A 122,353-nucleotide genomic window follows, 5' to 3' on the forward strand; every position below is an offset into this window, starting at 1 on the left:
GAAGTTCATTTTGAACATTTATTCTTTTTGAACAAGTGAATAATCCAAACATAAACTGTTAATTTAAAAAATAACACAATAATAACAACGACATAATACATACTATCCTAACATTATTAAACAATAATATATATATATATAAAAAGCTTGCTATATCTGTCACTACTTCCTCTTCCTCCTCCTCCTCCTCCTCCTCTTCTCCTCTGGTTCTCCTCTCTGCCAGCCACAGAACCAGAGGTTTACCCTCATTAAGAACACAAAAAAATCTGGGCTGTTGAGCTGTCTGTGGCCATAGTCTTACTGGGCAGGCTGACCACAGCACTGGCAAGTCCTCAGCTTGTGAGGCTTTCTTTTTTTTGTGCCTATGGCTGCTCACTGTCCTCCTGGACATGCCTCCTCTTCATCCTCCACAGCATTGTTTGTGGGATATTCCCCTCATTGGGCCTGAGCTCCTCCAGCCATTGATGCGGTGTTCTCCCACCAGGCCCCTAGGAAAAGAAAAACTGCCCTCTGTCTGCCCTCTGCCTGGTTTCCAGCCACCTGGTGGCTGCCCGCCGCCTTGGACAGGACGTCCCTGTCCTTCTCCTCCCCCTTCTTCCTCCTGTAGACTGTGTACCTGGTCACCTCTCCAGAGGCACTGGAAGTGGAGGCAGATGTGTAGGTGGAGATGGAGGCAGAGGTGCACATAGAGGTGGTGGTGGTAGTGGATTTGGTAGAGGGCAGCCCTCGTACAAGAGAACATTGAACTGTCTTCATGCTTTTCATTGACCTGACATATCAAATGTTTGCAGAAGTATGCTGAGTACTGTACACACCTGGTGTCTTGTCAGCCTGGTGCTTTGTCTTTGATTTCGCCTTCTTGTGCTCCATCCTGCACAGAGAAAATGAGACACGAGCAAAGTCAGTTTTCAGTCTCAAACGGCATGGTGACACTGGGGGCTGGATTGTGGGTCGAGGCCCTCTCTGTGGGAAGGCAAGACTTTGAAGACTTTACCTGCCTGCAAATGAGGTGAACAACAAGACAATTTGGACCTCGCCTTCAAAGCACCCTGGAAAAGGCCACTTAGGGCCGACAGCCTCATCAGGAGGGTTCGAACAGTAATAGCGTAATGTCTTATCATCCCGCTCAGCACTCTGATTCAGCTGTAGCTGATGTACATATAACTTACAGGGCTGAACCAGGTTGGAGGGCATTACATTGAATACTGTTGTGTGCAGGTGTTGCAGTAAAGTGCAGGTAAATGTGCTGGTGCAAAAAGCAACACAGGAGGTAGCTTATAAAAGAAATTCTTCAAAAACAGAGTGGACAGAGTGTCAGTAGCAGAAAAAGTACGAGTGCAGCAAACAACAGTCCTGTGTCTGTACAGAACTGTGCCATAGTGATGTGTCATAGGCACAAGACTGCTTTGAAGAGAGAAATGCATTAGAACTTTGAACAGTGTCTTCTTTATTTACAATATGTTAACACAACTAACAGCTATATACAATATCAACAATTTTGGTGTACGTACACACACACACACACACACACACACACATATGTGTCTGCATATTGGATTTATATGTCTCCTTTTTCAGGCTGTCTGGCAGGCTTAGAGGCAGGCTGGGTGGTAGGCTGCCAGGCAGGCCTTGGGACTGGCTTAGGGGCAGGCCTAAGGGCAGGCTGGGTGACAGGCTGGGTGGCAGGCTGGGTGGTAGGCTGCCTGGCAGGTCTTGGGACTGGCTTAGGGGCAGGCTGGGTGGTTTGAGTCTGCAGAGTAAGAAATGACTGTCAGAGACAGGTGATCTCCAAATGTAACAACAGCAATCATGATATCACAGTAACTACAATATCAAGCTAATGTGTGAAGCGTGTCTATGTGCACAACATGCGGTAACTGACCTTTAGAGGGTCCTTCTCTCTCTTCTCTGCCAGCCAGTCCTCCACCGAGCTGCCCTCAGCTCCGGAGTGCTCTCCTCTGTAGCGGCTGTGGCCAAACTGTTTAGTTTTGGGCTGGCCACAGCGCTTGCACAGAAAGTGCTGGAATGTTTTTTTTGGGGCTTTAAGGAGAGCACCCTAATCCCGGGCCTGTCGCTGCTGCTCCTCCCTCACCTTCCTCTGCCAGGCTGTGGAGCGGGGCACATTGTGGCCAGCAGCAGAGGTGGAGGCTGAGCCGGAGGCAGAGGTGGAGGATGAGCCGACGACAGGCTCTGGTGGGGCCGGGTCCGACTGGGATGACGAGGCAGCGGCGGCAGGCTGAGGCTGCTCTAAGCAGAGGACTTTGTTGAGAACGTCAGCAAACCTCAAGTCCGCCAGCTCCACCTGGAAAACTTCATCGTCATCGTCGTCCTCTCCTTCCTCACACTCTGCTTCCTTCTCTTCGGTCCCATCTGGAGCGTCGGGATCCCGGCAGAAATCCTGCTGCAGCACAGCACCTGTCTGGGAGCACAGGTACTCCACCCTGATGAGCTCCCCTGAACAAAGCATACAAAAAGATGTGATAACTTCATTCGCCTGTGCCTGCCTGCATGCATGCATGCATGCACAAATTAGCTCTTCCCTGACAGTTTACCTGTGTACTCCCCAGGCTGGGTGTAATTTTTAATCAGCGTCACACCCAGGATCTCTTGTGTGAGCTGGTTGAAGCGGTGCTGCAGCCGGGCGCTGTAGCACCACAGCGCTGTCTTCTGGGCGTCCTCCACTGCTGCCCTAGCCCGATTTTCATTCCACCTCACCAGGCCCTCCAGCAGGTACACCTGGAAGTGGAGGGGGCTCACAGATGTGCCTGTGACAGGAAAGAGAGGGATGGAAACACACACACACACACACACACACAGAGTCTTCAGACATGTTCATTTGTGCTCTTATAATCACTTCATTTGTAAAGAAACAGAAAAAAAACACAACAGTAACATAGCTCACTCGGAATGAAGCGGCACTGGTGGAGGTGGAACGACTCCAGCGACGTGTAGCCTCTGGCACAGCGGAAGATGGGGAGCCTGACCCCACCTCGGGTCACCTCCCCCGTCTTCGTGTAGAGCTCCACTCCTGGCGGGTCCTGGATGCAGCGGAGGTGACGACGCTGGGTGCTCCAGATCTCCTCCATCCTGTCACGGTTGATGAGCGGGACACCCCTGGTGTCCACTGCCTCCCAGAGGGAATCCAGCAGCTCCTGGATGAGCCTCTCCGTCTCCTGCTGGCCTCTGGTGCGACGGCGGCAGTGACGGGCGAGCTCCCTGGCAGACAGTGTAATCCTGGCCTCCCTCCCCTCGTCGGACTGCTTGGCCTCTGTCAGGCTGTCCACGTCGCAGCGGTCCCATTCAAAAATGGCGCGCCATGAAGAGGCCGTACAGCTGGTGGCTGGTGGTGGTGACACCCTGCATGAGGTGCCATATGTCCAGGCGCACCACCAGCTGCTCCCACTCGACAAACATGGCTGCGACCTGACAAGAGAATGGAACACATCTTTACATTCTGTCGCGGCAGTCAAAGCCAAAATGACAGTGTGTTTTCAACTGACACAGGCGGCGAGGGGCCGCATGTTACCTTGCTCTGTCCGGTGACAGCACAGCAGTCCCGGTCCACGTACAACACCTGAGGAGGGGTCTTCCTGGCCTCTCTGTATCGCCGCATCAGCCCAGCCGCCATGGGCAAAAGTCCGTCCCCCTCAGAGGCTGTGAGGACGGATATGAGCACCTGCCCGTGCTCGTTGCCCACATTGGTGACCCAAGCGGCCGAGCCGGCAGCGTCTCCCGCAAGCTTCTTGGACATCTGTGTGGGAAAAGAAAGACACGTGTCACAAAAAACAACACCCGCGTGACATCACAACACAGGGCACGCTTTACACTTGTTATTACATACACATAACACAGATGGACAGACGCTTGCCTTCTTGCTGGAGTCCATCTTCAAGATGTCCCCGAAGATGGACGTAATCCTGGCTTTTGTCTCTGTGAGGCGAGGGAGGGCCTCCTTCACGTAGACGGACAGCAGCCAGGGAACGGTGGGTACCGGGTGCATTGGCGGGAGAGACACCTGCCGCTGGGGTGCCACACACGGTCCGCAGAGCTTGTGGAGCACAGAGAGGTAGCTCATCGACCGAACCATCCACTCTCTGGTGTGCTGCTCCACCAGAGTAGCACGGAGGCGAGAAGCACTGTTGCCCAGAGTGCGCTCCTTTAACAGCCCCACCACCGTCTTATCGCAGGACAGCCTGACACACAGACATGGGTCACTGTCAAATGGCAGCTACTGTTACTGACAACTCAGCACAACTATGCCCCCCATTACTGTGAAACGACAAGTCTCTCACAGCCCTGCTTACTTGTATGTGAGAACGGCTGGAAACTGCTCCTGGTGCACCAGGTCCAGCTGTTCCATGATGTCCTGCGCCCAGGCTGCGTACTTCTGGTGACATGAATGGCATTCCAGGTACTGTGCCCATAAAGTACCAGCCGTCCCTGTCTAAGACCCTCCGTGTGGTCTTATACAGGCCAGCGCCGGTCAGCTTGTGGCGGCAGGTGGGGCACACCAGCCTGCACGCCCACATCCTGTAGGGGGCCCACAGGAAGAACCGGCGATGGAAAAAGGCGTGGGCTGAGGTAGGGGGCTGGGTGTAGAGGGGGCATTCGCCGGGGGGGAACCACCACAGGCGGAGGTCAGCAGTGAGGACAGGCTGCCCGCTCGTGCCTCTCACAAACAGAGCCTGGCCCAGCCAGTCCTGTTGCTCCTCGGGCAGCGTCATCCTCCACCCCTTGGGCAGCAGCTGTGAAGATTGTAAAGGAAAAGACTCAAACCAAGCAGTTCATACAAACCACCTCATGCATGTCTGCAAGCACTTCAACCATTCACTTCTACCTGAGCGCCGGAGGCTGAGACCATGTCGCTGGCGGAGGGGGTGGCGTGTTCAGGCAGAGAGGGTCTGGGCAGGGTGACGGCTGGTGGGGCGTCCCTGCCGACTGCAAAACACAGACTCACAGTTGTCACTCTTGCATGTTGCATGTGGATGCACAGAGATGTTTATGTTCGTGTGCACTCACGCTGTGAGTCAACCTCCATGGCGCCGGCGAGGAGCATGTCGTCAGAGAGCTCTGAGGGGTCCGTTGATGCAGCGCCTGCAAGCAGAAAAGCAAAGAACACTGGGTGTTGAAATTTTAACAAACAAACAAACGCACACACAACTCATGAGAGCATGTAGATGGAGGTGGTGGCGGTGGGGTGGCTTACTCGATGGAGGCTTTGGTGCTGTCTGCCGAGGAGGAGAAGCAGCAGCAGCAGCAGCAGGGGCGACCTCGTTGTCCCGGCCCAGCACGTAGGTCTGCAGCGTGTACATCTTGGACCCCTGCTTCACATTCTGCTTCCTCACCCACTGCAGGTAGCTACAGACACGGAGACAAGGACACAAAGTAAAGTGTTAGCCCGCACATCAACTCCCATCGCCACCTGCCCCGTCACTTGCCATTCTTACGTTTCACTCTCACTGCTGCGGGTCTCATACAGGGACCTGTACGTCTTGGACGCGTGTGCCCCGAACCCCACCAGCGTCTCATCCAGGCCCCTCACTGACCAAGAGCCCTCGCGCATCCGATGCTGCCGGATGGCCGCCGTCATCTCAGGAAAAAGCTTTGCGTAGGAGGCTAGGGCGTCCTTGTTGGCTGTGATGGGCGACTGCGCAGTGTCCCCACCTTCCCTCTCCTTCTCGTGGGACGCCAGCACGCTGCAGGCGTAGCCCACGTCATGGCTGAGCAGCCACTTAAAAGTTTGACCCCGGTACTGACCAAACTGGAGCTCGCTCTCCCTGAGCACCAGCTGCCAGCGCGCGGGGTCTCCTCCGGCTCGCAGGATCCGAGCCTTCGCCTCCTCTCTGACCCTCTCAGGCCTCTTCACCGTCCACGCCGCGGCCGACTCTTGCCTGTGGTAGGCTTGAGCCAGCCTCGACGCTTCCGGTGAGGGCTAGAGGGTGAGCTCGCAAGACGAGGGCTGCAGGGGGAAATTTGCTCTGTAATCCATTCTGCCAAGTATTACTGCATAATGTGGTCTTTGTCTGATTGAGACTTAAGGTTATGGATATAACCCCGGTTCTCTGATTAGCATGAGTGAGTGTCTCACTATGGGGAACGCCTCCTGCGTGACCTCATCAGAAGCACAATAACACTACGCCAGCCTCCGATTGGCTGGCATGAGTGACGCCTATGTCAGGAGGAGGGGAACCCTCCCCCTATATATTAGGCTGACATAGCGGCAGTCGTCATTCAAAACAAGCTCACCTCTTCCTCGCTTCACAGCAAGGAGGGTGGTCTGGTGAGACACTCACTCATGCTAATCAGAGAACCGGGGTTATATCCATAACCTTAAGTTCTCTTTCATAGCATTCGTTTCGTGTCTCACTATGGGGAAAATACTGACTCCCGGATTGCCAGACGAGCCTGTAAAGAAGACAACTGTCCCTAGTAAAACCTCACTGGGTAGGAGCCATGCTCTGAGAAGAACCCGTGCTCAGGACCATTTGTCCTAGAGTTGACGCTGTGACATCCAACCTATAGAATCTAGCAAAAGTGTGGGTCGAGGCCCAGCATGCGGCTGCACACACCTCCTGAATGGAAACTCCCTTAAAAAGAGCCCAAGAGGTCGCTAGACCCCTGGTGGAATGTGCACGTAAGCCCGCAGGGGGTTGGAGACCTTTGCTACTGTAAGCAAGGGCAATAGCCCCTACTATCCAGTGAGAAAGACGCTGTTTGGACACTGGCATTCCCACATGTGGCTTTGCCCAGGACACAAACAACTGGCTGCCCTGTCTAAAACTCTGGGTCCTGTCAATGTAAATTCGTAGTGCACGAACCGGACACAGGTTATGCAAGTGCCGATGCTCCTCAGAGGAGAAAGGCGGAGGATAGAAAGCAACCAAATTTATGGGGGAGCATGAGCCCAACACCTTTGGGATAAAGGCTGGGTTAGGCTGCATACTGACACTAGTATTCCCAGGGGAAAACTGCATACATGCCCGATGCACAGAGAGGGCATGAATTTCGCCTATACGCTTAGCCGAGGCTAAGGCAAGCAACAACACTTGTCTTCAAAGACAGCATTTTTAACTCCGCTTGCTCTAAGGCAGGCATGTCCAAACTATTCCATAAAGGGCCGTGTGGCTGCAGGTTTTCGTTCCAACCAAGGAGGAGCACACCAGGCCAGCCAATCAACATCAAGGGATCACTGAGTTATCAGCTGAAGACTGAGCTCAGCTAATTAAGCTGGTGTGCTCCTCCTTGGTTGGAACGAAAACCTGCAGCCACACGGCCCTTTATGGAATAGTTTGGACATGCCTGCTCTAAGGGTTCAAAAGGGGAACAGGAGAGAGCGGCTAGAACTGTGGGAAGATCCCACGATGGAACCAGTGGCCTAGACGTAGCCAATTTACGGCGTGCCCCCTTCATGAATCGACACACCAAGGGGTGCTGACCCACCGTCTTTCCATCAAGACCAACATGGCAGGCTGAAATGGCCGCCAAGTACACCTTGACAGTAGAAAAAGCCTTGCCCTTCTCAATGAGGTCCTGTAAAAATGACAGAATCACTGCTACAGAACACTGAAAAGGGATAGCTTGTGATTCCAAGCACCAGCTCTCAAACACGCGCCACTTATGCTCATACAGTGTCCTAGTTGATGAGGCTCTGGCACACTGAATAGTGTCAATAACATTGGAGGGAAGTTCCACCGCATTCAGGTTGAACCACTCACGGGCCAAGCCCATAGCGCTAGCCTCTCTGGGTGGGGATGGAAAATCTCCCCCTGCGCCTGAGACAACAGGTCCCGGCGAAGGGGCAGCGGCCACGGAGGGACAGACAGGAGCTGAAAAATCTCCGCCAGCCAGTGCTTCCCTGGCCAACGCGGGGCTACCAGGATCATGGACAGACCCCTCTCCCTCACTCTGGCCAGAGTTGGGGAAATGAGAGCCACTGGGGGAAAAGCATACAGGAGGGTTCTCGGCCACTCCTGAGACAGGGCGAGAGAAGAACAGGGGGCACTGTGTGTTCTCCGCTGACGCATAAACGTCCACGGTTGCCTGCCCGAACCGTGACCAGATCTGCTTCACCACTTCGGGGTGAAGTTTCCAGTCTGCATAGAGTGGGTCGCGCCTGGATAACAGATCCGCCCCATAATTCAGAACTCCTGGTACATGAGTCGCTCTGAGTGACTGTAGGTGCACACTGCTCCAAACTATCAGTCTGTGTGCCAACGTGTGTAACTGGGGGGACCTCAGCCCCCCCTGTCTGTTGATATAAGCCACTACGGTGGAATTGTCCGTCCTCACCAGAACATGGTGACCACTCAGCCACGGGAGGAAATGCCTTAGGGCTAGATGAACAGCTAGCAGCTCCAGACAATTTATGTGGGTAGAACGCATGTGAGGGTTCCACCTCCCGTTCACTGTTCTGCCCTCGTGGGTGGCACCCCAGCCAATCAGAGAAGCATCTGTGGTGATCACCTTCCTGGCTAGGACGGGTCCTATAGTCACCCCCTGAGTCAGAAAACCCGGACTTCTCCACTGACGCAGGGCTAGCGAGCAGTCTGGGGAAACCCTCACTAGACGGCGGCCATCGCGATGAGGGTCCAGACCTTGAGAGGCTACCCAGCACTGAAAGCCTCTCATATACAGGCACCCCAGTGGTATGGCCACCACAGAGGAGGCCATCATGCCCAGCAGCCTCTGGCATTGTTTGAGTGTAACCATGTTGCCCCTTCGAAACATTGACAGGGTTGTCTGCATATTCTCCACTCTTTCCGGAGATATAACTACCTTGGCCTGGAGAGAGTCCAGGGTGAGCCCTATGAAGGTGATGTGTTGCACGGGCGTCATCATGCTCTTTTCTGCATTTATCTGAAAGCCCAGACCCACCAGGTGCTGCGTGAGAGCACCTGTGTGACACGCCACCTCCTGGCGAGTGGGAGCTGCCACTAGCCAATCGTCTATGTATGTGGCCACTCGAATCCCCCTTTCTCTGAGTGGGGCTACTGCCGCCTCGGTGCATTTTACAAACACCCTTGGGCTCAGTGACAGACCGAATGGCAGAACCATAAACTCGTAGGCTATCCCCTGGAAAGCAAAACGCAGATATTTTCTGTGTGGGGGATATATGGGAATGTGGAAATAAGCATCCCTCAGGTCGATTGACGTGAACCAGTCGCCTGCGCGCACGAAACGCAGCAGAGAAGCATGTGTCAACATCCTGAATTTGTATTTCCTTAGATAACGATTCAGGGCACGGAGGTCCAAAATGGCTCTCATCCCCCTCCCCCCTTTCTTTGGGACTAGGAAATACCTCGAGTAGAAGCCGCTCTGAGCTTCGCCTGGAGGGACAACTCTGATGGCTCTTTTCTCTCTCAGATTTGAAATTTCTTCCCAGAGAATATTGGCAGACTCGCCCTGAGCATGAGAGTAACACACCTCTTTGAACTGTGGTGGAGCGATATTGAACTGAAGCCTGTAGCCCTTCTCTATCGTTCTCAACACCCATGCTGACTGAGTGCAGGCAGCCCAGCTCTCCCTGTGTAAAGAGAGTGGGCTGACCGGCCACTCTGTCAAAATTGGTGTGCTGGCGCCCTCTTGTGGCTCCTGTGCGCAACACACACCGTCCGTGCGCTCCGACGCCTTCAACCGGCGGCATGGAGGCGCGTGGACTGTCTGCGTTGTCACGGCCGTGGGGCTGTTGGACCCCACTGGCTGTGTTATGGCGCAGTTCGACTTGTTTATCAACATATCTTTTTTGAAATATTTTTTCATATTTGACAGCGCCCTCGGCAGTCTGCCTGGATGCACGTGTTGGGACACTTTTATTACAGAATGCATGTGAGTGCTTGTGTGACAACACTGAAAACATCGTTTTCGATTCACATGCGCGGGCACTAGAACACAAACATCCGCCCGATTTCTGCACTCTGTCTGGAACATGTCCCGTCGACCTTGCCCTGGAACGGAGCTGGGAGGAGGTGGAGCGGCCCGCGAACGGGGGGAACTGGGCTCGCTCTCCTCCGGAGGAGACGCTATCAGGCCGGCCGCTTCTTCTTCCTGCCAGTCACGGTGGCTGGAGGAGGTGGCGGTGGTTGAGGTTGAGGTCTGGCCTGGGGAGATTGCTTCCTAGACCATGGGTTCTTGGGACCTCTAGGGGCCTGGGGGGCTGCCTGCGCTTTCGGTACTTTAGGGATCCTGAAAGCGGGGGCCGGGTGGGAGACGGCCTGCGCGTACGTCTGGCGTGGAGCCGCAGGGACAGCGGGTTGAGCCTTTTTCTCCTCACATCTCTTCTGCATGGAGGTGACGGCTGCACCGAAGAGACCCTGAGGGACGACCGGAGTGTCGAGGAGCTCCTCCTTCTCCTTGGTCGTCAAATTTGTGAGCCCGAGCCAGCGTGCCCTCTCCTGGAGAACCATGAGACCCATGGCTCTCCCCGTAGCTTGTATGGCCACTTTGTGGAGACGAAGGATGTGGTCCGTTATAACGCAGATTTCTTCCCACAAGGTGGAATCAGGTTTGGCCGTCATGTCCTCTTCCAGCTCAGCTTGATAAGCCATTAGCATGGAGGAGGCATTTAGGGCTCTCACTGACAGAGCCGCCGCCTTGTAGCCCTTATCGGTGAGGCTAGACTGGAAGCGGTCCATCTTGGAAGGAAGAGAGGGGGCCGAAGAAGACATGGAGGCCTTTGGGTGGAGGTGGGTCGCAACCAGCGGCTCTATGGGTGGCATCTGGCGGACACCATGGGCTTCCATTCCCTCACAATCCAACAGAGAGCTACCCGCAATCGGGTGTTTCTCGCTGTATGGTCTCTCCTTCCAGGTCACGGCTATCTCGTCCAGAAGCTCCGGGAAAATTGGCAACATTTGCTTTCCCGTCTTCTTTGCTTTGGGCAGTTTTTTGCCGTCAAACCGTGATTTCACCACCTCCGCTTGGGCGACGGGCCACGGGATGCTGAGCCTGTTAGCCGCGCGCTTACACATGTCCTGCATGTCAAGGTCGGTGGGAGACGACGGTGGGAGCTGGACGCTTCCCTCTGCGACGGGGGGCTTTGCAGCCCCGCGGTCGCTAGCAAGGAGGATGGAGTCCTCTTCTTCGTCGTCGGACAACAGGAGCTCCGAGTCGGCCGACTCATCTCCGTCACCCTCCGCATCTCCACCCAGGATTGCCCGAGCGGTGGCGAGGCTTTCGCAAACCTCGTCCATCTCCGGAGACGGGAAAGCGGGGTCCTGCAGCTGGGGATCTACATCCGCCCAGCTAGGTCCAGGTGTAGCGGTCAAGCCCTCGGACATGTCCGTGTCTACCTGCGGCGCAGCTGTCTCGCACATCAGCGGGTCTCCCCCGGACAGACTAGCCTGGCGGGCTAGTCGGCGGCGAAGCAGCTTACGTGGAAAGGCAGCGCAGTGGATACACTCGTCGGTGGAGCTTAAGGCAGCCTGAGCGTGGGGTAAGCCCAGACATGCAGCACACACAGGGTGAGTGTCCCAGTTCGATATTTTGTTGCCACAGGGACATAGCTTTGGGCTTTTCTCTACTTCACTGGGGTTGATAGCGGTAGCCATGGTTAGCTAACTTGCTATTAACACTAGCAGCGTTTTAAGGTCGCTTTATAGCTTGTGCAGCTACTTGGCGAGACGAGAGGAAAATATTGCTATTTTCCCGGCTAGCGTAGGGGCAGAAGTATTGCTACTCCTCTAGAGGTATCGCTACCTATTGTGTGGTACCGTTAATACACCTGTGACACGGTATTGCTACCAGTTGGTATTATTAACACTACCCACGTTGTCCAAAGTATTGCTACTTTGATTCGGAAAATATTGCTATTTCCCAGGCAAAAGTATTGCTACTTTATACCAAGAGCTAGCTGTGAAAGAGTATTGCTACTGTTCCTTAACTAGCATGCAACTGTACAGCTGGGAACGAAGCGCCCGGTGACCGAGTTGTGCACTCCGGTCTGTGGACAGTTTAGCTTAGCACCCAAAACAGCACAGTTGTCGACAGGCTTCTGTGAGAAGCGAGAAGAGGTTTTTGAATGACGACTGCCGCTATGTCAGCCTAATATATAGGGGGAGGGTTCCCCTCCTCCTGACATAGGCGTCACTCATGCCAGCCAATTGGAGGCTGGCGTAGTGTTATTGTGCTTCTGATGAGGTCACGCAGGAGGCGTTCCCCATAGTGAGACACGAAACGAATGCTATGAAAGAGAACCAACAGAGATGTTCCGTACAACTTCATAGCACAAACATAAATTCAAATGGCTCAGTGTTAATGTCACAGTCACATCAACACATTTCAAACTCTTGTTTGCTCCTTCCTTATCTGGCACTGTTTGTTCTAAAATTGTACTGGGTTTTGGCCATTCCTACCATTCTGCTTTCATACTATGTATGTTGTTTTCAGTCATTGCGGCACATCGCTGTTATTACAAGTTAGTGCATAATTACTTCAGTGTGAATGTGATAAAAGTTAAAGCAGGGCGACTGTACACCCACAATGCAAGTACTGAAACAAACAAACACATGCACACAGACACAAACACACATTCATTCACACACAAACACACACACACAGAGAAACACACAGAGAAACACATACACTCACACAAACACACACACTCACACACAGAAACACAAACACACACAAACACAGAAACACACACTCACACACACACATTCAATCACTCACACACACAAACACATAGTAACACACACAGAGAAACACTCACACACACAAACACACACACTCACTCACACACACAAAACAAACAAAAACAAAGCAATAAAAAAACAGGCCTGTAAGTTCACCTGCGGCGGACCGACCGAGCCAGCAGAAACACCACAAAACAATTAGAAGATATGCTGACAATAACTTATTCCTCCCTTCATTTATTATTGCCGTCAATTAACAGCATGCTAACATTATTCCACCGGGTGAGGTTTCAAAAGTCGGAGCTGGCCTCCGAGAAAAAAAGTAACAATGACGAGACGAAATAAATAAAAGTGAACATTAGAAACCGTTGTAAAAGTTTCATAAACGTGACTGAGTAAAACATGCGACTGTTCTAATTTGCCCAAGTGTGTCGTTAAGTAGGGGACATTAGTTAAAATGTACATTAGCATAAAGTGTAATACTCACGTCTATTTTCTGTGTCTCTTCCGATAAACGGCGTCAGGCCGAATGGCTAGCATGGCTGTCGCCGGGGGCGTAGGCCGGGGCAGGTGGCAAACGCACCGGCCGAGCAACCAATCGGAGAGCGAGTGTGGAAAGTAGGACAGGCAAATGAAACGTTGCCATGAAATTTCGAGGCTTGTGATTTGACCTCGGCCAAAGTAAGACAGACCAATAAGAGACGGGAAAATGCTTATGTGGGCGTGGCAAAATGGACAAAAGTACTACAGGGGATCAACGGACGTCGTTTATGCTGGAGCTCAAGGCCAACACGCAAAACCGCGAAGCGTGGCCCACTTTTTTTGCGAATCCAGACGTGCTAATGGTCATATAGGGGCCATTAGGATGCAAATCTCCTATGGAGGTGGATATAGATGCCCAGAACATGATCTGGTATTTCAGGTAGGAAAGATATGGGTGGAGTAAGACAAAACGACACGCTACATATTGTGTTGTCTGAATGTTAACGGAAGAGTTTTCTGATCTGACCCCGAGGCTCTCTCAGATGGCATCTGATCTGATACTGCTTGTTAATTAAGTTTTCTTAGTTCTTCCTGTACCATCATCAGCAGGACCTGGCTGATAAACCTCAACACAAAAACATGGGAAATAGGGTCCATGCCGAAAAATACCACAGCTAGCCTGTAAAAGTTTGACATTGCGGCGCCCACGAACATGTGATCACATTTATGTGAAATAGTTTGTCTCGCCTCTAGTTAGATGGTGCCGCCGAGAGGATGATTGATCTCCACGGTCCGTCGGGCGTGACCGTAGGTCAGGCATGTCCAAACTATTCCATAAAGGGCCGTGTGGCTGCAGGTTTTCGTTCCAACCAAGGAGGAGCTCACCAGGCTGGAATCAATTAATCAGCTGATCTCAGTGTTTAGCTGATAACAAAGGGATCCCTTGATGTTGATTGGTTGGCCTGGTGCGCTCCTCCTTGGTTGGAACGAAAACCTGCAGCCACACGGCCCTTTATGGAATAGTTTGGACATGCCTGCCGTAGGTGGTGTAAAGCGGTCTATCACTTGAATTAATACACCGCTCATTGTCCCAGAAAGGCAGGAGGAGCACAGTGACACTTGGGGCTGGATTGTGGGTCGAGGCCCTCTCTGTGGGAAGGCAAGACTTTGAAGACTTTACCTGCCTGCAAATGAGGTGAACAACAAGACAATTTGGACCTTGCCTTCAAAGCACCCTGGAAAAGGCCACTTAGGGCCGACAGCCTCATCAGGAGGGTTCGATAACAGTAATAGCGTAATGTCTTATCATCCCGCTCAGCACTCTGATTCAGCTGTAGCTGATGTACATATAACTTATAGGGCTTGACCAGGTTGGAGAGCATTACAGTGAACACTGTTGTGTGCAGGTGTTGCAGTAAAGTGCAGGTAAATGTGCTATTGCAAAAAGCAACACAGGAGGTTGCCTATAAAAGAAATTCTTCAAAAACAGAGTGGACAGAGTGTCAGTAGCAGAAAAAGTACCAGTGTAGCAAACAACAGTCCTGTGTCTGTTATATTACTTATACTATTAACACAACGTCAACACAAAAAACACACACCAAAAAAAAAAAAAAAAAAAAAAAAGGATGTATCGTTTTTATATGTCCCCTGCACCGCGGCCGGTGTGGCCGCCTTACTAAAGGAGCCGCTTTTGGGCCGGTCCCACCAGATCCTCCAACCCAAGACCAAGTAGGTGAGCGTCCACGAGTCGTAGTATGCAGGCTTCATTATCACAGTGACTGTGTTGACATTTTATGCCGCGCCAGAGAGCTCCAACAAATTTAAGTCAGAGACCAGACATTTCACTTTTCCCTGACCACACTGCCAAGGTAGCCCGGGCTCGGGCTGCATTCAACCAGGTCAGGCGGCAACTTCGTGGCATTGACGGCGCTCGGTACGGTCTGATTCATCCAGCGTGACTTCGCATCACATGCAACAGTGTTGAGAAGGGTGAAGCCAGCGACTATGACGACTACGATTTCTGGGTAAGCTCCAATAGCTCTATAGTCCTGTGTTGTATTATTGCTTAAAACACGTGGCCTTAACTCTCTATGGTTTTCTGGTTTGTTGCACTAACTTAGTGTTACTATTGTTTGTTGTGTATTTTTCTATTTTATGTCATTATTATATCCATTTGTTCTGTGGAAATTTGTTTTGTGCTACTACGGTGAGTTTTTATTTAGCTATTTATTTATCTATGTATTTTTTGAATGTTCACCTTAAGATGACACATTGTACATTGAACATTGTATTGTGAGTCTCTTTTTTGTTTGTTTGTTTGTTTTCAATACAACTCATACGCATACTGTTAAGCAGAGTTGAAGTCGGCTGATGTTTTTTTCTTTCTTATATTAACTTGTTCCGCATAGTCTCTGCGTTGTTCAAACACTGGTTTGGACAACTTTTGGTTACTGTGGGAAACACTGCTGTCCCCTTTGTTCTGTAGTGATATGGGGACTTTGGGTGTTTTGGGGTATTTTGGGGGAGGGCGTCCCACCTCGGCAACAGGTGTTGTTGTTTTTTATTATTATTTAAATGGTTAATGGCAATCTAGATCCCAGCATTGTTGGGTCAGGTACACCTCTCAGATTTATTAGTTGGAATATCAGAGGTACGGATCATCCTGTTAAGCGATCTAAGGTTTACACACTTGAAATGTTTAAACTCTGATATAGTATTTTTACAGGAGACTCATCTTCGCATTAAAGATCACCGTAGGTTACAATGCCCTTGGGTAAGTCTTTCACTCAAACTTTTACTCAAAAGCTAGAGGGGTCGATATTCTCATTAATGAGAAAGTTCAGTTCTCATCCACCGATGTTATCGCTGATAGGAACGGCAGATACCTCATAGTGGCTGGTACCCTGATGCATAAAAAGGTATTGTAAATGTATATGCTCCGAATTTCGATGATTTGAATTCACTAACAGATTACTGAGTAGTATCCCCTTTGTGAATACTCACCTGCTGATCCTCGGAGGGGATCTAAATTGTGTTTTTGACCAAAACCTTGGATCAGTCTAATCCTCATAATCTGACTCAATATGCTATGTTGAAAACATTCTCAGATTTTATGAAACAGATAAGTCTCATTGATCTGTGGATATCTCGTAACCGTTCTATTAAAAAAACTCTCTTTCTTCTCTCAGGTGCACCTTTCATTTTCGAGGACTTCTTTTTTATTGATAGTACTCTTAATTCATGTGTAAATTCTTCTGACTATTTAGGTATTGACCATTCACCATTGTTATTAAATATTCAGCTTTCTACTTATAATAGTAGCCCACCACTTTGGAGTGTAAATTCTCTTCTTTGTGCAGATAAAGAATTTTGCAAACTCATTTCAGATTCTATTGATTGATTGATTCTATAGCTTTATTGTCTTCTTCTGTTCCTCTTAGCAGGTAGCGGTTAGCACCTAACATTAGCTAAATGGTAGCATCGGAACTGTATTGTCTTCTTCTGTTCTTCTTAGCGGTTAGCATTAGCATTAGCAACAGTTAAATGGTAGCATCGGTACTGGCCACTACCTGGAGCATCTCTGGGTCAGTTAAACGTGGCGGTGCTGTTTGGATTGTGTAGGAGCAGTGTGAACTGGCACTAGGGGGGGTGACTCTGGGACGCCGGAGTTCACTGCCTAACCTCCTGGAGGTGTAGTGGGACTAAGTAGGCGAAACACTGTAGAAGGGAGGTTTCCACCTGATGACCCCCAGAGACGTGTTAGGAATCACTGCTCTTTGGCAGGTATAGAGGCAGGTTAGAGCTCCAAGGTTCTTCACTGAGAATGAATCCTCTTTTTGAGCACAAGTATCTTGTGTTTAAATTAACTTTGTGCAGATAAAGAATTTTGCAAACTCATTTCAGATTCTATTGATGAGTTCTTGTCTTTCATCAAAATGACTCCTCTCCATGTTCATTGCTATGGGAGACACTTAAATGCTACCTTCAAGGTCAAATTATTTCTTACACTGCCCTATCTAATAAAAAGATTAATGCTAGGCTTAACAAACGTTCATCTGCGATTAGTGACCTTGATCAAAGTAGTTCAAATGTACTGAACCCATCTCCTGAACTACTTCAGCAGCGGCTTAATTTGCAAGCATAATTCGATCTCATTTCAACTAAGGAGGCAGAGCGGTTGTTACGACACACTTGTGGCTCATATTAATGCTACTTTCAAATTATTTTACTCTTCATGATATGAATTTCACACAGACAATATTAAAATGAACAGATTTCTTTAGAACCTTTCAAATCCTGTCTTTGATATTGATACTTCCAGGCTGTTGGACTCCCCACTCTCCCTTGAAGAAGTATCAAATGCTATTTAAGCTATGCAGTCCAACAAAGCCCCGGGCCCTGATGGGTTTTTCAAAACATTTATTGGTAAATTGGCGCCACTACTTCTATCTGTATTCAATGAATCCTTAGAAAGTGGTTCATTACCTCCAACTTTGACACAAGCCACTCTAGCACTCCTTCTCAAGAAGGACAAAGATCCAACCTCCTGTAGTTCCTACAGACCGGTTTCTGTGCTTAATGCTGATGTAAAGGTGTTGGCTAAGGTAATTAATAATAATAATAGATTTTATTCATAACGCACTTTATATTTAAATGCAAATCTCAAAGTGCACAGAACAGGCAACAATAACAATAAAAGCAACAATAACAGTAAAAACAAGAAACACAGCTAAACAATAAAAAAACAATAAAAAACCAGTCAGCAGATAAAATCAGATAAGATCAGTCTGGATAAGCTTTCTGAAAAAGGAAGGGTTTGAGTCCTTTTTTAAAAGCATCCACCGACTGTGGAGCCCTGAGGTGGTTGGGGAGGGCGTTCCACTGATGGGGAGCAGCAGCCTCGAAGGCCCTGTCGCCCATGGTCTTGAGCCGAGTCCTGGGCATGCACAGACGGTGCAGTTGGCCTGACCGGGTTCTGGCTGAGGTATGTGGGTTGAGAAGTTCGGTTAGATATGGGTGCACCGTGCAGACTGTGATGGGTCTGAAGGAGGATTTTGAATTCGATGCAGAGGTGAACAGGGAGCCAGTGCAGAGTGCTAAGGATGGGGGTGATGTGCTCATGTTTACGCACTCTCATCAGAACCTGAGCAGCGCTGTTTTGGACATATTGGAGCCTTTGTAGGCTTTTGCCCAGGACCTACGTTACAGTAGTCCAGCCTGGAGACAAAGGCATGGATGAACCTCTCTGCAGCAGGACGAGAGAGAGATGGCCGGAGTTTGGTGATATTACGGAGGTGAAAAAAGGAAGTCTTGCAGATATGGTTGATATGATTGTCAAAGCTAAGATGGGGGTCAAACCTGACTCCCAAATTAGTCACAGAGGGAGAGAGGGAAAAGTTGTGGCTGAGAAAAGAGAGGGAGGAAATGTGGGAAGAATGGAGCTGGTGAGGGGTGCCCAGAGGCGGTTCTGGCTGGACTAGTGCCCTGGGCGAACCATCCCTTGGCCCGTGGTGGCATGTTATCAACATGTTAGGCAACTACCTCTGACGTGGATGATGTCATTACCGAACGCCGCGCACTGCGAGCAGCCAGCCACAACACGGCTAACTCTGCGGCGGTCGGCTACGAATACGCAATAATGAACCATAGCTGTGCCAAACTACAGCTAAACTAGCCGACCGTCGGCTCAGAGGGGAATCGCACCATCATATCATAACAAAATATTGGAATATGAACGAGTTTCGCCGCAGATTATGCGTTGAGTACTCGCATTATACGGATATACGCGCCGCTCCTCCGGGGCTAATTTCTTCAAAACGACTCCAAATGCCACCAAAGTTGTCTGGTGAGTAAATGGTCGTATTTAATGCTAGAAATAAGGTCCAGGTTGTAAAAAACGAAAGTTATCCTTTAAGCAGAAGGGAGGGGAAGGGGTCAAGGGAGCAAGTGGATGGTGTGGATTTACTAATTACTTAATTGCTTCTGGTTTAGAGAATGTCCTTCCTGATATTAAATCTGAGGAGCAAAATGGTTTTATAAAGGGTCGTCCATTGTTTTTTGTAATACCCATACACTCAATATAATTTATTCAGAACATTCAGCTGAACTTGTGATTTCTTTAGGAATTCGGATTTGGTGATAAATTTATTTCTTGGATTCGCCTTCTTTATCCATCCACTAAAGCCAGTGTCCAAACTAATGTTGTTTATTCTGAATATTTTGCTCTTGGTGGAGGAAGTCGCCAAGGTTATCCTTTGTCACCTTAACTGATCCTACATTCTCTACCCCTGCTGTTTTAGGTATTCTGGAGTACCTGAGCACCTTTTCAGGTTATAAATTAAATTTGGGGAAAAGTGTTTGTAACATGTAAAGTAACATATTCATTGTAAAACGTCTCCACTGTTCTGGTTATATTTACATGCATTTTGATTCAGCCTGTAGGTCCTGAGTCACTTCCATTCCATCCTTTTGTCGGACTGTGGATAAATGAACCGCTGACTGAACTCATCAATGAAGTCTAGGCTTCGTCTGTCCTTATCTGTGATTTCCATTATCAGCCAATTACAAGTGAAGAAAAACTGCAGCTTGTCTTAATGGTTTGTTGTGATGACAATAAGTTTAAATCACATGCTATTCTAATGGCCTGGACAATCACTTTACATATCAATACATCACATATAACATATCACATATATCACATATAATAATTATCAGGCAGTTCTGTCAGTTCCAAAGAAAGATCTCATACTGACCAAGAAATAATTCCATGTCCTCACTCACTTTCTCCCAGATTCTCCTTTATTTTTGCTTTCCTGTCCATTCACTCATTACCCAGGGGACACTTAAATTATATTTTTTAAAGAATTTACTTCATACACTTTGTGCTGGTTTCATTGCCTTCAAGTATACTGAAGTGAACTCATGTAGTCCTTGAGTACCACTTGCGTGATACTTGAGTATACTTGAAGTGAAAATAGTTGCTAAATTGGCACAACTTTTTACAAAACCACAAAGCGAACTGAAGTCAGTGAAAAAGATGATTCATGAGCATTCAAAACACACAAGTACAATTTGAATATATCACTAATGTGTTGGGAATATACTTAAAATGAAGTAAAATTAAAGAACACTTTAATTTAGCATGCTAATAGAGTTTTACAAAGAACATGAAAATAAGTATACTTTTCATGAGTACACTTCATTAAAACACTATTAAAATATTTGCTATTTAGTACACTTTTTAAAAGTACACTTACAATAAAGTGCACTTTTTTATCAGTACTTTGAAATACCACTTCAATGCACACTAATGTAGCATCTAATTAGGGACACGGGGGATATCTCTTACGGTTTTTGAGCTATGACCATTGAAGGCCGACGTAAGACGCGAACAACTGCGAAGATTTTCCCATAAGAAATGAATGGGGAAATTTCCTCAAATTTCAGCCTTTTTCAATTGTCCGCTGCTCGGCCATACTTTGTCCTAGAGACTTCATTCAAACTTTAAAACGTAGATAATTTTGTCGGCTCAAAATGAACACCGGCACATTTTTTGATATCTCTTACGGTTTTTGAGCTATGACCATCCGAAGACCATCAAGTTTCTCACAAAAATGCTCAGAATTTCTCCCCCTAGAGTGGGTAATTTCAAAAGTTAGAGTGAGACAGCCAGTGAGAAATCGCCTGAAATGTGTTTCTAAAATTGCCGTAAAATCCAAACGGTGAATAGGAGACACATAATTTTGGGATCTTTTGTAGACAAACTTGTCCTCTTTCATGCGATGTCCTCGAAAAAGCTGAGAGACTTACTGAATTTAAATAGTGAGGCTTTTTGTGCAGCCAGCTCCCTCCTGCTCTCCCATTAAGTCCCATGTTAAAATTCAGAGCTGTTTTGTGAGCAAAGCAGAAATGCCTCTTGTCTTTAGCTCGCCATAAAACAAAAAGTTGTTGTCTCAGGAATAAAACGAGGAGATGGTTGGACTCAGGAAGTTCTCGGGAGTCCGATGATCTATAGTACACTCTGATATGAGGTACGGTTCTCTCACCAGAGGATTTAGTTCGGGAGGTTCGCCGAACCCAAATCTCACTGCATACAATACAAACTCCTGTTCTCTGAGTCGCAGAGTCTTTTTAAGTCGACCATTTTGTCATTTTTCTAAAGAATATCTGGACACAAAACACACGTACATCTGGCCCAGACTTGTCCGCATCTCACAGTGTAATCGGTTTTTTGATAGCAGCTACGGTTTTGACACAATCGCAAGTTGTTCGGAAGAAACCGACAGCGAAAAAGCCGCTTTTCAAGGGAAGAGTTTAACAGGTGCAACTGTCATTTACACACACACCGGTCAATAACCCACGCACACACATCTGCAGGACAACAAGCCTGAGAATGATTATCTTAACGAGCTCAGTCAAAACAAGGGCATTGTTTGAAAACAATCTCTGTCCAACAAACAGTTAAACTCAGCTTCAGAAAGCACTTTGCCAAAGAGTTTCAGACAGTAGTCACACAAATGCACACACAAAAAGGGCTAACCAACAGCTAAAAAGTGATTAAAAACAAGCACGTCAAAACTGAACAGGAACAGGTAAAAAGTGGGAGAGGTGCAGAGGTAATTATCAGCAGGTGGGGCAGAAGTTACACACGCACACAAACACACACACACACACACACACACACACACATTCAGACACATATATACCAGACACATGTCCATGTAGGAGCTGGTTGGGCTGCTTGTGTAGTTCAAGCAGACACACACACACAAACAGACGAAGACACACACATACGCAGTCACACACAATGACAGATACATAAACACACACGCACAGACAAATGCATAATGAAAACCCCATCCCCCCGCCCCCTTGTTAACGCCGTTAGCTCTGTTAGCACCGTTAGCTCTGTTAGCACAGTTAGCTCTGTTAGCGTTAGCGCTGTTAGCTCTATTAGCGCAGTTAGCTGTTAGCTCCGTTAGTGTTAGCTCTGTTAGCTCCGTTAGCATTAGCTCCATTCATGTTTATTGATTCAGTTCATTAATTCATGTTAACAGAGACATGAAGCAGAGGAGAGAAGCAGACACAGACAGATGAGGTGATCAACAGAGACAGACAAGGAGAAAGCCACAGAAACACAGCTGAGAGCAATTCATTAATCAGGGACTGACTACCTCTGATATCTGCTGTTTTCTCAAATTGCAGCCTTTTTCAATTGTCCGCTGCTTCGCCATAGTTTCTCCTAGAGACTTCATTCAAACTTTAAAACGTAGATAATTTTGTCGGCTCGAACACACCCCGTGTCCCTTTCAAAATTTCCCAGGGGGAATTTTCTAGTTAGAAATACACTTTTTCAAAGTGTATGACAAACATGCTTTAAGCACAAAAAGTAAAAGTGTGCTTGTAACAACTTTTCTATACTAATTACATTTCTAATACACTAACGTTTTTCACTTTGTGACCTGGGTATTCATTCAATACATAACTATGTATAAATCGAATACATTTGATAAGTGAATTAATGATAAGTGAATTAATGATAACTGATTATCTTTATCTGTTTCCACTTTTGTTTCAGCACATATTGATTGAAGTACAATGTTAAATTACAAACACAATTTCCCAGCTGAAGAGGCCTTTTTCAAGTTGACACTGGGACATGTCACAACATGAAAATGATCAAATTAGCTATGGCTAAATGACATTTATCTGCTATGGTGTCAGGGTGGTGCTATAAACCTACTTCACAGCAGACATTTTGACTTACCACAGCAGCAAAAGCAGCAGTGTTACCAGTAGCATTGAGTCATGCCAACGATAATGGAGCAGAGCTATTGTTAATCTTGTTAATAACACCTGTGCTTGGGGTTGTGAAATGAATGAAGGTTGAGGAAAGAAGAATATATATATATATTCTGACAAATCTGGGCTCATTTTTTTTACATTTCTCTAATCTTTGTTGTTTTTTTGTGAAAAGTACACAAAACTGTACTTAACTACAATACTTAATTAAATGTACTCAGTTACTTTCCACCACTGCTTTCGGTGGGCAAAAATATTTTCATGCCCCCCTGTCCCGTGGACAGGAAGTACACAGAAGTCTTACAGGAATAAAACTATTTGTTCGGGGTTAAATTAAGGTAAATAATATATTGCCCCCCGTGTCTACTCATCCTCGTGTCTTACTGGTGTTCCGCACATTTGCTGATATCCTGAAGAACTAGGGGATAAAGAAAAAAACAGACTGGCCAAACTATTCAAAAGTAATGTTGCATCGATTGTATTTAACCCAAACATGCTTGCGAATGATAAGACACTGAAAAATGGTAAACATTTGAAAGTGGGGTCATTTTTATATATCATTTAAATCCATTGATAAGTAGATCTTCACTTCCAAGTATGACGTTTCTGTTTTCTGTTATTGTTGTCTGCGTTTTGTTCTTGTTTTGCCACCAAAAAAGACCCAGGACTCTTTAAGGACTGTGATGCTCATCTATTTACATTGAAATTCATCCTCAATTCATTCGCACAACGAAAAAGAAATGCAGTGTATTCCTGCTGTGGGCAATCATTTGTAATGTCAGATCACAGCCGCTGGGTGGCAACACGGAGCTGCAGCTTGATCGTCCTTGTCTCACACAGAAGTTTACCGCTTCAAAGTTTGCTGAATCTTAGTCTTCACGACATTTCGACGTTAAATAGCCAGCTAATGATTACCATCTAATCGGTTCATATTCGTCACTGTTTCTCAAAAAACAACGCAAGCGGCAGCAAGTGCGTTACTGGCATGTAAACCAATCGACATTGCGCATTTCTGACTGTAGAGCTTAGCTGTAAAGTAAGTAACGATGATAACGCTGCAGCTCCTTGTGTAAGTTCACGCCGTAAAGTAAATTACGCACGCGCTCACTCGAAGTCACCCAAAACATCTCGTCCAATCACAGCACCGCTATTCCGCACGGGCCGGTTTGCGCCTCGGAGGCTCTGTGGCCAGCTGAGAGGTGGTCTTTGTATGACAGAGCTGAAGCGGAGCTCCTGACTCCGCAGACAACAGGCGCTGCTGCAGCTGCTGGGAGCGCAGAGCTTCAGTTCACAGAGAGGTGAGAGGCTGCGACAGAGACTGCACAGGAAACCAAAGACGCGCCGCAGAACGAGCCTCTGTTCCAGATACCTTTCTGTGCATTTTTGAGAGTCCGATGTCTCTGCCTCCATCTCGAGGCTCATCCTGAGGTCCCGACTGGCGAGAACGAACTACTCAAGAACTTTGCCGGAGAAGCATCTTGGCTCTGCAATGGGCAGCAGATTGGTGTGGCTGTCCCTTGCGCTGTCAGTGGCGTTTTCCGCCGGCCAAGACGCAGGGGCCGGGGCCACAGAGGAGGACATCCCGGAGGGCGCATCCACCCTGGCGTTCGTGTTTGATGTGACCGGCTCCATGTACGACGACCTGGTGCAGGTCATCGAGGGCGCCTCCAAGATTTTGGAAACATCCCTGAGCAGACCGAAGAGACCTTTGTATAACTTTGCCTTGGTCCCCTTCCACGATCCAGGTAATGCAATGAAAATATGTTGAATATTATTCTGTGGTGGCCACTTTTTTGACGCATGACGTTTTTTGTTTTTTTGTTTTTTGGCTATTTTTGGTCAAACTTCCTCTGCACATTTTTGCCATTATTTGGAGTTCACTCTAGCGTGACGACAAAAGCACCCAGAAAAGTGAGAAATGTGATAGTTTGCTCACAATCCGCCCCTTGAATGCCTAATGTTCCTCACACCTCCAGAGGAGGGACTCTGTCTCCGCACACAGATGTTCAGCCTGGCGGTCACTATCATTAGCATTCCGCCAGGGTTAGTGTGTGGCTTCAGGTTTGCAATGCAGCATGATGATTATCATCACCCCTGTGCTCTCTCATTCTGAGCAGATAGTGACCAGACAATATATCATCGGGCTATTTAACAATGATCCTGGCTTGTGGATCAAAGGTGCGGGCACACAGTCATGTAAAAATCAGTGTTAAATAATGAGGACTGACATTAAGTCTAGACTGAGTCCTTCTGGGCAGAGGTAGCAAAACAACTGGAGTGCATAAGTCTAATCTGTCTACTGACTTATGCTGGGTATATCACTTTCCCAGTGAAACACATGTTTCTTTCTCTTTACTGAAGCCTACATTTGAAGTTTGAACGTTTTTGGTGATGGAGAGACTTTGTGTAAGGATTTTAAAGTCCCTCTAATTACTGTTTTCTGAGAGGGAGGAGCGGTCATTTACCTGCTTGCAAAAACACCATCAAAGGCTGCTGTCATGCCGTGTCATGGGGGTTTGTGTGACTGATCTGAAGACGTGCTAGATAGTCCACCTGCGAATTGCTCCATCAACCGAGGACACGTGCTGGAGAGAGCTTGCTGCAGAACTCTTTCCACAAAATGTAGATCGACCTTATGAAGGTCAACGGAGACAGGCAGAAATAAGAGACCACTGGGGGAAAATCAGGGTGTGTTTGCTCTACACAATAGTGGTATTTACGCACTTTAGGGTACAACTAAGTCAAGCATTTCTTACCACAGTTTTGTAGTATTTATACAGTAGCCTGCCAAAATGTGATTTAGGGCTTTTTATGTGTGCTCCCCTCTCATTACTTCATGATACATAGATTTAAAAAGTACCTCCTTTAGCTTGAATACACTTAGAAACTGCAGAAACAAACTGATCCAGGAGATCTGAGAGAGAAGGAACAAGATGAATCGACAGATGTGATCTGTGTGGTGAAGAGACAGATTCCAATTCCAGATGTTCGTCCTCCTCTGCGAAACTTCAGCATGTCACAAATTCTTATGAAGCTCAATTCCTCAATCACAGACTCGAGCTGCAGCTCTGTGCCTAGAATAATAATTATAACCAAGGAAGAAGTATGCTCAGTATACACAAGTGTAACAAATGATGAATTCATTACTCTGTGCCTCAGGGGGGAAAGTAAATCTTAGGTCATTAGCAGATGATAAAAGAGCTGCGATGCATTGTATCTTGGACAAAGCAACAGCAGTGAAAGAATCCTGTGATTACAGCCTGCATCTCGCTTCGAGCCTTGATTCATAGCAAATGTTAGCCTCACTCAGAAGTAATTCTAATATTCTCCTCTCCCAGTGAACTGAAGCTGCGACAGCTTAATTCAGAGATCCGGCGTTGACTTCTCTTTACGGACTCTTTGTGTTTGTCCCACCTAGTGATGCTCGCTTGCTTCTTAAAATGTTTATGAGGATGTCAGAACGTGTTCTCCGAAACCCCCAGGGGGAATAGAGGAATGATGAGCGCAGCGTAGCCAGCAGGGGTAGCAGAGCATTTCCCCAAATGTTGTTCTGCCCCTGTCTCCCCTGTGTCACTTTCTGTCCTCCTCCGCCAGTATCCCAGAACCTCTGAGAGGATCGGTTTTGTTTTCATAAGAGCTTTTATTTAGGGGTTGTTTCATTCTGACACGGATCCATTTTCTCCGCTCTCCATCCGACCCGGTGCGATAAGGCAATCCCTCCTGTTTGATTTGGCTGCTTTTAAATCAGAGGCCAGAGCTTCCCCTTTATTTACACTGCAATCTGACACGGTAAACACTGTAGTGTGTGTTTGTCTATCTGTGTTTCTCTCTATCTGTGTGTGTGTGTGAAGCGAGAGAGTGTCAAGAGGATGCCTGGATATTGGGGTCAGGCTTGTGTGGGAAGATCAGTCAGGAAGCCCCCCCCCCCCTCCCCTTTCCTCCATCCTGCAGGGAGAGACAGAAAGAAAGCAGGAGGATACTTCACGAGTCATTTTACTGAGGCGCAGGGCTTGTGTATTTAACACTGCAGTCTGAAAACACTCCAGTGACACAGTGGTAGGGTTGACATTTGGCTACACTGTTGTGTTATCGTTTCATATCCTGGTTACTTTTGAAAATAGCACCCACTTCATGAGAGAATCCACTCTAAAATACCACTCTGGACTGTTGAAATAACAAATGAACATCGCTCTTCTGTAGCTGCTGTCCAGAGAACAATGACTGATCTGTCATTAAGGAATCCAGTTTCAGGCTGAGAAGTCAAAGGTGCATTGCAGTCAGACTCTCTGGACTAGTGGAACATTTATTTGAGAGTTTACAACCAAATAAACTTTATTTCACAACACTCCTACCGCTCCCAAGCCTAGAAATGTGGCATTTACCTCGGAATGAATGTCAAATTGTGCAGGTTTCCAATTAATCGCGTATGAAGAAACTCTAGGATGTGTGAAGAATGTGCTTTAAGGAGAATACGTCCACAAACCTGTTTCCAGCGCCCTCTGAGATCCTGCGTTCTTCATGGCTCTGCTGACGTCCATACACACACATGCTCGCCCTTGTAAATACTACCTTGCTGGGAGAGGGTGTGTTTGTGTGACTCTTGTGCGTGCTCGTGTGAGTGTTTAATTAGCTGACGTTGAGATGGGTCAGAGCTCAGTGCCTTGGGTCAGTGGGGCACCTAGCACCCTCCCCGCGGTCGTACACGGTCAGTGCAGCCGGAAAGCATCAAGACGGCGACGTGTTTTTGTTGTGTCGGCTGTGCACTCCTGTATGCTGCGTGTAAAATGCAGCAGTGACTGTGAGGGTCTGACACAGTGCTTTAATTTGAGGGTGTTTGCATCTACATCAAAACTGTCACAATTTGTTCCCTTTTCATAGTGTAAAATTTAATATTCGGTTGCAAAGGCTTTGTAGTCAGGGAAGTTTTGGACCCCTGCCAGGCTGCAGTCTTCCTCAATTTGGAATTTCTCCAAATGATACCATCTTCAATTCTCTGCTTGTTTTGCCTCGTGTCGGTCGTCTTGCCTTTATGTTTAGGATTTTTGTTCTCCTGCATTGCTCTAAATGTAAGTAAGCCTCAGTTCTACCAGCATGGATGCGAACAGCCTCAAACACCCTTAAAAGATGGCTGTTCAAGTGGGGATTACGGTGAACACTTTTGGACAGTCTTTTTCAGGGAGGCACTGATAGCTTTGCAAACATCTCACAACATTTCAGGAATTATAAAGAGAACAAAAGCTACAAAAAAAGTGGGATGCAAGCCCCCGATGCCATTTCAGACGCTGTTTGACAATCCGACACTAACAGCAGTAGTTGTTTCTTTTCAAAGAAGAGCAAAGCCTGAACAGAGAAACACATCTCTGTCCGAACACTTTCTGACTGCACTGGATGTGTCCAAGGAGTGGTACAAGCCACTCAGCGAGAGGCTGACGTTCAGATTTTGACCTCCCAAAATGAAATCCATCACTGGAGCTTGTGTTTAATCGGTATCTATGGCTTGTTTGAGCTGTGTGCTCTGTAGCCGTGCTGCCCTTTTCCAGCTGCTTAACTTTAGTTAGAAAGAGATGGACCAAACCCTGGCTGTTGAGCGATGGGAGGAGGTGACGGGATGGCTTCTGCCTTCCCCTGCATGATCAAAGGCACTCATCTCCGATGTCCCTTTGTTGGTGTTCAGCGTCCTTTTCCACCATCCCCTTCTCCCTTTGTTTCCTCCTCTTCAGAGCAGCACTTATTTGCCTGAGCCGCCCCGCCTTCGTGAGATTACAAGGAGCCTGCGCTAAGCTGGACAGAGTCAATAATGATGCTATTAGGCAGGAATGCCAAAAGAGAGAGGTGGAGGTTTTTGGAGAATTAAAGGTGGAGAGAGGAGCGTGGCAGACTGCAGTGTTTGTCTTTGTGTTTAACGTTCTAATAGACCTGCCCTGGAATATTAAAATGGCCTTTAATTTTTCGGACTGTACGTGCACCTCCTGAAGCGCCCCGAGCTGCTCTTCCACAATATCTTAAACTGCATTTAGCTTTGTAATCGGCGCTCCGAGGTTGTCCCCCTTTCATCATGGAGGGCAGCACATACCTGAGGGCTGCTTCAGGCACACTTTGTCCATTCTCTTCCCTGTTTACAAATTTCGGGAATGTAAGCTTTAGAGAGGCCAAGGCAATTATGAATGAAGGCTGTTGCTTGTATTTAGAAAAGTCACAGGTAGTTGACCTATGGATAAGCTGGTTGACATGACTCCATTTGACACAAATGACCCATTTTAAGAGCCATATGTCAACGTTTCTGGCACTTTGTGCTCTCCACCATGTTGGGTTTGTTTCCCTCGAGGCTTTGGATTTGTTTTCCAACGTCTGTTGAATTCTGATCCTCGTCCTGAGGTCCTATGGGTTCCTGTGCCCTGCTTGTGACCCCCCAGGGCTCTGACATCACTGTCTGGTCTCTCCTTGGTACCCTTTTGTCATTTTATGGCTTGTGTTTTGTTTGTGTTCCAGTATCTTTTGGGTAACTCTCTTGGACAGACTGTAGTAGTTGAAAGGTGGAGAAACGGCTTGGGAACTAAATGACACATAGCTGTAGGAGCATTATGATTGGTGGGTGGAAGCAAGTTGAGGCTTAAAGAATAAGAAGAATTTAGGCAATCAAACTAAACTTCTGCTGCAATGCAATATGACATAATCTCGGTAGGTGCTGCTTTGGCCAATCAAATACTGAATGTGCAAGATTCTGGCCTGATTGCTTTATAACATGAATGCCTTATTTCTACTGTTTACCTTGTGACCAAATACAGAAAGGCTTGTGAAATACCGGCTCATGGTATTATAAACCATTGCACAGGATTTTATTTTGGTGTCTGATCATATTTCATCAACATACTGGTGCCTGAAACATGCCAGCACCAACTCAGCCCTTTGTAATTGTTTGGACACCCAAATAATAATGACAAAATTAACAAAATCTGATTATTTAAATGTTAAGGAGTCACTAATGTATTTTTAATTAGACCTCTATAAACATCATGTCCCCTTAAGCCTAGTGGCGCAGTTATCAACTTTAGACTATAATTTCATAATCTGTTTTTCAAATGTAATTTATCTGCATCAGAACAGGTAAATAAGTGTTATTGTAAATATGACTTCAGTCTGACTAATCCCCTCTGTATGTTTCGAGAACTTGTGCTGTGTTTGCTGCATGTCTAAGATGTGCTTTTCCTGTTCTGGCGCAGACATGTTTACCTGAGCTGTCCTTAACTCTTACCATGTGTCCACAGCGTAAGCAACCGGTCACTCCAAGTCCATTCATCTAGGAGAGTCGAGCACCCGGAGCAAGTCAGGTGACTTTGCAAACAGCTGCCGCTGCTTGCCTTTTTTTGTTGTGCAGCAGCTTTTAAATGCCGCTGTTGCAGTTTGTTTCGTCAGTTGCTGGAACAGTGAAGTGAAAGGAGGCAGCTTGAGCCACACAACACATTCAGAAATTTCTAATATGGTTATGAGTAACACACTGACCCATTTTGTGCCTCTGTAACAAAGGTTTGGGTCCTAAACCACTCTTTCAAACTCAATACTCTGGAATCCAAGTGGATTGTTTCCAGCTGCTCATTGCCAGCTATACCAGCGCTACACATACGTTAACTATGTATGTTAGTATTTGCCAGTCAGCATTTTTTGTTGCTTTATTACTCATTATAATAAGCAGCAGCCTCAGCACTTTTCAACAAGGGCTTTCCTCAAATCAGGTTTTTTTTATAGTCCATTGAGGCTCCACAGATCGATGTCTAGACATTATTATTGAGGAAACACTTTCCCGAAAGGACTTTTTAGCACAGATTCAATTGATTTCATTGTTTTACATCATACTTTCGGGGTCTGGAGGACTCATTTGGAACACATTAGATTTATGTCCATATAGATCTGGTTCCAAAGTTGAATATTCCCATGGTTTGGTATGGCATGACCTCATTGTCTTCACTGTGTAAGCTGTTTATGTGCATTTCAGTTGAAACACATGTTGTGTTTCAGCAGCTTGGCTGGTGTGGTCGGAGTGACATTCATTCTCAAACCATGAGTACTAGAGTGATGTGCTTCTTCTAATAGAAATAGGTAAAGAAACAGACTTTTTGAGTTGTAATAAAATAAGAACAGATAGAAATATCTTCCCCTGGGCAGCACAGAACATTTCAGTGTCTCTCAGGTCTGTCTTTTGGTTTCACAGCCAACCAAGTGCATGTTAGGCTTATGTCATTTGACCGAAGACAACAACTGAATGTTCCATATCTGCTGGATATGTAAATAGCAGACTGTTTGCTAACACGTTCACCAGAACAACTTTATAAGGTGATAATATGTCAGTGTTGTTGCCAAAAAAGTCAATTATTGTTGTGGCCGTTAAATTCTGTCTGCTGGGCCAGCTTTGTGTACTGGAATAGACCAAGGAGGGCATTGCATCCTTGTAAAACTTTTAAGCATCTCGTTATCGCAGGACCGCAGGTTTACAGCCAAACGTGAGCAGGAAGTTCACAGTGACAGTACGCACAGTATGTATGTTTACAAAGGGTTGATGAGCTCTCGCTGTGGAAGGGCATTTGTTGGTTTTTGGGGAGCAGTAGAACTATTTTAAGAGTTGTTTTATTTAATGCAAACTGTTGGGCTTGTTGGTGATAAGCCAAATCCCTGAGATTCTTTCTGACTCGTTAGTGTTGGGAACGGAAGGAGAGATGAAACAACACGAGATCTCAGAATTCTGACTGACATGGAGGCCTGTGTGGTTTTTATGTGTCTGAACGAGACAAGTGTTAAGGGAATCTGAATTACACGCTGCAAGGCTGAAGGTCAGGCTGACAGTGCCCTCTGCCCCCTGCCTCTGATGGGTATGTGTTGGGGGAAGTCATTTATCATGAAGACCACCTTAGACCAGCGATTCCCAACATTTTCAATGCCACAGCACACTTTCTGTGCTCTAATAATCCCTTGGCACGCCATGAAGCAGTTAAACGTTACAAAATAATATACACATGTTAATCTGGGTTAATTCCCGACAGTATTAGCATCATTGAGTGTGTTATTTTTTCATATAAAACATTTACAGCCTCGATTTTTTATTTTCACAGCATACCTGGGCGGTTTCGAAGGCGCTCCCGAGTGCTGCGGCACACTTTTCGGAAATCGCTGCCTCAGACTTCTGAGCGTGTGTCTGTGTGTGGTCGGCAGTGCTGATCTGCTGCATCTGAGGTTTCTCTGTCTGCTTCAGCACGTACAATTAGAATTTCCTCGGTAAAACAAAAGAGGCACACTAAACAGAAAACACCACCCAGTCGCTCTGGAGCACTCTGGGATTACACCATCACTCATAAAATACGTATTTTGTCATGAGCGTTGCAATTTCGCGGTCGTAATATTGAGATTGTTACCATTTCTTTTCAACCCCTCCACTTAATTTTTGAGGGCAAATTAATGCAATTAAAAGGACACGTTTAATTGTGAAGTTCTGTTTTTTTTTCCTGAGAGTGAATCATAGACTCAGCCTCAGCCAAGTCTCAGAGTTTTGGCCTGTATTTCTCCAATGGATACCATATGTAGAAACGTCACTGCGTTCTCTGTTTGCTGCCTGTGCCAGGTTTTGCCCTTTCGGCGAGAAGCACTTAGAGACTTAACAGAGACAACACTACCCGATACCTCTCTAAGCCACAGCTTTGTCTTTTTCATCCCCTTCTCCAGCCCCTTCCCCCTGCCCTGCTCACCCTTAATATGTTGTCAAGGCAATAAAATGAGCATCTGTCTTACTTCTTCACTGTGATGCATTGTGGGTAAGGGAGATGTTACACAACACAACCCGTTCGGGTGGGGTCAGTTAAGCAAGCTGTCGTTAGAGCCCTGCAAAGGTGTCAGCTGGACTTATGACCATGATTTGTTTGTTTTTCTATTTTTCACAGATGAAGTTGCGTAAGATTTTGAGACAAGCAAGCGATTTATCACGGCTTGACCCAGAAACCGCACCATCAATCAGTATTGACCGAAACCGAAAAATGTTAAAGTCAAGGAGAGAAATGAGCGCCCATATGTAAAAAGTGGGGAGGTGCCGAGCAGAGAATTGATAATGCAGCTCTGACAACAATGCTCATAAATCAGACCAGAACTCCGTCACATTCCTTTGAAGCCTACGCTGCATTGTTTGTGCGTGCGCTATCTGCCTGTGCGGACGTCCCGGTCAGCGTTAGCTGCAAAAGTTCACGTTTAAAATAACGAACCAGATTCTGGCAGATTGTTTCTTCACATAAACTAAAGGGAAACTGAAAATTCCTAGCATGCATTACAGATGTGGAGTGCCATGCTGTGATAAAGCCTCTATGGTCAGAAAATAGAAGCTTTTTTTGTACAGTACAGTGAGCTAAAACTTTGTTTGTCTCAAAAAAAATGCAAAATAGATATAGGAAAAATAAAAGAATGCTCAATTCTGAAATTGTCCAGAAAGGAACACTAATGTGTAATTTATGTATTGTTTGTTCTGTGCAGACCATTCACAGATCATAAAGGTTCAAGAGCACGGTTTGACCTTCACAACCTGTGAAGGTCAAAAGTCAACCTTGAAGACAGGGTCAGACGAGGTCTCAGAAAATTGTAACTCATTCCTCCTTGTGGCGCTTTTCTTTGAATCCTGTACAAGAGCACATGCAGCTCACCTTTACCCAGGTCACCAGGTCCATTTTATTTATGTAACCCAGCATCACAAATTCGCCTAAAAGGGCTTTACAAGCATGAAGTCGACTATACTTAAGCCATGTGTTCTTACACAGTGAAAACTATGTACATGGACCAATAATGCATGGGTTTTGAGTCCCAACATACAAAAATCAGCATCATTTTTGCTGCATGCAGACATAATGGATAGATGACAGAGACCGAACACCGTGAACAGTCAAGTGCAGTTTTAAAGCAACACATTATTCACATACCCTCTTCTTGCCTCCATATTTGTCTGCGTTCTTCTCATGTGGCTGGTATTCAGACACACGGGCCACACACACAGATTACATTCAACTCTTTTAAGTTTTTCTTTGCAGAAATCTGCAAATCCACACGTCACATTCAGTCATATAGAGCCTGTGGTGAGAATGAGGCTAAAGGCTTTGACTGCCAACATGTGATAATGTTTATGTGGATCCTCGAGAGAAGACATGTTTGCTGGGTCCACTAAGCCTCTGGCCCCACCCTCTCCCGAGCCAGTTTTAAATGGAGCATCAAAAAGAGTGCAGTAACAAGTTGAAATCATCATTGAGTTCCTTAACCTTACTGCCTTCTGTGCACTTCAGACTACTTGACGATTTTTATAAAGACCATGAGCGATAATAGTGCACAGATGGCCCGTGCTGACAGATACACGTTTTTAAATCTTGGATTGGCCACAACAGTTATTTCCTCCTACACGTTAGTTAGTCGCTGCTGTGAAGGACATTAAAAAGGCTGCTGGAGTTTTACATAGATGCACAGGCCAAAAACTCTTTTGAAAAACTTTGAACTTGCACAGGTGGAGCACACCTCATCAAGAACACATTGCAACATTTTCATTTAATGTCAGATATTGCACTGAAATATATACTATTTGTCATATAAAATGAAGGCTATCATGTTGAATTTCCTTTAAAAACCTGATTGAACAGGAGAACACAGGTTTACACGCGTACTTTAATGCTATTTCGTATTTCCTGGAAAGAGGATAGTGACAGGAAATATAGGAGAGATGATAATGACAGCAGCATGTCTTTCTTTCTTCAGCATTTCATCATCTTATTACTTTGAGCACACGGATTACTATGCACAAACAAAAACTGCACACCCTTAAAAATATTCATGCACAGGCTGGAGATTCCCATTTGCTGCAAAGTCGCCCTGTTTTGTTCGCCGCATGAATGTCCACGCCACAGAACCACACGTCCGCATAAATGACAGTCATAAGTTTGCACCCACGCACACATATGCACGGCACACACTTAATTAAGACTTACCCGCGGGTTGCATCCTCTTCTGTCTTTTGTCTCCGGCACCGGCTATGAAGTCAGATTGATGACTGGCGGAGGGTTCAGATCTGCAGTCTGTCTCTGGAACATGCTCCCCATCAGACCATGCATCTGGGAGGGATTACATGCCTGCGTGTGGCTTGTGCATCAGTTTGGTCTCACTATATGTTTGTGGCCGTGTGCACGATCATTTGATCTCATGAGTGCGATTAATAGAGATCTGTGGTTTTGTGGCCCATCGTCCCGAGGCGCATCCAGTTGTGCCTGGTGAAGTGAAAGGAGAGACGCAGCGCCGTAACTAGTTGGGTTCAGCTGCGTGGTGGTCCTGCTCTCTCTCTCTGGTGGTTGTGGGGAGAAGTTTCCATCACAATTGCAGTTTGTGGTGGCTTGAAATCAAGCTTGTTGTCAGCTCTGTCTCTCTGGGCTAAACCTCAGCCGTTAGATGGCAGCTGGTGAAGTCAGACAGGGTAAAAGATGCAGTTAGGTAGATGAAGAGGGAGAAGAAATGCAGAGGGAGTCACTGTAATAAGGGACAGAAAGTGAAGAATAGAGGGGCCAAATGGGCAGAGAGAAAAGAAAAGGTAAGGTTCGAGCATGGATTTTGCAGCCTGGTGACTGATAAGCTTTGAATCCAATCAAGACGAAAGAGTGAAAGCAGATATTTTTAAGTCGTCGAGCTAAAATATGATCATTTTATGGTGTCAGTTAACAAGACTTTATTTGAAATAATAACCCTAAATAGAGATGATTGTCCCGTGAGACGGTCTAACCACTTCCTCTCCTCTATGCTTTCCCATTTTAAATAGCCAACACATATGAACTTGGTAAAAAGCAGGAATTAATCTTTCACAAGGCTGCAATTTCCTGTTTGGGAAAACCTCTCGGGCTGATTTCACCACTGGTGCCTGAGTAGATCTGGCCAATTTGAGCAAATTTAATTAGGGATTTAGATCTCTGTGAAAAAGGCAAGCAAAAAAGGAAGGCGAATTAAAAGGAAAATAAAGGAATAAAAAGTTTGCAATAAATTAAAAGGGAAATAAAGTTAATGCTTAAAAAGGGGTGGAAGAAAAGGAGGGTTTGCAATTAAGAGAGGAAGCAAGAATGCTAAGCGCTGAACATTGTGTTTTGTTGCCTATTCGCAAGAGAGATACAGTGTATGTTCAGAGTGATGGCTGCTCATAGTGAGGTCATCATAGAGCGCTATATGTCTTTGACCGTTTATCTGCAGTAGTATATATGCCTTACCTCGCAATTATGTCTGCAAACACGCCTGCTCCTTTGTGTGCAGCATGCATGCTGCTGGACACCTTCCTCACCGAGGCGCACTAATTGCACCATGTGCTGCTTCACATGTGTTTTCTCAGTGGGGCTGATTAAGTGAATTATGCCCCATAGCTGACAGTCAGGATGACAGCCACTCTCATTCTGGCCGGTTTTTCCCTGAGTCAGCACAACGACAGCAAGCGTTGTGTGTTTACAGCCTCTGCTGCTGTTAAGCGCTGTAACAGCTACATGTTGTGTAACCTGTTGGATTTTGTTGGACAGGGAAAGCCTCTCAGAGCCTCTTCTACCTGACTATTATTTGAGCGAATAACTTGTACTGGTAATATATACAGCAGCCCTTTAAATCGGTTTGAAACATCGGGCACATTAGGCACATTTTGTCAGTAAAAATCTTGAACCTTGATTGAACCAGTGCCTGTACAATAGGGAAAAGAACATATTGACCAACAGGCGGTTCAGTTTTGGTTTTCCTCAGGTCGCCGTTGGTCTGTATTAACACAGTCGTTGGTTTTCTGGAGCTCCGTGATGACGCTTTTATAAACCAGAGTGATTATGACTTAGGAAAATCCTGGTCTTTGCCTTCAGGAATGAAACAATGAAAACAAATGTTGCAGACGCTAAATGTAATTGCTGCCACTGCTGTATAAACTCTCCCCACTGTGGCAAAAGGTCTTGCCGGCAGCGAACACAGAGCACATAAAGAGCATGGCTTTCCCAAACTGCCACATGATATCACGGTGACAGCTTAAAGAAATGTCAGTGGTACATAGAACAGTGTCTCTTTCGATTGTCTATCGTGCACTGTAGCAGCTTGTGAAGCGCTCATGCCTTATGTGTTGCTGCCAAAGGTCTGAATTAATTTGATTGGAAGACGTTAACGGCTGTGACCTTTCAGTGCGTTGGCCTTGGGATTGCTTGCTGTTGCTGTCTTAAGGAAAGAGAAACTCGGTCCACAGTGAATGCGTGAGCGATTCCCAGCAAATTGCTTTAAGCCCTAATGTCAGTGGAGGTGAAACTAAGTTTGCCATTGGACGGTTGCCCAGTTTGTTCCATCCCATTAGACTTTCTGTGAGTGTTTAGGCTTGCACGTGATTTGCAGATGCATGCTTTTACAGCCGGCATTACGGATGAATGCTGTAAGGGTGATGAAGAAGGTGGAGGCTGGAGTAATTGGTCGTGTTTGTTTATTTCAAGGCCACTTCCACAACAGATTAAAAAAGAGAACAGGATGAGATGCAGGTCTTCACTTTGATTTGTTTGGTTTCGTCATGTTCTCTGCTTTGTTGTTCCTTCTTGTCAGACTTTAAAGCATTCTTCCTTTCTGAGTTCATTCACTTGGCCATGCTCGTGCCATTTATGTGTTTCTTGTCATCACAGAGAAAGCATTAAAACTATTTCCTGTGGTGCTGCCAGAAGACTGTGAAGCTTTCTTTTATACAGTATGTAGTCATGTAAGTTAGCATCTCATGTTTTATTCATGACAGTCTGGTGGTAAATGAGGACAATAGCTTTGTTTCTTACTATATTTTGTGCACAGAACCATTAGTTTGGCTCTCCAGACCTGCAGGGAGAACATGCTTTTGGAAATGAAGCAGTAACGATTTCCCTTTCCGTAACCACAATTCATGAGGTGCTCTTGGGCAGCACTCTTTAACCCCCAACAGTTCTGGTGGACTGCTGCAACTGGGAAGCTCCCAGGCATGAATATTTGTAACTGTTCAAAGAACTGGGACTGAAAGGAGGCTCTCATGTTCTGGTTTCAGAATGTGGATGAATGTGCATTTAAAGAGAAAGAACAGCAGTGCCACCTTTATCTTGACATGTCAAAGTCAAAGATCATTACTCAAGCAGAGTTTGAAGAGTTAGCTTCATGTCATCTCGCACAGTTTGGAGGTCATGAGTATTAGCTACAGTTTTCCACACTGCTGGTGCAAAGATGGTGGCTGTGGTGAGGGGCACCGTAGCCAAAACACTACTTAGAACAGCCATGGGAACTTCTCCCACAAGGAAAGAGATGTCAGCTTTTCCATCTCTGAAAACTTTTGGCTCGAGATCCATGTTCCGTTCGGAGCAGCCAGACACCATTTCCATGTTAGTTTTAAAAAGTGTCTCTGATTGCCGCAAATGTTCCTTCACTCCACCTTGATGATTTACAAGGATGCCAAAATCAGGGTCATTTGGGAAAAGGCTCCTTGCTTCTTTGTGCACATCATTATAGAAATCAAAAGTGCTTGCAGGGCGTTTTTCAAGAAGAAATGTAAAGACGATGCTGGTTGCGAAGAAAAGAAAATGCTTCCTGAATGCATGTGGTGTAAAGTTATGTCAAATTCCATGACCTCAAACGTTTTTCTTTGTAAAAGGAAGACTATACTAGCATAGAATAGAAAGTTCTCGATGATAAGCATGTTTAAGAAGTCTTAGCACTCCACTGCTAAATTTCTCATTTGGGCCCAGGTCTAGTGGACAGAGCTGAAGACTGTTGTAAAACAGCTCAAACTGTATCCTTTTTCAACAGTCAGGGATCCTTTGAAATTGCCCTCTCCTCAACAAGGGAAACCTTGTTTTCTGCTTGCATGTGCAGAACTGCAGTGTGTGTGCGAGCATGTGTGTGTGTGTGTGCCTACGTGTGTGTGTGCTTTTGCAGCCCCTCATCAGGCTCATTCCACAGCACAGCTGCAGTGGCTGAAGTCACACAGTTTGACTCAAGAAGGGGCTTAGCAGCTCATTAAGGGATAGACCAAAGTAAGCTGAGAAACAGCACCGACTACCAACACAGGCGGAGGTGCAGAGCACAGGCCATGTTGTCAGTATGTGGTGGTGGTGCTGTTGTTACAGTATGTTACAGTAAAAGATGGCCTCACTAAAATCCTAAGTGGACACTGACACAAGAACATGACAATAATTGAACTGAAAAGCCTTTCATCTGCAACCACAGAGGAGCCAATACAATAGCATATATATACTATATATATATATATATATATATAAAATATAACAATTTATTCATTAAACACCTCCAGCGTGTCCTGGGTCTTCTTTTGTATGGTGTACAAAATAAAAATCCCTTCAAGACAAACGTGTGATATGGGCGATACACACTAAATATATATTTGACCTAACTTGACTGGACAGCACATACTGTATAACCACACGCATCCGAAGGGAAGGCTGTCATACCTCAGATTTACGATGTATTCTAGAGATCATTATTTCAGGAGTCCCAGTGGAATCAGCAGTAGAATCACCAGTGTCAGTCATGCTAGACTACTTTCAATAAATCTGGGAATAAATTCAATCAATCATTCACAAACTGACGTCACATAATCTGTACCTCACTCTGCTTAACTCTTTATTTCCTGACAGTATGGGCTTCATCATTTGCACCTTTGTCTACTCTTTCCTTCACTATATCTAGTCGAAGTTGTGGTTTGTGACATGTACCAGCTTTTCAGAGCTTACAGTACAGACCTTCAAATTTTCATCATCATTATATCTGTCTTGAGAAATATTTGAAGACTATATTTCCAATCCTCCCTGTCATTCCTTTTATGTTTTTATCATCTGTCAGTCTTCTCAGCCTTTCTCACGTTTACCTCTTTCCCTTCTCTTACTTAGATATATCTCCTTTCCTGAAGTTTTTCCTCACTGCAGTCCATAATGTGACATTTTAATCTGGACATCCGTACACATCTGCCAAGACTAATATTTGGCTAAAGAGAGGAGTTTAGGAAACAAAAATGCTTTCAGTTATTCATCTGATGCAGACTTCAGCCTGTGGCCCTATTAATCACACAGCCTCTTTCTGTTGTCGTTGTTCTTTTTTTCTTTGCAGAGATCGGACCCGTAACAATCACAACAGACCCCAAGAAGTTCCAGTTTGAACTGAGAGAGCTGTACGTTCAGGTGGGTTCAGAGGTCACGTTCGTCAAACCACCAATAGCAGCGGTAGCCTGGATGCTGCAGCAGGAAGGTCATCTGGCCTTGATCAAAGCGGCAGACTGTGCTCATACCAGACGTCTGGGCAGAAACGTTTGTTAGTTGATTAAGACCAAGTCTGATCAGTTAGTCGACATTGGATGATGAAAGAAATGTTTTACTTTACAGACTTGTGATTACTGTTCCAGTTTTTTTATGGATTTTCATCTTTCATATAATGCTGCAATAGGGACTCGAGCGCTCCAAGGCATTGATCGTATGTTGACCTTGCTTTTGCTAATGAAAACCCCTTCTTGGTCCCAAGTTTATTTGCCTTCCTGCCCAATTACAAACAAATGTATAAACAAAAACATACAATGGCTAGAAAGCTAAACAGAGTTCCGCCAAGTTAAAATTTTTGTGTAATCACTTGAAGAGAGGCAGGACGTTGTGCAGAAACCTTGTTTTGTACTGCTTAAGCAAAGCAGACAAACTGGCACTGGTACTCTTCATGTCTAAGGATGACAGAGGCAGACAGACACAGACAGAGACAAGCAATATTCAGAGGTCTGTCCTTTGAAGAAAAAGATTTGGCCAGTGCCTGTGCATCCTTGGCACGTGCTGCTGTTGATCTGGCGTGTGAGCGTGTTGTGTGTAGCATGGACGAGATCCAGTTTCCTCTCGCTTGCTGTTTCATTCCTGCGTCTGTTTTTCCTCCCCTCACATCTTCACCTGCACAGCCCCTGAAGAGGTTTTGGCCAGGGCACATGGAAAAGATATCATTTGGATTTGACATTTTTCTTGAAATTGAAATACTTCTGACGTGAACGCCATCGTGTCTCAGGGTGAAGATGTTTGGCAACACTGCATATTTTTAAGCCACAAGAACAAAAGTGCACAGAGGGGTTATCAGGCTTAGTGTCGGGGGCGACTTTGGAATGGGGGAGTGGATTTTTGGTCAAAGGAGAGATGTTGGGGTTCAGGAGAGACAGAGGATTCCTGTCTGTTAACCTTCCGCCTCCCCTAGCCTAATATCATGGGTCACTCCGTTCCAGATGTTGGGGATGATGCATGATAGCTAACCGTTGAACCCCACAGACACAGAAATATCTGTTGGAATGCTGCAGGAGACATTTGTCTTTGACCACACATACGAGACAGGGAGAGAATAGTGGATTGCAAAGACAGATTAAACACACACACACATGGTCATACATTTTTAACTCTGTTTGTTGCTCCTGCCGGTTTGGTTGGACCAAGATTGTTCTTTTTACCCCTTTGTCTGTTTTTCAGCTGCATATCTTTAAAAGCTCAAGTTCAGTAGATATTGGCAGTCATTGTGTCTTATGAAGTTCGTGCTGCTTTTTTTTTTGTATTGCTGATAGGAAAGTCCAGCATCAAGGACTACCGGCCGAAATATCAACTTTCACTCAAATGCTGTTTTACTTAAAGTTAAAATTTTTAAATATTTTGTTGCCATTGCCTGAGAGGCGTTAATTCAGTTGTATGTTTTAGCATTGAGTTTGTGGTTAGTAGTGGTGCTGTACTGGACTGCATGTATTTGAGATGTGTTTTGCCCCCCTCATGTCTGGAAATGGGAAAAAATACCTGGCAGCATAACGTAGTCCAGTACAGCACCACCTTTAAACTATGACCTCAACAATAAACATCACATTTATGATGTCACCAAAAACTGAATATCATGAGCTTCGTAAAGGTACATCTTATGGCAGGGAAGTTGCGTTGGATTGTGTTAGATTGCACAGATGTACCTAACAAAGTGGCCATATTTTACCTGCATACTATAACCAGGGGTGCGCATAATTTTTTTGTAGCCAGGTGCTCATGTGAGTGCCAGGAGATGGTGTTTGGTACACATACGTGCGTAGTGTGGGCTTAATAGACATGATCTTCCTCAGCACAGTACAAACTATTTACAGTGTCCACCCATAGTGATCCCATTCACGACACTGTGCGTTCTATAACCCAGTTGAGTTGCTGCCTGGTACGTAGAGGCATGGTTCGAAAACAACTTGCGTATTTCTGATTTTTGTAATGCACGCGTGCCTGCGAACCTGCTGTGTGCTACAGCTGAGTATAACCAACAAGTTTGCTGAACAAATCAGAGAACTGTTTTACTGGTTTACAAACTCATGCATATTCATGTACATGCACGCCATTTGCTGATGACATCCTTCTCTTTCTCAGGGAGGTGGGGATTGTCCAGAGATGAGCATTGGTGCCATTAAGATTGCCTTGGAGATCTCCTTGCCGGGATCCTATATTTACGTTTTCACAGATGCTCGTTCCAAAGATTACAGGCTGACCCATGAAGTCCTGCAGCTCATTCAGCAGAAGCAGTCACAGGTTTGGATATTACTGTAATGTACAGTATATTATATACAGGTTTAGGGGTAAAGAGATCACATTTTATGTGTGTGTGTGTGTGTGTAGGTGGTGTTTGTGCTGACAGGGGACTGTGATGATAGGACTCACATCGGCTACAAGGCTTACGAGGAGATCGCCTCCACCAGCTCAGGGCAGGTCTTCCATCTAGACAAGAAGCAGGTCAACGAGGTAAGTTCAGTCCTGAAAGGAAATTTAGAGCTGCACTTCTTTTCTCTTCGCTTCTTTGACAAGTACAAATTTTCAGGTTTTGGAGTCAGAAGAAAAAACTTTCTGGTTTCAAAAGAGGATCTTTGGTCACAGTATTCAAATAATTTCAGCTTGGCCTGGGTTGTACACCTCAGCTGTGTAAATTCAATGGCAGTAGAAGGTTTTACAGCCTCTCGTGTGCTTGGCTGTGCCCACGTTCAAGTCTGGACTCCAGATCAAATGTGCAGGAAACATTTAATTGATTGATGCATACCATAGCTCTTTACAACCTTTCCAAGGAATGTAGATCAACAGTCTTGGACTGGGCAGTGAGTCAACGCTGAAGTTTGAATGGTATTGCTGTTTTATTACTGTAAGGAAGGGATGACAGGAAGGGATTCTCATTTCTGAACAATCTTCAGAAGACTGCATGAAAGTCCTTCGACCCTTGTCCATTTTTTTAGTAAAACTCCCATTTCTCTATTTATTCACCTTCTCTGTGTGTCTTTGTATGTTATTTTGGCTCATCAGCAGCGGCATTTCACTAAACATTTGCAGGATTACGTGCAAAACTCCTCTTACAGTCTGTCTTTGCTGTGCTGTAGTTTTGTAACTACTTCTGAGAAACACTGTTTTAAAATATCTTGACCGTGGTTTGTTTAGTTTTTTCAGTGCTTATTCTAAAGAAACAGATTTAAATAGGCGGTGACATGTTGATGTACAAAAATGCTTGTGGTTTCAGGAAGAGAAATCAATACAAATCAAGAAAATGTGTTGTTTTTTTGTTGTATTTCACTACATTTGAGTCTAAATATTTCGATTTCTCCATGCAACCAGCTTTATCCTGAGTCCTTTTGGAATGAATGCACTACATCACATCGCTCCTTTACACATTCTGAGTTAAATAGCATCAGGGCCTGGGTCTCACACAGTAGCTGTGGAGTTCTCCAGAGGGACACGGGGGGGATCAGGGGGGGCAGGACATGGGAGAATGTGAGAAACTTCCTGATGAAAGCTTTGCACATGTTAAGGGGATGACCTTGTATGCAGCTGAGGGGGCAAATGTGTGCGTGTGTGTGTGTTTTAGTTGGTAGATTACTCATGTTTAAAATGTATGATGTGACGTCCTTTTCACGGCGGTGTTTGTTCGAACACTGAGGCGTTAATACACAGAACCTTATTTAGCCTCTATTCCATCGTAGAGGCAGAGCACGTTTGCCACTGTATTAAATGATGTGTAATTCCTGCATTCTCCACATTTTCTTCCCATCGCTGTAGGTTCTGAAATGGGTGGAGGAGGCGGTGCAGTCGTCTAAGGTCCACCTGCTGTCCACTGATCACTTCAGTGGGGTCAGCAACACTTGGCAGATGCCCTTTGACCCCAGCCTCAAGGAAGTCACGGTGGCCCTCAGTGGCCCAGCGCCTAACATTGAGATAAAAAACCCGCAGGGTATGATAAGTGTTACCATACACAAACAGGATAGTCAATGAGGTTCCAGAGGTGTTTTTAGTACATATAAAAAGATGCGAAGGAAACAGAAAAAAAACTGAAAAGCTGAGCGCAGAAACATAATGAATGCAGATGCTTCTATACAGGATATTAAAGCTCATTTGATGAGTATCACAATAATCTGAATCAGGTGTTAAGGCCTTCGAAGCCACTAGATCTCAACCCATCTGAACATCTGTGGGAGATTTTGAACTGACATGTTATACACCATACAATTAAAACCCCAAATGAGGGAATAAATACTTGAAAACAGATCTTCCATTGCTCCAGTAGTGCAGTTCAGATGTAAAGGGTCGATGATGAGGAGCATGGAAGCTGTTCTAGCTGCTTGAGTTGGCCCACCACCACACTAAGCCAGTTCAGCCACAGTGGACTTTAAAAACAAGCAATATTGTATCCATCGAAACATCAAGTGTTAAGAGGAAGAGGCTGAAGATGAGGAGGAAATTTTACTTTTTAGTTCATAAAGCTAACCGTAGAAGGTGTAGTGCAGTGCACAGAGCAGGTAGAGTTAAAGTGAGCACACCAAAAAGAAACCATACCTTTTTTGTATGCATCATAGGACATAGGACCATATTCTATATCTTTCTGTTTAGACAACTAACATCAATATTTTGTATGCAACTTGCAACCATTCATCAAGAAGTGTTCATTTGTCCATCAAAGCTGCAAAAAAGATATAATTGTTCATGCTTGGCCTTTAGGGAAGCTTGTGGGGAAGAGTGATGGCCTGACTGAGCTCCTGCATATTCCCAACTCTGCCAAAGTTGTCAACATCAAGGACCCACAGCCTGGGACGTGGTCTATCAAGGTAAACAATTCATTCTTTACCTGGGAATGTGTGTGAAATTACAGGCTCCTCCGAACAATTCCCAGAGCTGAGCTGTCTGTTAGAAAGACTTACTGCAAATAGTTCAGTAGTATATCCTTGGAATGAGGTCACAACTCACACCCCAGGAGGGAGCTATGCCCTTGAGGAAGGCTCTTAAGTTGAAATACTGCTGTAATATATCAGCATGTTGAGATACAGTGATATATAACCAATTCAGCACGCGTGATGTCTTGTGAAAGTATCTCTGAGCAAACAAACACATGATCAGAAAGACAGGTTTGATCACTCAGATGATTTTAAAGACGGTTCTGGCATGTTCAAGGCCACTGCTGTCAACACAACCTGCTACATCTCTGTTTGGGGGCACCCTTGCTGTTGTCTTCTGCTTCTCTCCAAAGTAATTCAACAAAGGTCACACATTTGACTGCCTGCACTGTCAGTGCCAGATGTTGGGAAATGACAAGCATTTTTACCTGAGTGATTTGTTGAGGGGGCCTCTGTGGCCCCTGTATTCTCTGTAGACCCCTGCTGGGACACTTTCCCTCATCTCTGCATAGCTGTGTTATGTGTTCGCGCCCATTTGATTTACAGGGGAAGAGATTTGATGAAAAACTGTGTCATCTCTGTGTTTCCTCTCAAGGAAAAGTGCAGTTGTGAGCAGATAAGCATGCATGTGTGCTGAACCTGTGCTGTAGGTTAGGACTGGACTTCCCATGATTTGTTCCAGCACTTCTACGCTCTTTTTATTCATCCAAAAATTTGGCTCTCATCACTTCCCTGAATTATACAACTGTAGTGTCTCTCATTGCGCCTCTTCTCTTCCTCTTGTCATGCTTCTTAAAGCCTCCCCAGTCCCATCTGAGTAGGCAGTAATGACATTATAGGTCAGTCCGGGGGAACTACTGTATTTAAAGTTTAAGTTTAAATGGCATGCATTCATTCGTCGAGATGTAGGGTTGTCTCAAAAAAAGTGAAAGTAAGTAAAAAGTAAACGTTTTTGGACTGAGGTTGTTTTAGTGTATAAGATGAAACAAGGCCTTCCCAGCTGTGTCTGCATTTAACCCACGGGTTAATCTCATGCTGTGGTCTCTTACTAAACACCAGTGTACGGAGCCCTGGAGCTGGAAAGAGCTCAACATTTCTAACTGTAGCATTGCTGGCTGTCCTCTTCCTCCTGTGTGATGGAGACTAAAAAACACTCCTCAGTAAGTTGCATTACCTCTGGCAGACCTTTTGCAACTTTTGATTGATTGTTTACGTTAGATTTGTTGGCTTTGTAACACTCTATGGGGGGTACCTGTTGAATGAAACTGGGATTAAAAGATGCTCAGAGGTGAATAGTTCGGCATCACAGTGTGTTCTGTTTAATATCAGCTTGAACATCATATCGGAAGGATTTGATTGAGGTCTTTCAGACTTCAGCCAACTTCAGTTCCATGGACAGAGCTCATGCACGTGATGAAGGAAATCAAACAGACATAAAAAAGAGAAACTGCATCCTCCTGTCTTATTCCTGTCCTGTGTTTGCCTCTCATTCTTTTCCCTTCTGTCTTCATTAATCTCTTTCTCTCGATTATTGTATTTTCCGTTTCCTCGTGCATTTCATCCAAACAAATTTACTCCCTAATTCTCCCACAGAGAAGCACAGGAGGATCTGCTGTTCTCTCTCTTCAGTCCCAATACACCTTGTTTTTCCCATTTATCCTCCTAAACACTGCTGTTTCCGACCCCCACCCCACACACACACACACACACACACACCACTCTATCTGCCTTGCAGACTAAATATATCTCCCTCTCATCTGGAGCTGTGTTTCCCAGGACTTCGAAAGAAATGTGGATAAATACTTTTGGGGGATTTTGCTGTTCTGCCATGCTGGGTTTCAGTAAGGCTAATGGCCCATGACACCCCAGTGTCAGAGCCAGGCTATAGATCATGTGTGAAGGGAATTTGATCCTTTTTAATCTGCCTTTAATTGGATGTTGTGGTGGAGTGTAAATTGGTGGGTTCACCCCACTATCACCCCCTGCTTCTACACTTTTGCTACCTTACTTTCACTTTGTGCTAAATTAATAGTGTATTCTTCTACTATTACTAGTTGCAATCCATTAGCAAATAATACTACAATATTATTATTAGTGTAGAAGAAATAGTGTGATTTCCTTTTGGCGCAAGGAGGAAGTGATATCAGGTGAAATGAAATCAGAGAAATGTCAATCAAAGAGTGACCCTGATGGCAGTTTCACATGTGGAAACCTGTCATATCTATCTCTCTCTCTCTCTCTCTCTCTCTATACATATATATATATATACATACACAAACACACACACACATATATATGTATATATATATAGAGAGAGAGATAGATAGGTATATATAGATATATACACATACATAGAGTTGTGTTACAGTGCTATCTGTCACAATCTGTCTGCGTGCGTGCATGCATGCGTGCGTGTGTGTACATGTTTGAATATGTGCTGAGAGTCATCCAGGTGAGACTTCTTTGAGTTCACTCATCAGACCTGCAGTGACGTCAGCACCGATGAGTGCATTTAAGCTTCATATGAATTTTATAGCCCATGATAATAGTTTAGAAAGGCTTTCGTTTTAAAAGCATGCAAACAGCTCAAAGGCAGTGCCCTGCTATCTACCTGCTTGTTCCTTGTGTCTGCTCTTCTCTTTCTCAGTCTGCGCTTCTCTCTCCTTTTATTCTTCTGTCCTGATGTGTAGACACATCAGTAGTTTACGCAAGCACAGGACCTGACGCAGCAGAAAATATTTATTGAAGAGCCGTCTTCTTCCAAATGCAGAGAAAACAAAGACTAAACTCCACCCTGTTCCCTCATGCTGCTTGATTTTAATTTTGTAGATTGCTATTGTGAAAAAAAATAGAATAGACCTAACCCTTAAAGTCCTAAAAATACATTTGTGTAATCCAGGATGCGAATCTGGATTCAGAGTGAAAGTTTTTTCTATATAGACGATGTTGTTATCAGCAACAGGTCTGGTCAAATGTGTTAGTATATTGAGATGAATGAATGGACTTTTCCCGTACAGTGTTCAAAGTGCTTAATAACACATTAAAGCCATAAATGAACTGTAATGTGATATAACCTTTACAGAATCTCACACAGTTCCGTCTTGAGCATTCAATCAAAGCATATGCTCAAATCAAATGTCGCTTTATGATTCATAATAGTGCAGCTTGGTCAGTTTTCTTGTAAATCACACCATAAATAGTGAGGACTTTTCTCTTTGCACGTGTTCTAAATAATCACACCAGCAGGTCTCTGCTGTAAAATCTGTGTCAGTTATTTCCCCTCAGCCACACAGGATCTTCAGCAGAGTGAGGGTGTACCTGGGACCTGTGCTGGTCTATCTGTCTGGGTGGGTGTGAAATTGGGAAATGAGCAGCTTTAATGACAGGGACTATTCTTGTCTTTGGTAAGGGCATGACCTTTAAAGGACCTCTCCCCTAATTATGGCCTCATTTACAACCAGTTTTAAAGACCCGGGACAATTCCATGGTGGCCATTAGGGCAGGTTTGATGACAGCATGTATTGTTTTTCATGATGGCAGGCATTAGCATTTAAGGCTGCGCCAGATCCCCTTTGTCCTCATGTTGCCTCATTGTTTGAGCCATTTCACCTCCAGCTTTGTCTGCCTATATGCACTGCACTGTTCTGTGTTGTAGATTTCTTTTCACAGGGAATTTAAGTTTGTGTCGGGTAGAACTGCAAAATACAGTAAATCCACACGTTATCTTTCATTTCAGGCAATTGCAAATGACAGTTTAGGTTTGCATGCCTCACTTCGCATTGTGAGTCAGTGTCTATGACACCTCCAGTGTGTTTTACCTAAGGTGAGGAGTTTCCCCCTCTCACCAACCTATATTTCATTGTAATTACTCTGTCTCTGTCTCCCTCAAAGCTTCAAAAGACATCCACATGATGAAGACAACATGAGCCATTAGCCACTCTTTGATTATAGTGGTTGTGTTTGTGTAATTAAAGTGCGAATGTCAGACTGAATGGGTCATCTCTGAATTGTGGATGTTTTATAAGCTAGGTTGTGGGATGTTCAACAGTCACTCTTGGCTTACTTGGAAAGGCTTGTCTGTACATGCAGGGATGGTTGGCATACAAAAGGCTGTTACACAGCAGTCCAAGTGTGCCTGTGTCTGTCATTGGGACCACTCAGTGCTGCCTTTAGGCCCTTTCACACATGCAGTGTATCCCTGAAACCTCCATGGGGTCATGTGTGAATGGGAGCAGCGATCAACATTCAGGTGAATCTGTACCACTGTTTCCCACAACAAGACCGAGTAACACTTTGGGGAAAGTGCTGGTACTGCTATGTTGTAAATGAAAGCAGTAACATTGCAGGGGCACACATTTAAAGCATTATCTCCTATTGATGAACCAATCACAAGCGATTCCTCGTGATTCAAGTGTATCACGAAAAAACATGACTTGTCTTGGAGATTATTATCACCACTAATCCTACTTATCAAACAACAGTTTTTAAATAGTGAAGATGTGAGATAGATTCTGTCCTTGCACAGCATATTAAGAAAAACCTGATCATGAATATAAAGGTAGAATTACAGATGTACTAACCAGTAGATCTCAGCCACACTACCAGACATACAAGCAGAGTCCAAAATAAATGTACATGTCCCGTTTCTTTGATACAGACCTCGAGTGAGGGAAGACACTCAGTCCGTATCTCAGGTCTCAGCACCATTGACTTTCGAGCCGGGTTTTCCAGAAAACCCACCATGGACTTCAAACAGACCTCCAGTAGGCCAGTTCAAGGTCAGTGAGGTCAACCATACCAAATTGTTTAAAAAAAAAGGATACCACAGCTGTTGTCTGTTTTCACTGTCACCTGTTGTGTTCATTTGCAACAACTTTCCAGGTATTCCCACCCACATCCTTCTGAACACCACCGGGCTTACACCCCCTGCTCGAGCCGATAGGTTAGAGCTCCTGTCAATCACGGGCGAAGTGATCAAAACATTGCCAATCCGCTACTACCCCGAGCGCCAGCCATACGGCCTCTGGAACATCACAGAGTTCATTCCACCCAATGAGGCCTTCTTCCTGAGGGTGACAGGCTATGACCTTGATGGTTTCCTGTTCCAGAGAGTCTCCAGCGTTTCTTTCTCCAGTATTATACCTGGTCAGTGATGCATGTTGTCACCCATATTGCAATAACGATGTGAGGGATTGCTCAGTGATTCGATTGATTAACTGACTGAAAGATTAACTGATGATTGAAAGATTTGCTGTTTTTCTTTATCTCTCTTTTAGATGCCCCTAAGGTACTGATGCCAGCCACAACTCGTGGTTACTACCTCCAGGCAGGGGCTGTCAGATGCCAAATAGACAGCCTGATCCCCTTCACTCTTCGCTTTAGCAGGGATGGGAGGCGACTTGGGGTGGACCAGCTCTTCAGGTAAGCATTGCTGGCCAGGACTATGTCAGTTCAGTGTCTGTTCAGTGATTGCCATTTAAGTTTGAGTCAAGTCAGTGTTATTTCTACAGCCCAATATCACAAATCACAAATTTTCCTCGATGGGGTATAATAAAATAATAATAATATTATAATCTGTACAGCATGCGCAACACCCTCTTTCCTTAGATCCCCGATTCAGATAAGGAGAAACTCTTCCAGTACAGAACAGGGATCCTTCATCTGCTGATCTCTCTACAGAAAAGCAAAGGTCCCAAAAGTCTGATGTCAAGAGGAAAAGACATCTTATTAAGGTCATACCTCTGCCAAACTTAGGAATTGTCAATATATACCAGTTCCATATGATGACCATAACATCATTTTCTCCATGTCCCATTTCCAACCTGTTTAAAGTCAGGTTGATGTAGATGAACACATTCTTATGACTGTACTGCTAAAGTCCTAGCCACCTATGCATTTCCGGTATGATCACAGCAACATGTTGTTAGTCAGCGGTTTATTTGTTCAGCAGCTTTATAGGCTGCTGATCTTCTGTCTTACCAGGCTTTGGAAGAAATCAGCCCCACAGTCATGTTCAAACTGGAAATAAGCTCCACAGATGCACTGTGTTGTTGGATTTGGCTGATGGTCAAGTGTTTGTCCCTCTTCTCCCAGCTGACACACAAAGGTTGAAGATGATTCGATACTCTGTTTGGTCATTACATGCTGAGAAACCATACCCATTACCCCTTTGGCCAACAACTATTGGTTCCACATTTCATGAAAGTCTGTTGATACCTTCTGAGAGATATCTCTCCAGCAGGCAGACAGACAAACAGACTGTATCTGAACCATTCCCTCCTTCCAACACTGTTGGAGGAGGTTAATACTCCCACATTGTGTTTCCATCTCTACACTCCTGTGTGACTAAATCCGATTGGATTTTCACCATATCAAGGGATGAGTAGTAAGAGATTGATGGATTCAGCATTACCCTCAACAAATACTGAGGATAAAGGTACTTAATGTTTTTCCTTTTGATTCTAGTGAGTCTGACAGTGCATCATGGGAAATACCCCAGGTAACTCTGAAGGATGAGGGTTACTATGAATGTATTGCCATCAGCAGCGCTGGCACAGGAAGAGCTCGCACCTTCCTGGATGTATCAGGTAAGCACCCATACCAAGACTGACTCAATTTGTTCAATATATTTGTTAATTTACTTGTAATGCAACACGTCTATTAAAATCATAATTAAAAGCTGATACACAAAATGCAAAGGTCCTCAAAAAAATCTGGAGTCTGTCAGCGCAAAACAGCTCTACTGCGTACTACTACATGACACATGACCATATTCTTAACAAAGCTTCAATGAAGCAAAAGGAATTTGCAGAAATTAGACAAAAAATCTCTAAAAAGAAGAAAATTAAGTACTTTATTAATACCTCAAGGGAAGATTCATTATTATTAGATTATTATTTTATTTTTCATTACACACACACACACACACACACACACACAGGGGCCTTTTACAACATGTCAGAGAGACTTGCTACATAGACAGAAGTGTTGACTTTTGTCAATGGACTGTAATACTGTAGTTTATCTCATGGTGAGCCAGCCTCCATCACTGTGTGTAATGAACCAGGACTGTCAGACAGGAATGCTTAGGGGCTGGCAAGCATTACACTGTCAACAAGTATAATTGGAGTGTGGTGGATCTACTTGCAGGGCAGTGAGCAATTGAAAGTCCAAGTGTTGTTTTTTTTTAATGTCTGCTATAGCATACTTATCTGCTCTGTAAATTGCTTGTCCAGTCCTCTCCTTCGAGAAAAAATCAGAAACCATAAAGAGATATGCATATCTAACCAGACCACACTGTAGCATGTGGTCTGGTTAGATGCTGCTGTGGTTCTTACTCTTCAGTACCACGAACAACACACTGTCTGTCCATGACATGCAGGGTACAGTGTTTGTTTGCTTTGTCTCCCGTTCCCGATGGTGTAACAGGTACTCTCCAGCTTAGCAGCTGCTGTCAATCACACACAGACACCCGCACGGGCCTGAAGCCTGCTGAGATGAAAGGGAGGATTTCAGGGATTTCTTTTTTTTGTTTTGTTTTAATAACAAAAAACTATTAACATTAAAAAAGACTGACATTATTTAAAAGCAAAACCTGAATCCAGAGTAAATGTCATTTCAGTTGGACTTTAAAGTATCATTGTCTTTAATGTCATGTATCAAATAACTAAAGGGCACACACAAACTGTATAAACGCACAAAATGTCTTCAGTGAAGTGTTGCAGCAAGAGTGACTTTAGGTCATGCTCAGTGGGTTGACACACATGCTCACACACACTACTTATGGACATAAGGTTGGAATTCATGCGCCAGTCGCTGTCGGTTGAATTTCATAGGGTTCGAGGTCTCTTGCTGCGGATCCCATGCAGAGAACCTGCATAATGCAGTATTAATGTGGCTTTATGGAAAATCTGACCCCAACATGATGTTGTAATCCATGGTTTACTGCGATCATGTCATGGGGTTTATGGTATGGTTTTTGTGCTTGATTTGTAAAGCAGTGGACTGTAAATATGATGTAAGATGAGAATACATATAAAGTTATAATAAGTTCCAGGGTGTGCACCAAAGAAAAACAGTGTAGTAACAGTTTAGGTGGCTCTACTATGACTCAGGTGCACAGTTTCAGTACAACAGCAGAGCTTAAACACTCACTGCTCACCATAATACAAAATAAAAGTCTCACAATTTATGATCTCACAGAGAAATTCATAATCTAAGTAATAAATTAGTTGGATGATCATCACGATTATCAAAGCTTTGAGCACAGATAAAACCAGTGGGATCATGTAATGATTTATATGTTTAGCATCACCACTGGCCAAAAATAAAAAAAAAACATTTTTGCATACTCAAAAATCCTCTGTAGTGTGTTTATTTTTCATTCTGAACTCTTTCCAATATGAGACACCAGAGCTGACACCACATGACTCCCAGTGCAGGCGGTACATGTCTCCTTGTCCAAATCTTGCTTTCCAAAAAACGTCCTACTTTTTGAAATTCACTCGAGCCTCGTCAACATGATGTACGCCAAGCAGAAAGGAAGAAGATGGAGTGCAGAGAAAAAGAGAGTGAGAGGTAGTTGAAAGACGCTCTGTGAAACAGAGGAAGGAGAGAGGGAGCCAGCCAGGGATCTGTGTAATGTATGAGCGTAAGTCTTTACTGTAACTCACCCACCGTGCTCATGGTCCAAAGCAGCAGAGGGGACTTAGTCTGTCCAGCTTTTACCTCTTGTGACGTCTCTAAAATTAGGTAGAATTAATCCTCCTCACCAACTCCGACCTCTGTTTCTTGGCTGGTTATATTCTTAACAGTATGGTAGACCTCTGCACATGCAGAAACACACACAATACCCACCCAGCTGCCAAATTTATATCATCCTAATCCAGATGAGCTGTGCTGAAATCCCCAGCATCCTCCCTCTATCGGAGCCAAAACCTCCCCTACCTCTCACCCTCATCCTCTCTTTATCTCCCTTTTGCCCTCCCTTCCCTTTTTCCCTGCTTTGCTCTGGCTACCCCCTGAAAAAAATGATTGACGACACTATGGGGCTCAGGGGATGAGTGCTTCTGATGTGGTGACGAGAGAAAAGACAGAGATAGTGGAAGAGAGAGGGAAATGAAATTGGAAGAAGTTTGATGATGAACGTCATTCTAATAGGGCGTGTCTCAGAAATCACATTTCTCTTGCATTCAGCTAAGACAAGCTACAAGGAATATAAAGCTTTATATAAAGCTAAAAAACACATACACCCAAACACCCATTATATGAGGGTCAGACAAAGATCAATATGCTGTTTTTGGTAATGAAATATGAATCATTTGAATTGCTGATACAGATGACTGCAACCTACAGCATGTACAGTCTTTAAAGTCACAATAACACTTTATTTCATCACTTTTTTGTTAAAGGGGAGCTCCAGCAATTCAGTATGGCACTTTAAATAAGGTGAAAGCAGCAGGGGCAGAGATATCTTGACTTGTAGACCCGAGTCAAGGTTCATCCAGCTCCAAAATCGATGGATTCTACTTTTGTCATATTAATCAGATTATTTCATTTAAATAGTTTTAGGCTGAAGAGGTTAAACTATCAGGACTTCTATCAGGAATATAAAAATGAAAGTAAAAAGGAAAAGTTAAAAACATGAGCATCATTTATGTCGCAGAAATGTATTTTTCACCTCCCAACCCCTCAAATTTACCTGTTGGGGCTTTTCCACTGTGACTCAAGCAGAAAGTCCATTTTTGGAATGAGGATAAAAATATTTAAGGTAAAAAAAAAAATCTATAGGCTTCTAAAAATCACTTTGGTCTACAACACTGACTGGAAAATACTACATGTCTCGACATACTAAAGTGTCAGTGGGAAAGTAACCACTTGCTCTGAATCCCTGTTTAGTTTTCTATATGATGTAAAGTTCCTGGCCGCTGTCCACAACATTATGCCTTTTTCCTGCAGAGCCGCCTCCAGCCATCACAGTCGGGGGTAATGTAACCGCCCCTCCAGGCTCCAGTGCTGTCCTCACCTGCCACGTCGTCAGCACTGTCAACTTCAACCTCACCTGGCTGAGAGGAGGCCACGATGCCAGTCTGGACCCACAGGTGCGCGTCTTGACCAACCTCTCGCTCCAGGTGTCCTCCGTGACCCCGGATCGCTCGGGCTGGTACGAGTGCATCGCTATAAACGAAGGAGGGGTGACGGCAGAGCGAATCTACCTCACTGTGCAGGGTGAGGAGTGTTCATACCTACATGTGTTTGACATGATTCTGTGGTGCCGCTTTCACATTGGAAACAATTTGTTGCCTGAGTTCAAATATGCAGAAGTGCACGTGGGCCTCCAAAAGGTGGGGCTATTCTTAATTTTGTTGTTGGTGTACATATGTGCGCTTGTCTTTGTCTTGTGAATGTTTCTTCTGCGTGATTTACACCGTCGGGGAAGAGGACTCCTGGCAAATACTAACTCCTTCCTAACTACATGATCGTCTCCCGCCCTTCCTCGCTCCCCTGCTCCCTATAATTCACTCTAATGCTTTATGGGACGTGTGAAAATTATTTATGCCTGACTCTCAGGCAGAGCTAAAGTACAGTTTTCCATCTCCAGACAGCTCTCATAGTCCTGTTCTAACACTTCACTGACACTGAATCAGGAACACTTTGTTGTACAGATGGAGGAGAGTGGCTATCTGGCCTGCGCCACAGAGCATCGGGCTGCGCCTGGCCAGGAAATGGCAATGTAATAGAGTCACTAAAACCTGTCATTAGCAGATGATTTCAGCCAGAACCCATTGAGGAAAATCCTGGAGGTATAGAGAGTTGAGAGGAAGCAAGTGAGAGAGGCAAAAAAAATTGTTTTACATAATCCAATCCATCTAAATGAACAACCAGTATTTACTTTGTTATACAACCATCAGTCCCACAAGAAGTTAATCCAAAGGCCATATGCTGCTTACTCTAGCCTAAATTCCTCCTTGTGTGTGTCCTGCCAGGTCTTTGTGCTTTGACGCACAAAAAAAGTCACTCATTCTCTCTTTTTTTAAAAAAAAAGAAGAAGTTCCACTTCACCGTAAGATGGCTTTTTTTCTTGACCTAAATTTAAATAATTGAAAGGTTCATTGTAATGTAACATGGAGCGAACAGTTGTCCCTGCAAGGTGAAGCTCAATGACACATACTGAAAAGCTGCAGGTTTAACACCGGTGCTGCAGACAGCTTGGAGAGGAACTCTGTTATTTGGCTCGTCTCACTGAGTGATAAGTTGCACAGTTGACCCTAAAACATTTTCTCTGGCTTAACTGGATGCTTTTCTTTTGTACATCTCCTCCACCTGTGTGTCTTCTTTCATGTCATCCAGTCACGACTGTCTTTCTTTTTATTCTTTTTTTTTTTTTAACCAATCTCTTACTTCCTCATCATTTTGTTTTTGCCTCATCTCTTTCTCTCTCTAAAAACAGCTGTCAGCAAGCCCTCGGGGTTACCTAATTACCCGCTGGTCAGTCCCCTCCTAGTTATTAGTCCCACTTTGAAGTGAGCTGCTGATGTCTTACAGCACTTGGACAGAACGCAGAGAGACAGAGGCCATGTCCACACTGAGACCACTAAATTTAAAGTGCATCTTTTCATAACATTTTGTACTTAATCCACACTAATCACTAATTTTAAATGTCAGTATGTCACACACTACAGGTGTATTTTGCAACTTTGCAATCATGAGATAGTGATGCATTGTTAGCATAGGCTGTATTAAACATGGATGTAGTCTCTGTGACACCGCCTGTAGGTTTCTGAAGAGTGGCTCTGGCCATCGTCATCTTGGCAGTGCCTGACTCCGCCACACTCCCAGCTACTCCAAAAATGGGCAAAGAGGTGGAGCACAGGTGGAGTTGAGGCGAGCTGAATGAAGCCTGGTTGTTAAAAAATGCCACTTAGCTGTCACTCAAAGCTGCAATGCCCATAATTATGCAAAACTTTAAACTGTATTATTTGTTAAGTGAGTGAGTTATATTAAAATTCACTCCTGTAAAGTTGTCATGAAAGGGAAAATTAGTCAACCAAAGCTGTTTTTTGAACCAGGCCGTGTCCCCGCCCCCTCAGGGCAGAGTGACCTCACAAGGTGGAAGAAGCAAGTGAGGAGAGAGCCTGGCTTGGCTGTAGACACAGAGAGGACTCCTGCGTTCTGACACTTTTTGCCTGAGTCACACAATCAGCACAGTACAGCCATAGGGGCCACTAAGATTAAGATGAATGCAGTGGCTAGTTGAGGTACTTGAAGTTGTGTAAAGTCAAGCTTGTGATATATCAGCGTTGCCTGTAAATTTATTGTCAGCATCTGGTAAATGTGCTGTATTTCTTTTAAAACGTGGCGTCGCTGATGATTGAAGCTGAAGCGTCAGTACAAACTCTATGCATTCCTTCACACCTACTGTATTTATGTGCGTCTATTCAACCTTTTGAACTTGTGACTACTGGCAATGGCCTTTTGTTACACCTGCGCTCGCCCTCAGCCACCCCAAAGTCATACTTTGGTTTATGAAAGTTCACATCAGTCTTCCTTCTGGTCAAATAAAATAGGTACCTCAAAATAAATCTGTCTCTGCCATCTCAGATAGACACAAAATTAGTATTTTGTAGTTTTGGAAAAGTTCTGTCTCTCCATCATGGCTACTAGTTCTCACAGTTTATTTTTATACTGTTTGGAAAGGTCAGAGACTCTGGAGATGGTTCTAGCAGTGGGAATAGAATAGAGAAAACACGCCCTTGACGGCTTGAGTTACACATCATGAATCAATTGGAAAATCTTTTCAGATTCCACAGCTTCTCTGGGTCTGGATTCAATATTCCTCCCTCTTTTACCAGTGAAGAGGAAATGATGGTGAAAGATGTGCTATGAAACATTATTAGTCGTAGTAACAGCCATCACTCTTCATGCTACAGTGACAATAAAAGTTTATGCTCTATTAGATGTTGCGGCTGAGCTTGAACTCATTCGAGGTTGTGGAAGATGTTTGATGTGTCGAGACTTTTATCTGACATTTATCAAAGCCGAATTACACTCACATCCTAAATGATGGAAATAATATTTTATTGAACATGTTCACATTGAGAAAAGATTATTTAAATCAGTTTTATTCACTTTTTAAACTGTACCTTTTTTTCACTGTCATAACTTCCTACCTTGACTGTTTGAAAGATGAATTATTGAATCATTGATTGAATCTTGTCAATGCAATCATTGCAGTATATTAAGTAAAATGAGTGACTGAAATAGATGGATTATGGATTAATTGATTGTGTATGTTTGAATCCCCTGTCTCCTCCTGTAGAGGTGCCCAGGGTTTTAGTGGAGCCACGGAATCAAACCTTTACAACAGCAGATGAAGTGAGGATCAGATGCTCGGCCAGCGGCTACCCTCCACCCCGTCTGGTCTGGACCCACAATGACATGTTCATCATGGCATCCAGCAGGTGAATTAATCTCCCAACATCGAAAGAACGCAGTGGCACAGCGCACATTTATAGTTAAACTACAGTATCACACCCAGCTCGACATCCACACTAAGAATATTGCATGATGCCCTCCACTAAAATGTTGCACAGATGCTCTATATAAAGATGTTGCACGAATGCCAAACATCCAAAAATGTGCACATACCCAATTGCATAAGATTTTGCATAGTTGCCATATGTCCAAGATGTGTTATTAATCAATCACTGTTGGTAGTTTTAGTTCTCTGAGTCATGCTGTTATGTGCACTTTTTGATAGTGATGGAATTCCTTTAAAGTACTGACTTATATATCTTGTGTGTTCAGACACAGAATGACTCCTGATGGCACACTGGTTATAAGAAACATGGAGAAAAAGGATGGAGGAGTGTATGGCTGCCTCGCCAGCAACCAGGCTGGGACAGACACAATGACCTCCATCCTCACTTACATTGGTGAGTACCACAGAACACATGCATCCGCCCGTTCGCCCATTGGCTTTACTGGGTTACCTTGTAGAGGGTTGTGCAGAGCTGGAACCAATCCTAGCTGACAGGGGGCGAGAGGTGGGCTACACCCTGAACAGGTCATATGATAATATACTGCATTTCCATTTGCTCTGCCTGTCATACTAATGTCTATTGTTCAACAATTTGCTAGAATCTCCTGTGGTGACAGTGGCTTTGAGTGATATTCTCATTGGCATTGGAGAAACCACAGTGATGGCCTGTTCTGCATCTGGAACACCACAGCCTGAGATCTGGTGGTACAAAGGTAAGAGCTGAGAAACAAAAAAACAAGATTTTACACATTCTGGAGGAAAACAAACAAAAATATAACCCTATGAAATCTGTTTGAATTTTTTTCTAGATTCTATGTTTCCCATTTATTTTTTTCTGAATTCTGTGTTTTTTCAATTGATGCACATTTTGTCATCAGAAAAAGTGTCTAGTCATGGGTTGGTTAAATAAAATTTAAAGAATTAAATAAGAAAATATTCTAAAACAACTATACATAATTTTTATCACATGGATCTTCCTCTGACAGCCTCCATGTGCAGCTTGCACTCACTGGGTAAATGGGACTAATGGAGGCTTCTCTCTCACCGCGCTCCTCCATGTTTACAATGCTTGACCAGAAATGAACGTAGTTTTTTAATTTTTTTCCAACAGAATATCTTACTCTGCGCATGCAGGGACAAAGTCTTTGCGCACTTGCCTATGCATATGCCCATGTGGTTGCCCTTTGAGAGTTTGTTGAAGTGATCGCCTCTCGCTAGCTCGCTGCAGTTCTTCTCTTCAACACAAAAACGCAGCAACATAGTTTTTTCTGTTTATTCGGCTTAGGCAGGTATGCATTAGGATTGAGTAGTTTTAAATATTGCACTCCTGTTTTTGGAGAACAACGGCGGCCAAAGTCCCCTGTTACATTTGATCTTATTGCTAGGTGACGTCCAGCTGCATTCATCATCCCACTTGGACGTGGACACATTGGGAGGTACACTGACAATCAAGGAAACCCGGGATGTCGATGAAGGAGATTACACCTGTGTAGCTGTCAATGCTGCCGGCACCTCGTCAGGAAAGATCTCTCTTGATGTGGGAGGTGAGAGTTTAGTTTACCTTGGAAAAGCACTTCTCAGTACGAACCCAGAATAAATTAAACAGAATAAATAGCAGGAATACTACTTGCAAGTGTTAACATAGCTGTGAATTTGCAGACTGCAACTGCAATTGTTGAGTTTGACAGTAGTTTGACAGTGATGGAGTCATTGCTTGGTCCTTGTGTCACAAGGTTGCAACAGGTAGCTGTTTCATGGTATGCATCTTAAACCTTTATCCCACCAGGATGTCCCCAGACAGGGGTTTCTGTCCATATTTCAAGCTAAATGGGGCTTGGCCTCTGTTCTGGACTGTGAATTTGTATTTGTAGTTCCACACATACTTCACAACATGCACACACTGTAGTGAGCTGAATGTGATATGTCTCTGTGACAAGTAGAAAGAGTGAGGTGTAGGCAACGCCTCATTTGGAGCCTAAACTGTCAATGGATTGGTTGTTATAGCTCACAGTATATATTAGTGTGTGATGTCTGTGTATAGTGATACAAAGCCTGCTTTGGTGCTGTTAATGAACGATGCCTTTGCCAGACCCACGACAGAACATGTCTGGTTTATACCTAAAGGTTACACGGGGTGTGTCATTATCCATGTATTGTTTACTGTGCAAGACATATTTTTGCACATGCAGAAAATGTAAAAATCCCTGACATGGGTAACATAGACCAATGCATATTGCACCCAGAGGGCTATAGATCTACTGTGAATGCAGACTTTGAAAATTTATGCTGTTGTGAGAAAAACACACTTAGTCTTGAACCTAGACATATTAAATAAATGAAGAAGACATTATGAAAATGAGCATATGAATAAATTGTGTAAAATCTATAAATGAAAAGTTTGTGAAATAATTGAGACATTATTAAAACTAAACTCTTTGTTTTGAAATGTTATTTCATCATTCATGTTCATAATAGCTGAATTTTATTGGATGTAATTTCTTTTCCTTTCAACTAATCATGTGCCCCCCGCCTCTTGAGCTAACAAGCTCTGCATCTGCCACCAAAACTAGCTTATTAGCTCCTGTTAGCTATAGTAACAACAATCAACCAACTAGACACTGCTGCGGTAAATAAACACAGTATACGGACATAGTAACTAAACTTCTGCAGCTTCTTAACATCTTAGCAAGGATACTTATGCTATGCAGCTAGCTAGGCTGGCTTGTGGTCTTATGATTAGCTACGTCAAAGTGAACTGTCTGTGCTAGCATTGTTGGGTAGCTCCTGTTGGCTTGTGCCACCACAGAGAGAGCCAGTCTAGCTTTTTGATCTTTGGGGTTGTATCTTGAGAATTAAAATAGTGCTGTAAATTAACTAATTAACTTAACTAGCTGCTGCTGTTAACACTGTCTCTTCACTTTGTTACTGAGTAATAGACCAAGGTCACTATCCTACCTAGCATTAGCTAGTTAGCCAGCTAGGTGGTAGCATGTCAAGATTGTTAAGCTAAACAAATAAGAGATGTTAGTTTCTGTGTCTGTGTGCTTTGTTTATCTACAGCAGCAGCAAGATAGTTGATTTGGAACTACTTTTTGTTGGTATTGCCCTAACAAACAGCTGCTAACTGACTAATTCAGTGGTTGAGTTTGTTACTAGGGGGCATGAAATTGGCTGAAAGGTGAGTAGCTGGGGACTATACTACTTTATGAAATAATGATTATTATAATACAATATAATTACATATTCAAAACATAGGATTATATATTTTCTAATCATTTGTTTAAAATTGAACACTTTGGAGATCCATACATCTTGTCCTAAAATCAGTAGTGAACAACCCGAACTTGTATAATGGACGACTTGATTATCTGTAGATCGTAATACAGATGAATGGGTATCCCCTAAACTTTTTGACCTTTGCCGTCTGTAACCTTGATCGCTGCAGCTGCACCCAAGTTCACCCGAGAGCCATCAGATGTGGCGGTGGACATCGGCTCGAATGTGACCCTGCTGTGCCTTGCCGAAGGTTACCCTGAACCACAGGTCACCTGGAGGAGAGAAGATGGACTTCCCCTTTTCAACAGGCCCCACGGACATGGCACGATTACACAGAGCAAAGGAGGTCTACATATCACCAGTGAGTTTTTAAGTGGCATATGTGCATACACATTAGACATGTAAAATGCTATAGGCTTACACCTAGATATCCCTTTTTCTCTCAGGCCTGTGGGTGGAAGATGAGGCAGTATATGTCTGTGAGGCTCAAAACCACTTTGGCAAGATCCAGGCCCAGGCCAGAATCACGGTGACTGGGCTGGGTAAGTGCAACATTTGAAAAGTCTTGCCTCTCTAACTCTGTGAATATGTCTTTCATTTTGTCCTTTTAAGATCAAACAGTCTCTTAATCTTCAACTGAGCGCTAGTATTCACAAAGCAGTCATTTCAGATAAGCAGCAGGCATTGTAATTTGTTTTGCATCTCGACTCTATCTAATTTATTATTGATTGATTGATTAACTTAAGAGAAAGGAGAAATTGCTAATGGCTTGCATGCAGTTTAGTTTAGTGGAAAGTGAAGGAATGCAGAAGTGTAGGGTTAGCCCTGTCTGCTTGAAATGCTGAAAAGACTGTGGAGCACAAAATGCAAACACACACTCACACATGCTTCCACTCCTTTTTGCTGAATGAGAATTTTTCTGACTGTGTTTAATCAAAGATCACATTTATTTTCCATTCTTTCAAACAATGTAATGTAAGTTAGCCCCATGCTGTTTTCATGTTACATACAGTAACTTTGAGTACCTACATCTGTCTTTACGTCTCTGTGGATGTGTGTGTCTCTGTTTCAGTCTTTACACGTGAGTGTGAGTTCATTAGCACATTTCAGTGGGTGTGTTTGAACACATGTGCCTTGTTAACCACTGTTCCTGTTTCACCGTTTTCTCTACAGTGGAAACACATTGAGCTCTTATTATTGTGGGCCAAAGGTTAGAAACCACAGGCCAGCCCAGATGACATGTATTACTGCCCCACTGCCCCATTTCCCTACTGACAATGTCACCTCATGAGAAACACACACCCAATGCAGAAGTACATGTAAAACTGCTTCTTTGGATAATGGTGGGAGTAGAGAGCAATGCAGCTGCCATACCCATGGCATGTATGTGCGTTTGCGTGTCTGTTTCTGTGTGTGAGGATGTGTCCCAGTCCAGTCAGGGTGGTAGTCAAATTCCCTGTTGTCTATCACAGCCCCCGCAGATGACATCAGAGTTGTCTGTGTGAACCCAGCCAAACCATCTAGACAAATCTGATGTCACATGTCGTTAAATGTGTGTGTGTGTTTGTGTATGTGTTGTGCAGAGGTGTGTATATGTGAGGGAAGAAGAGGGTGTGTTGATACTTTCAGCAGCTGTGGAAAATGTATATGCTGTATTTTTGATGTGTTTATAGCAACCAAGCATTTCCTACTCAGCATACTGTACATACTCAAACACTTAGCCATGTGCTTTCGTCATTTATTATGTTTGTCTGAAAATATTTAAGAAAATAAATACAAACCACACTTTTTTGTCCATTCTGGTGACACTCCAAATTTGAAACATTTGTCATATTTTCTGCATATTATGACTATCTGAGACATTTTAAGGATGAACTGGTTTACAGTGATTGGTTGGGTTCTTTTTTTCATATGCTTTCAGACATACAAATGTACTTGATCTGTGTCTGTGTGGCTGTTTTTATTCTCTATCCACAGAGAAGGCTGTTAACCACATATTGTCCATCCTAACAGGATTTTTGAAGCTCGCTACTGATATGAATCTACTTATTTATTTTCTTGAATACTTTTCGGTCATCCTCTCAGCCCCCTTGGTCTTTTGACACAAGCCCTGTATAATTGTTTCGTTGGTATCTGCAGTCTCGCCTGTCATTGCGATGAGTCCATCTGTGCTCAGTGTGATCGAGGACCAGCAGCTGACTTTGCCCTGTGTGCTGTTGGCTGGGAACCCGCTGCCTGAGAGGCAGTGGCTGCACAACTATGGCCTGGTGAGGACACAGAGGAAATCCACTTTTTTTAGGTGTCTTCCATGTCTTTATTTTGCACCTAAGTTAAATAACCGTGATCTCATTTGAACCTATTTAACCTACCACTCATTCAGGTGACCTCAGACCAGTATGTGACAGTGAGGAGAGATGGCAGCCTGCATATTGAGAGAGTCCGGCTGGACGACGCGGGTGACTACACCTGCTTGGCTGAAAGCATTGTTGGGGCCACCAACCATACCACCACTGTCAATGTCTATGGTAGTGTATTAAAGCATCCACACAAACCAGCTATAAACAGACATGCATATGCACAAAAATGGGAAAAAACACAGTAGTTAAATATACCTTGTGGAGTTCTTGAGCACTAGCTGGACCCATATTATGTACATGCAGCACAAATTGGGGAAGTATGATATTTCTGCTGACGCTACCATTCAGTAATACCTATGTGTAGTTTGTTGTCTATTAGATGGCAGAGGCAATAAGCATCAGTGGCTTCAATCCTATATATCAGCAGCTGACAAAGCACCTAAAAAGGAGAAGCAGAAGTTCCATGCATGTGTTTATTATTGCATAACTCTGCGGGCACCCATATCTGGATGCTGGTGCATATGCAGATGATATTGCAGCTAGTAGTTTATTTGTTTATTTGTTAGTGGATCCCCATTAGCTGACGCCTGAACGAGCAGCTAGTCTTCCTGGGGTCCACACTCACAGCATAATACCAAAAGTATACAAACAAGAATACATAATTGAAAGTAAAATACATTAAAACAAGAACTTTTACATCTTTCGCCTTTTCACACATGCCATGGGGCAATGGGCAATCCAGCAGATGGGGGTAGCATAACACTTATGGATGCCAACCACCATAAAACTCAACAGAAGAACAAGAAGATTGGTAGCAAGGCAGGTTGTACATGTATGTAATGGAAGACATCTCTTATTATTTTCAGGAACGTGGCGAACTGTTTTTGTCCAGTGCTCTTGTAATGCGTTACATTTTCAAAGTTTGCAAGACAAGTAATGTTCTTTCATGATCTACTGGAATCAGCAATGCAGAGTCTTTTGAAATAATCTGAGGGTTTTAGTATTGTGCATGCTGAGACACTTAATGGAACTGAGCCATGGTCAATGTTATTAATCACAGGTGCTTTTTCTTTTTCTGTTAAAACATCTACTGTGAAATAGCCATGTTATAAATGCTTTATGAGATATGAAATGCCTTTTTTTCTCTCTTATTCTGTTGCACTTCTTACTGCCCCTTTCAAATGACTCCTTTACACTGCAGAAGGCTCTTAACCTCATGAATAGGATTATCTTTGAGGTTGCATTAAAACCAGGAGCAGCTGAGGGTAATGGCAGACTTTGGAACACAGTGAGAGGGGAAAATGTGTTCTCCATTTATACTAAAGTCAGTCATTGCCAGATATTACCAACTTGAATAGAAATCGTTCGCACCATGTACGTAAAAACGCTGGCTCCCTCACTGCTGGATATTAGGTTAGTCTTTTTCAGACGTACATACAATATGCACTGGACATTTACACTATGTAGCTTGGTGTATTTCTAATTTCCCACAGCCTATGAGAAATACTTTCCACATAACCTACATAATGCGAAGTATATGCAAAGAGTGCAGATGGAAAACCCCCATGCAATCCCAGCTCGTACTGTGTACACTGTGTGTGATTTTGTTGTTTAGTTAAATTGCGTTTTTCATTGCTGAGAAGATGCTCCAAGCCTCCAAGGGCTGATCTTTTCTGCAGAAACCCGGAATCCTAACAAACAACAAAAACAAGACAGACAGTGAAGGTTGGCGGGAGAGGACAAGAGAGGGAAGAATAAAATAAGTGGGATATCTGTAGTGAATGCTGTGTGTCCATTTAGGGAAAGGCTTTCTCCAGATGCCTTTGAGACACACATAACAAAAAAGTAGTTGCACTATACACAACAACCAAATTGACAGTATTTGCAGAGCACTAAAGGCATCTTTAGAACCACTTCGTAAATATTTGATGAATGTGTATGTTCACAAAAAACATGGACTAGCTGTGTCTTAATTTTTTTCTTTTGTTTCCAGTGATTCCTACCATTCAGCATGGCCCTCAGGTGTTCAGCACAATTGAGGGCACACCCATCACTCTGCCCTGCCGTGCCAGTGGAGTACCCATCCCTGAGATCACCTGGGCCAAGGTATGTATTGCCATTACCACTCTGAATATAAAGTACGCCAAAGTTCTCTGTTTAGACTGGTGTGCTATTTTTCTGCCATGGGAAATGTTCTCTCCATGAATGGCAAAATAATGAGGGAGATAGAGGGGAAACCACATGAAATGAATGTGTAGTTAAATCAAGAAAAACAATGCAAGTCAAAGGTATGACAGCCCAAATCACATTATGGCCAAATCTCACCAAATGAGAGTCCACAACATACAGCATTAGGAAAGCTCCATCGCCTAAGTAAACAACATCATGCCATCCTCATGTCAGAATTTCTTACTGACAGCTTCACGTGTTCACAAGGCATTTTATGATGTTATGACTCACAAACTCCCACGCAAGTACAAATACACCTCTTGACACTTTACTTGTAACTGAATGCAGCTCATTTGGATCTGAGATGTGTACTATTTGTATTTGTGTGGCAGTGCAGTTTCGGGCAGCGATTAACTCAACTTCAAAGTGTGTTTTCAACTACAAACGAACAGGTCATAGTGGTGTGTCATGTGAAAGGGTTGCTGTTCATTTTTAGTACAATACTTACTCTGTTGATGGGCTCTGGCACGACAGTAGCACATGATAGGAAAATGCCTGCGTGAGGGTACATGTGTGTGCCTCATGTGCTGCTCCGTGAAAGCAGCTCTACCTGAGGACACCGGCCTGCACAGTGTGCTCAGTCTTAACATGTGCACTTTTGTGTCTCGGTGTGTACTATAAGCCAGTGTGTGTATGTGGTCAGTCCCTCCCTCTTTTCCATCTTTTACACTAGTTTCTCTGAGTTGTAAAAGCGATGCTGTTAAAGTGAACAGGGCTACAGGGACACATGAAACCAGACGCTGCTAAGTTTTGCACCAGCTGTGAAGATGTGATTCGCTCTGATTCCTTTGCTGTTCTCTATAACATCAATCGAGTGAAGGTAGTCATGTCAGATGTGGATGGTTAGTCTGGAGATGGCACAAACCTGATACATGTCACATTTGCTTCATGTTTTGGTTCTACAATTCATTGTATAACTATGTACATTTTTATTTAGAGCCTACTTATTTTACAGCAGGGAAGAAAATCAAGTCAAACATATAGGAAAACTTAGTAGGTCAAACCACACATCCTACCTCTTTCTTGGACACCGTGCAAAGTGTTAATAAAGCTGGGTTAATGAAACTAACTCTTGCCCCTGCCCTTTCCCTGCTGTGATTTGTTTTGCAGGGTGGGGAGCTGCTGAACTTGGGTGGTCCAGCCTTCTCCCTGGATTCTGACGGCAACCTCCTCATCACCTCCCCCTCTGGAAATGAGACCGGAGAGTTCATCTGTACAGCTACCAATGCTGCCGGCTACGCCTCCAGGAAGGTCCAGCTCACTGTCTATGGTAAACCTCGTCACCAGCTGAAGAAATTCTCTACTAAGATAAAGGAGCTATACATAGCATTTAGCGGCAACAGATTATTGCTAAATTCATTCTCAGACATAAATATAATTACTATGATCATTGCCAAGAAGTAAAGCAGCATCTACCAGCTGGCAAAAAGCATTACAAGTCATATCACCATGTTGGATTTTGCAAGAAAATGACAAAAATAAGATGCTTAACACTACAAAACAGAATTTGATGGACGTTATTTTGGCTTCATGGTTTCCTCTTAGTTGTAATTTGCCTTGTCCATGTGCAGATCCAGTGTCCTCTTTGATTCTTAAAGCCAAGCTTCTAAACTTTAATGTTTCCACAACCTACAATACATAGTCATTCACAGTCAGGACCGCTTTCAATAGTATTTGGCCTTGTGTGTATTGGTGTGAAAATGGGCAGAGTGCCAAGGGCTCAGCGGGTCATTTTCTCCACATTCCTCACAGTTCTGCTTGGGCTACTGTTAGTGTTCAGCGCTCAATTGCTCTGATTGCCTCTGTTTTAACAGTAATGGAGGATTTTTTCAGAAAAAAGAGGGACTGCTTTCCACTTTTTTTATTTGGTTGACACTGCTGGTATTCAACACACATTAGAAATTACAGTAACCTACCTGTATCTGTATCTGTAGCCAATTTATCAATCCTCAATTATGAGCATCATCTTTCTATAAGCAAGGCTTTATAATCCCCACCTGACCTGGTACAGTGTATAGTGGCAGATAAATGCGCAGTGAGCAAAGGTAGATACTGTAAGAGAGGAAGGAACAACACCAACACACTAATTGCAACAGAAAGTGATTTTATTAAAATCTCTTTTTTATTGCTTCGGAATGAAGTCTTTGTTTGCATACTTATGCTTTATACATTTGCTAAAATTGACACATGTACTTTCAACTGAACTGCTGTTTATGTGTTTGCCTGCTCATACATGTCCAGTTCGTCCGAGGTCCAATAGTGGAAGCGCCGGAGGCTCAGGAGAGCCAATGAGAATGTCAGTGGTTGAGGGTGAGGATGCCATTTTGCCATGTGAGGTCCGCAGTGTCCCACCTCCCACCATCAGCTGGGCCAAGGAGAGGCAGCTCATCTCCCCTTTCTCTCCCAGGTAAAACACACTGAGAGCCACAGCACTGATGCTGTTCATTGACAATCCAGCAACCCTGTGTGCACTGCTGGACAAAAGTATTTGAGTCATTTTTCACTAAAGCATCCTTATATTTTTAAACACAGACAAAAACACCTTGCTGCCTTAAAAATCACAAAAAAGCGCCATGCTATGTACATTGCTGTGCTCTATCACTGGACCGTTCAGAGCCTCAGGGTACAGTTTGTGGTTTTATAGAATGACTGAGTAATCATACTCTTCTCTGTGATCTGTTCTACCTACTGTGCGCCTGCCACAGCAGCTGTAATTGTGGTTGATGGTGGATTAGCAAGAATTACCGGAGTATCTGTTTACAGAAATGACAGAATAAATCACAGAGTGGAAAAAATCTGGAGTGTTCTTGTTTTCTATTTGGAAGCTTTGCATGAATGATTGTTACTAATAACGTTAGACCTTCACTTTACATTTATTACTGTCTCTGTGTGTTTGTGCTCCTCCCAGGCACACTCAGCTTCCCTCTGGCTCGATGAAGATCTTGGAGACCAGAGTGTCAGACAGTGGACTTTATGTGTGTGTTGCCTCCAATATTGCGGGTAACCTAACACAATCCATCGAGCTGAGTGTTTTGGGTAAGTTTAAAAATCATTAATACTAAAAAAGATTGAATAATGATATTATCCAGGGGGGGTGATCAGCAGTATAACCTTTTTCTATCATGAATGTCAGATTTTGAGTCTGCTATGTCTGAGTGCATTTTGAGGTACTATCAAAAGATAATGAAAATGAAGTTATTTGGATCAAAGTTGCTGCATAGAATATCTACTGTATGACAGCAGCCCATCCACTGTAGAAACTGAGCTTCCAGGCCAAAGTACTTGTCTCTGAATAACATGTAAGTTCAGATGAGGCACTGAATCTTATTAAATCTGGTCATCTGTCCTGCAGTGCCCCCCAGTATCCAGGCTGGCCCAAGGGTAATGAAGGTACAAGTGGGTCACCCTGTGGAGCTGCCTTGTATGGTGAGAGGGGTCCCAGAACCCACCCTCACCTGGAGAAAGGACGGTAAGAGGTACCCAGTATCGTCTGATGGCAGCCTGGCTTTGAGAAATGTGGGGCTGGATGACGAAGGAACCTACACCTGTACAGCCACCAACACTGCAGGCAGAGATGAGGCTCAAGTTCGGCTTCTGGTGCAGGGTTGGTTTCAGTTAATTTGTTGATCCCGCAGACTTGCACTGTGTTCATTATGCTTGTGTGCTTTCAAATGTTTTCATAGTTTTGGATGTCTTTTTAAGGGCAGACTCTCTTGTTCTCGGTAGTTTTTGTCAAAAAACACACATCAAGTAATATATAATACTTTGTGTTTCTCGTCATGGCAGTGTTTATCAAGCAACACTATTTTAACTCTCATTATTAGAAACCATTACTGTATGGATCACACATCTGCAGCACAGATGATGACTGATTCAGTACACTATTTTTTTTAAAGATGCAGGCTAAAACTGTTACAGATGCTTTGCAGTGTGTACCAGTGTATTTATTTTGAAGTGTGCATTTGTCATTGATTATGTGTTTGTGTGTTTTCAGTGCCTCCTGTGGTTGAGGTATTGGAGCCCCCCTTCAATAGTCCTCTGCAGGAGAGAGTTGCAAACCAGCGTATTGCATTCCCCTGCCCTGCCAAAGGTAAAGGAAAATTTCCACCCAGCCTCTGATACTATGAAGACCATTCTGTTCCCTGTGTAGGATAATAAAACTTACTTACACTCCAGTAGTTTGGGCTTCATTTTTGTTCTTTTCATATCCTTTTCTCTCTTTCAGGTCTTCCTAAGCCAGTGATTCGATGGTTACGTAATGGCCAGGAACTGACAGGTAATGAGCCCGGTGTGTCCATCCTGGAAGACGGTACACTGCTGATTCTGGCCTCTGTGTCACCGCTGGACAATGGAGAGTATGTCTGTGCTGCTGCCAATGATGCCGGAACAACTGAGAGGAAGTACCAGCTCAAAGTCAATGGTGATTGACCTGTTCTTTATGGTTCTAACCGGTGACCTTGGAATAGGGTTACCAGCTCAAAGTCATTTGCTGACACATCTGTGTTAAATCACTAAAACATTACCTTTTATCTTACACCTTGCGTGCATTAGATTCTGTGAAAACCAACACTTAAAGCTAGATAATCACCTTTGATACCTCCACAGTGCCCCCAGATTTCCGGGACGGTGAAACGCCAGGAAATGTGTCGTTGGTCCTGAGCCAGTCCACCAGCTTGGTGTGTGATGTCACAGGAAGTCCGACCCCTGTCATCACCTGGTACAAGGATGGGACTCCTGTAAGTGAAATCCCATCGAATAAACTGTCAACACGTGTTCTATACAAAAAATATTGACAGTTGTTATTCACGTTTACAACTCTAAGAAGATCAAATGTTACTCCTTTTTAAAGGTAAAAAACACACATCAAAGACATAGTCAGAGAGAACATGCTGCTTTATAATTTACATAAACTGTATTTAAACTGTGGTCTAGTAAGTATTCTACAAGGATTGGGTCACAAAACTCTACACACATAGAAGAAATGAGAAATTATAATGACCTTTCCTTTCAGTTATTAATGAAAGTGCTCATAAAAACCAAATGAGCTCTGATCACAGGGTACACTGTCCAAGAGAACAGACCTTAAACCACCATGGATTCTGTGTGTATTCATGTGTGTGTGTGTGTGTGTGTGTGTGTATCAAAGACCAGCGAGTCCAGCCATGGTGGCAGCATGGCCAATGCTCTAATGGCAGAATAATTATGATAAATTGATGCGAGAGCACAGAGTTAGCACACAATTTGCTGTAACATCACAGTTAGCTGGCTGCCTTTTGTTCCCTTGGCTACTTAATTCATTTTTTCTGCAAGGCACAGATGGGAAAATCAGAGCACTCTGCTAATTATGAGTAATCTCAATAAAGATGCTCTGCGCTATAAATAGTTTTAGCTCTAAGCAAACAATTTAAAGAGTTTCATGTTTTGTACACTTATTAGATTATATTCCTCAGCTGAATAGATCTTTGGCTCTCAGACTGTTATTCAATTCTTCCTGAATTGTAAGCTGCAGCTATTTTAGTTTAGATCCTTTTATCACGATGGCATACAATTCTCTCCCTAATTACCATCTGACAGTATTTCCTGAACCCTAACATATGTTGTTATTTTTGCATTTGTGTTTGATTTCATTTATTTATGTTGATTGACAGGTAGTTGCTAGTAACAGCATCCAGATTCTTGATATGGGAAAAACCCTGAGACTACTGAAGGCAGCCACAGCAGACGGAGGCAGCTACAGCTGTAAAGCCATCAACATCGCTGGAAGCACAGAAAAAGACTTCTTTGTAGATATACTGGGTGAGTCAGGGCAGTGAGCAGTTGACTATGGAAATTTTTAATTAGTAAAAGCAGCCGAATACTGTATGTCGGACTCTTAACCTGTTGGGCTTTCTCATTAAATCAGTTTCTCGATGAGTCACATAATATGCAACAATACTCTCACTCTGTGCCCCAGTCCCACCGACCATTGTAGGGTCAGGGTCTTCTCGAGATATTTCCGCCATTGTCAAACAGGAGATCAGTCTGGAGTGCATAGTGCAAGGAGTGCCCTTTCCCACAATCCAGTGGTACAAGGACAGAAAGTAAGTGCCTTCTAATATTAGCATATTTACTGTCTACATTATGGTAAGAATGTTCCGACACATTGGAAAAAAACGTGAAACTTTTGTTTCTAGGCTGGTGTTTCTTGGTGATCCCAACCTAGAGGTCACCAACAGAGGTCAGGTTTTGAGGATAAAAAGTGCCCGTCTTGGGGACAAGGCCCACTACCAGTGTAGTGTCATGAACACAGCTGGAAAACAGTCCAAGGACTTCACCCTGAGTGTCTATGGTGAGTGTGGATTTTGACATATCCTAAGCTGGCAGCGACTATGTGCAAAGCCAACTCTGTCTACATTACATCTATGTAATTTATGTTCACACACCGGACATGACCAAATACAGCTTAATTACAGTTCTTTCAAGATTGTATCATTTTTTTGCCATTGTTTCAGTGCCCCCCTCCATCAAGGGTGGTAACATAACCACAGAGGTCACAGCCCTGCTGGACACGATGGTGACGCTGGAGTGTGAGGCACGTGGAGTGCCGCTTCCCACCATCACCTGGTACCGAAACAGGGAGGCCATCCTGTCCAACCGACAGGCTCAGTACGTCGAGCGAGGCCACTACCTGAAGATCCCTCGGGCGCAGGCGTCAGACGCTGGCCAGTACAGCTGCAAGGTGACCAGTGTGGCCGGGAGTGCTGAGAAGAGCTATGAACTGGACGTCTACTGTAAGAACCTGATAATATACAGACATTTCTCTCACTGTGCTTTATGCCAGCCTTTTGAAACAAAACCTATAAGAAACTCATCTGAACAATGTGATTTATAAAATCCAGAGCACACTTTGACACGAAACCAACGTTTCAAATTGTTGGAAGTGAGCAACTCTCTGAACTTAAACTCCCCTTGTTTCTGCATTTGCAATCCCTCTCATATGTGCTGAGCTCTTATTGTATTAATCATAGCTTTAAGGCATTTGGTTTCACTCACAAAACATAAAGACATTTGTAGCAGTCAAGAATAATTTCAGACAGCTGTGGATAGTCGGCAAACAGTTTAATTTGAGCATGGATTCAGATTGGATGATTTGAAGCATGAAGCAACATGTTTCTGGTTGATGAAAGCCTTGAATGTGAGATGTCAATTAGATAGTAAAGGGAAAAAGTACACAAAGCTTAAACCCTCCTTTTTTTAACCCCCCCCCCAGTGCCTCCTACCATTGCAGGGGGTGATGACGGGCCAACTGAGAGGAAAGTGGTCCTCAGTAAGCCTCTGATCCTGGAGTGTGAGGCTGGAGGACACCCTCCCCCCTCCCTCACCTGGCTGAAGGATGGAGTTCCTGTGCGTGATGGCGATAGCATCCGTGTTCTCGAGCAGGGGAGTAAAATAGAAATCCTCTCAGCCACAGTGTCGGACTCGGGACGTTATGTCTGCGTGGCTACAAGCATCGCCGGGGAGAAGGAGGTCAAATATGATGTCAGAGTTTTAGGTATAAAAACACATTAAAATAACTATTTGAAGTTGTATAACCATATGCTATACTGACACTAGCATGCACAGCACATACAGTACACACACTCAGACCTCATTATTTTTATTCTTAAACTAATGAAACTTGATGAAAGCGACTTGAAAACAAGTGGGCTATCTCTGTGCAATCAAAAATGCACACAGTACCTTTTTAAATTGCTTTAAAAAGGTCAGTATGCTTTTGTGCACGTATGTTGTGGCAATATCGTTTGCTAATTCTTAAGCTTTGGCCTGACCTCACTGTTCTTTCCGCATTTCTTTGGTGCACCTCGATTCTAATTCACTAGTACTTAAACTCAATGAAATGGAGAATGATTTGTCTCCCTGCATAGTATATGAGCAGCACTTCAACATTTAGTTCACCACTGCTCACAAAGACAGGAGGTTCAAAAGAAACAGGCGCCAAGCATTTGATTCATTGCATGCCAGGTAAAAACACATCAGAGAGAAAAGACTTCATAGAGGGTTAGGATTAGCAGCTTGTTTTATAGCTGCTGTGAGACACAACATTTTTTGAGGAGTTATCTTGGTCCAGGTTGCCTGAGACATACTGTAATGTATAGAGCTTGAGCTGTCATCATAAATTAGAAACAGTATGGCTCTGTGACTTGTTAACATAACTCATGTTCGTAAAAAATCGATTTGCTTTTATGTATTTTTACCTTCAGCTCTTTCACACATCGTATCAGTACATGCCAGAGGAAAAAGCAGACCTTTTTTTGGACACAAAGCAATTCAAGTTGTCTAAATTTGCATCAAATGGCACAGTGCTGCTGCAGCCACACATTGCGGCCTTGTTGGTGTTTAAATCTCTATGAGCAAACCTAATCACTCCAACAGCCAGTGCCTGTCATGTTGAGTTTATTCTTGCACAGTTTGCAACAGCTGGAAAAGCATTGTGACGTTGTCGGCAGGATTCGGACCTGCGCGGGGAGACCCCAATGGATTTCTAGTCCATCGCCTTAACCACTCGGCCACGACAACATGCATAAGTGCTGGTCCAACACTATTACTTTGCGCCAAGAATGCTGCTATTTATACCATGTGTGCATTCCGCATGGGAAACCGACACCTGCCATGTGACTGTGGCTTCGGACGTCTGACTGATGTGCTTACACGAACTCTTCACAAATACCAAACAGTTCAGTTTAAAACACTTCAGAGCATGAGACCCTCCATTTTTTGAATACACGGAAATATTGAATTTGAATGTTGTAAATGGATATACCACAGTTTTCCAGAGTCATATACATTAAAACATGACTTCAAAAGATTTATGTCTTTCAATCCTAGTTCCTCCTTTCATTGATGGAGCTGATGACGTGACAGACAGCACAGTGATAATCAACAGCCCTTTGGAGCTGGAATGTCAGGCGACTGGAACACCTGCACCTGTCATCACGTAAGATCTCCTTTTCATGCATACAACTAAACGGATATGAATACACATGCATTGGCACACACATCCACTGTAAACACTATTCTTTTCCAGCTGGTACAAAGACAGGAAACCAGTCAGACAGGGCGAGGGGTTGCGGGTGGCAGCCAGCGGTCGACGGCTGGTTGTTTCCCGCGCTCAGGTCTCTGACACGGCTCGTTTCCAGTGTGTGGCCACGAATGAAGCAGGGGACCACGAGAGGGACTTCAATGTGGTTGTCCACGGTAAAATATTAAAGTGCTTCATCATATGATTTGCAGTCAAATGTTATCTGGCAACAAATGAATAGGGTGGGTCGTTTTGTACACACTATAATTTTAATAAATGTAATATATGCTTTAACTGCAAGCCACATGGACACTCTCATTTGGGGTAAATACTACTCTCTGGCTTTTTGGAATTCACTCTTTTTTTCCAAATTTGCTGCTGTAAAGTGTTTTTAAGAAAATGACTCTAACCTCCTCATCTTTCCAGTTCCTCCGTCCATTCGTACCACCGGGTTGGCTGAGCGGTCAGTCGTTCTCCACAAGCCCATCAGTCTGGAGTGCATCTCCAGTGGCATCCCTCCTCCCAGCATTACCTGGCTTAAAGATGGCCGACCTGTCGACACAACACAGGGGCACCTTAAGGTTTGTTCCCTGATTGACTGAATATTAATTAATTAAAACAAAATTTAAATTTTGACATGGCATACCACTGGACAGCGTCAGTCAAACCCTGCATGCAGACTTATGCTACTGAAATGCACCGAACAGTGTAAGCTGTTCACCAAATTTGACATGAATTGAAAAAAGAAACACACGCACACACACACTATTTTGTTTCAGTGCGGGCCTGTATTGGATATTTGAATTGCTGCCATACAACACAAATGAAAAAAAATTAAGGCACTGTTCTATTTTCCAGCAGAGCATTGCAAGGGAAAGTTTCCTGCCAAGCGTGTTTAGTTTTTTTTATAGTAAATGGAGTCAATTAGAGTTGACTCTTTGACTCTTGGCCTGTGATTTGTTTTCAGCAGCACATGTCTCCATGTAGGGTCATGTTTAAAGACATGGTGTAGCATTAGTTCAGGCAGAGCACTGCAGTCACGCTTGTATTGGTTGATTGGCATCAGCTGCAATATGCTTCACAATGATTGGCTCATTTACAGCTGTGTGGCTAGTAACATCCAATCATTTTCACACATGGCAACTGCATGGATATTATACTTACTTACTTATACTTACACTTATTACTCTCATGATCACACTCCACCACCACAACCTCCTTCTACTGTATGTGGTATTTCTTATTGTTGATTTAGCTACAATTTAATGTCCATGTATGTGTTTATTAAGAGGAATCAGCTGAATCCTCTTTACTGTCCAGATTTATTGAGCGCTCCTTCAAACAGCAGAGCCTTTTCTGCCACATCTAAATGGTCCCCTCCACACATGTTTTCCAATTTGTATAAAAATACTAGAGTTTAAATAATAATTTATGGCTGAAAAGCCGCAAAACTTCAATTATCTTGTTAAAATCCTTAAAATGACAAGTCCTTCATTTAAAATTCCATAATGTAATTGTTTTTCATTTTCAAGGTTGAGCTGTTGGACACAAGATGTCTCCTACTTAACTGAAAAGTCAATTCTCAGTGTGCACTGGGGGCTTGAGGTTTCACATTTATGCAAGTTGAATATTGGACTAGGAAAACAGCCTTCTAATGTCAGACGCTGCGCATATATCATTCTGCACAGTAAAGCTTAAACATTCAAGTGTCGGAACAAATAGAATAATACATTTTTGAGTAGAGGGGGACCTAAATTGTTTGAAACAAGTATGTGACTGAAGTGGAAATATTTGCTGTTTTCAAGCTTGAACCTTTAACTTTGTAGTCCCAACGAAATGTTTCTCTGCCAAATTCACTGACTAATACTTCTCACATGTGTATACTTTCACGCTCACGTTTTCACATGAAGAGTAGTTACAGTCTGAAATCTCTGTCTCCTCTGTGTGTGTTTGTGTTTGGATCTGTCACAGCTGGAGTCTGCAGGCAGAATGTTGAAGGTCACAGAGGCAAGGCTAGAGGATTCTGGGAGATACACCTGCCTGGCCACCAATGCAGCTGGTGAAGCCCAGCAGCACATACGGCTCAGTGTCCATGGTAACTGAAAGATACACAGTGCAAACTTTCTGCATGTTACTGTCTCACTTATCATCTGGTTTCTGTCATGTATACTCCTCTCTACTTTCTGTGTCAGAGGACTAGGTGGAGACAGGAGGATATCATCTTATAAATTGCTGTTCTTTTGTGTAATACTCTGTGTGTCCCTCAGAGCCTCCCAGTATCCCCTACTCTGGAGAGATCATCAACCAGACCATACTGTCCGGCTTTCCCACTGAGCTTGAGTGCAAGGCCACTGGCAGCCCATTACCTGGTAAGACGGCTCACAGGCTCCCTCCTCCATCCTGCTGTGGCCACTCACAGGCTCCAGGGCGTAGTTCTCTCAGCCTGCTGAGCTGGAATTGGCTGTACTGCTGCTTTCCTTATCTTTCACCATTAATGGAAAAGCAGAAAATTGATCTCAGATGATGCCCTACGGGCAGCCTTAATCTCTTCCCACTGCCTTTCTTTTCAGTATATAAGTTCAACACAGATAAGCAGTCGCATTCCAGTGTAACTGAGCACGAGGGATGTTTACGCATTTCACAGCAGGTGTTTCAATCCAACAATCTAATAACTGTGAAACCATGTTATGTGTAAAAATATTTGGCTAGAAATGTAGGTTAAACACCACTGTCTGAAGCAAAAGCATAGAGATCTTGTTTTTCATCTACTTTGTTTTGTCTGATGACAAACACATAAATAGTTATTTCTCAGTGTTTTCATGCTGTTAGTGTGCTCACAAATTTCACTGCAAAAATATTCAAGAACAAAATTCTACTTATGGTAAAATAGGTCAAAATACATGTATCTGATCTGTTTCTATGTTACTTCATAGACCTTTAAGGTCAACTGAAAATGGTTTGTTTACTTTACTGAGGGCTGAAACTAAACATTGTGAAGCAGCTTTTAATTTCTCTTCTACACATATTTAGAACAAATGTTCACAAAATCTGAGATCTGATCCAACTCAAAACTCTTTAAATCAATCATTTAAATGTAATGTGTTTTTTTTTTTTGCTTTATGTAAAGCACTCTGAATAACCCTTGTGCCTCAGCTATCACTTGGTACAAAGATGGCCGCCCGCTGACCAGTGCAGCTGGGGTGACTCTGCTGAAGCGTGGCCAGGTGCTGGAGATTGAACGGGCTCAACTGTCTGATACTGGAATATATAGATGTGTAGCGGTGAACCTGGCTGGAGTTGCTGAGATATCCCACAGCCTGCAGGTGTACGGTGAGTGACTTTCTATATGACATGCATGAAAGAGAGATCCTAAATTAAATCAGATAACATCAGATATGATGACACAACACTGTTTCTCTATAATTAGACTTGACTGAGGGACAAAGATACGCTTCAGCTACCTTCCTTGTCCAACTTCTTTAAAGTCTAGCAGTGTTGTAGAATTCCTGTACCATGTACAGGACGTATAATCAAATACAGCATCTGACTATAAGTCATGCATCGTTGCAGTTATTCTTAACAATTTCCTTGTTGTTTTTCTTGCAGTGCCTCCGGTCATCTCAAGCCGAGGTGGTACGGTAACAGTTGTGGTGAATGAAGCTGCCAGGCTGGAGTGTGAGGCCACCGGAGTTCCTCTGCCCAGCCTCACATGGCTCAAAGATGGCAGCCCCGTGGCAATTGTGTCACATGGCATGGAGGTACAAATAATTACATCATTTAAATGCATGAATCAATTCAGGTTTTAGTGATGTAATGTCATATTTTTGTGCCATGCAACTTTGATATGCTTAAACCCAAAAGTAAAATTATGAACATGTACACATTACTCAAAACTTATCTCTTTTGTTATATAGATTTGTTAGGAAGAAAATTCCCATACTTTATTCAATGTTATGGTACAATGACAGTACTTTTCTGTAGGTCTTTTGCTGACTGTGTTTATGTGTCTTTGTGTGTGTGCGGTGCTCTGTGGTCTGGTCTGCTGTCTCCCTCTCAGGTGTTGTCTGGTGGCAGAGTGCTGTCTCTGAACAGTGCACTGGTTAGTGATACAGGCAGGTACACCTGTGTGGCTGTCAACGCCGGAGGAGAACAAAATAGAGAATATGACCTCAGGGTTTATGGTGAGTAAATGCATATGTCTGACGCTCAGGGATTATTCTCTGCCATTTTACCGACAATAGAATTATCTGCTTAATTGAGAAAATAACCATCAGGTTGTTTATCTGATCTGAAATATGAAAGTAAGTTGCAGCCTGAGTAAGTTTCGATGGTGGGTTTACCCTTTTGCTTACTGTTGGATCACAGATTGAGCCTTTTATCAGCCGACAGCGGCATAACTTTCATCATCCTCATTACCCAGACTTAAAAAAATGCTTCATTGCATCCCAAGTAAAGTCAGACCTTGGATGAAGAGTGTTTAATTTGATGGGATGCTTTGAAATAAATATGAATTTTGGTATTAAAGTAGTTGTAAAATATTAGCTTCATTAGGCAAGTTGCTGGCAGGCACTGTTGAAAGAACAGAGCTTATGTTCACTTCTCCTTAGGACACAGTCTTCCTGTTCATGACTTTAATGTCTTTTTAATGTCTTTCAACAGAGCACCAGATCCAGCACGAAACATGAACCGAAATACTGAAACAATATTTGAAAAGGCCTTGAGCGAAACACGTGCATGCAGAGGAAGTATGATTTGACTAAATTTAGCCTTTCAATAAACCTTGTCAGTTTCCTACACAGAGCTGAGCTTGATGGCAAATCAGTTGTTATACAAGTCTAATCAAAGCTAATGTCACTGAGGTAGCAGGAGACAAGCAGTTTACATATAGGAGATTGTAAAGGCTGTGCTTGTGTGCATCTGTCCCTGTATGTCCATTTGAACACATGTTCAAAATACAAACATCCACATGACTTGCGTTTTCTCAGAAAGATCAAAAAGAGCGTGTCCAGAGAAATAAAGGCAGATTTGTTGTGGTAATTGCTACCATTCTTCAGCAGCTTCCTGTGTCTGGCCAAATCCTGAGCGGAGGGCCTGTTTCTGTCCTTCCCCAATGACTTGTGCTTTGTCTGTCCGATGATCATGATGCAGGGGAAATTGGTCGGCAGTCATTTTCTAGTCCAGGACAGATTCGCCAAAAAGGACAAACTGTCTTGTGCAAAACTGATAAATAGAAGCTTAGATGAACAAAATTGCTATAAAATTGCTGTTATATTTAAGGAGCCAGTCTTCTGTTAGAATAGAGACATTGTCATACATAGGGTGGAGACTTCCAGACATTTCCTGAGTTGTTACATCACAGTTGCCAATAAACCACAGTCTGTGGCTCTGAGGTGTGTTTTTTCGTGTTTGCGCCACATGCAAATCATGTTCAGCAAAAATTATGAGAAATCTTGGATCTACCCATCTTCAGTCATGATGATACTTAGTCACAGGAGTACAGGAACATTCTTGTGGAATGTCTTTGCTCATGAATCATTATGCATCGCAGTGCGTGCTAGCAATTTCCATGGAGATTAGGTTTCTTGAACTCCTTGGAAATGAAGGTACTCTGATTGTTGATACCACAAACAAATGTTGAAGTGCTTTAATGGTGCTGTCATAGCCCAAGATAGAATTAGAGCTTAAAGAGCATCAGATGAAACAATTATTCTGTTTGCTCATGAGGTAATATCAAGATTTTACAGCATTCAGAACGGCTCAGCGGGCTAACTTTCAAGGTCAATCAGTGTAAAAGAGCATGTAAATATTTCATGTGGGTACCTCATTCAGTGGCTCGTTTTGTATGCATGGTTCTCTGTTCAGAGGAGGTGTTGGATCATATAACCTGTAGCCTGCCTTTATGTCCGCCACAGTGCCCCCTAACATCAAGGGTGAGGAGGTGAATGCCACAGTGATGCTCGGCCGTCCGGTGGAGCTTCACTGCCAGAGCGATGCAATCCCCCCGCCTACCCTCTCCTGGCGCAAAGATGGCCGCCCACTCTTCAGGAAGCCCGGTCTGACTGTTTCAGAGGACGGGAGTGTGCTCAAGGTACGACCAGAGTTAGAGATTTTAAAACGGCTTAGTAAATTCTGTAAGAGCTAACAGTGCATTCAGTTCTTTTTAACAATAATTATCATGTTTATTAGCTTTAGGGTTTAAATTTGTCTATGAATGTAATTGTTAGGTCGATAGTGCCCAGGTGCAGGATTCCGGAAGGTATTCCTGTGAAGCCACCAATGTTGCCGGCAAAACAGAGAAGAACTATAACCTTAATGTTTGGGGTGAGTTTATATTATTTTTTGGTTTTATGTGTTTGTTGTTCTGTTCATGAGAATAAGTTTGTGTTTGCTCCGGGGCTGATTCTAATGTTGATTCTGACATTGAACTAAGTTGTCTATGCAGTCTATGAAAGACTGCATGGGCCTGTTATCATTAACACCTGTGTTTGAGCTGAACTGAAACCCGTCTTTTATGATGACACCAATGGTTGGGCATAATTTTGGTTTCAGTTCTACATCCACTGTTCTATGTTTTGCTTCCATGGTTTGTGTGTTCTTATATTTAAGAATGACATAAACTTTGTTTTTAACATTCTCTCTGTCAACCTATTGACATTTTATTTTCTTCAGATTTGTCACAGCAGTGGTTTTGCAGTGTTAGGCTTTGCTCTTAAACTTAGTGAAATGCACCGCCATGTACCTTGAATAAGATGTGAGCGCCTCCCTTTGGTCTCCTGTCATTATTACAGTTTCTCCCAGCATTCGCGGCTCAGAGGAGGTGTCTCCTCTGTCTGTGATTGAAGGAAGTCTCATCACTCTGGTGTGTGAGTCCAGTGGCATACCGCCCCCCAGCCTCACCTGGAGGAAGAACGGTAAATGAATCAGTGTTTGTAAGAGACACAGAGAAACAAGTGGGGCAAAAACAGCAAAAGAACTATGCGATGTGAACATTGTATGATGCGCTGAATACAATGCGGGTCACATGTTTGAACTCCATACCTAACCTGTGACTTATGTGTCCCAGGTTCTGAGCTTAAGTCAGACCAGCGGCTCAGGGTATTGTCAGGAGGTCGCCAGCTGCAGATCTCCAGCGCTGAGAGGACAGATACAGCCTCCTACACCTGCACAGCCTCCAGCGCAGCTGGTACCACTTCCAAAGAGTACAGCCTGCAGGTTTATGGTATGTGTGTGCCACCATATCTGCTATATCTCTTGGCCAAAGTCATTTCTATTCTTATTTTGCATTTTATCAGTGAACAGAAATAGGGATTTCACTGCCAGACAAATGTTATCGGTTATAGGGAGGAAGTTATGTGTTGGTGTGTGTTGAAGATGGCAAATAGAGGCAATAACGAGTCCTTTATTTGTACTATTTTGGACCAGGGCTGAGACAAGAATGCAAGACAGCGAACTGATGCTTAATTTTACAAAAAAAAATGAGAAGAGGCATGAAACAAATATATTTTTGTTCCATGTTTAAAAGGACAAAAGCACAGTTTGACAGAAAGATGTACAGTAAGAAATATGGTGGTACCATTGACAATATATACCTAACAAATGCATGCTACGAGTGTTTACCATCTCCTGAAGAAACATGTGCACCAACTCACTTGCTTTTCTCACTTTAGTCCGCCCTTCCATCAGACGCAGCGAGGGCGACAGTGATGACATCGCTGTGACTAAAGGAGGTGATGTGACCCTACAGTGTGCTGCAGAGGGCGTGCCACGACCAGCTGTCACATGGCTGAAAGATGGGCGGCCTATCACGGGTCAGCATGGTGCCAAGGTCCTGAACGAGGGGAGGCTGTTGCAGATTAGAGATGCTAAGGTGTCAGACACAGGACGCTATACCTGTATCGCTGTTAATGTGGCAGGACAGGCTGACAGCAAGCATGACATCAGTGTCCATGGTATGAATCATCAGCTGTTTCTGAAGAAGTTTTTTTTTTTTTGCTTTGATCTTTCTTGTTGTAATCACCAATCTTAGGATAGGTACAGTCCATCTCAAGGTCTTTCTGTCCCATTCCTTCATCCCCTCTCCTCTTGTTCAGTCCCACCTAATATAATTGGTCAGGTAAAGGTGCCAGAGAATGTGAGTGTCGTGGTGAAGAACCCAGTGGCTCTGAGCTGTGAGGCTTCTGGCATTCCACTTCCTGCCATCAGCTGGCTGAAGGATGGTCGGCCAATCAAAGCTTCCAGCTCAGTGCGTGTCCTCTCGGGTGAGTTCCTGATTTTCTGGGCTTTCTCTGATGTTGTTGGGAAAGTGTTTTTTTTTTTTTTTTTTTTTAAGAAACAGTCACAAGATTCACAAAATATGCAATATTTCAAATTTTAGTTTTTAAGCTTGGCCTTGGTCGTATTGTATGTCATGTCAGATCTTCAAAGGTTGATACAATTCTTTGTTAGAACAGACTCAAGAAAAGCAAGCCACCAAGAATGTGAATGATGAGTCTACATTTTCAAATGAGTATCTGGAACTATTTTGCTTCCTAGTTGGGTTTCAGAGGGCAAGCAGTTGCAATACATCACCAGTAATTCAGTGTAATAGGATCATTGCAACGGGGGCCAAACTCAACAGACAGAGATTTGTGAAAGAAGACAAACAAGAGCAACTGCTTCGAATTGTGTTTTTAAACATTTAACAAGATGTATCGGGTGCTTCCAATTTAAACTGAGGCCCCTGAAGTTAAGCTTACTACCTAAATTGCTTGTGCAGAACTGAAAGTCCCACGCTCAGCCAAGTTGCCCCATTTGTTTTTCAACTTATCTACATTATGTACATGAGCTCAGGAGAATGGGGGATTATTTGCATCCAAAAAATACAAATTACAAATTTAACATAATTGCTTAGAAAAAAAAACAAAGACATGGTGGTGTGATGGCACTTGTGGTCAGAAGGGTAGCCTCATGTTGAGGTGTATCAGTTATTATGCGTAGGATACAGTATTCTAGGTTAATTCAGTGCAGTGCAGAAGTCACATTGTGTCAATGTTGGACACTTGTTTTCTCAGGAGATTCTCACAAACCCTGTGAAGATGTTGTTTTTAAAGACAGATGCCATCAGTCTTGAGTCTCATTAAATGGATTTGTAAATGTTTTAACAGCTGTGAGTCTCAGAGACTTAAATTCTTCCCGTTAATTGATGCCAGTTTTCAGAGAGCGGTGATGTACTTTCAACGGACTTGAAATGTTGTCAACACGTCCAAGTGATATTTTCCTTTTGTGAAAAATGACATAGCCTTTGAAAACATTCCACGATGACAATAGATAAATGATAATAAATGGTCCATATCATCTCCAGGGGGCCGGAGCCTGCGTCTGATGCATGCTGCGCTGGAGGATGCTGGGAGATACACCTGTATTGTGTCGAACAGCGCTGGAGAGGAAAGGAAGAACTTTGACCTCGACATCCTCAGTAAAGATAAACGTCTTCTGTTTTAGTATTTGGTCAGATGGCGTCATAATGACTGAAAGTGTTCAGAATAACTTCCCTGTACAGATTAAAATGCTTTTTAAAAGTCTATGTCAGGAATGAACATTTGTTTACATATATAGGTCCTTTGTTCTCATATCACATAAATATGAAGAGATGTGTTGACCATGGATCTTACTGTTAAGGCTTTTTAATGAATGGGGAGACAGTGAGAGCCATGTAACTGATTTTCAGTCTAATTCGACAGTTCCACCAAACATTGTGGACGAGGGAACAGTGGTGGATACGAAAGTCAAGGAGAAACACAACGTTACTCTCACCTGTGAGGCGTCAGGTAATTGGCATACCATATGAAAATTCTCTTGATCAATCCTTAATGTAAATAACATTAAACATGCAGTAACCTCTGTCTGCTGCCACTTTGACTCCACCGTATAATTTCCCAGGCAACCCTGTACCAGAGATTAAATGGCTGAAGGATGGCCAGCTGTTGGTGCCTGACAGACGGCACCAAATTTTGTCTCACGGCCGTTTCCTGCAAATCTCTGGGACCCAAGTTGCAGACACTGGCAGGTACAGCTGCCTGGCATCTAACAGTGCAGGGGATCGCAGCCGGCACTTCAACCTCAATGTCCTGGGTACAGATACAACTCTTTTTAATCTGCTGAGGATCATGTCTAGAATCAATTAAACTTTTTGAGTTGAACATGAGTCATATTCTTCTATCTAGATTTAATTGCTCTGCTCTTCCCTCATTTTTTTCCAGTTTCTCCCACTATTGCTGGGTCAGGTCCTGATGGTTCTGCAGAGGAGGTGACAGTAACTCTGAGCAGTCCCACCTCTCTGTTGTGTGAAGTTCAGTCCTACCCTCCTGCTCTCATCACCTGGCTCAAGGACGGCACTCCGTTTGAGTCCAGTCGTAACGTCCGAGTCCTTCCAGGTTTGAGATCACATGCACATAACAATAAAATCAAGTGGAATAGAATACTGGAGTATCGTAGGTACATCTTTTGTGAATTATGACCCTTGCTTTCACAGGTGGGCGAACACTGCAAATTCTCAATGCTAAAGAAGAGGATGCTGGGAGATATACCTGTGTGGCCACTAATGAGGCTGGAGAGTCACTGAAGCACTATGAGGTCAAGGTTTATGGTAAGATTGCTGTATTTTTTATTAATGCTGAATCTTTCATTATGAGACAAGAAATAGATACAGTATATAGCTTTTCATATGGCAAATCTCAGTTCTAGCAAATACCATTGCAAATGCTTACATAAACATGTAAATTTAACTAAAATCACAGATAAGAATGATCACTGATCAAATTCTTAACAGTACTTTAATGTCAAGCACAATCTGTAAATTCTCGAAAACTGATCACATAAACATACCAATATACATATGGCAAAGTAACCGAAAACATGTTTCTTGAGTCCAGTTCCCCCTCAGATCAATAAGAATGATATCCCAGGGGAAGGACTGGCCCCCAAAGAGGTCAAGATCAAGGTCAACAGCACACTGACCCTGGAGTGTGCAGCTCAGGCCTTTCCCACCCCAGCACTGCAGTGGTACAAGGACGGACAGGTAGAAATCTCATTTGATTCCACTTGACATTTTGGGAGAAAATAAGAAGGTACACACATATATGTGTGTATATATTGTAAAAGGTTAAGGTTTGTAAATGATAATCTCCCGTCTCATGTTTTGTTGTTTCATACACAGATCCTGCAGGCAGATGACCATGTGTCCATAACAGCCAATGGTCGTATTGTTCAGATCAAGCATGCTCAGGTGTCAGACACTGGCCGCTACACCTGCGTAGCCACAAATATAGCTGGAGAGGATGAGAAGGACTTTGATGTAAATATACAAGGTGAACTGGGTTGACTGATGCTGACGTGTTAACTGAGATAATTTGTGCATTTCACGGGCTCAAAAATCATTGTCTTGCTGTTGTTTGTGTGTTTTTATTGTAATATGAACACTGCATATTAAAAATGGTTGTGTCTTTAAAATAATAACATTCATTTTAAACTTTAAACCCCCCCACTCCCCTATTCAGTTCCTCCTAATTTCAACAGGCCAGGTGGAGTTGGGGATACCACGTCTTCCCCAGGCTTTGAGGGGGATGTTCGAGATGTGATCCTCAACAATCCCATCTCTCTGTACTGTGAGACCAATGCTGTCCCTCCTCCAACACTCACCTGGTACAAAGATGGACAGCTGCTGACCTCCAATGACAAAGTTCTGATCTTGCCAGGTGAGATAGACAAAGAAAACAGAAAGAAAGCGAGGCAGCAAGACAAAGAATGAGGTCCTACTAATGAGTTCAATTTTCAGGTGGGCGAGTGCTACAGATTCCCAGAGCCCAGGCTGAAGACTCAGGCAGGTACACATGTGTGGCTGTCAACGAAGCAGGAGAAGACTCCATTCAGTATGATGTTAGAGTGTTATGTGAGTAAAAACACTTTTCTTTGTTGTGCAAGTATCAGTCAGTTTTCGCAAAGAGAACAGTGTCTCATGGTCTATTTCTATCCTGAATCAGTGCCCCCGATCATAAGGGAAGCAGACGGTGATTTGCCTGATGAGGTCACAGTCTTAGTCAACAAAACTACCCAACTGGAGTGCCACGTGGATGGAAACCCCGCTCCCAAGATCACCTGGTTTAAGGACAGCCAGCCAGTCAGCTCTGATGGGACACATAGAATCCTGTCCAATGGGAGAACGCTTCAGGTAACAAGCAGGAAGGGCGGATTGTTGTTCTCAACATGTCTTATAGCCCATTTTTGCATTTAAAACTATTCCAAAGTTCCTGTAATATACCAATTGTCTGTAAAATCAACAGAAGTCTTTAATCATCATGCAGATTCTACAAATATGTGGAGCTTCAAATATATAAAGTGACTCTCTCACATATTCATTCATATATTAATATCACGACCAGAAAAATAGAAACCTGTGAACAATATATTGCAGTCCAACAGTAGGGACAATTTATGCAGTTTGTGAAGCTGTTCAACATTGGGTCCATCCACTTTTATGTAAATGGAAGCCAGGTAAAGTCCAGATAAGTCAAACACACAAATTTAAAACAAACACTCCATCACTTTAATGAGACATATTATGTCTGTGTACTGTACAGTGGATCTGTGTTCTTACTCGATTCTATCTCCTATCTATTCTATCTGTATCTGTCCCAACCATCAGGTGTTGACTGCTCAGGTATCTGACACAGGGCGCTATATGTGTGTGGCTGACAATGTGGCTGGAAGTGCAGAAAAATCCTTCAACCTTAATGTTCATGGTGAGTCACATGTGAAATGGTACATTAAATTGACATTGTTAATATCCTTGTTTTATTTTTATTTTTGGAAGATCTACATTGAAAAACTGCACTTTAATAACTAAAAATTCTGTTGACTGTACTTAATGTTTCTTATCTTTTTCCTCTCAGTGCCTCCCACCATTATCGGCCTGAGTTCTGAGACTGTGACTGTGGTGGTGAACAACTTCGTGTCTCTCTCTTGTGAAGCCACTGGTTTCCCCCCTCCCACCTTGAGTTGGCTAAATGACAGGGGCCCCATTCAGGCCAACACCAATGCGCTCATCATGCCAGGTACTGCGAGCTTGGGTCACATTTAACAGAATGAACTTTTTGCGGTTGGTGGCAACTGAATGTAAAGAAAACAAAAGAATATCTCGAGCATGTCATAAAAATGATCAAGACCAACAACAAGCTGCAGAATTGTAGATTCTGAATGTTTCTTTGTGTCCATTCGTGCCTTCAGGTGGTCGTACACTACAGATTCTTAAAGCAAAAGTATCTGATGGGGGAAAGTACAGCTGTGTGGCCATGAACGCAGCAGGAGAGGCTTACAAACACATCTACCTCACCGTTTTTGGTCAGTCCACATCCACATTGTGTGTACTGTTCACTGAACACCTGACTTCGGCCTGACAGTAAATGTCTCCCTCTCTCTTCGGCCTTTCAGTTCCACCGAGTATCCGGGACAGTAGTGGGGACTCTCCCGTGGTGGTGAATGTGCTCGTTGGTAAATCGGTAACTCTGGAGTGTGAGTCCAACGCTGTACCTCCTCCCACCATCACCTGGTACAAGAACGGCAGGGTGGTGACAGAATCAGCCAACCTGCGCATCCTGGCAGAGGGACAGATGCTTGAGATCAAAGGCTCAGAGGTAGATGAATGAATTCCATGTTGTCTGTTCTTGTTCTCTATCATTTTTATTTTTTCAGCAACATCATTCAGCGATCGCATGTCAAATCAAACAGCGTGGCCTTTGCTGTGATGCCTTTTTTCTTTGTTTTTGTTTTGGTAGAGTTTTTGTAGGAGTCACTCTTGTGTGTGGGGGCTCAGCCATAGTAGCTATCACTTCTCAATTGAATAAAGTAAATGTGTCAAGTCCCCCTGGAAGGATTTTTCAACACATATCTATCAACTATAAGGGAAACGTTCCTATATTCCCTCATACCAGAGGGGTTTCTAATTAGGGGCTATTGCAGATACAGTGTGGATATAAGGCTGCTTTATGTTTTGGCTTTGTTTTTTCCATCTTCTTTATATCCCTCCTCTGTTCTTCAGGTGTCTGATACTGGACAATATGTTTGCAAGGCCACCAATGTCGCTGGACAAGTGGACAAGAACTTCCACTTAAATATCTATGGTAGCATATTTAGACATTCATTTATTCAAAAATCTGAAAATTCATGAAACGCATTGGGTATTATCAAGCAATGCTTACTGTATAATATTAAAGAAATCTCTCTCTCTCTCTCTTCAGTACCTCCCAGCATCGATGGCCCAGCAGAGGAGAGTGTTGTAGAAACCGTCAGTAACCCAGTCATCTTTGCCTGTGATGCTACTGGAATCCCTCCTCCCAGTCTCGCATGGTTGAAGAATGGACGACTCATAGGTACGCCCTCGTTATTCATCTGTACCTGACATTTAAATCAAATTACATTTGTTTCTTAACAAGTTTACACAGTGTAAAAAAACATAAGTGTGGATGAGGCAAATGGTACAGTAAGTTTGTCATTATCATATAATTTATACCAAACATGTGACCTTCATATTTCTTTAGAGAACTCAGAGTCTCTGGAGATGCACATCTTCTCAGGAGGAAGCAAGCTGCAGATTGCACGGTCACAACTTTCTGACAGCGGCACTTACACGTGTGTGGCCTCCAATGTGGAGGGCAAGGCACGCAAGAGCTACCACCTCACCATACAAGGTACGTGCACAATGCATAGTCACTAGAAAAAAATGTTGCAATGCAAAAGCACATTGTTTCTAGAGAAACTTCCCTGAAAGTTGCGACATAATCTTCTCAGGCTTCATGTGTCATCCATGAACTGTACGCATATTCTCTCTTAGTCCCTCCCAGTATCTCTGGATCAGAGCTGCCCAGTGAAATAGGAGTCCTCCTAAATGAAAGCATCCAGCTGGTCTGTCGAGCCAGGGGAACCCCGACTCCAACCATCCAGTGGTTGAAAGAAGGGGAGGTCATCAACAACACGAGGAGCTCAGGGCTCAGGTAATGCTCGCGACAAAAAAAAGAACAAAATAGAAGAAAATGTACAGCAGGCCAATCCAGTGATAAGTGATGTTATAATGATGCTGCCTTGGTGTTCAGGATCAGTCCAGACGGCAGCACACTCACTGTGACTGGAGCTCACACCACTGACAGTGGCAAGTACACCTGTGTGGCCACCAACACTGCAGGAGAAGAGGACAGGATATTCAATCTGAATGTTTATGGTGGGTTTCATGCTTTTTTTACTTTTCATGTATCATCCAGTGCCAAGACTTTGAGCCCCTTGTCCTTAGTGATGGCATGAGGAGTTTGTTTTCATGTCACTGACTTTGCATTCCATTATGTTTTTTTCAGTGCCTCCTGTTATAGACGGCAACAGTGAGACAGTTGAGCAGCTGACCACAGTTCTGGACAGTTCTGTCAACATTGAGTGTGTTGCTACAGGCTCTCCTCCGCCGCAGCTCAACTGGCTGAGAAATGGCCTTCCTCTGCCAGTGTCCTCCCACATACGGCTTCTTTCTGCTGGACAGGTGCTCCGGTAGGTCAGTGGACCGGGTTCAAGAAGAGTTTGTAATGGTGTTGCATGAAGAGCAACTTACTGTGTAGGATGTGTGTAGGATGAAATTGCTGCAAAGCAGGCTGTTATATTATTAAAGTAAACTAAACTATTATAACTCAAGATTTCATAAAGTAATTGTGACAAAATTTCACAAAAAATGTCTCACTGAATAAAATGATAAAGTGAAGACGTTTTATATCCAAAAGGTCAAAGGTTAACTTCACTGTGACATCATAATGTTCTGTTAAAACACTTTTCTGGTCATTATTCAGCACCATAACTCAGGAACGGAAGGCAGATTGTGACCATATTTGACATGTGGTCAGATGCTGAATTGGTGACTGTAATCCTGGGCGTCCACCTTAAAACTGTGCTGATTGTAAAGATCTTCTGTGCTGCAGGGTTGACGATGTGTATGAAGCATCCACGTTTTACAGTTTGTAGCTTCTTTGCAGCAGCATCCAGCACAGGCTCATTGGTTGTGCTGATATTGAGCTTCAGGTGATTGTTGTTGCACCACGTGATGAAGCTCTCTATCAGTCCTCTGATCTCCTGTGGAAAAACAGTCTCTGAGTGAAGACCTGGAAATTATACATGCCAATATAGTGACAACTTGCATTTCACAAAAAATACAGCTAATAACTTTTATTTAAATTCCTTCAAAGTTTTCATCTCACATTTTATATGAGTGTGGACAGACATGGTTGTAAATGCAACTGGTTGGTGGAAGTATACAAACTATCCATTTTTTTTCATGAATTAAATCTTCATTTAAAAATTGGTGAGATCAGAATGGACATTCATTCTGCCTTAAACAATTCATTGTATAAGGTTGCAGTATAAAGTGTTTCATGGTCTATCACATACTGTCTCAAAGATACCAATAATAAAAAGTGTTAAAATCTTCAGTCCAAAAATGAGTCTAATTGGTGGTATCCCTTTCAAGAAACTGTTTTTGTTGGATAACCAAAAATGGTTTGTTGGTGATTTAAGACTTAGAATGTAACAGGATACTTATATGTTGTATTTTTTGCATCTGTCAGGATTACACGAACCCAGGTGTCCGACAGTGGCACCTATACCTGCGTTGCATCAAACAGAGCAGGAGTGGACAACAGACATTATAACCTACAGGTGCACGGTGAGTCTGAAAACATTACCTGTTTGTAAAATCTGAGGAATAAATCAAGCACCGTTCCAAGAGCACAGTTCAGCAATAAATGATAATAAGCCATATGTTGTATCGCTCTCCTCAGTCCCTCCTGGTCTGGATGGAGCAGGGAGCACAGAGGATGTGACTGTAGTCAGAGGAAACTTGGCTTCTCTGCTGTGTATCGCTGATGGGACCCCAACCCCCACTGTGTCCTGGCTAAAAGAAGGGGTGACTCTAATTCCTGACCCCCACCTCAAATTCCTCAACCTGAACACCACGGTGCGAATCATCCAGGCCCAGGTCAATGACACAGGACGCTACACCTGCGTGGCTAACAACACCGCTGGTCAAGCTAGCCGCCACTTCAATCTTAAAGTGCTGGGTGAGTAAAAAGCAGATTGTGTCTTATTTTCCACCTTGAGGTTTTGATTTAGTTGTGAGTAAAGAAATTGTGTTTGTTTTCTTCTTTTTCAGACCCTCCACACATCAAAGGCTCTGGTGTACAAGCGGAAGTATCTGTTGTGGTTAATAATGTCCTGGAGCTTCAGTGTGAGGCCTCGGGTATCCCTGCACCGTCTTTGACCTGGCTGAAGGATGGACGCCCGCTCCCACAGACAGACAGTCTGCGCCTCCTGCGGGGAGGAGAGGTGCTCCGTGTAGCCTCAGCACAGGTCAGGATTGCTGCAGTGAAATCCTGTGTCTCATATATTAAATTTTATGAGTTTCTCTTTTCTATAAAAACAGTAAAACCGTACTTTCATTACATTTACTGTATCTGGTAACGCACAGGCAGCAATTGTGGCTCTTTTATATTTGTTTTCATACCTTGTCACACTTCTTTGGTCTCAGTTGGAGGACACAGGCAGATACAGCTGCTTAGCCAACAGTCCAGCAGGAGATGATGACAAGGAGTTCCTGGTTCGAGTGCATGGTGGGTAACACAGATGTGTAACACACATTGCAATGTGCACTGCACATAAAATTGTGGAAACAATCTGTGGCTTGTAGATGATTAACTAAAACAAAAAAAAACATGTTTTATTAATTTTTTTTTTACTGTGCTTTTCTAGACAATAAAGATCTTTCTTTTCTTGTCATAGTCCCCCCTAACATTGCGGGGGAGAGTACACCTCAGGACGTGTCCGTGCTGCAGAGCAGACAGGTGACTCTGGAGTGCAAGTCAGATGCTGTTCCACCTCCAACTCTGACCTGGCTCAAGGATGGCCAACCATTGCAGGTCAGAAATCAAACAAACAAACAACTGTCCACGTAATGTAATGACTTCTCCTAAAAGGTTTTCACAAATTACATTTAATCTTTGCGCAGGCCTCTGCCCGTGTGCGTATTCTGTCCGGTGGCCGCTACCTACAGATCAACATGGCTGAGCTTGGCGACAGAGCCCAGTACACCTGTGTGGCCAGCAACATCGCTGGCAAAACCACTCGACAGTTTAACCTGGCTGTTCTTGGTATAGTTACATCTTTTACATACAACTAATGTCCATATAGAGACACTGTATGTCCTTTCTTATAAAGCTGAAGAAGAGGAGAATTTGTCTCTTTCCAATTCCCTTTCGGAATTAGTGATGGAGCTCATTACCCAGCTACAAATCAGTAAAAAATGATGTATCTGTCACCTGTTCCCTCAGTGGCCCCAACTATCCAGGAAGGTTCCCAGGCAGTGTCAGTGCATATCAACAAGCCAGCAGTGCTCGAGTGCATCGTAAGTGGAGTGCCACCACCTCGCGTAACCTGGAGGAAACATGGTGCCATATTAGCAGGAAACAACCCAAGGTAAATCCACGTCATGTAACAATTACGTGTTTTGGCGGATTCTTTCTCCTTCTGTTGTTTTCATTATGTAACAACAATGGCATATACAGTTCTCTGTGATATATGTGTGTATGAATGGTTCCCAGGATATGAATTCTGCAGATTTAGATTTGATATTGAATTATTGGCATTTCTTCAATGCTGTACCTTACCCAGTATGTACAAACATGTGCAGGTACACCTTTTCGGAGGATGGGTCATTACACATCCACTCTGCTCAGGTGACAGACACTGGTCGCTACCTGTGCATGGCAACAAATCAGGCGGGGACGCAACGGAAGAGAGTGGATCTGCAAGTATATGGTGGGTGGAACTGTAGATATGTACAAGACACATGAATACTTTCAAACTGTCTCAATCATCCACAAATACAGCAACATAGTCATTTTATGGTCCTCATTTCTTATCTCCAGTCCCACCTTCCATCGCTGACGGCCGCACCAATGTGACGGTTACAGTTAACGTTCAGACCACCTTGTCCTGCGAGGCCACAGGCATACCCAAACCCACTGTCAGCTGGATGAAAAATGGTCGAGCCATCAATACTGACCAGAACCAGAATATGTACAGGTTGATCCAGGTTTTCTCCCTCTCTGTTTTTCTAATTCAAGATCTAAAAACAAAAAGACAAAACTGCAACTTAGACATTTTATATTTAATCAACTCAGAATGAACAAATACCTCTATGACTTGTACGAGTCATTGCAAGATTAACTTTAAAAAATAGATATATTTATGTTAATTTTGCCATTTTTGTAGAGTGGACATTGTGGCGACATTACTCTTTAGATACTAACTTTTTTGGTATTTCCAGATTGCTATCATCAGGCTCACTGGTAGTTATAGCACCCACAGTGGAGGACACGGCAGTGTATGAATGTGCGGTCTCTAATGAGGCAGGGGAAGACTTTAGATCTATCAACCTCACTGTCCACGGTGAGTAACACAGCTTTCATTCACAAACTGATCATGCATGTCACAGCCTGTTCAATGATATTGTATCGTGACGTGATTGAGCTTTCTGTTGTACATTTTTTACTTTTTTAGCACTTTTAACATTTTCATTTTCTAAACAGATCAAATATTTTCCTCACATGTTCTAACTTATGTCCCTGTAGTTCCTCCATCTATAGCAGATGAAACCACAGAGCTTGTTGTAACGAGATTGTCCCCAGTGGTCATCGCCTGTACTGCATCTGGCGTCCCAGAACCCACAATCCACTGGAGCAAAGATGGCATGAAGCTTCCCAAAGAGGGACGGGGCTACAGCATCCTGCCCACAGGTCAAAATCATATTAATGCAAATAGCATGAAAAAATACCCAACTTTATTCAGTACAACTGTCCAAACTGTCTCCTATTTCAATCGCTAACAAAATATTCTAAACATACACCCTTTTATTAGTATTCATACTGTTGTACTCAGTTAATTCTTCAACTGTTCTTGCTAAATTTAAACTGGACTTACTACTGATGCTTACTGCAGTCACGATGATGCTAAGTGCTAAATGTGTCAGGACACTCTGTATGTAATTACAGAGAAAATGTCTTGATCAGTCATTGTCATCACTGGTAAGCTTTAGAAACTCTGTTGATTTGGTGTGTGATGATCTGTCCACAGGTCCAGTTGAAATCACCTCAGCTGAGCTCAGTCATGCTGGACGCTACTCCTGCACGGCTAAGAATGCTGCAGGCTCCACCCACCGCCATGTGCATCTCACAGTGCAGGGTAAGAACATCCTGAGAAACAATACAGCAAGACACATTAACGCTGCTTGATGTTGATGCTTACATGTAAAATGGGCAATTATTCAATGTCTTATGTATGAAAGATACATTTTACCGCATTTATAAAGTCAAAATAAAGCAGTTCCTTTTTGTTGACCTTGAGTGATGTGTGTTCACTGATTAAAAAATACATTTGATGTATGAATTTTACATTAGGCTTTAACTGCTGGATGACATACTTTTACTTTACCACTTTATTCATTTCTCAAGATCTTTCTGAGCATTACTCTTTTCCCATCCCTATGCTCAGAGCTCCCGGTGATCCAGTCTCATCCATCCACCCTGGATGTGATCCTGAATAACCCCGTCACCTTGCCCTGCAGGGCCACAGGCTCGCCTAGACCTACCATCACCTGGCAGAAGGAGGGCATCAATATACCCACCACAGGTAATTAATCTTGATTATGTGTTTATGTCTGTAATCATTAGTAGTCAGATATAATATAGTCACATTTCTTGTTTCATGCCAGGGGGAAGTTTCACAGTGCTGCCTAATGGAAGTCTGCAGATCTCTAAGGCCTCTGTCTCGGACTCTGGGACATACATATGTGTAGCTCAAAACCCAGCAGGCACTGCACTGGGCAAGACCAAACTCAGAGTACAAGGTAGGGCACACACTCAAGCAGTGGTAACTTGATTAATGGACATATTATGTAGGGCTGTACAGAATAGTTTGAAGCTTGACATTCAAAGTCTGAATCAACATGCTGCCAACAGACCTCTCATATTCATTAAAGAAAGCTTATTTAATTAAAGAAAAGGACCAACTCGGTTAATTTGATGAATCACTTCATTCAAATTTAGGATTTTGTCTTGTGTTTTTTAGGGTGATATCATAAAATATAACGGCAGACATTCAAATCTTCATTTGAAAACCTCAGTAGAAGCTTCAAATGTGAAAAAAATGGCCTTCACAAATCTCTGGATGAGCTGATCTGTGTCTTCCATCCCTTCAGTCATCATGTCTGTCCACCAACACGTAATCGTTTTAACTGCATGTGGTATTTATTTTTGCTGTGTCCTGCAGTCCCCCCAGTGATCAGCTCTGAAACTCAAAAATACCTGGCACCTGTGGACTCCTCTGTGACGCTACAGTGCCAGGCTGACGGCTCCCCTCCCCCCTCTGTCACGTGGCACAAAAACGGGCAGCCGCTCAGTGAGTCAGTCCGCCAGCGGGTACTCAGTTCAGGATCCCTGCAGATCGCCTTCATCCAGCCAAGTGACACTGGACGATACACTTGCACTGCTGCCAATGCAGCAGGCACCGTCAGCCTCGAGATGAGCCTCACTGTACAGAGTAAGTTCAGTATATGCAACATCCCTGAACATCACATACTACGTTTGTGGTTACACAGACTTCCACAGACATATAAACATCAAAGAACCTTTACCATCGATAGTGTGTTAAAGTGACCTACCTCAGGGGCTGCCAATCGCCTCTGTGATTGTATTTTTATAAACTATAACCAGACTGATGTTTTTTATAATAAAAAATGAAATGTTCTACCTTTGCAGTCCCACCTTCTATACGTGGTGGAGAGCAGGAGATAGCAGTGGTAGAAAACAGCCAGGCTCAGCTGGGGTGTGTGGCGGAGGGGGTCCCTCAGCCCAGCCTGTCCTGGGAGAAGGACGGTAATCCTCTCATTGAAAGCACAGGGGAGTACACAATCCTGCCCTCTGGAGAGCTGGTCATAGACATGGCTCAGGTAAGAGAAACAAAGACAAGGACAGGAAAACAACAAATCATCTTTGTGTTTGTTTCTGTAGTGAAATTGGTCTGTATTAAATTTATCTTGGCTAGCCACTGTTGCATGTAAATGTTAGAGATTATTTAAAGCTCTGCTGCTAAAAAAGATTGCAGCCTCAAACAGATGCATGTAAATATTTTTCTCTGCATGCTCTCACTCTCCTCATCTGCCCTCTGCACCAGCCTGACGATGCAGGCAGTTATACCTGTGTGGCAACAAATGCAGTTGGACAAGACAGTCGGACAGTGACCCTGTCTGTTCAGACGCACCCCGTCTTCACTGAGCTGCTCGGAGACGTTGCCCTCAACAAGGGAGAGCGCCTGCTGCTGGCCTGTGGAGTCAGTGGGACCCCTCCACCCAGAATCACATGGGCCTTTAACAACAACATCATCCCAGGTATGTAGCAAGATCTCAATTGATTTAGGACCATGTTTTATATCAAAGAGTATATACTGAAAAATCAGTATAGTTTAATGTCATATATTAGTATAAAAACTTTTAACCCTGTTTTTCTTTTATTGACTTTTACTGCCTTTTCTTAATGCTTTAGTTCACTACGATCATATGAATGGCCACAGTGAGCTGGTGATAGAGAGAGTGAGCAAAGATGACTCTGGCACCTACACCTGTGTGGCAGAAAACAACGTAGGAACCATCAAATCATTGGGCTTTGTCTTTGTCAAAGGTAAAACCACACTACCATTTTACTTATGTAGCTGGTAGCACTTTAAATGCCACCATTTAGCATTTAAAAGCAGTATATAAACATTTAATAACTGGAAACACTGTGATGTAGTTGTGAGCAGATGTATTGTCAACTCGTCCTGTGTGCACCTGTAAGTGGAGGCTGCTGTATAAACATGTAATGAATGGCAATATAGTACAACAGTGTTGTAATAATATATAATCTGTCATATACATTTACAAACACTTAAAAAGTCCTTATAGCTGCAACTACACTATAGTGTGTTATAAACCATTCATTGAATGTTTGTATGCTGGTTATAAATTATAAACATGGGGATTTAAAGCAAAGGGTTACCATGTAACTCACAGCTCAACCCGAATCAAGTGATGTGTCCACAAAAAGTTATTCTGTCCGTCTCCAGAGCCTCCTATTATTGATGGGGACCTCCACTCCAACCGCATTGAACCTCTGGGTGGTAATGCCATCCTGAACTGTGAGGTTCGAGGAGACCCCCTGCCCACCATACGATGGAGCAAAAATGGAATAAACATCCAGATCAGCAACCGTATCCGTCAGCTGGACAACGGCTCTCTGGCCATCTATGGCACAGTGGTAGGGAAACGCATGAGGCTGATAATTATATGTTCTTACAAAGTGCTCTGGTGGCTGAATGGTCTGACATGTATTACATGTAAAGACAATTTTCTTTGTCAGTATTGTTGTCTGTACATGACTATATGTGAAGTAGGAAGTATTTTTCAGAACTTGCATCTTTTTCAGATTTACTAATGAACTGAGTTTTCATTGAATGTTGTGCAGAGTGAGGATGCAGGCAACTACATGTGTGTGGCAACAAATGATGCTGGGGTGGTGGAAAGGAGTGTCACACTTACCCTACAGAGTAAGTGTCTGTTTTCTGTGTCAGTCCTGTTTAGCATATAATCTGGCATTTGCTGCATGAAGAAAAGGTATTATAACCTTAAAGAGCGCACCAGGGATTTATTATTGCACCTTCAACAGTGACATCACCAGGGGTTGTTTTCTTAGTGCTCCCCTTGATGTGTGAAATCAGCTGGCTCACACAGATCTGCTCCTCTACCAGGTGCACCCACCATCATAGTGGAGCCAGTGGAGACGGTGGTGGATGCTGGCACCACAGTTGTGCTCAACTGTCAGGCAGAGGGTGAGCCTTCCCCCATGATAGAGTGGTCCCGTCAAGGGCGCCCCCTGTTGGGCAACGACCGCTTCACCTCCCTGTCCAACGGTTCCCTCAGGATCAGCAGTGCCCAGAAGGAGGACACGGCAGAATATGAATGTGTGGCCAGAAACCTGCTAGGATCAGTGCTGGTTAGAGTCACTCTCACTGTACGAGGTGAGCAGGACATTGTGGGGCTTGTATTTTTTCGTTAACCTGTAGCAAATGTTCTTAAAATGAACAAGAGGGCATTGTTTCTTCCACTGCAAATGGAACCGGTCTCAGATAAAATCATCCTCTGTATCCTTCTTAATGAAAAAAGAAAGCATCATCTAAATCGACCAAACGGCTAAAGACGTGCTGTGTTAATGCGCATTCATTTTCCAGTTCATGGGGGCTACTCAGAGTGGGCGGAGTGGGGTCCTTGCAGTGTGTCCTGTGGTGTCGGGTCCCAGTGGAGGCTGAGACAGTGTAACAATCCTCTACCTGCCAATGGAGGGCGTCACTGTGCAGGATCAGACACAGAGACACGCAGGTGTCAGGGAAAGCCCTGTCCAGGTGAGAGTGCTTGAAAAAGCAGATGCAGAGGATTCAACCTTTTCTCTCAGTGAAAGAATACCGTGTGCAAATGGCACGTGTGGTGACTAAATCTGTGCCTTTGTCCTTCTACAGTGGATGGTAACTGGTCAGAGTGGTCTGTCTGGGAGGAGTGCTCTCGTTCCTGTGGTCAGGGCAACAGAACCAGGGTCCGGACCTGCAGTAACCCACCAGCTCAGCATGGAGGCAGGCCATGTGAGGGGAAGGCAGTGGAGGTCATCATGTGCAGTGTCAGACCTTGTCCAGGTTAGTAACCAAATACGTTTCCTGTAAATGCAGCAGAAGATCGTAGGAATGAGGAGCTGCAACTGGCAGGAGTGTCCCACACAAAAAACAAAAAAAAAACACTTTTTCGTATAAGTCCTATTTATCTCAATTGTCTAACTGCCTAGAATAAATTGCATATTTACCATGAACAGGCTGTATTCCAGATTTTATTTGCTGTGATTTTTACATGGTCTCCACATACAAGCTTCCATTACACAGGATTATGGGCCTAAACAGTGGTGGAAGCTTTACTAGACTCACATCCTTCACTCAAGTGCACAAAGCAGTACAAGCAGTAAATATTCCATCAAGAGTCCACCTTTCAAAATGCATCAAATAAATGCAGTGGGGACAAGAGTTTTATCAGATATGTTGTGGAGTAGAAGAATAAATTGGCTTCAAATGAAAATACTCAAGTCAAGCACCTCAAAGTTGCCCCTCAGTACAGGACTTGAGGAAATGCGCTGCTTATATTCCACGTTGTGTATTGACTGTTTATTGTCGTGCAGTGGCAGGTAACTGGGGCTCTTGGCTACCATGGAGCCCGTGCAGTGAGACCTGTGGTAAGGGTATGCAGTCCAGAATCCGACTGTGCAACAACCCTCCTCCAGCATTTGATGGGCCACAGTGTGAGGGCTCAGACACCCAAACACAAGTGTGCAGGGAGAGACCTTGTCCTGGTGAGGCCTGAGGGACTGTGCTATACAATAAAATGAGATTAGAATGAGATTTTAGCCAATATCCATGTCTGTTCCCCCAGTGGGTGCAAGATACATTAATATTTCAAACCTCATGTTAGCGATGACTGACGCTCCTGCTTCTTCTTGTCTGGTACCCTCCAGTGGATGGGAAGTGGTCGTCGTGGGTGAGCTGGGGAGCCTGCAGTGTGTCATGTGGAGGCGGGACCAGACAGAGGACACGCCTATGTGCCAGCCCCGCCCCTCAGCATGGCGGCAGGCAGTGTGAAGGCAACGACGTGCACATTGATTTCTGTAACAGTGACCCCTGCCCCAGTGAGTCATATTAACTGTTATTTGTTGTTAAAAAAGTAAAAAATTCAAAATAAATAAATTATATATATATACATATACATACACATATATATACACATATATATATATATATATATACATATATATACACATATATATATATATATATATATATACACACACATATAGAGGCAGATTTTATTATTTCTTGGCCATTTTTCAGACAATATGAATGATCACACAAAAACCTTTCTTTTACTCATGGTTAGTGTTGTGCTATAGTTATTTTTTATCCAACAACTGTGTTTATTCTTTTTAAACTATAATGACAATAGAAGGTACCCAAATGGCCCTGATCAAAAGTTTACATACCCTGGAGGTTTAGCCTGATAACAGGCACACAAGTTGACACAAACGGGTTTGAATGGCTTCTAAAGGTAACCATCCTCACCTGTGATCTATTTGCTTGTAATCAGTGTGTGTGTATAAAAGGTCAGTGAGTTTCTGGGCTCTGGACAGACCCTTCATCTTTCATCCAGTGCTGCACTGACATTTCTGGCTTCTAAATCATGGGGAAAGCAAAAGAATTGTCAAAGGATCTGCGGGAAATGATAATTGAACTGTATAAAGCAGGAAAGGGATATAAAAAGATATCCAAGGATCTGAAAATGCCTATCAGCAGTGTTCAAACATTAATTAAGAAGAAACTGAGGGGATCTGTTGAAACCAAACCATGGTCAGGTCGACCAACAAGAATTTCAGCCACAGCTGCCAGAAAAATTGCTCGGGATGCAAAGAAAAGCCCTCAAATAACTCATAATAATACAGGAGTCTCTGAAAAAAGCTGGCGTGGCTGTTTCAAGATGCACAATAAGGAGGCACTTGAACAACTCCATGGTCGAGTCGCCAGAAGAAAGCCCTTTCTATAAAAAATGCCACAAAGAATCCCGCTTATAATATGCCAAACAGCACAGAGACAAGCCTCAAAACTTCTGGAACAAAGTCATTTGGAGTGATGAGACCAAAATTGAACTTTTTGGCCACAACCATAAATGCTACATTTGGAGAGGAGTAAACAAGGCCTATAATGAGAAGTACACAATCCCTACTGTGAAACACGGAGGTGGATCGCTGATGTTTTGGGGATGTGTGAGCTACAGAGGCACAGGAAACTTGGTAAAAATTGATGGCAAGATGAATGCAGCATGTTATCAGAAAATACTGGAGGAAAACTTCCCCTCATCAGCCCGGAAGCTGCGCATGGGATGTGCTTGGACGTTCTAACATGACAACGATCCAAAGCACAAGGCCAAGTCTACCTGTCAGTGGCTACAACAGAATAAAGTAAAGGTTCTGGAGTGGACATCTCAGTCTCCTGACCTCAGTATCATTGAGCCACTCTGGGGAGATCTCAAACATGCAGTTCATGCAAGGCAGCCCAAGAATTTACAGGAGCAGGAGGCTATTTGCCAAGAAGAATGGGCAGCTTTACCATCTGACAAAAAAAAGACCCTCATCTACAACTACCACAAAAGACTTCAAGCTGTCATTGATGTTAAAGGGGGGAATACACGGTATTAAGAACTGGGGTATGTAAACTTTTGATCAGGGTCATTTGAGTAGTTTCTGTTGTCAATATGATTTAAAAAGAGTAAATATAGTTGTTTGATTATAAATGGCTTCACCCAACTACTTTCCATGCGTGAAAGAAAAGTTTTTGTGTTATCATTCATATTCTATGAAAAATGACCAAGAAATCCTAAATTCTGCCAGGTTATGTAAACTTATGAGCACAGCTGTATATATATATGTGTGTGTGTGTGTCTGTAAAAATGTCTGTTTTGTCTCTTGGTTCTTTGTTTCTTCTCTTTCTTTTATCTTATCTCTTTTCCTTTTCTGTCTACGACATTTTGACCTGTTTTTGTACTTTTTTAAATTTTCTTTCAGTCAGCGGCAACTGGGGTCCATGGAGTAGCTGGGGCAGCTGCAGCAAGACATGTGACGGGGGTCAGATGAGACGCTACAGGACATGTGACAACCCCAGACCTGCCAATGGTGGGAGAGCTTGTGCAGGTGCAGATACACAGATTCAAAGATGCAGCACAGCCAACTGTCCTGGTGAGTCAGCATGTTTAAGACTGTGTCTGTCAGGGGTCAACAAAGCTAAAGGAAGGGGGGGGGGGCTCTAAAATGCTCTTTCGATGAAAACTGAAGTGGCTGTAAATGCTGAATACCCTTTATGTGTGTGTGATGATTTGTGTGTTAATGTGTGTACTTTCTGTATTTTTTTTTGTTTCATCATTGCAGTCGATGGTAACTGGGGTTCATGGCAGCCGTGGGGAGAATGCTCTGCTTCCTGTGGGGGAGGAGAGAGGACACGCGTGCGTCTCTGTAACAGTCCGTCTCCTAGCGACAGTGGTCGGCCATGTCCAGGAGACTCCTCTCAGCTGTCCAGGTGTAACACTCAGGCCTGCCCAGGTAAGGCGTTCTCGTAGATAAATATATATTGTGGGTGTGCAGTTGAGCGCAGCACTCGAAGCAATCTGATATCCCTTATGTTTTTGTCAGGTGGGCCCCAGAAGGCCCGAGGAAGCGTCATAGGGAACATCAACGATATTGAGTTTGGCATCGCCATCCTCAACGCCACCATCACAGACAGCATGTCTGGTGGCAGAATCATCAAGGCCACTATTACTAATGTACCAAGGACATTAGGTCAGTTTCAGACACTTTCATATGTTTAAACCTTTTACTTTTTGATGTGATGTGCACCAAATAATACCAGCCTACATGCAACTACTGCATCTAAGTCGTTCTCTCAATCTTTATCAATAAATCTCATCATAAATTAAACACTCTTCTTCTGCCTTTAATTTCAAGGTCCTGCAATGAGAAAGCTCATCTCGATCCTGAACCCTGTCTACTGGACCACTGCGCAGGAAGTAGGAGAGGCTGTCAATGGCTACACGCTAACAGGAGGCATCTTCAGGCGAGAGACGCAGGTGGAGTTCGCCACAGGTATGAACGGACAGGACCCTGGTGTGCTGTGTACAAACATGTGTACATGTTTATATAAATACACAAAGCCGGTTCAACCTGGTGCATATGGGCTGTTAGCAAAATCATGTAAATGTTGATGTGGATCTTGGTAGGTGAGATCCTGAGGATGACCCACATTGCCAGAGGCCTGGACTCAGATGGAGCGTTGTTACTGGACATCGTAGTGAACGGACACATCCTGCAGCTGCCCTCACAGGCTGACATCAGCATCAAGGTATATGAATAAATTATGTATAGATTATTTAACTGTGTGCGTGTTTTGGCAGGTATATTTATAAATTATTTAAAGCAGATTGGAGCTTGTAAATTAAAGAAATATGAGGCCAACAAATGCTGTATGTTCAGAGGATCACATTTAAAGGATCATACCAGCCTGTCAACTACAAATCCCATATCTATCACAGTATACATGATTTCTAGTAAATTAGCTCAAATGTGTGAAGTTGCCTCACATGTGCACTTTGTTGGACTCAGGACTACACAGAGGATTACATCCAGACTGGCCCGGGCCAGCTGTACGCTCTGTCCACCCGCATGTTCAGCATCGACAGGGAGAGTGTGCCCTACTCCTGGAACCACACCATCTCCTACGACCTGTCCAAGGGCAAGATGCCCTACCTTGTGGAGATGCTGCACGCCACATCTATCAGCGCTCACTACCACCCCCTGGAGGAGATGTTGGAGTATAGCATCCACGCCAGTATAGCCAAGGGTAAGAATACTGGTCTGTGAAAGGAATAAACATAGGAATAATATTGTAATCATAGGTGAGAGATGGGCTGAATAAAGCTACTAACAATTTTTGATTCTGTGTTTTTCTGCTTTTATATCTGTTCTTTAGGGTTTTTTTCCCTGCATGCTTTTGCCTAAAACTTTATCAAAATTTAACGGTGAAATGTTTATGTGATTGCAGGCGATCGCAGCAACCAGTGTCCTCAGGGATTCACTTTGGTGTCAGCTGGGCCCTACTGTGCAGGTAGTGTATGTCACAGCATATTTGTAGTCTATGGTCAGTTAATAATTGTGCTACGTGCAGTTAAAAATCTATTAAAAGGTTGCTTTTAAAGACACATAGTGAACTTAAAAGCACCCTGAAAGGATTCAACAGCATATCCAACAGCAGAACTTAAATCTCTTCTGATTGCATTGTTGTTGTTTATGCATGATTTAATTTGCGCAGATGAGAACGAGTGTGAGGTCGGGAACCCTTGTTCTCATGCCTGCCACAACGCCATGGGCACCTACTACTGCTCTTGTCCCCGAGGACTCACCATCTCAGCTGACGGCAGGACCTGTCAGGGTACACAACTCACAAACATACACCAGCGGGAAACAGTGCTGTCAGCCTGATTATTACACAAACAGGCCATTGTTTAAATGATTCAATGCTTTTTGTTCTCGCAGACATTGACGAATGTTCGCTGGGTGGGAACGTGTGCCATGACGGACAGGACTGCGAGAACACGATTGGCTCTTACCGATGTGTCATGCGCTGTGGGCGTGGCTTCAGGAGAACAGCTGATGGTCTCAGCTGCACAGGTACCTAAACCAGCTTTACTGATCAAGATTTGCTTTTATGAAACTTCTGACAGTTCTTTCATGATCCAAGCCATTTGTTTTGACTTTTGAATCTATTTCATCTAGTTTTTTCATCTAGTTTTTATTGCACTCTGCTATGGTCTACACTTTTTTCTGTCATTTCGTCAGCTTGTCAGTCATCTGTGAAGCACTTTGACCTGCACTAACCTGCATGAAAGGTGCTCTACAAATACAGTTTGCTTGATTGATGGACTGATTGACAGTTGCCTTCTTTGTTGGTCAGATGTAAACGAGTGCCAAGAGTCCAATCCATGCAATCAACACTGTCTGAACACGATTGGAAGTTACCGATGTGCCTGCGAGCCGGGCTTTCAGCTCAGGAACCGACGCTGTATAGGTGAGGCTGCTTCACTTCTCCAAATAACGCTCTTTTTTTAAATTTAATTGCATTGCTTGAAACAACACAGTCACATGCCCTGGCGTCAAATGATTTGAAGAAGAAGTCAGTTCTGCATTTGACCTGTTCTCTCTCTCATCACCTCAGATATAAACGAGTGCAGGCAGAGGGTTTGCCGTTCAGATCAGCAGTGTAAAAACACACGGGGTGGTTACACCTGCATTGACCTGTGCCCCAATGGTATGACCAAAGGCGCCAACGGGACCTGCGTAGGTGAGTATCCACAGTATATCTCGATAAGGCAGAGAACATTCGCTTAAGTACAAATTTTAAAAAAAACTGAAGACGGAGAGGTTTCATTTTTACGTCTTCATCCTCTGTGGCCTGCTGCAGACATCGATGAATGCCGAGATGGAACTCACCAGTGCCGATACAATCAGATCTGTGAGAATACCAGAGGCAGCTACCACTGCACCTGTCCACGTGGCTACAGATCTCAGGGAGTGGGACGCCCCTGTGTCGGTATGTGCGTCCTTCATGTCTCATACCCTGTCAATCCCTCATCATCCAGTATTTTATGACATTCAAAGCAGTGACCAGGCAGGTGATACTTCCACTTGCTAGTCTGTAATTCTGTTTAGCTGAGGATATTTGCCAAAGCATTTTTGCGCTGCTCTCTCCTTACGCTTCCTGTCAGCTTGCTTGCTTCTGCCAGCATACTTCTGTCTTTGTGTCAGTGACTCACCCCTGTTTAAGGTCTAAAATATTTCTGCTGTCATCTGCAATGAACTTCGGACATTTGTATTCTGCCAGTGCTCACTTGCATCTCTAAAATGCTGCAATTAAAACTGCTGACTAACTCAAAATGTGAGAGACCCTGCAAAGATTCAGTGCATGGTATCAGGTCCTCTAAAGCTCTGGAGTGATGTCTATTTAACTACACTGTCAGAGAGGAGTAAGAGAAAGGGTAGGAAAGGAGAAGAGAGGGAGGGAAACTGAAATGTGTCCTTCTTTGACACATCAGCCATATGAAGACCAGCACCATGACCCCACAGCTCTGTCTGTCATTTTGTTTCCTTACACCCTTTTCCAGTTGTGACTTTTCAAACTCTTTATGTTTGGATTTGGCTATTTCCTGGAGTTGCTTTGTAATGGCACACACTCACTGTCCCCCTCCTGACATCATTAACATTGTATGCTGGTGTCTGTCTTTGTGACGTTATCTGGCTCTGGCATGAATTGGATTTTCTACCTGATATCAAATGTGAATTACATTTGATATCATTCGACATAATTTCCTCAGATGAAGTCTTAACTAGATTCGGAATTGAATTTGAAGTTATTATCTTCAAAGCATTACTTTTATTTGATATGAGAGGAGATAATTTCAGTCTCTCATTCAAACTAGACACATATATCTACAGTCGCAATACATTTCTGTCTGAGGGACATGAAAATGTATTGTTGTACAGTGGGGTAATTGACATATACCCTTTTTCCCCCCTCCTTCTCATCTCCCTCCTCTATTTTCATGGCCTGCACCACCTGATGTTTTTCATCCATCACCTTTTTCTGTTTCTTCTGCATTACTTTTGCACCTTTTCTCCTTCCATCCTTCTTTTCTGTCACTCTTGTCTTTTCCTGGTGCTGGTCTTTCTTTGTGCTGAGGCCAGACATTAATGAGTGTGAGCGGCTGCCACAGCCCTGTGCCCACCAGTGCATCAACACACCTGGCAGCTTCAAGTGCACCTGCCCACCGGGGCGTCACCTGCTGGGCGATGGCAAATCCTGCGCCGGTCTGGAGCGTCTGCCCAGCTATGAAAGTTACTCATATGGCTACCGAACGGCTCAGGCCTCCCCTGAGCACAGCTCCCACCAGCGACTGTACCACAACTTGGCCTCTCAGAGCTTCCACTCCTATACGGCCACCACAAGGGGGCGCCACAGGAGCCGGAGTCGCAGAGAGAATCCTGAACATTCCTCACAGCGGGGCTTCCTCGCTTGTCAGCAGGGGTTTGAGTCCAGGGGTGGCTCCTGCGTAGGTAACTATGGAGGACAGGCAGGGCTGAGATGAGGGAGAGGATGAAAGTTAATAGAGAAACTGTCTCTTTGCCTCACAGCTGCTTGTGGGCTTGTTTTAAACATGTGACTGTGAGATTTTCATTTGTGTTCTCCGATTTTCTCCGAATAATTCTGTCTCGGTGTGTGTGTGTGTGACATCAACAGACATTAATGAGTGTGAGGTGAGGGATGCCTGTCAGCATGAGTGTATGAATACACCGGGGAGCCACAGGTGTCTCTGTCCCGTTGGCTACCGACTCACGACCAACGGCAAGACGTGTCAAGGTGAGAACCGCCAGCCACTTCCTGTTTCCATCCACCAACATCATTACCTCATTGTAGCGTGCCCTGTAGTAACAATAAGCTGTTTGCTGTTTGCACAGACATAGACGAGTGCCTAGAACAGAACATCCAGTGTGGAGCAAACCGAATGTGCTTTAACATGAGAGGAAGTTACCAGTGTATTGACACGCCCTGTCCACCAAACTACCAGAGGGATCCAGCCACAGGGTAAACCTTCACAGAAATGCACTTTACATCCAATTAGGGTTCACACATTAAAGAGATCTAATGTTACAACAAAGTATTTTGGTTGGCAATTTAATCTATAACAACATTTTTTTATTTTTCTGCTTCCCCACACTGGACTCAACTGAAATGTGCTGTGTGTGTTACAGGTTTTGCCTGAAGAACTGCCCACCAAATGACCTGGAGTGTGCACTGAGCCCTTACGCCCTGGAGTACAAGCTGCTGTCTCTCCCCTTTGGCATTGCGGCCAACCAGGACCTCATCAGACTGGTGGCCTACACGCAGGACGGAGTGATGCACCCCAGGACCACCTTCCTTGCGGTGGACGAGGACGTCGCGTTACCTTTCGCCTTGCGAGACGAGAACCTGAAGGGAGTGCTGTTCACCACACAGGCGCTACGACAGCCCCACACGTACCGCATGAAGGTCCGAGCCCTCTCCTACAGTGAAGACGGAGGCATCGAGTACCAGACGACCTTCATCGTGTATATCGCCGTCTCTGCCTACCCCTACTGAGAGCACTTTAAATGGCGCGGGACAAAGGTGCGGTGATGACTTGCCTCCTCCACATGCAGCACCGCTGAGATAAATGTGTGGGTGGGTGTGGTTTTGGAAAAGCATCAGTCAACAAACTGAGAAAAAAAGAGACTTTGTGTTAAGTGTGAGAAAGGCCAGTGAGCGCGTACAGCCCTGAAGACATAAGGAAGCAGATTTATAGTGGATCCATACAGGCCACTGGAGGTTGGACAAAACCTCACATCCTCACCTCAGTCTGTCAGGACTTTTTCAGTGAAATGTTTTGATATCTTGCCTTGTTATCCCCCCCCCCCCCCCCCCCCCCCCTTCAGATTTATTTATAAGATCAACAAGATTTTGCTCCTCACAGCCAAAGTGTCCACCTCTGGCTCAAAAAGTAGGCTTCAGCCCTGCTCATGAAATCTTAGCTAGCCTTTTATTTACATCTAACTATTATTAACTTATTGGGAAGTGCTTGAATGAGAGAAATGGGCAGTTCCCACCTTTGTTTAGCCCTTGTGTCATCAGTCACCAAAGTGGAGTTATGACTGTTCAGATATGGTGCTCATTTTGGTGATAGAAAACTTGACTGTCACATGTTCTACGTCCTCAGGTAGTGGCCCATCATACACACCAGTGCATCAAATAGAAACCTTATCCAATCATTACACTGATTACATCATTAATGTGCCATACTGCTCCATCCAATAGTTGATACCAAGATGTATTTTATTTTTATGACTTGTACATATGTTTTCTTCCTCATAATGTATTGCCATACTGTACTTACTGTATTCATTTTGTAATAAAAATGTAATAAATGAATATACACTGAAACGAAGCATGATGTATGTCTGCAGCAGTAATGCATGTGAAGCGGGTCACATATGGGGCAGAATTTATCCAACTTTTAAGAATCAAGAATGCTCCAAAAACCCAACTTAGGAGTAAAGTTACCTGTTATTGTTGAAAAAAGCTCCCAAGTGATTGCATGATTAATGTCGTGTTCTCTGGAATAGCCAATCAGAGGCCAGGGGTGTGTTCCAATACCCATTCTACCACACTATTTATTATGCTAGCAAAAGATTTAGTTTGTCCCAACACATTGTATGTCAAATGCAGTGTCCCAAAAATACCAGGATGTCTGACTGCATCTCACGGCATTTTGCAGTATACAAGCCAGCATGCTTTCCTTACTGTTCGGACCCACAATCCTCTTAACAGCGGAAGATACCACAACAACACAAAGTGTCAGTACCACAAGTACCACTTGTCTGTATAATTACTACATTAATACTCTATTGCTGGTCAAAGCTTGAGGAATGTATGAGCAAAAGGGTCAAAGTTCAAGGTGCAAAGCTATGATGAAGCAGTGGGTCTCAGTTGTAAGCACACTGCATAAAACCGTACATACTCAAAGTAAAAAGATGAAATTTGAAATGCAGCCAAGGATTTACTCTATAAAAATCCAGTTAAATTAGCAATGAACGTGTCAAATTAACAACAATCTAATACATTTTTCATGTATGAACATATGAATAGTAATTAAAGAATAGGAAACTGGATCAATCAAGAAATTCTGCTGCTGGTAGACCAACGAGGTTTGTGAAATCTTGAAAAACTTAATGCCACGATTCAAAATATGAGGATGCATGGGAAGTGAGCTCGCTTGTATCCCTGAATGTGAAAAGTATAGCAAAACTACCCTGTTCTGAATTCTATGTTTAGCTTCAGCGAACACATTACTGATGATCCCGTCAGTGTGTGATCACGTCTGTCTGTACAGCAGCCATGTAGGATCGTATTAGTTTCATGTAGGGATTCATACACAGAATTTTCATTAGTAGTTACATCAGAGATACATACATACAGTGGTATGAAAAAGTATCTGAACCTTTTGGAATTTCTCACATTTCTGCATAAAATCACCATCAAATGTGATCTGATCTTTGTCAAAATCACACAGATGAAAAAACAGTGTCTGCTTTAACTAAAACCACCCAAACATTTATAGGTTTTCATATTTTAATGAGGATAGCATGCAAACAATGACAGAAGGGGGAGGAATAAGTAACCGAACCATCTGCCTAAGGAGACTTAAAGAGCAATTGACACCAATTTTTACCAAACAATTTAAGTCAGGTGTGTGCCCAATCACTGATGAGTGGCTTAAAGCTGCCCTGCCCACTATAAAACACACACCTGGTAAGAATTGTCTTGATGAGAAGCATTGTCTGATGTGCACCATGGCTCGCTCAAAAGAGCTGTCTGAAGACCTGCGATCAAGAATTGTTGATTTGTATAAAGCTGGGAAAGGATACAAAACCATCTCTAAAAGTCTGGATGTTCATCGATCGACAGTCAGAGAAGTTGTCTACAAATGGAGAGAGTTTGGCACCGTTGCTTCTCTCCCGAGGAGCGGCCGTCCACCAAAGATGACGCCAAGAGTTCAGAGCAGAATACTTAGAGAGGTAAAAAAGAACCCTAGAGTGTCTGCTAAAGACTTACAGAAATCACTGGGACAGTCCAATATCTCTGTGCTCACATCAACTATATGTTAAACAAGGGCCAAGAATGGTGTTCATGGGAGGACTCCACGGAGGAAGCCACAGCTGTCTAAAAAAAACATTGTTGCTCGTTTGATGTTCGCAAAAAGGCACTTGGACACTCCACAGAAGTTTTGGCAAAATATTTTGTGGACTGATGAAACCAAAGTTGAATTGTTTGGGAGGAACACACAACGTCATGTGTGGAGGAAAAATGGAACAGCTCACCAACATCAACATCTCATCCCCACCGTGAAGCATGGTGGAGGGTGCATCATGGTTTGGGGCTGTTTTGCTGCCTCAGGGCCTGGACAACTTGCAATCATTAATGGAAAAATGAATTCAAAAGTTTTATCAGGATGTTTTGCAGGAAAACCTGAGGCCGTCTGTCAGACAGTTGAAGCTAAAAAGAGAATGGATGCTGCAACAAGACAATGATCCAAAACACAGAAGTAAATCAACTTCAGAAGAACAAAATACACGTTCTGGAGTGGCCAAGTCAAAGTCCAGACTTGAACCCCTTTGAGATGCTGTGGCATGACCTCAAGACAGCGATTCATGCCGGACATCCCAGGAATCCGACTGAACCACAGCAGTTTTGTAAAGAAGAATGGGCCAAGATTAGTCCTGATCGATGTGCCAGACTGGTCTGCAGCTACAGGAAGTGTCTGGTTGAAGTTATTGCTGCCAAAGGGGGAGGGGGGGGGGGCACAAAATATTTAATGTTAAGGATTCAGTTACTTATTCCTCCCCCTTCTGTCATTGTTTGCATGCTATTCTCATTAAAATATGAAAACCCATAAATGTTTGAGTGGTTTTAGTTAAAGCAGACACTGTTTTTTCATCTGTGATTTTTGACAAAGATCAGATCACATTTGATGATTTTATGCAAAAATGTGAGAAATTCCAAAAGGTTCAGATACTTTTTCATACCACTGTACAGGTCCTGACTTATATTCACCAGACTGAGTGTGTGCATGGAAAACGTCAAGTCAGGTCGTAGTTATGATCAGCATTCATACCTTTTATTTTTTTGTCAAAAAAGCACAAACATAAAAAAGGAATATTGAGTAAGGCAGTTTGTACATCAGTTTGGTATGCTCCGTCGTCTTCTCGCCCTCGGCTTGAAGAGCATCTCTGACTAGAATACATGAAGCAGGAGGAGAAAGCGGACCCTTCTCCTCCCCATGTGAAACTAGACGTTACTGCATTAGAGGAAGAATCTAATGTCTGGATGCATCATCTCTGATGACACTGTTCAAACGTGAAGAGCCATGTCTAAATATCAACTGGTGATAACACGCGAGTAAAACACAACTGTGATGACGCTTCTGTGTTTTAGAAAAAGCAACATCCAGTGAGAAATCCCACTCGGTGTTTAATTAGAAATGAGCAGGATCAAAACATGATGTTGGAAGTGAACTCCTCATATCATTACGTCTACATGAGAAGCAACTGCAACACACTTCGCTTTTATGTTCATTTGTACCGTTAACAGTTAGAACTCCTCCACCTTGTCTGTAAATTCTCAAACACACAGTGGCAACTAAATCAACGTAAACTACATTATTTCCATGAAAGCAAAATAAACCATTTGGCAACAGAATCTACCTGATAAGGCAGATATAACTTTTACATTTCCAGTTTTCCTCCTCTTTCATTAAATGCATGGAAATTAAAAATGTGTGTGTTAAAAATGAGTGGAGGATTTGTTTAAAATGAACGAGCATAAAACTTAAACTCTGAATCAATACAAAAATCACTTAATTCTTCCAGAAAAGACACAAACATGTACAAAAGACAGGTATGAAATGCTTGAGAAAATACTTAAACTCTCGAAAGTGGGATCATGCAAACGCCAATTTTTTTTCTTTTTTTTTTAAATCACGCAAAATTCCCTGTCTGTTTTCAGAGAGACAAAATATTCACCTTATCTCAGTCTCTCCTGATACTGTCAGCCCTTTTAAGCTGCGTTTCTCATTTCAGTCAAGCAGGGATTTGACCTTGAGGCAAAAAATCATTACTATAAAACGATAACAAAACCAAGAGGAAAATGTTTTAATCCTGGATTATTTTTCTGTTAAATACCAAAATTAAAAAAAGCAATCTGAGAAAGGATTCTCAGGGTCATTTTCCTGAAAGTACAGACAAACTGCAGCTCCTATAAACAGCCTCATCCTGTCCAGAAGCACAGAGAGACGTCAGACACACACAGCATGTGACGAACAGCAAAGTGGGATTAATAAGAGTGGTGGTGGAGATGCATCGTGGGTAATAATCCTTAACTGGGGCAGCAGGCAGCATGAAAAGGATGGATGACGCCAACCCCCCACTCCTCTGGGTGGCACGGCGACCCCCGTGAGCAAATCCACCCCCTTTCCATCTGTGACTGTGCTTTTCAGGAGAGTCCCGCTGCTGAAGTGTGATATCGAGAGGCAGTGAGAGGATTTACTGACAGAGAATCAGGCTTTCATTCCACCAGGAAGTCTCTACTGCAGACAGAACACAAGAGAGTGACGGAAAAACAAACGCTGAGAGAGGTTTCCTGAGAGAAACGAAGCTGAAGCCGTCTGTGTGTTTGTGTGGAAGTCAACGGGGGGGACGCGCTGCTGGGAGTCACGCCTGTTGTGTTCGTTCACACGAGGGTGTCGGCACTGTGTGTAGCAGTGGCTCCCAACCTTTTTGGCTTGTGTGACCGCTTAAAAAAATCATAGGTGGTCTACTGTCGCACACGTCCACTGGTTTTTAGACGCGTGGAGAGGTAAAAAGATCCAGTCATTCAGAAAATAAAGAGAATTTCGTGTTGGCCTGCGTTGTAGGTTGGGAGCCACTGGTGCGCACAATGAGCGTATACTGTACAGGAATGACATGGAGAGAGGTGGGGGGGGGGGGTGTTAATAGATCAGTGACACAGCACAGACACATGGGGGCTGAAGTTATCTGTAGCACCCTGTGAGGAATACAATTAAGTAGGCTGTGACTATGCATAGGAAGAAAGAAGAAAAGCCATTTTTTAACCGAACGTGACCCAGATTTCTCTTTCTTTTTCAGTCTAGCCTGAAACGCGGCAGGGTCTTACACCGGGTTAAAAAACAGTTGCTCCTTCGAGTCCCTATGCTGTCTGTTAGATTACAATACAGTACAGAACAGATGCAGCCCTCCTGTATCTGTCAGCGATGTGGAGAGAGCTGATCAGACCTCCGCTCCTCTTTTAGACCGTCTTCCTCGCTGTTAGGACCCTGACGATGCTGCCCACTCCTCCAGCTGCCAGAGCCTGGAGACACAAGGAGAAATAAGGTCTGTTTTTGTCTTCGCAGTCCCACCATGGCCTCAAACACTAACACGATGCTTCTTAAGACATATTCAAACTTTATTTCAGCGATGACTCACCTGGCACCCTTTCTAAACACTATCACTTTTCTTTGAAACAGGAAACGATGTCTAAAGAACAGCATCACAAGCGTCATAATAATCCAACTGTACAAAAAAAATGGCTCTACGCCTTCAGATGTTAGGCTTGGACCATCCTGCAGGTGATTTAATTTAATTCTTGCTCATTGCTGTCATTTCAAATGTCAGCATCTTCCTCAAGTCAGGCCAGTTTTATCTGTATAGCCCCAAATCAATAAGGGATGCACTGATCTGATTAGTATTAGAGCCAATACTGACCTGATTAAGCAGATCAGTCACCAATCCATGTTAAATACAGTTTATTTATTTCTCTTTATGTTTGTGTCAGACAATGGAGTGTGAATATTTACCTTTTCATGCCACTGCAGCAGGACCGCGCTGCTGTTTTCTGACGGCCTCTCGAAGCCTTTGTAGATGTATTTCATCAGCAGGTCCACGCCGTTCTTGTCGAGGGACTGCACCCCTTTCTCAATGTCACTGCTCTTAAAGGCGCTGAGCACCTTCAGCACCAAACCCTCTGCACGATCCTGAAAAGAAAAGGAAGGTGAAGTGTGAGGACAAGGACGCTCTTCGCATAAACATCATTTATAATTTCATCATTCAAGAGCCAACACAATGATTCTGCTGACAAAGAAAACTAAACCCACCTTGACGTTCTGGTTCTTTGTGTTGATTGGCGGGTTCTTCAGAACTGCATGCAAAGCCTCCATAAGATTTCCTGTGCAGGGGGGGTTAAGGATGCAACACAGCACAGCAGGGGCCTACACAACCAAACAAGATCAATGAAGCGGGTCTCAAGCCATCACAAGACTCTGAATGACAACTAGCTTCTGACTCCACTCAGATCTCTCTGGTCACCAGTTGGTGTTTTTTTTTGCTGATGACCTGAGATCTGTCACAACTGTCTCTACTTTTAAAAGCAAAATGAAAACATTTTGTTTATTCCAGGCTGATGATTTTTTTTTACTGTCGTGTGCATGTCTGCGATTTAGGTCTGCAGGATGGCTGTGGGGTCCTTGCAGGGTGGGTGCACTTTCAGGTAAAGCCCATTGAGTTTGCTTGTAAGAAAATGTGCAAATGTAAATAACGTTACCTTGCCTTTATGCAAGCATACAAACCACCTTAAGACCACCCCCAAGTCTGTCTTGAAACAATACACATGTGCAGATCACAAAAGTCACATTCCTCCTCAAACATGCATACATTGCAGGAGGTTGAGGAAGGTGAGTGTATGTTGTACTGCCAGTACAAACAGGAGGAATGATTACACATCACACACAGACATGTCAGTCTTGGTTTTACGTGCATATTTTGAGTATTGTCCTGTCAGACTGGGAAAAATGTGAACTTCTCCTTTAATACTCCTCACTGTGACATGAGGTGGGAGGCAACTGTCTTACACAATGAGGAAGTGCAGCACTCTCAGGCCTTATAAGGATTTTGAAAATAAATGAGCTGGCTACAGACTTCTCCCAACACAACAAATAGCCAGAATGACTGTGGTGTTCATGTAAGTGCTTCAGCAAAGAGAATACAGGTTGTTAGCACACGAGCCAAACCTCTGCTTCTGCAACACTCATCTACCTGAGCGAACCTGCAGACACACAAAGTTGCACGACTATTTAAAGACACTGCGGTTAGAAGAGGGCTTTATAGCATTAAATGGGGAACTTGCGGTTCCACAAATGCATACTAGCTTGCAGTTATTATACATAAAGAGCCTGCTCTGTCTTGGGGCAGACATCCCTGGAATGTGACTGTCAGGCAAGTCTGGACAGTAACTGGCCTACTTACAAAACGCCCATTCATACAGGCAGCAAGAGCGAACATATATAGATGCAATAAACAGATAAATCGTAGTCCTGAATACAAACAGATCTGCCGACTGTTGTTTTCCTCGCCAGGTCGTGTGTGCTAACAGACAGGCTAGCTAATCATGGAAAGGATATTGCCTGATGAGGGAGTCCACCTCTGCCTCGTCAGGACCCAGCTGGTTTTCTCCTCCGTCCTCCTCGTCCACGAATTTGTTCTCGTCGTACTCGTCCACGTCCACTCGCCTGAAGCGGGCGGACACGGTGTTCTTCGACATGTCAGCGGCGGTTTGAGCGTCTTATTCTTCACCGAAAAGGGCAAGAGTTACAGCTGAAGTCCGGCCTTTTTTTTTATAGCGGTGCTTTTCCCTGACACGGTTGTCACAGGCAGGCAGTCTCCTGACTTCCTCCCTTCTTTCTCTGTGCGGTTTTTGCTTCCGTGTACACGACATTGCCACCTGGTGGGAAAAATATGACACTGCAAGTATCTGCCTGTACTTCCCACCGTTGTCCGCTAGAGGGTGATCAAACTTAAGAAATGAAACTACTGTGTGAGACAGTGTCACACTGAAACTTATCCCTTTACAGTCATGAGTCGGCACGTTTTTAACGAAGCATCAACGAGATTCTATCAAATGTTGTATTCGTAGAAAACTCACAAAATTTTCCCGATTATTTATTTAGCTGAATCATATTTTCAGTGCATTTTAACTCACACATGTGTCAAAAAGTATTAGCAAAATATTACCATGGATATGTCCTTGGTGTACAGCCCCACAGTCATTGTTTATTTTTCTTATGTCTATTTTTCTGTAACTACCAACTTTTGTTTTACTTACTATGTTACTAATATCATGTCATTGCTTACCAAACCTCACATTCATAAATCTAAGTAGGCCTACTCCAACCCGGCAATGTTTCATAGTCTTTGAAATCGATTCTAAACAGGACCTTTAGTTTTCACATCTAGTACCAAAAAACAAAAATAAAACAAAATCATAAAATATATGTATTTGATTTAATATTTTTGTTTATTATTTTGGTTGGTTGTACTCGTTGTGTTTGCCACTGTGTGTTGTTAATTTTTTCCCCCTTTTATTCCTACAACAAATACAAAATAAACAGTAAAGATAGAGTCATACTCTAGTATAGAAAAACACATGCAATAAAAATATAAAGAATTAGAAATAAAATCAAATAAAAAATTTACTGATAAAACAATATGAATCACAAAACTTCACTTCAATTTGTCTTTACTGTCATGTTACTTGCATACAATGAAATATAGTCTTAAACTTACCAAACATTATAAAAAGTTTACAACAAATTGCTGTAAAAGTTTAAAAGTGAATGATTTTAATTAAGATGCAGGATTATTAGGAAATTGATTACTAAAAAGAATGGAATAATTCACATAAAACTTTCAATACCTAGACACATTTTTTCAGCCTTCAGCAAAATGATGCAACAAAGTAGGACTGTAAACCATTAGAATAATCCACAGAGCCAGCAAATGGAGGTACAAGTAAGAACAATAAGGAACAATAAAATGCAAAATCAGAACAATAAGGGTGCTAATAAGAACAATGGGAAAAAAATAACAACTGTAAGAGTTTAAGTGACCTTTTCCCTGCAGTAGTGGATCTGGATGTTTATAATCAGAGAAGAATACAGGTTATTGCACATAATAGCTATACATTGGATTGTACAGTCTGACAGCGGAGGAATAAAGGAATGACCTGCAGTAGCGCTACAATATAGAACAAGAACAATAGAGGTGCAAATAAAGGTGCAAATAGGAACAAACGGAGCAATAAATTGCAACTCTAAGTGCATATTCAGTAGAAAAATAAGCTCCACATGGTGTCATTCAGCCTGAGCATGATATGAATTAAGGTTTAAGGAAACAATGCACACAGTCATACACACACATAGGGGTGTGTGATACCCCTACATAGCAACCATATAATTCACCTCTATGACTGCATGGGCTTTTCCTCTGATAGGACGCAGACACAACTGCTGCAGCGATTAAATCTGGGGGTTATCTGCTGGAATCCAAACAGATGATCTACACAAGCAGCACTGGTGTGTGTGTGTGTGTGTGTTGAGTCACAGCGTCTACTGACCATTTCACAGATGTGGTACAAGCATTTAGTTAATGGCCCGTGATCCCACGGACCACCATGTCAGCTAAGTGATGTCAGGCCTCTCCTGCGTCAAATGAAAGTGCGCTTTCCATTTTGCAAGAAGTCAGACACACTTTCCATGCTGCTAATTCACACACTCATCTTTATTTGAATCAGAGAGGCCGGTTGGAATAAACACAAACAGACATATCCGCTTGTCAAGCTGCAGGACAAATGGGGTCAAAGTTTTGGCTCCTTCCAGTTTTTCATCCTCAAACTCTTCGGAGCTCATGTTAAATCCTGGCTGGGAGTCCTGTGATGTTGCCATGGCTAACAGGCACGCAGTTCATTGGTGGGGATCCTGACCAATAAGGTCGGAACACACGGGCCTCTTCTGGGAAGTCGAGAAAGCTGGACACACCTACGTTTCATAAATGTCTTTTTTTTGTTGTTGGAAGTGGAATTTTTTTAATTTCCTTATCTGGCCTGTCTAGACTGCTGGCCGCTTGCCTCAGGAGGGGAAAGGATAACACCAGCTTATGTATTTGCCTTTGTGGACCTCCCATTCCCTCCAACACACACACATACACACACACACATGCACACACACACTTCTACATTTATGAGGGCCCTCACTAACATGCTGCATTCCCCAGCCCCTAACCCTAACCTTTACCATCACCACTAAATGCCTAACCCTAACCCTAAGCCTAAGCCTATCCTAAACCTAATTCTAACCCAACTATTAAAACCAAGTCTAAACCTTCAAGCAGTCATTTAAAGTTGCAGGGCTGACTAAAATGTCCCAAAATGTCTTCACTCTGTTGGTTAAAAACTTGTTCTCCTCATATAGCGAGTACAACTACACACACACACACACATACACACACACATTATATCTGGCATAACTGACCCATGAAGGCAACAGAAAGCGTTGCTCACTGCACTGGGCATGACAACGTAAGAGTGAAGCTGAATATCACAATCAGAATAGCAGGAGTGGATGATTGGGAAACAGAGAAGTCTCATTTAACCCCCATACACACAGACACACACACACACGCTCACGTGCACTCCCACAGCCTTGCGTGCATTGGTCATGAGTGTCCTCATTGCGAGCTTTGTGGAGGGCCCCAACCCGTCTGTGCTATGTGAATGACTCAACACATCAAAAGGCGAGGATACAGGCACATACATGAGCTTCACGTGAATGTGCAAATTAACGAGCGCTGGAAAATTTCAATATTTCGGCTTCCCCTCCTACTGTACGCTGCACGCTGAGAGAGACAGACAGAGCGGCACTGCACAGGAGAAGAAAGTTGAAAAGGCCTCCGAGAAGCTACTGCAGCAAATCTGCAGGCGCTGAGCCAGGCGCTTCCGTGCCAGAGAAACGGTCTAACATCATAGCAAAGTACCCTAAGCACATAATTAGTACTTTCACATGAGGGGAACATTGCTCTCGATGATGATTTAATTGGGGAATGTAATGAATTAGCGGGGGCTGCGTTAGAGCAGGTCTTCAGGCTGGCAGAGACTGTGGGTGGCTTCCTCCCCTCTGCAGGTGAAAGTGGTTCCCGGGCTTGTTTCGTAACATCACGTTGAGCTTAAAGTTAGAGCGTGTTGACATGATCGCAGAAGCGGTGCACATATTTTTGGCTTTTAGATGTCATGTTGATCTATTCATAGATGCAGATCGTTTGGGTTTTATTGACACGGGTTTTGAGATGTCCCGTTTTGAGATTTCTACCTGTGTTGTGCATGTGAAGTAATTCTTCATGCACCATTTAAATTGATTATTATTGCTTGCAATTCATCTGTGAGTTTCTTTTTCAAAGAGTTTGACATTTTTGGCCTCGCGATTTATTGACTAAAAAATTAACATTCTTCACAAAACTGCAGACCAAATATGAGGCAAACAGATGTTTAACGCAATCATTAATAAAACAGTCTTTGTAGTGCATAAATTGCAGCATTTATTGTAATATACAGGTTTCATTTGTGGTGCTCACAGCACTGAAAATGACTTTTCAAAATGTCAAAACCAGATCCGTAAAAATCTGGACGAATAAAGCCAATCTATGTGCATGAGTGGATGACTGGAGGCGAGGGAGGGAGTTCTGGTTTGTAGTGTGTGTGAACCAAGCTTTTAAAGTGACCCGTTTGCACCATGTTTAGATTAATATGAGTGATTTAACTGTGGAACGCTTCAAGTTTGAGATTTAATGACTGCTTATCATCATTCATCACATGACTGAATATGTGGAAACTGACTTTGACCAAAATCCCTGACAATAAATAAAAGACCTGAAAAGCTCTTTTGTTGTATAATAAATGCACCATTTATTCCACTCTGAATAGATGATTGATGAACTGTTTAGAATAAGATCCATCTCACTTTTCTCTCTGGATTACAGCCTCTGCATGGATCACAGCCATGATTAGCATCAGGACATTGTGTGCAGCATCGTGGGCACTGAATTAACCATATACACTTACCTGCGCATGAGATTTGATAGCGTAAATGCAGAGCTTTGAGCAACTTCTCGTATTTCTCATCCAACTCAACAAGAAGCAGCCTACCATTAACCTTGTTTGTTTTGCCATTGTATATGTTTGGATTTTGTGGATTTGGATAGCTGTTTTTCAGCCCAGTCTCAAACCAAAGTGTGCAATAGATTCGCCGACAGACCAGAGGATAATGCGTCTGTGTCACGTTTTGTCTTGGTGAGGCATGAACGTAGACTGTACAAAACATAGTCTCTGTAAAGTCACTCATAGCTTTGTGAAGAGCCGTTAAGAAGCTCAGTGACGGTGGCTCCGGCCGTCGCCATCTTTATATGTCATCTCTTTGCACTCTTTCCTACTTTGTACAGCAACTGCACATGAATGTCCCTCAGAATGAATAAAGCTCTATCTCATCTTAAAATGACAATATGACAAAGTCATTTCATT

At 43.7% G+C, this 122,353-nt stretch overlaps 2 protein-coding genes, 1 non-coding gene and 1 pseudogene across 3 annotated transcripts; 1 reads left to right on the top strand and 3 right to left on the bottom strand.

Moving 5' to 3' along the window:
* Positions 1 to 7,697: 7,697 nt before the first annotated feature.
* LOC121605397 lies at positions 7,698 to 9,735 on the bottom strand (annotated as a pseudogene).
* Positions 9,736 to 24,405: 14,670 nt separating this feature from the next.
* On the top strand, positions 24,406 to 110,275 carry hmcn1 (hemicentin 1). Its single transcript, XM_041934630.1, has 107 exons — positions 24,406 to 24,661; positions 40,038 to 40,108; positions 42,329 to 42,487; positions 42,575 to 42,697; positions 43,994 to 44,165; positions 44,930 to 45,036; positions 49,760 to 49,880; positions 49,984 to 50,247; positions 50,379 to 50,523; positions 51,568 to 51,689; positions 55,060 to 55,329; positions 58,421 to 58,562; positions 58,909 to 59,036; positions 59,242 to 59,355; positions 60,028 to 60,186; positions 62,088 to 62,279; positions 62,365 to 62,460; positions 64,058 to 64,185; positions 64,299 to 64,443; positions 66,269 to 66,381; positions 67,615 to 67,774; positions 68,746 to 68,911; positions 69,413 to 69,540; positions 69,857 to 70,108; positions 70,499 to 70,594; positions 70,730 to 70,924; positions 71,110 to 71,240; positions 72,153 to 72,300; positions 72,458 to 72,584; positions 72,678 to 72,832; positions 72,996 to 73,274; positions 73,754 to 74,035; positions 75,370 to 75,478; positions 75,569 to 75,738; positions 75,989 to 76,143; positions 77,534 to 77,657; positions 77,830 to 77,931; positions 78,716 to 78,892; positions 79,169 to 79,320; positions 79,620 to 79,743; positions 81,475 to 81,650; positions 81,787 to 81,883; positions 82,351 to 82,473; positions 82,626 to 82,781; positions 83,230 to 83,511; positions 83,653 to 83,820; positions 84,903 to 85,016; positions 85,282 to 85,368; positions 85,481 to 85,672; positions 85,801 to 85,974; positions 86,073 to 86,186; positions 86,473 to 86,618; positions 86,757 to 86,907; positions 87,097 to 87,294; positions 87,375 to 87,488; positions 87,580 to 87,767; positions 88,242 to 88,338; positions 88,489 to 88,650; positions 88,823 to 88,936; positions 89,027 to 89,229; positions 89,634 to 89,715; positions 89,833 to 89,964; positions 90,133 to 90,282; positions 90,426 to 90,585; positions 90,685 to 90,809; positions 90,940 to 91,123; positions 92,188 to 92,285; positions 92,401 to 92,679; positions 92,772 to 92,968; positions 93,147 to 93,228; positions 93,398 to 93,534; positions 93,624 to 93,765; positions 93,946 to 94,090; positions 94,305 to 94,432; positions 94,543 to 94,699; positions 94,944 to 95,065; positions 95,248 to 95,412; positions 95,750 to 95,857; positions 96,167 to 96,304; positions 96,387 to 96,521; positions 96,944 to 97,213; positions 97,432 to 97,622; positions 97,847 to 98,060; positions 98,215 to 98,349; positions 98,774 to 98,964; positions 99,172 to 99,253; positions 99,455 to 99,724; positions 99,935 to 100,105; positions 100,220 to 100,390; positions 100,921 to 101,091; positions 101,254 to 101,424; positions 103,351 to 103,521; positions 103,711 to 103,881; positions 103,972 to 104,118; positions 104,284 to 104,421; positions 104,556 to 104,677; positions 104,938 to 105,175; positions 105,377 to 105,439; positions 105,644 to 105,763; positions 105,868 to 106,002; positions 106,286 to 106,399; positions 106,547 to 106,672; positions 106,793 to 106,921; positions 108,073 to 108,441; positions 108,626 to 108,745; positions 108,844 to 108,970; positions 109,138 to 110,275. Exons 1-107 carry the CDS (start codon positions 24,406 to 24,408, stop codon positions 109,502 to 109,504), a joined length of 16,875 nt encoding a protein of 5,624 aa, XP_041790564.1. The 3' UTR covers positions 109,505 to 110,275.
* On the bottom strand, positions 74,979 to 75,060 carry trnas-aga. The gene has a single exon. It is a non-coding gene; the product is annotated as a tRNA-Ser (tRNA).
* A 3,575-nt stretch (positions 110,276 to 113,850) lies between the features above and the next one.
* arpc5b (actin related protein 2/3 complex, subunit 5B) lies at positions 113,851 to 117,684 on the bottom strand. The gene is made up of 4 exons (XM_041935085.1): positions 117,411 to 117,684; positions 116,109 to 116,181; positions 115,812 to 115,988; positions 113,851 to 115,324 (listed from the first exon to the last, which is right to left on the bottom strand). Exons 1-4 carry the CDS (start codon positions 117,548 to 117,550, stop codon positions 115,262 to 115,264), a joined length of 453 nt encoding a protein of 150 aa, XP_041791019.1. The 5' UTR covers positions 117,551 to 117,684; the 3' UTR covers positions 113,851 to 115,261.
* Between the last annotated feature and the right edge of the window lie 4,669 nt (positions 117,685 to 122,353).

The sequence above is a fragment of the Chelmon rostratus genome, chromosome 4 (assembly GCF_017976325.1).
Source record: "Chelmon rostratus isolate fCheRos1 chromosome 4, fCheRos1.pri, whole genome shotgun sequence".
Taxonomy (NCBI): domain Eukaryota; kingdom Metazoa; phylum Chordata; class Actinopteri; order Chaetodontiformes; family Chaetodontidae; genus Chelmon; species Chelmon rostratus.

Bases quoted from the DNA above. Each gene is read 5' to 3' on its own strand.
- hmcn1 (XM_041934630.1), top strand. From the start codon at position 24,406: ATGGGCAGCAGATTGGTGTGGCTGTCCCTTGCGCTGTCAGTGGCGTTT. The intron at 94,700-94,943 runs GTTGATCCAGGT...TGGTATTTCCAG, and splicing joins CAGAACCAGAATATGTACAG to ATTGCTATCATCAGGCTCAC. The intron at 98,965-99,171 runs GTAGGGAAACGC...AATGTTGTGCAG, and splicing joins TGGCCATCTATGGCACAGTG to AGTGAGGATGCAGGCAACTA.
- arpc5b (XM_041935085.1), bottom strand. From the start codon at position 117,550: ATGTCGAAGAACACCGTGTCCGCCCGCTTCAGGCGAGTGGACGTGGAC. The intron at 116,182-117,410 runs ATATCCTTTCCA...CCCCCCCTGCAC, and splicing joins GTGGACTCCCTCATCAGGCA to AGGAAATCTTATGGAGGCTT. The intron at 115,325-115,811 runs GTAAATATTCAC...TTGTGTCTCCAG, and splicing joins TGCTGCAGTGGCATGAAAAG to GCTCTGGCAGCTGGAGGAGT.